General features: G+C 37.5%; 2 protein-coding genes across 4 annotated transcripts; one reads left to right on the forward strand and one right to left on the reverse strand.

The window, feature by feature from the left end:
• The first annotated feature begins 13,534 nt into the window (after window positions 1–13,534).
• On the forward strand, window positions 13,535–98,124 carry EXOC2 (exocyst complex component 2). 2 transcript variants are annotated; one of them, XM_026676617.2, is made up of 28 exons: window positions 13,535–13,621; window positions 14,837–14,998; window positions 17,942–18,118; window positions 18,806–18,932; window positions 31,596–31,709; window positions 32,907–33,031; window positions 35,914–35,994; window positions 39,970–40,115; window positions 40,202–40,283; window positions 40,917–41,019; window positions 48,979–49,097; window positions 64,438–64,563; window positions 65,183–65,307; window positions 67,299–67,367; window positions 68,433–68,590; window positions 69,608–69,729; window positions 71,000–71,061; window positions 71,807–71,887; window positions 73,874–73,933; window positions 74,740–74,801; window positions 75,428–75,494; window positions 77,445–77,561; window positions 79,973–80,114; window positions 89,404–89,459; window positions 90,101–90,223; window positions 92,880–92,941; window positions 95,370–95,429; window positions 97,755–98,124. In XM_026676617.2, the coding sequence occupies exons 2-28, from the start codon at window positions 14,881–14,883 to the stop codon at window positions 97,846–97,848; spliced, it is 2,778 nt and encodes a 925-aa protein (XP_026532402.1). In that variant the 5' UTR covers window positions 13,535–13,621; window positions 14,837–14,880; the 3' UTR covers window positions 97,849–98,124. The 2 variants fall into 2 exon arrangements, with proteins under 2 accessions (XP_026532402.1, XP_026532403.1); XM_026676618.2 differs by lacking the exon at window positions 13,535–13,621 and adding an exon at window positions 13,629–14,382.
• A 13,711-nt stretch (window positions 98,125–111,835) lies between these two features.
• On the reverse strand, window positions 111,836–138,587 carry IRF4 (interferon regulatory factor 4). Of its 2 annotated transcripts, none has more exons than XM_087961220.1 (9): window positions 138,430–138,587; window positions 130,590–130,878; window positions 127,694–127,880; window positions 125,745–125,833; window positions 124,279–124,420; window positions 121,839–121,946; window positions 119,348–119,698; window positions 116,484–116,596; window positions 111,836–114,434 (listed from the first exon to the last, which is right to left on the reverse strand). In XM_087961220.1, the coding sequence occupies exons 2-9, from the start codon at window positions 130,833–130,835 to the stop codon at window positions 114,291–114,293; spliced, it is 1,380 nt and encodes a 459-aa protein (XP_087817346.1). In that variant the 5' UTR covers window positions 130,836–130,878; window positions 138,430–138,587; the 3' UTR covers window positions 111,836–114,290. The 2 variants fall into 2 exon arrangements, with proteins under 2 accessions (XP_087817346.1, XP_087817345.1); XM_087961219.1 differs by having other exon boundaries at window positions 121,839–121,949.
• Window positions 138,588–144,179: the final 5,592 nt, after the last annotated feature.

Below are 144,179 nucleotides of genomic sequence, written 5' to 3' on the forward strand. Positions count from 1 at the left end.
GATGAACCTCAATGGGTTTCAGAGAACGTTGAGAACCATTCCTGCTGGTCGGCTGCACAGTTCGTCTGAAGGCTTGGTTGCCACTTGGTGGCTGAGGGGTTGGATCTGATCACGCCCTTGCAATCTCTCTCTTTTGTAGGATCCCATCACCCCCTGGTTCACGGAGGAGTTGAAGAAGATGAAAAGTGAAAAGAGAGCTCTAGGGTGTTGCTGGAATTCAACAAAGGACGAATGCATCCAAACATCTCATCTTCTGCAATAGTTTGAATTCAATTTACGGAATACAAATTAAAGAACCCTTTTCCAACAGTGACCACAACATGATTGACTTTTGTCTCAACATACGTCCACACAAAAATCATCACAATGACAAAATCCCCAATTATAACTTCAAAAAAGGCGACTATGATCTTATAATCAACTATATCTCTTCCCTTGATTGGCAATTTCTATTCACTGGATGCAATACTGTTGAAGACCATTACAACATATTCTTACTAGAAATCAAAAGAGCCATCAATCTATATGTACCAATAACAACTCCCAAAACCCGGAAAAACAGATTACAATAAGGAAGCTTCAATCCAAAAAGAAATCACTTTGGCAAAAAAACAAATCTGGTCACGTTGCCAAATTCAAAAGCTGATACAAAAATCTATGCCACCAGATAAAAACTGAACGCACTAATTATCACATTAAACAAGAGGAAAACCTTCTACGCACAAATTCCACCCGTGCTTTCTACAATTGTGTAAACAACAAACTAAAAGACTCACGGTCCATCCCACCCTGAAAGGACATAATGGCAAAGACTGCAACGACGACACCATCAAAGCCAACCTCTTTAACACATTCTCTGGCTCAGTATTTGTAAACAGCAATGGATTGAGCCCAGTACTTCCTAGTCGAACCACAGACAACTACAATGATCTAATACATATCGATTTTACAGAAGACAATGTTGAAAAAGCACTACACAATCTAAAACCATCTCTATCTATTGGACCGGACGGAATATGTGCCTACTTCTTAAAAAAGTTATCCACTGCCATAGCCGAACCTCTAAGCATAATCTTTGAAAAATCTTTCAGGACCAGCTCCTTGCCAAAACTATGGTCACAAGCCACGGTCATCCCCATCTTCAAAAAGGAGACCCCAGCCTAATTGAAAATTACAGACCAGTCTCCTTATGCTGCATCATCTGTAAAGTCATGGAATCAATTTTTAACCAATCCATTATCCTCCACTTAGAGACAAACAACCTACTCTCCAATAAACAATTTGGTTTCAGAAAAAAACTATCCTGTAATCTGCAACTCTTACACTGCAAAAACATATGGACTATATAACTCGATCAGGGCAAAGCAATAGACGCAAGCTACATAGACTTCTGTAAAGCCTTTGATTCAGTGGTACACGACAAACTACTACTAAAACTAAAATCTTATTGTATCTCTGGACACCTACATAACTGGATAGAAGCATTCCTGTCAAACAGACAACAAATGGTCAAAATTGGGAGCGTCCTATCAAATTCTGTACCTGTCAACAGTGGTGTCCCCCAAGGCAGTGTTTTAGGAGCAACTCTCTTCATACTCTACATAAATGACCTCTGTGATCATATTAAGAGCAACTACGTTCTCTTTGCTGATGATGTAAAGCTATTCAACACCACAGACAATAAATACTACTACCCTCCAAAAAGACCTTGACTATGTATCAGAATGGTCAATCAAATGGCAACTTCAAATCTCAACAAATAAATGCTCTGTCTTACATATTGGCAAAAAAAAATATCAGAAAATAAAATACAAGTTAAATAATCAAGACCTTGTTGAGGATCCAAACTTTGTCAAGGACCTTGGAGTACTCATCTCAAATAATCTGAGTGCTAGAGCCCACTGTAACTACATAGCCAAAAAGGCATTTAGAGTTGTTAACCTAATCCTACGTAGCTTCTTCTCTGGTAATATCACACTACTAACTAGAGCATACAAAACATTTGCTAGACCTGTACTTGAATACAGCTCATCAGTCTGGAACCCATATCATGTATCTGATATTAACACAACTGAAAAAGTCCAGAAATATTTCACAAGAAGAAATCTCCGCTCCTCTACTCATTGCAGAATACCTTATTCCACCAGACTTGAAACTCTAGACCTAGAAAACCTAGAACTATGCCCCCTCCGGTCCAATCTAAATATAGTATATAAAATCATACAATGCAATGTCCTACCTGCACATGAATACTTCAGCTTCAATCATAACAATACAAGAGCACACATACAAACTCAAGGTTAACCACACCAAACTTGACTGCAGAAAATACGACTTCAGCAACAGAAATGGTCAATGTTGGGAATACTCTACCTGACTGTGGTTTCTTCCCCTAAACCCAAAAACTTTAACCTTAGACTGTCTACTATTGACCTCACCCCCTTCCTAAGAGGCCTGTAGGGGGTGTGCATAAGCACACCAATCGTGCCTACCGTCCCTGTCCTATTGTTTCTTTTTATTTTTCTTGTACGTATCCATCTCATATATTCAAAACTATGTTTATTCTTATACCTGTATCTTATAAGCGATTGACAAATCAAATAAATACTAAAAAATACTAAATACATAGGTTAGAGTCACTATTAAGGTCTACTTTATTTCCCAGAAGACTGATAAAATTTTAAAATGGCTCCATTACTGTGATTAATATTCACTCTTGTGCTTTGTGGTTTTATATTTTAATGATGAACATTTTTTATTTTTCATAACAATAAAAATTATACAAACAATAACATTATAAATAATTATATTTTATATATTTATTGTTTTAATTGTCATATGCTGCCCAGTCACTTTATGTGAGATGGGTGGCCAATTGTACTGAACAAACAAACAAATAAATTAACTTTGTTTAGATGTATCACACAACCAAAGCTGAAATATTACATACAATCTTAGTCACTGCACTGTAAAACCAATACTGAATGACTAGAAAAAGGAAAAGGAAAGGGAAACATTATTAGGCAACTTAAGCAATTCCTATACTGAGATAATACTATGTTTTGGAAACAGTTACATATAAGGACAGGACTTCAACATGTGGCAGCATCTGGGTTGACCTTATCTGGACTAAGGAGGTTAGGACCATTTAGTACTCAGATGGGGGATTCTCAGGGAATACTAGGGCTAAAGACTAGAGGAAGAAGTAAAAGAAATCCACAAAGTGGTAATGGCAAATATTTTCCACATTGTTCGCATAAAAAACTTCAAGGATACTTCACTAGCAATTGAGCTTGATTTAAAGAAATCATTCCCTAAAAATAAAATAAAAAACTAATAGAATAAAACATCTCTTCAAAAGATTGCCATATCTGGAATTGGAGATGCTTTAGTATGAATTCTTATACAAATGGTTCCTCAAAAAACAAATCTTGAGAAAATAGTCCTGATTGGTTGCAAATCAATTATCATGCAAAAGTCATGATAATTTTCCAGGAAAAGAAAACAGAAGATGCTGCTAGAACCTTTTTGGCTGGAAAGATGAATTTCTGGATCATAACCATGTGTGGCAATGTGTTGAGGTAATTCCCCTTTAGGAGAATGAGCGCATACAGGGAGACGTATTTGAGAGGAGTGTTTGAATAATACACATACAGCACACAGATACACTGTACAGTAAATGTAGGTTTTTACTTCCAGAAACGTTAAGCAAAGTCCAAAATAGCCAGTCCAAAGTCATTCACAGGTAAAATCAGTCAGTTTTCATCCAGGGATAATCCAAATATCAAATTCCAGTGTCAAAAACAGTTCAGTATCAGACTTACATTAAATCCAGTAATATCAGTCAATTAGAAGAAATGGAGCAACGGCAATACTTTTCAACAGAAGGAAACAGAGATACACTCACACTCTCTTCTGAGACTCAGACTAAGACTAAAACAACTGAGGTTTCTGGCTCCATCTTATGGCCGTTTGAGTAACCACACCCAATTGCAGTTTTTAGCATGCTCTTAAAGAGACAGTATTAAAATGTCTACCCTGGTTTATATATTTCTAACCCAAATACCTGTTAGGTGACTTATATTCCTAACACAATGTAATAAAATAGACCGCCTATGATAGATCATTCCTTTCATCACAGCATAACCACAAATTGATCTACCCATCTGGATTTAAGCAGGAGGATGTAAAAAGTGTTCATTGGTTTTACTTCTCATTCTAGCTTAACTTTGTTTTAAAGTTTTTTGCATTTTGTACAGCATTTAAATCATTCACTGTTAGACATCTTTAGCATTCCCTTGAGTTGAAAGGCAGGATATAAATTAACTAAATAATAATAATAAACTTAATTTGTCTTTCTGGTTTCTGTCATGTTCCATTAATGAGAACAATGATACTGACATAGTTTTTAACAGAATTGGTTAGATAGCCATTGGAAATAAACAAGGTAAGTTTTAAAAAGCCCTTTGCGCTGAACAAATAATATTTTTGAGATCCTATTAACAAAACAATGATTTTGCTGTGACATCAGCAACTTAGTTTAATCTTTGAATGGATCTTGTGGGGGCTTCTAGAAAAATGTTGGAGATATCATATTTTTTTCATTCTTTACTAAAACACACCACCAAGATATTTTATTGTATGAAAGCCACCCATTAGACTTGGTATTTTTTTAACAACTCCCTGGATTTAATTATTTTCTGTTCTGATTAGTTTATTTTGCAGTACCCAATTCTAACCATCCTGATTTTTGCAGTTCTGTGAAAAATTATTTATATCTTCACCAAGACATATCCTTAATATTGTATGCAATATATTTCTCTTTATATGTAAGAGGATGACTTCCTTACCAAAAACTAATTAAAACTTATTTTAATCACAATAAAAATAACTGGGTTAAAATAGTTTAAAAATAAAATAAAATATTGTGACTAATTGTTTTATATAGCTTAAGGCTACTTTGCATTCATTTTTCTTTATCTTTTAATGAAAACATTCTAAGTAAACAAATACTGGCCTGTAATCAAAACTAGCCACATTATATTTATACATTATATTGAAATGTAATTTCTTGTTGTCCAATGCATATCTATAGGTATGTTCCATGGTATTTACTTCCACATACATGCAGAGAACCCAACTGCACAAATCATTTTATGAACCCAAGAACATCTATCAATTCAGTTAATTACTGCTTAAGTACCAATCAACACTGATGTAAAAAGTAGTAAGAATAAAAGGCTAGATAAAGTAAGAATTCTACATTTGCTATATCCACAACAAAGAGGATGTCTGCTAAGTGGAATAAATTTTACGTTTTAAAAATTCATTCATATATTATGGCAGAGACTTAGCAAGCTTTTTAATAACAACCACAGCTCCCCAAACAACTGGGAAGGGACTCAATTCTACACAAGCTACCCCATGGCTGAAGTACCACCTATGAATTTAATATGTGTAGGAAAGATCTTCATGGATATATGGATACAAGGATATGACTTGTTTGGAGGCTCTGTTTGTATGCGTAAATGAAGCACGAATAGTAGTTTTCACTCATGTAAAATACACAGACAATAGGACCAACACACATTGCTCTGGAGCCACCTCAGTATACAATGATTTTTGACTCAATACCTCTACAGCTAATCCTTGACTTACAACCATTTGTTTAGCAACTATATGAAGTTACAATAACACTGAAAAAAGTGACTGACAACCGATTGTCGCATCTACAACCGTTGCAGCGTTGATCAAAATTTGGGCTTGGCAACTGGCATGTATTTACAACGGTTGTAGTGCCTTGGGTTCATGCGACCACCATTGGTGATGTCCCCAGCCAGCTTCTGACAAGCAAAGTCAATGGGGGAAAATGGAATCACTTAACAACCTCAGGAGTCACACAACAACTGCAGTGAGCAAGGCAACCCTGACAAAGAAAGGTTGTAAAATCAAGTGTAATTCACTTAACAACTGCCTTACTTAGCAAAGAAATTCTACTCCCAAGTGTGATCATAAGTCAAGTACTACTTATACTGATGTGCTCCCACAAATCCGGACTCTGAATTTTTTTCCTTATTGTTAAATATACACGGGCACACACATATACTGCTTACATGGGATTTATTCCAACATGCATCATAGGGTCAGAAAAGGTTAACTTAGTTCTTCTTTCTGAATTTCACTGGCTATGAATCTCTATTCACTCCTTCTCTGTCATCACTCTGATCTTACCACCTCCATTTTTCACACCTCAATTCTCAGGAGCAGATTGAAGCAAGTTTCTGTTTGTCTTCACAACTCATGCCTTGAATCGCCAAGGAAATAATGAGCCAGCCAGTCCTCCGACTAATCTACATTTATTTATAGGTTCTGTACATTTCACTGATGATTTCCAAAACCTGAGCAGTTGCTATTGGGGCAGGTAGATGAATGCAAAGAGAGTAAGGCATGATTCCTCTGCTGCACTTTAAACTCCTATGCAATCTTGGTACAAGTACTCCCCGATTTACGACCGTAATTAAGTCCAAAATTTCTATAGTTAAGTGAACAATTTTTAAGTGAATTTTGCCCCCGTTTATGACCATCTTTGCTACAGTTGTTAAATGAATCGCTGAAGTTGTTTAGTTAGTAACACAGTTGTTAAGTGAATCTGGCTTCCCCGTTGACTTTGCTTGTCAGAAGGTCGCAAAAAGAGACCACATGACCTCGGGACACTGCAACTGCAATTGCTTATTGTACCCTATGACTATTCTTAAGTGTTGTACCTGATGATTCTTGACTCTTGACAAATGTATCTTTTCTTGTATGTATACTGAGAACATTTGCACCAAGACAAATTCCTTGTGTGTCCAATCACACTTGTCCAATAAAAGAATTCTAATTCTAATTTTAAACTGTCATAAATATGAACCATTTGCCAAGCGCTTGAATTTGGATTACGTGACCGTGTGGATGCTACCAAGTCATAAGTCACTTTTTTCAGTGCCGTTAATTTCGAACGGTCACTAAATGAACAGTTGTAAGTTGAGGATGACCTGTATCTTGGCAAGATACCACAATAGTTGAACCTCTGTAAGGGAATGAGTTTCAGCAAAGTGAAATTCTTCGGGTATGGTTTGAGATGCACCAGGCCTGAATTAAAATAAATGGACTCAGTTAAGAAAGAGAGACAACAACATGAGGTCAATATATGCAAGTTAAGTTTAGGAGCAGTAGAAAGCCCACACACGAGGCTGTAACCCAGTGACTGTGAGTTTTTTTTTTTAATGAATTGGCAAGTATTGTTTTAAAATGTTATGGATTGGGGGTTGGATGTTATTTTTTATTGTTTTCATGTTATGACTGTTGCTGTGAACCGTCCAGAGTTAAAGCACGTAACATGGGTAGCTATACACATCTCTTAAATAAATAAGCATAAATAAGGAGGTCTCTCTTTAAAGTATTTATTTCATAGTTAACACCAGCATAATTCTGGTTAGTACTCAAAGGATTTTGCCCAAACTAATCACTGTCCAGGGTGGGGTGGGAATGGGGGTTTACAGGTAATCCTGATCAACTTCTCCAGCGGCTTGTCTGTGGTCTCAGACAGGACCAGAGACCCCTCGTTTCTTCTGCAAGCCACACAGAACTCCAGCCAGCTGCAAAGATTGGAGGGGAAGGCGACAAGCAGCTTTCTTAAATACACACACACTTTCCCACCCCCCATCATCCCAATAACTCAGCTGAGTGACAGCAGCTCCATGTTGCGTGCGACTGAGTTCAGCTGGCGCTGTGTGGTCTGGGTGTGTGGTCTCCAGCTTGGCCGAGAGGCTGCTAACAGGGTGGATGAGAGAGAGCAACACTGTTTACTTTAATTTATTTCGGATGCCGGAACTGTGCCCAGGGTTTCTCCTGAGCTTGATTCCACAGTTAGTGGCAGCAATCCTTCACAGCTGCAGCACAGTCAAAAAATATGCCCTGAACTTCTTGATCAAGTGCTTTTATAGCATCTGCTTCAAGTCCAGACTGCTAATCCCCTGTGACTCAAAAATCTTAATGGCACTGCTGAGTGCTGTGATTATTTTGGTTTTCCTATGTCAAAATAGGCTCCCTCTATATCCTGGATGATGAACTTGGGGGCAGGGGATTATTTAAAGGGGAAATTAAGACATTCGCTTTATGGGAATTATACATATTTGTTACAGTGTTTAAGATTTTAAATATCTCCTTTGGAGCCAAAGACATTTCAATTTAGATGCTATCTCTTTTTGGATCACATAATGGAACAAGGGTTGTATTAGAGCACGATATTAAATTGGGTGACCTCAAATCCTTATTCTTTTTTTACCAATTTTTCCGTTTTTGTGGTCATGTATTCAACTTCCATAAATTGGTTCATGAGATCTTGATTGTTTCTTTGAACTCAAATGTTAGGAAAAAATTGTAGTAATATACAATTGTGTTATATTTTATAATATATTTGGGGAATCTATTATATTATTATTGATAATATTCTTGAGAACTGATTAGAAATTAGAAGGATTGCACTGTTAAAAAAGGTACTGAAATAAACACGTCAGTCATTTGCAGCTACTACCTTGACACAAATGTAGCTTATAAGAAGATAAATTAATTCCAATCATGTCTTTTCCTGTACTATAATTTACCTCGTACTTTATCTTTTCATTTCAAGTAGCTTAGGGCCATATAGAGGGTTTAAGTGAAATTTAAGATTCATCACCAATTCTTGTTCAAAATGACAACTTTCCTTATTTTTTAAACAAACATGCAACTTCATAAAATTATTTGGAAATCAATCATTGTTTAGCTTATTCATTCCAAGCTTCTGCTGGGCAACCTGTAGAAATAACTTTATTATGCAACAAGATTTATAATATTCATAACATCAGGGAAAGCTGTTATGAATCTGGCTCTACAATTCTTTAGAGGGATTAAAATTAGATTTTTCAGATAACTAGAATTGCAGACTACCTTAATTTACAACAATTGGTTTAATGGCCATTCAAAGTTACAACAGCACTGAAAAAAGTAACTTACAAGCAGTCCTTGGACTTATGACCATCATAGCATCCCCAGAGTCACATGATCAAATTTTGAATGCTTGGCATGTATTTATGATGGTTGCAGTGTCCTGGAATCATGTGACCGTCATTTTCAACCTTCCCAGCCAGGTACTGACAAAGTCAATGGGAGAGACTGGATTTGCTTAACAACCAAGGTTTCACTTAAACAACTGCAGGATTAGAATGTTTTCCCTTTTAGGGAATTTAATGCATGTAATTTTTAATTCATTTTCTTTGAAAATTCCAGAACATTATATGTTCTCTTCAGGTTTGCATCTGATTTTTGGTAGCATGATCTTGGAGGCCTGGGAAGTGTGCCCATACATAGACTTAGATTACTATGTCTTGTTTTTGTCTCCTAACAGAGGACTATTAATGCCTGGCCATTAATTATTAATTGGATGAGTTAAGGAAATTACCTAATTTTAATTTTAATTAATTAATTTCATACAAAAGCATCTTCTTTTACCCCATTTTCTTCATCTCTATAAAATACTTTTAATCTAGCTTTTTGGAATTCAATTACTAAGCAAACCTATGTAGGAAAGAAAGCTGCAACCTGGGTGGCATTGCTAGGAATTTCTGCTGGAAATATCCAAGTTCCTGTTACAAGTCTCTGCTTCCTGCACAGTTAAGGAAAGGGTACACTGATGATAGAAGCAGCAAAAAAGAAACTTTGTGATGCAGGGGAGAGGACAAGACAATCAAAATGAGCAGACATAATCAACGGGTATAAGAAATTCACTGCAGGCAAAAAGCTTGTGGCAGCTTTTGACACCACAAATAATTATAGGCGGGGGGGGGGAATCAAAATCTATATGAAGACTTTTGCAGACAAAGGTTGTCCAAGCTTTTCATGTTTATTTTTTAAAAATACCAATCCTGTTAGCTTATCTGTTTCAAACAGTGGTCAAACAAAAAACCTTAATGCTTTAAGTCTGCTTCATGCTCATCATTCCAGTGAGGATTTTTTCAAGTGTTCTGCAATAAGCATGAAAACAGTTAATTAGAGATAGACTTTGTGAAGCTCAACATTTTTATTACATGTATCCATATCATAATGGAAAGACATACAGTGTGCCAATTTTTAAAATCCTCTAAAGTGTACTGCTATTAGCTCTAATGTTATTATGTAGTTCCATCTTAATTCCACCGATTATCTGTCCTAAATACTTTGCCACCACAGAGCATGAAAAAAGAATGGAGTGAATAACACACACACACACATACATATGTTTTTTCTTCTTGTTATTTATTTTAACCCACCAGATTTGTAGTCTTATATTTGTTTTATGGTACTATAACTTCATTCCAAATGTTCGAATAATCTTCAGTTGGGCACCTGTTTTGATGTAATTAATGTCTACAGTGTATTGTATTGCTGTATTTTATTATTCTCAGTAACATTCCTTGCTTTATAGATATCAGAAATATATAGATGTTTTCTTGTAATATTGTTCCATTCTTTTCTTATACATAGGTCTTCTACTAATTTTAAACACAAATTTTGTTGAAGCATTTTTCAATCAGCACATGTCTGAAAAATGTATCACTTTCCTACCCAAACTATCAATTCAATGTCAAATATCTGAGTAATTTAACTTTAGTTGAATTCTATTTTACTGTGTAAAATCCTTTATTATTCTGTGCATCTATTTTCATAATGCCATTTTTAAAAAGAAGCATTAAGATATTTGCCAAGCAAATCAAATGGGGATGTCTTGCGTGAGATTTCTGAACTCTTCTTGAACTCTTCTTCTAATTCGGAAAAAGCAGCTGAGGGAATGAACAGCACTTCACCATCACCACCATTAATTAACAATCTAAAAGTTCATCTATTGCTAAATATTGTTTACAGGCCACTCTTCTGGTAATTCAGTACTAACTGCTCTCATCAGCATACAAAATGATGACTAATGAATTATCCTCCCAGAGATCCAAATTCCAATTTAAGATAAATTTATTGTCATTGTGCTCAGGAACCTGAGAACAACGAAATAAGGTGCTCTTTCGCAACATACAACTAAACAACACCAAAAGATGTATACAAATAACAATATAAAACAAATTAAAGCAAATAACAATTTAAAAACTGTACAACCAGGATATATGTGTTAAGACCACCAGATTCATAACTCTGCATTTAACCTGATCACAGCACTTGGATAAAAGCTATGTTGAAATCTACTTGTCTTGGCTTTCAGCACTCTATATCATCTTCCTGATGGTAGGATCTCAAACATCGGGTGGCCTGGATGCTGGACTCAATACACAGCCCTGAGGAGTGCCAGTATTGAGGATCTTCGCAGAAGAGATATGTCCATTCATCATAAACCTTTGTGAACGATGTGATAAAAAGTTTAGAATCCACCAACATATGGAGTCCGGTAGCTTCAGATCTTTAAGCTTAGACATCAGTCTGTGGGGTAATATTGTGTTGAAAGCAGAAGTAAAATCAACAAATAATATTCTGACATACGCCTTTTTTTCTCCAAGTGAGATAGAGCAGTATGAAGAACAATATTGACAGCATCCTCAGTAGATCTGTTTGTTCTATAGGCAAACTGATAATTGTCAAAGGTAACAGGAAGGCAAGAAATAATATATTTCCGAACTAACTGCTCGAAGCACTTCATTATCACAGAAGTCAATGCTACCGGCCTGAAGTCATTTAAAACATTTGCAGGTGACTTCTTAGGTACTGGAACAATAATAGAAGCCTTTAGACAAGTTGGAACAAGAGACTGTAGCAAAGAACGATTGAAAATCTCAGTCCACACCCCGCTAACTGATCTGCACATTCTTTACTACACAACCAGGAATGTTATCAGGTCCTGCAGCTTTTCTAGAGTTTACCGCTTTCATTATATACCTAACATCATGCTCCTTCACAACAAGAGGAGCACAATGCTCGGTCCACAATGGTAGTGGTGATGGTAACTCCACTTCCAGTTGGTTCATCTCAAACCGGGCATAAAAGGTGTTTAATTCCTCTACCAACTCATGTTCTCCACCCATACTAGCCTTTTGTGCTTTAAAATTAGTTAACTGCTGAATCCCCTGCCAAGCTTGTCTCAGGTTATTATTAGATAACCAGTCTTCTATCTTTCCCTGTATGCAGCCTTGGCTTGTTTAATACCATGCTTCAAATTTGCTCTAGCCACACTATACAGTGAGGCATCTCCAGACTTAAATGCCTTATTTCTCTTGTACAAAAGGGACCTAACAGTGCCAGTCATCCATGGTTTTTGGTTTGGGTAGGATCGAATACACTTGTTCGTCGTAACAGTATCAATGCAATGGGTCATATATCCCAAAACTGCAGCTTTATCCTAAATTATCCTAAATCATGGAACTTTGAGCAAGTCATCCTCTGTCATCCAAATGTATCTCATTGGATTGTGTTAGACATACAGCACAGCTACAAAGAGGAATATTACGTATGCAGCCTCAAGCACTTTGAACATAGGATGTAAGTTTAAGCGCTACATTTATAGTCCTTTAAAAAAAAAAACACCTGCCAAAATCAATGTGCACTTTTTCCACCTCATTTTTTCCAGTCTGTTTTTCGGAAGCATAGAGCAACATCATGTGTGATTTTTTTTTTTTTTTTTTAACTACATGGAAAATTTCTATGGAGATGCTCAGTCATCCAGATCATGGTTATCCTAAAGGTGCTTTTTCAAGGGGCAACTGGATTTTCTTGGTTTTTTTTGAAGACGTTTCACTTCTCATACAAGAAGGTTCTTCAACTCAGAGCTGAAGAAGCTTCTTGGATGAGAAGTGAAACGTCTTCAAAGGAAAACAAGAAAATCCAGTTGCCTGTTGAGACAACCATGACCTGAATGACTTGAGAATCTCCTTAGATCAGAGGTCTCCAAACTTTCAGCATAGCTGGCTGAGGAATTCTGGAAGTTGAAGTCCACAAGTTATAAGGTTGCCAAGTTTGGAGACCTCTCTGCCTTAGATCTTTGGCTGTACGGAATTGAAGAAGCTTCTTGGATGAAAAACAAAACAGCTTCAAAGAAAAACAAGAAAGTCCAGTTGCCTCTGAAAAAGCACCTTTGGCACATAGAAAATTCTTTTGTATTTTATGTTTTACTCTTTAAATGGTAATAAAGAAAAAAAAATAGCATCCATTTTGGTCCTCTGGATTATGATTAACGAACTGACAGCTTTCTGAAATAAAATACTACGATTCCACCCACCTCCCCTCACAAACAGCAACTCCCGCCTTTTCTTACCCCCCTCCCTCTCTTCCTTTCGCCCTCTCCGTCCCTAACTAGAGGAATAGGAACGTCCCCTCACTTTCCCGCCTCCTTCTGCCAGGCCACTGGCTGGAAGTCACCGAGTGACAGCTCGGCCTCAGCCAACCACAGCACTCCCCTTTGAGTCTCGTCACGTGCGCTCTCCTGGTTTACGCGCAGGCTTCGCCGTCTTTGGCTGTCACGTGCCTTTCCTGCGCCGCTCGGCGGATTGGGCCAATCGGAAGTCTCCGCCCCTTCCGAACGCTGGGGGCGGGCGGTGGGGGGGAGTCAGGCTGCCTCCTTCGCTAACCGGTAGGTCGGCTTAGGTGGGAATGCGGGGCGGGGGAGGCAGGGGAGGCGGGTGGCGTGAAGGGAGAGGCTGGGATTGTGTGGCGGTGTTGTGTGGCGTTGCCGTTGTCTTTTTTTTTTTTTTTTTAATGGTGAGCCTCTTGTCAGCGAAGCGAGAATGGGCGTCGACTGAGCCTTATTTTGCCTTAAACGACGCGGAGGGTGCCTTATTTTGCTTTTAAAAGGAGGCAAGGAACGCTTTTGCACCTACCGTAGTAAACGATGAGCAGGCTTGGCGCCTCCAAAGTCTATTGCCAGCTCCTGGGACTCAGAGTTATCTTAGATAGAAGCAGGAATCGTCTTCATAAATCCTGCTTTAAATCTCACGGAATCAAGTTAAACCTGTCAACAAGCACTCCACCCCTTGGTTTGGTGATCTTGAGAGGGTTTGACAGGAAGCAACTGAAGGGGCTTTACATATTATACCTGATCTCTGTCCATTTTTTTTTTTTATGGTGGCAGGCGGTTTTGCAGATAATCTTTATGGTTTAGGGTCAGAAGATTATTCGGTCCTAGTTTTATGTTTAAATGAAGCTACCAGCGATCTTAATAGTCTATATAGGAGCGCTGGAGAAGTTGTGACCTTTCAGATATTGTTTGGATTACAACTACAGTCATCTCCAAATAGTAATTTGGTCTCGTGGGAGTTGGAGGCCAACATTTCAAGGGTATTGTTCTGAAATTACAATATCTCCTGTTGGGAGTGAACAGACCATAGAATAAAGGTGTGTTTTTAAAATCTAAATACATATAATTATGGTGGGTAAAAAATGTCCCATTGATTTGTAGGAATCAGTGCATCTATATCAAGTTAACTTTCATGAAAAAAACAAACCCAATTCACAGAGAACTGGTACCATCTGTATCACCAAATATAATCTGGAATAAAAATCTTATGATTGGGCTTTTGTTAAAAATTGCATTTATTTATCGTTATAATATCAAAATTTTATTAATCTTATAATACCTATGGGTTTTCTGGTTTAGTGACTAAACTGTAATTTTACATGTACCATTGATATTTTAATTTTCTTTTATCGTCTGATCCATCAAGGGTTATCAGATTGCACCAAGGTAGAAATGCAACAAATAAATAATTGCAATTTAACAAGCTATAACAATTGAGTATTCTATGTTTATTATAAAGATGGTTTATAAATGTATGTTTTTGCTAATTAGTTTGTGGAACATTTGCATCTTTTGACCAAAGAAGAAAGGCAACTATGTCTCATACACGTAAGCCCCCTCTTGTGACGGGCATTTCTCCTAATGAAGGCATTGCATGGACTAAGGTCACAATTCGAGGAGAAAACCTAGGAACGGGACCAACAGATCTGATAGGTAAGTTTTTACTTTTGTGGAGATTCATTTTGTGTACCAGGAGGGCACAACTGCTCATCTTGTCTTTGGATTATCAGAGTATGCACATAGGGAGTTGGCTTTGAAGACCACTATGAAGTTATGACTGATCCAGAATACAATACTGTCAGTAGTTATGGGCATGTCCCAATAACACATATTACACTTTTTCGTCAAGTATTCCAGTGGGCTTCAAGGTGCAATACAAGATGCTGATAGTCATCTAAAAAGCTGTATATAACAACCATGGATGTAGGCCTTGGTATTTGCAGAACTAGCCTTCTCTGACTACTTCTGTCCATCCTTTAAGATTGGATATTTGTCAGTGTAATATGGATCCCATCAATAAAAAGATATTATACAATTATAATATAGAATAGAATAAAATAGAATAGAATAATATTATAGAATACAATTGTGTTCGTCTGTGAGTCAGGCTTTCACATCCGTTTCTCACAGAATCTGACACACACAATACAGAAGCCTGATGATGGCAGATGAGATTCTGCCGAAACGTCTCTACAACTTTAAAAGCACAACTATAACGATGTGGGAAAATACCTGAACAAAGCTGAATACCATACATATAGATACACACTTGTTAAATACTTAAGAATATATATATATATATATATATATATATATATATATATATATATATATATATATATATACACACACACACACACACACACACACACACACATACATACATATACATACATACATACATACATACATATATATACATATTGCTCAAAAAAATAAAGGGAACACTTAAACAACACAATGTAACTCCAAGTCAATCACACTTCTGTGAAATCAAACTGTCCACTTAGGTAGCAACACTGATAGACAATCAATTTCACATGCTGTTGTGCAAATGGAATAGGTGGAAAGCATAGGCAGTTAGCAAGACATCCCCAATAAAGAAGTGGTTCTGCAGGTGGTGACCACAGACCACTTCTCAGTTCCTATGCTTTCTGGCTGATGGTTTGGTAACTTTTGAATGCTGGCGGTGCTTTCACTCTAGTGGTAGCATGAGACGGAGTCTACAACCCACACAAGTGGCTCAGGTAGTGCAGCTCATCCAGGATGGCATATCAATGCGAGCTGTGGCAAGAAGGTTTGCTGTGTCTGTCAGCGTAGTGTCCAGAGCATGGAGGCGCTACCAGGAGACAGGCCAGTACATCAGGAGACGTGGAGGAGGCCGTAGGAGGGCAACAACCCAGCATCAGGACCACTACCTCCGCCTTTGTGCAAGGAGGGACAGGAGGAGCACTGCCAGAGCCCTGCAAAATGATCTCCAGAGGGCCACAAATGTGCATGTGGCTGCTCAAACAGTCAGAAACAGACGCCATGAGGGTGGTATGAGGGCCCGACGTCCACAGGTAGGGGTTGTGCTTACAGCCCAACACCGTGCAGGACGCTTGGCATTTGCAAGAGAACACCAAGATTGGCAAATTTGCCACTGGCGCCCTGTACTCCTCACAGATGAAAGCAGGTTCACACTGAGCACATGTGACAGACATGACAGGGTCTGGAGACGCCGTAGAGAACGTTCTGCTGCCTGTAACATCAATGCCTTCATCTTGCAGGAACTGCTGACACACTCCAGCCACATGAGGTCTAGCATTGTCTTGCATTAGGAGGAACCCAGGGCCAACCGCACCAGCATATGGTCTCACCAGGGGTCTGAGGATCTCATCTCGGTATCTAATGGCAGTCAGGCTACCTCTGGCGAGCACATGGAGGGCTATGCGGCCCCCTAAAGAAATGCCACCACACACCATTACTGACCAACTGCCAAACCGGTCATGCTGGAGGATGTTGCAGGCAACAGAACTTTCTCCACGGCATCAAACGGGGCAGCAGTTAAGCTTCCCTTTGCTGCCTGATTTGTTTCCAGAAACAGAATGGAGCCCAGCAGAGAAGCAAAGCAATGGATTCACTTTAAAAGTGTTGCCTATGAGCTGATTCTTCCTCTTCTTCCACTCACTGACATAATCTGTACTTTCAGATTTATTTACATGTTATAGATCCAACATCAGGGTGTTGTATATCCAATGACAGGATAGCATCCTGTCTTGGAATCTGTTAATCCCAAAACAAAATCTCTGAATTCTAATGATAGGGTTAAGAAGGCAGTTAACAGCATAAAAAAACCCAGCAGATATTATGGTATTAACTGTAGAACCATTTATATATAGGCAAGTTAGGGAGGGAAAGTTCTTGGGTGCTCTCTGTGAAGGGAGGGAATGGTTTTTAGGGTTTTTTTGTGTGTGTAAAAGGAGAAACAGTCTGATCTGTTGATTGTTTTGGAATTAGACTTTGCACAGATCAAACTACTTGCCGTTACAGGTAGTCATCTACTTACAACCATTAATTTAGTGACTGTTCAAAGTTACAATGATACTGGAAAAAAATGACTTATCATTTTTCTCAACCGTTACAGCAACCCAAAGGTCATGTGATCAAAATCCAGGTGCTTGGCAACTGGAATATAGCACATAGACCCTGTCCCAGGGTCATGTGATCATCATTTGTAACCTTCTCAGTTGGCTTCTGACAAGCAGAGTCAATGCAGGAAGCCAGGTTTGCTTAATAATTACATGATTCACTTAGCAATAGCAGTGATTCGCTTCACAATTATGGCAAAAAGACACTTTTGACTTTTAAGCGTTTATATTGTGTCTTTAACTTCATTTTCAGTAGTGGGTAAAGCTGAGCATATCTAGTTTTTATATGTAGAATATCCCTTAAGATTCATTTAAGCTGTATGTTAAAAGTGTATTTATAAACATAATTAATATGAGTAGCATTTGTAAATAAAAGCATTTCAAATATACTGGAGATAATGGCATTTTTAAAGTTCTCCTAAACAAATTTTGCTTTTCTGTTTTCTCTGAATCTTCATTAACCAAGGCTTGACAATCTGTGGACACAATTGCCTTCTCACTGCGGAATGGATGTCTGCCAGCAAAATTGTGTGTCGAGTAGGTCAAGCTAAGAATGACAAAGGGGACATTATCGTAACTACAAAGTCAGGAGGGAAAGGGACTTCTACTGTTTCTTTTAAACTTCTGAAGCCTGAAAAAATAGGTGTGTATATATCCATACGTGTATATAATTTTTCTAACACTTAATATGTTAAGCTTTTAAAAATTAACTATTGATGAGATCTGGATGTATGGTTAATTCAATAAATTCTGGGGATATAAACCTTTGCAGGTTTCTTGTTTGAAGTTCCCTGAATGAATATTTTGGAGTTAAACTCAAGATTATGTAAAGTACTGCTTTACCACATTGTTTGAAGTCTTCTCTGAGAAAAAGGTTTATGTTCAACATGAAGTTTTTCTTAGTTATCGATCATGATTTAATTAAGATCTTTTTGAGAGGCCAGGAGATTGCCTGCCTGTTCTCAGGCTAACATCATAATCCCCAGATTTACGAACAATCGATTTTGGTAAATTCAGATGAGAGTTCCAAATAATAGTGATATGATGACACAACTTAATTTTACCTTTGCTCCTGTATCCTATTTGTTATCCTATCTTGAATATTTGGTTCAATTTGTGATATTAAACAATAGAAACAGGAGAGAACATGCAAGTTTTTTTTACCAGTGAGTTAGCTTTTTTCCTTTTACATTTGTGTTATAGTGGCAAAAAAACAACCCCAAATTAAATATCTGTAGAGATTCTCAGTCATCCAGGTCATAGTGGTCCCAAAAGTGCTTGAGACTGGGCAGAGTTTATTGTTATAAGAATGTGTGCTTGTTTTATCTAGGTATCCTAGATCAGTCTGCTGTCTGGGTGGATGAAATCAACTATTATGACATGCGTACGGACAGAAACAAAGGGGTGCCCCCTTTGTCTTTACGGCCTGCTAATCCTCTTGGCATTGAGATAAACAAGTAAGTACTCAACACATGTATATTCCTAGCAATTTTTAGAATCTGGGATTTGAGGAAAGTAACATAGATAGGGAATTTGGTTTAATCATGAAAAACATTTCTTCAATTTCCTGTTTGGTAAAAGATGAAGATGGTAAATTGTTTGGAAATATATATTCAGGTAAATTTTTTTGACATCTAGTTGCAAGTCTAATTCAGTGGAGAATGAATGATCTTAGGCTGTAATTTATTATCAGCATGTCCCAGGCCATAATCAGATTTTGGTTTCGTATCCTGGTTTATAAAGTGTAGATTACTTTTTCAGGTTTTCCCAGTTTGGAGGTGATTAAAATATCTGATTTCAGACACCACGATACCAGCATTGATTCTGAGTATATTGAGTTAGAATTGAAGAAGGGCACTGCATTTTTAAAGGTTAATTTCAGGTCACTTTATTGGCCTTAAGATGATAACATTTGAATTAGGCTTCAGTATCAGATCTTGGTTTGTTTTGCATAATCTGCAGAATGGACCCAAAATAAGGCTAATAAAATATTAAAATACCATAAAAATTGGAATATGGGTACGAGTTTCGCCTTGGTATAACACCTCTGTAAGTGACAACCTTGCCTAACAGCCAATACTCCAATTTTTGCCTTGTATTTTTAATAGAATATATCGTATAGCAGAATATATTAGATAATTTATACTTTAGCTTTATATTTCAGTCAGTATGCATTTCTAGCAATGAAACATATTTCTAGCTATTATGTATTTTAGTTTCATTGAAATCTTAATGGTTTTCCTAACCATAAATACTGTAGTTCTTGGTAGTGGTCATGTTAAATTCCTACAAACATTACGACAAAGTTTCAGTAGTGACATTTTGATAAATTAATACTGATTTGTTCTTTTGTTAAGACCTGCTTTCATAGTATAGATAGCAACAGTAAACCACCGAAGGCTTGTGAGCTAGGTATAACAAGTCTTGTCATACATGCTGCAATTACAAAGTAACACTCAGAGAATACACGATTAAAATATTCTTAAAAGAGAACTAAATTATGATATAAATCCTGCATATTTTTGGTACTATTGTTCCTTATAAAATACAATAAAATCCTATCTCCAATAATCTTATTGACTTTGTAGTAGTTTTACTGCCTCTTGGAATAAGTGTTAAGCATATATGTAAATTCCAACTATAGCAACTTTCACTATTTCCAGTATGTAGCTCACCAGTGTTTTTATAAGTCCCTTCAATTATGATTGATGCTTTAGAATTGCATTTCCATTAAAAAAAATATTGTTAAACTTTTGATACTTTAACACTTTTCTACTAATCTCAGTGGATTATAGATTATTCAGGGTTCAACTAAAAAAAATCAGCATCTTTTGTTGCAAGGACTGTATAGCACTGCAACCCAAACATCCTTGGCTATTTTACAGTTTATTCTGGAAAATAATTTTATATCTAGCATAGATAAAAACATAATTAATTTTAAATGAAGACAGTATGTTTTCTTACTGTTGTATTTGTTAGCATAATAATGGGATTGTTGCCTTGTCTATGAGTTTATAATAGGAAGAAATGAAATGATCTGCATCCACAGTAAAAATTGGGTTTTTTTAATATAAAGTTAGAAGGTATAACCTCATTGGCTTTTTAATTTTTGTTCATATTCTGGAATATACAAACTTTTCTGTATTCTGAATGTTTTCCCCAAAGGATTATGATCCTCTCTTAAATTATTTTGGTGCGGGTGCTCTTCACTTTAGCCCTTCAGTAGCAAAAATTATTTTATGGCCTTAAGAAACAAAAATGTGATGCTCTTATTTTTATGAAGATATTTCATTCTTGATTGGTTTATGCAGCAAATATTTTTGAAACAAAAGCTTAACTATATTCATTATGGGCGATTTCTTCCTGGTTCCAAGTATTACAAAGTTCAATATTTTATAGCCGAAAATATATTCAGTGGTCATTTATTTGGTGGAAACCCTTTAATGTATGTGAGAGGGCAGACAAAATAAACAGTTGCTTTTGAATGGTCAGTTGCGATTTTTTTAAAAAAAATATTTAAAGTACTGAATGAGATCTGAATATATGGAATGGACTTTTACAGTCATTTGAATGTTGCTTTACAGGCTCTGTTGCTTGTCAGGAATTCTTACTGTGACCTACTGAAATAAAAAGATTGTGGATGTAGCTGAGATTTATAATCAGACCCAGGTGATATGTCTACTGCTCTGTATAGTTTCACATTGCAACTGGAGGATCAAATGCTTGGCCACTTACATAAACTTCTTTTCCTTATATTGCTACAGATACGTATAACCACATTCATTAATATTTTGGGAGGGAGGATTCTGATCTTTAGTTATTTCAATGTATTTATGAAAATTGGTGCATATTCTACAAAAATTCAGATTATATGAGTGTAATGTATCAATGAATGTTTTTGAAAGCTTAGCTCATTCAAAGGATATACATAAATATTTTTTTGCAAAAGCATATGAAAAAAATATACTGTATTAAAGGACAGAATGGAATATTTGAGATTGCCCGATAGAAAAAATGTCTGGGTAAAGAGAAAGTTTTGTTAGTAAAGATTTTAAAATACAAATACACATCTCACTTTCAAGAAATGTTTGATCACTTCCCTTAATTATTAATAATGCCAAGAAATCAAGCACTGTCGAATAACCAAAGCCCCGTGGTTTTGTAAATATGCATCTCATACACATAAGAGCAGGATATCAATTGCCTAATTTTGCCTGCCATTTTGACCTGTGGCACACAGCTCTTGTAGACACCCCCGGAATCAGTTCTAACCTGTCCTGTTTAATAAGCTAGGAAAGGCAAGCATTGAACAAGCTAGTCATCATGCATCCTGTTAAAAATCTCAACATCTAAAGGTGAGCAGTAGCCACATGACTCTTAACAAGCGATTGCTGAGGTCACCTAAGCTCTGGAACTCCAAAGAAAGCAAAACTGATCAAGGTTATCTGCAAAAAAAACCAATGAATGTTTCTCACATTGGACCAATTGTTCTGGCTCCCTTGCTGCAATTTATTAATGGAGATGACATACAGAATAAATAAGCATAATTGACGGGACTTATACAGATAGAATGGAGTAGCCTCTCCTTGCTGCACCATCCTAGAGAAGGATTTTGCATGAATCTGAAAGAGGATCTTATTCCATTGTGGACCTGGTTTGTCATGAAGGTTCCTCCATTTGTGCTCTAACCATCTTATCAAGCTGCTTTATTGGTCTCAGTTCCTTGGTAAACCCCAAGGAGCCAAGTGAGTTGTGCCAGAGGGAAGAGGTGCCTAGGAACGTGGCCTGTCTGCATTCCATGGGTCAGCCATGGGTTTCAATAGTTTCTTGACATATGAGGTGAGAAATTCCCCAAGTGCTTTCAGACATTCCATTAGTACCCTGATTTTAACTAGTCTTCAACTCCTGGAAATACCATACCAACTGCTAATGTAAAAATTACCAGGGACTGATTTGTTCATGACAACATGAGTTGAGAAAAACTTCAGGTCACCAGCATCTCAACAAAAAGTGAAGTCCAGCATTTGCCCTGCTGTTTGCATAGGGACACATACCAATTGGAACATGCCAGTAGCTATCATGGCAGCCTCAACCATAAATGTCTAACTGGGCAGCCTCAGCAGGAACACTGAACTCTCTAAAGATAAGACTCTTTCACTCAGAATTAAATTCTCAGTAAAATACATTTCTCTAGGAATGTGTTTAGTTTTAAAAAGCAGGAGCTTTAATTTGGAGGTTTCACCTTTGCAGTCTAAAAGAAAGGCTAGATACCAGCTCTTTTCTGTCACATTGAGATTGTATCTCCTCACTCTGTTTCCTCATGTCAGAGAGTACTGTAATGTTCATTTCAGGCCAAACATACACAGACACACTCTCTTCCTCTCCCCCCCATCTCACAAATAAGTCAAGGATATGAACATATCCAACACATTCTTCCTCCTATTTTCCTCACAGCAACAACCCTATGAGGTGAGTTGGGCTGAGACAGAGTGACTGGCCCAAAGTCACCTAGTTGGCTTTCATGCCTAAGATGGAATAAGAACTCATGGTCTCCCACTTTCTAGCCTGATATTTTAATCACTAAACCTAACTGGATCTCTCCCACAATTTTCCTAACACATTCCATAAAGCCAGCAATTAAAACACCACTGGGTTTTAATTCCTTAAAACCCAGGGGTAAGGAACAATCATAAATATGCTTCATCTGGCTAGAAATAGCTAATGAATTCTTTGGGATTATGTTACTTTCATAGCAATTAACTACGAGAGAAATGTAATTACAGTGGAAGTTTGTATTTTATAGCTAGCTTGGTTTCTTCAAGGCCTAAGTTACTGATCATGCACTGCCACCTAATGGAATAGTAGAATCCTTTTAGTAATGACATAAAAGTTGACTTTGGTAGAGATAGAACTTTTTTAAACTTTATTTTACTTACGCATGCATGCGCACATACACACGTCATTCTTGCAAGTTCAGCTAAGTTGGTGCAGTGTTCAGTTGATTGTTACAGTTTTAAAATCAAAGTATAGTCACAAGGGCATAATATTTGCTTACATAAGACCAAATATCATTATTGTTTAATAATATTGATTTCAATAGGAGAGGTTCCAATGAAATGAACAGCACAGAGATTTTCCCAGTTTATAAACAATGCCAATATTTATTAACTATTTAAGATACCAGTAACTTTTCTGTAATTTCCTCCTAACTGTAGTTTTTGGATGCGTTGAAGTGATGTTGTCATATCATATCAATGTTTTATTTAGGCTTGGTCCAGATTTGCTATTAGTTGCTCTTGTAGACTGTTTCCAGAAAACATCCTTGTCTTCTGTCCTAGCACTGGAGAAAGTCCCTTTTAACACCTATGGGTTTGTCCTGTTTAGTCTGCCCTAGCATCCTTTCTGTTGGTCTCCTGCATGCTTGACTAACAGAATACAGCTGGTACAACTTTTGCTCCATGGAGTCTGGCTGATACCAGACAGGGGGGAATGTGTATGGTAACTTGGTTTGTTTATGGTGGTTGCCATTCAGACTTTGTTTACTTAAAATGGCTCTTCTTGACCTATAAAATCCTCTAGAATCTAGTTCATGCTAGTTTTTGCTGACAGTATCCAGTAGAACTGCTTAGTTTTGAGTTTTAAATAGAGTTTACAGAATCATATACACAAAAATTAAGTGTTGTACCTTATGATTCTTGACTCTTGACGAATGTATCTTTTCTTTTATGTATACTGAGAGTATTTGCACAAAGACAAATTCCTTGTGTTTCCAACTATACTTGGCCAATAAAGAATTCTATTCTTCTATTCTAATTCTATTCTAAATCACTACCTACCTTTACTTGATTAATAATTACTTAAAAGCTATATTTATGAACTTTACATTTATATTTCATTTTAAATGAAAGCAAGTAAAGCTATAAAAAACTACCTTGTAAGTAATTTCCAAAAGAAGCTCATACCAGTATCCAGTATCTTTAAAAATGCTTGCTTATGTTGTTTATTTTCTTATAAAATGTCAAAGAATGTTAACATATTATTTGCACAGGATCTGGTTTAGGCTGCTTTGGCTGGTGTTGTAGATGGATGAACATTCTGGATCTGTTATGAAATTAGTTTATCTAGTGCTATCCAACACAGGCTCAACTTATGTCTGAACTTGCTCATTTTTAAAGGCACTGGGCTAGAAACTGAAACAACAGAGTTCATGTCCCACTTTAGGCACAAAATCAGCTGGGTGACTGGCCAGTCACCCTTTCTCAGCCCTAGAAAGCAGGTAATGGCAAATCACTCCAAAATCTTGCCAAGAAAACTCCAAGCACTTTTTCCAGATAGTGGCCAGGAATCAGTACTGAAAATTCACTGTGAAGAAAATGAAATAGAATGTACACATCTGGACTGAACCTTTAAAAATGAGGTTCTTGAGGTTTACAAGAATTGCATGATTTAACACTTTAAGAAGTAACAAGATCATTTAAATTAAATAGGAAGCAGATAGCCACTATCATTAATGAGTGAAACATTCTAACTCTCTAATTTCATGATTCTGATTTATATTTCATTTTTTCCCCAAAAATGTCCCTTTATTATAAATTAGACAACCTGTGGCCCATTGGGTCATTTCAGAAATATTTTTTCACTTAAGCAGAGAAACAGAATGATCGAAGTTAGGCCTCAAAACAAGCAATGGGAGCAGGAGAGACTTCTGACTTCCTGCTGATTTTCCCATGGCATTTCCTTGTGGGAATCTGGCAGGAAGCAGAAAACTTCCTTTTCCTTCTCACAGGTAAGTGGTTGCTGCTGGGTAGGAAGAGAGAGAGAGAGAGAGAGAGAGATGGCTGGGAAACTGTAATGGAATGTTGAAAATGAAGCAAAGCATCAATTCCCCAAATTTCGTTCTCTTGGGAATCATGGGTCACGAATTTTGAATGCATTCTGTAAATAAGCCCATTTGGGGTGGTAACTTGATTCAAAAATTGTCACCCTGTGATACACCATTTTACTCAGTTAAAGATCATGACAACAAGAGTTATGGTATGACTCAAGCTGTTCTTTTTTTCTTCAAGAAACAGGTTACAACATGTAACTTGCTAAAACTAGTAAACATAGTTGATACATGAATATACAGGGGAAATGAAGGGTCCAAGACTGGAGGATGTGGTGGCACAGTGGTTTAATGATGCTGGAACTGCTGACCAGAAATGGTGTATACTCTGGTGGTTTGATCCTGGCTTCACGACACAGAATGAGCTCCCGTTGCTCGTTCTCTGGCTCCTGCACACCCAGCATTTTGAAAGCATATTGCAAATAGATAAATAGGTACCATTCGATGAGAAAAAAACTAGGTGTGTTCGCGTATGCAAGAGAGTGGAAGGCAGCACTGGGCCTAGCCGGTGAAAGGCAACGTGACATAAGGTGAGGCGAGGCTGACCGAGGAGCCCAGAAGAGCGAGCAGCCCAAGTGCTACTAGTTAGCTGGTGTAAAGCTAGTTTTCCCCCCTTGATGCACCAAGGATAGGTGTGCAAGTGACAAACAGAATGAACTAGCAATCTATGCTGCCAGGACTGCATTGTGTCTAGCATTTGTAGATTTCCTTGAAATTGTATGCTGTATGCTAAATAAAAATAAGGATCTAAGACCATCCACAAACTTGACTCCTTCCAAGTAGACCTTATTCTAGCAAAATACACATCTGATTAATATCACCAATTATATAAGCCAATATTGAATTTGTTCCATTACTTGGATTACCTAGGCAATATGATTATGGAAGGTGTAGTCACGCATAAAAACTAAGCTAAGAATGTCATATATGGCATAATCCTTAATACAAATTGCTTATATATCCCAATGTCACGTGAAATATAATATTTTCATTTTTATTATATTTTAAAATGTTTTAAGTAGAGAACTTGTATAATGGTAGTTGTACGTTATATTTAGCTAGTTAATTTGTGAAAATTATTACTTGATGGCAACAAAACTCTCAGTAGATGTTTCTGTGGGATGAGCTATGAAAATGCAAAATTAAGTAGTGTCACAGATATAATTAATCCTGCTGCAGTGTTTTTTCATTGAAGGCAGTTCAGATAATCTGATATAAAATGTTGAGAAATCATGTGATGATAAATCTAGTGATTTGTATGAATATGTGAGCAAGCTCTACAAAATATTTTTTGGGGCAATTTACCAAAATTGTAAATATAACTTTGACTTTTCATATATTTTCAGTGGAGCCAGCAACACACACACACACACACACACACACACACACACACACACGCCCAAATTCACAAAATTTAGGATTACATTTTTCTTGCCATGACATTTTTATTTTGCTTTTGTGATAAATTGGACTCAGAATGGCATTTATCGACATAGTTCCTTTTGGTTACCACTTGATTCTTGTCACCCAGTATTTCATTTCTTACCACTGAAGTAAGATTACATGTTACTTACCCTAGCCTTGCTGTTCTCCTGATATACTGCTTGAGCCAGTAAGCAAGCATGTGGAAATTAATCTGGCAATGGATTTAATGAAAACATAAGACACTGCTGAGTATAGTTTATCTTCTCATATTGCCATCTGATCTATATGGAGGCTGAATTTTTTATCATCAAGCTAGTTACTAGATTGTACTTCTGGTTATACTATGGAACTTCTTTTTAGAGTTTTGATTCAAGATGATACTTTTTTGATCATTATTGATTTCCAAATGCACAGATGTGGTGTATTATGGCATAGAATTCAACATTTTTTTAAGACTCTGGGGTTTCATTTCTAAAAATGTATGTCATTGGAACAGTATACGAGTTCACAATACTGAGCTGAGTAATTTTCCTTACTTACACTTCCTTCCTTACATATAATCAAAGATATTTTAAAATATAATTTTAGAATACATCTTTCTTGTTATCCTGTGAAGCTAAATTTATTTCACATTCTATAGATCACACTGAAGATACAGTACCATTTGGCACAGATTCAATCTTTTCAGCAGTATAGTTTGCATATCTAAAAGGTTTATTTTTAATGCCTTTGAGAAGGATTTGATTTCATGGTTTGTATTTTATCCCAGTTTTAAAAAAACTTTTAAACCAAACATTATTGTTTTTAAAATATTTTTGAATAATTTTGTAATTGTTGGAGGCAGCATTAGATAGAATGCTTAGCATATATATCTTGTTTGTGAAAAATAAAATAACCTTTGCATATTTCATAAATAGTTATCTCACATGCATTATTCACTTCACTGTTCTATAATAATTCTATCAGTAATGTAATCTTCATTATTTGTGCTGAGTGAAATGGTGGAATAAAAATGAATATTATCCATCCTCATATTGCGGGTATGTTTCATACTTCTCTATCAACAGAAGCATTGATCTTGTTCCAATACCTAGAAAGATGTAAATATTATCTGTTACCTGAAGAACCACATGAGAGAGGTGCATCCTAAATATTAAGCAAAAGTGTAGAATTGTCACTTAATGGAGAAGGATTACCTTTTTTCTTATGTTATTCTATTTTGCATCTCTTCTTACTGGAAATTATGGGTTAAGGATTTCTTTGTGTTAGAAGGGCACTGTTGCATGAATAGATTGTTGCTGAATTTTCTAAATCTAGAGTTTAAAATAGATGTATAAGTAACTAGCTGTATATCCATGCTTCACTTCCAAACTACCGTGTTTCTCCAACAATACGGCCTCCACCAATAGGAAGGCCCAGCATGTTTTTTGGGCATAAAATCAAATTAAGCCCCTCCCCCCAAATTTAGGCCTATTTTAAAATATGCAAAATAAGGGGAAGGGCGGGAGACTTGCCATTAGGAGCGCCCGGCGGGCCGGAATTCCTCGCCACCAGCCGCTCCTAACGGGTGATCATGGCCAAGCATAGAGAGCTCCCTACTCCCACCTTTGCTGCAGACACCTTTGGCACCGCCGCTGTTGCTTTCCCTTCTGCCCATTCCGCCGCCACGTTTGGAGCTGCCGCTTCCGTGTTTGGAGTGCCGTCGCCATTTGGAGCTCCAAATGTGGAAGTGGCAGCTCCAAACATGACGGCGGGCGATCTTTTTATTTTGGTCCGCGCGAACTTCAGAGCGAGCAAGAGAGGGAGACTGCGATGCCTCCATCCGAGATGGCAACCTCACTAGTGGATCACAACGTGGCTGGAAGCCCGAATCGGCGGGATACGATGGCGATCTTTTTGGAGCGAGAGGAAAGGGAGAGAAGAGTTGCGAGGCGTAATTTGCAGGCGGAAGTGGGTGTACCCCACGGCAGGGAGCCCAAGGAAGAAGGGCTGGTAGGCAACGGAGAGCGTCCCGTAGCTCCGGAAGCAGCCTAGAGACACGCCCGGGAAGAGGCGCAGATGCTGCCTTGTAGTCCCCAAACCAACTGCGTGCGCCGCCTTTAGTTATGTGCGCTCCGCGCTTTGGGCATCTCCGTGTGATCGCGACCCTGTCCTTTCCACCTGGCGCCCTTGCTGCTTTCTGGCTCTAGCAACCGGCTTCGTGTTTGGAGCACTGCCGCTGTTTGGAGCTCCAAACGGCGGCGGAAGCTCCAAATGCGGAAGCTCCAAACATGACGGTGGGCGATCTTTTTATTTTGGTCGTGCGAAGTTCAGAGTGAGCATGAGAGGGAGACCGCGATGCCTTGCTAAAGAGCCAGAAAGCAGCAAGGGCGCCAGGTGGAAAGGACAGGGTCGCGATCACACGGAGATGCCCAAAGCGCGGAGCGCACATAACTAAAGGCGGCGCACGCAGTTGGCTTGGGGACTACAAGGCAGCATCTGAGCCTCTTCCCGGGCGCGTCTCTAGGCTGCTTCCGGAGCTACGGGACGCTCTCCGTTGCCTACCAGCCCTTCTTCCTTGGGCTCCCTGCCGTGGGGTACACCCACTTCCTCCTGCAAATTACGCCGCAACTCTTCTCTCCCTTTCCTCTCGCTCCAAAAAGATCGCCATCGTATCCCGCCGATTCGGGCTTCCAGCCACGTTGTGATCCACTAGTGAGGTTGCCATCTCGGATGGAGGCATCGCAGTCTCCCTCTCTTGCTCGGTCTGAACTTCGCGCGGACCAAAATAAAAAGATCGCCCACCGTCATGTTTGGAGCTGCCACTTCCGCGTTTGGAGCTCCAAATGGCGACGGCACTCCAAACATGGAAGCGGCAGCTCCAAACGTGGCGGCGGAATGGGCAGAAGGGAAAGCAACAGCGGCGGGTGCCAAAGGTGTCTGCAGCAAAGGTGGGAGTAGGGAGCTCTCTATGCTTGGCCATGATCGCCCGTTAGGAGCGGCTGCTGGCGAGGATGCAAGGGGGGGAATTAAGTCACCCCCCGAAAAGACGGCCTAGCCGTTTTTTCGGGGCTCAAAAAAAAATAAGGCCCGCCTTATTATGTGAGAAACACGGTATGTGATCATCTTAGTTTGGGGGGAGGAAAATGGGGGGGAGGAATTGTGCCTCTGCCTACCAGTATCCATCAATATTCCGGCTAGCGTTCTGTTAGTGTGTGAGAGAGTCGAGGGCTGTTTGGAAACTGAAACAGTATTTGCTGTGTGAGCAAGAAGGACACAGCAAGGAGCCTGGGCGTAGCTTAGCTCCTGTATGAAAGGTGGTTGCTGCTGCGAAATAAATAAATGAGAGAGAGAGAGAGAGAGAGAGAGAGGGAGAGGTGTAAAATATGAAATCTATATATATAAAAGCGAAATACCACTCATACATCGTCACAAAATCTCCAGAAACGTAAAGCCTACAAACTTAAAATTTGGCACGTATGGTCCTCTTGGCTTTTAGGTGCTTGCTAAGAAAGGATTTTTCTAAATCAGTGGTCACCAACCGGTGGGCAATGGCCCACTAGTGGTCTGCGAGAAAATTTTGGTGGTCCGCAGAGAAATGTCACCCCCAGAGCAACCCCCAAAGCAATTAATCCAGGCTGCGCAGGAACACAAGGCTGTGCCGCCCACATGGCCCACAGGAACCCTTGCCTCCCACTCACTCCTTACCTGGCAAACTTGCCTGCTAAATTGCTATTTTTCTTTTCTTTTTTTTCTCCGACCATCAGCTGTTCTGCTGTGTGGGAGATTTAGATTAGCTAGAAAGCAGGAAATCATTGGATTTCTTGCTTTCTAGCTAATCTTTAGATCTTCGGCTCCGCTTAAAAGCAGAGCCGAACCTTCCATAGGACTGAAGCTTCTATTTGTCAGTGCAAACTCAGGTAGCCAATAGCAGATAGATAGATCTCTGAGTGAATCTTTGATTCTGTGAGCAACTTAATCTGCCCTCCTGCTTTGCCTGATTTTGGGTAAAAGTTGCTCTTTTTTATATAAAAAAAATCAATATTTACATACATGGTGTGTTGTGAGATAATTTTGTGAATTTGCTTGCTAGCAAATGTTATGAGTTTGCTTGCAAGCAAATTTTATGTGACAGACTCAGGTAGTTGATGCCAGAAAGATAAATCTCTGAATGAATCTGTGATTCTATGAGCAACTCAATCTGCCTGCCTGCTTTGCCTGATTTTGGGTAAAAGTTGCAATTTTTTTTGTAAAAAATTCAATATTTACATAAATATTTATAATATTTACATACAAGCCATGTCCAGCCAGTCACATGACCACCAAGCCACACCCACAAATTAGGCCACAGCCACAGAACCGGTTAAGAAATTTGAATCCCACTCCTGCCTCTGTGTGTTTGTGTGTGTGTGAGAGAGAGAGAGAGGGAGAGGTTAGATCAGATCTCTCTCCCCCCTCTCTCTGTCCTCTCCCCTCCCTCCCTCCCTCCCTCTCTCTTTCCCCTCTCTCTCTCTCCCTCTCTCTCTCCCTTCTCTCTCCCTTCTCTCTCCCCTCTCCCCCCCTTCCTCTCCCTCTCTCTCCCCCCATCAGAGGTATAAACCATGCGTTATGCCCTTTTAATGCCCTTTAAAAATCCAGTTCCCCCCAAATCAGCTCTGTTATTCCAATCCTTATGTTAAGGTATTAGTGTATATTGAACTGTGTATGAGAATGCAGCCGTAATGTTTTGATATTTTAATCTTAAGGACAATATCTAGAGAATGCTTCTCCCTATGTAATGACTTACCTTCAGGCCCATCATTTAGTCTTTGTTTCCTATTGACTTATCTAGAGGAAAGATTCCACAGAAAGAGTTGGAGACACTGTTTCCTGGAAAGAGTGCTGATTTTACAAGTGAAAACTTTTCTGCTGCTTGGTATTTAATAGAGAACCATTCAACAGCCAGGTTAGTGTGAATTTTGTGTTAATATTTCTTTTTCATATTTAAGGAGTGTCAGCAATGCGTTTTGGCAAAGAATTGTGGGTGATGTAGCTGCAAGTCAGTCCCTCTGAAACGGATGAGACTTATGATCTGGATGAACTTGGTTGCATTACTTTAAGTGGAAACTACATTCTTCTCATTTAATCTGGGTTCATGTCTCTGCTCATAATTGTTTTTCAGTGTGGATTTATTATAAAACACAAAATAAAGAATGCAGGTTTTTAGAAATAGACATTTTTACAATAGGCAATGCCTTGATATTAGCACATTTTTAAATAGTCCTTCAATGTTTTATTGCTTTATTTAGGTGAAAATGTGTGTTTTCTATTTCACAATTCCATTGTAACATCCATTATTCTATAACTTCCCATATTTGAAACCAAAAGCTTTTTTTTCTCCTGGAATTCAGTCATCTAGACAGTAGCCATAATTCATAGTTGGAGTTCCTTGTATATATTTACTCATTTAAATTAAATATCCCTTCTCTTGGTATGTTTGCTGAACTAAATACATTTGTCATTGTGACAAGAATAAACAAAAGTACAAGGATAGAAAAGCGAAAAATTAAAAGGCAAAGATCCAATTATTGTTTTAAACCAGTAACAGCAACAAGGCAGTGAGAGATTTGTATGAATGACATTTCAGTCTGCTATATCATTCAGCTGTAGGCGATTTTGTTAATTTGTCTATTTGTCAACTTCCTATTTTAGGGTGAGGGATTCTCCATTTCTCTCTCTTTCTCTCTCACACACATACACAGTCTCACCCACTCTCTCAGGCAGAAACACATAGAGCAAAAAAGCATATTAGTGACCAATACAATAACTCTTGTTTCATGCTCATTTAGCAGATACTATACAAAGCTTTTGTTGGCATGGAGACCAACAATATTCTGCTTTTTCTACCTTTCCTGAATTATTTCCATGTATTCCTTATCTTCCTGAAGGTGGAGTTTTCATGAGTTACCAAACATTAAGATATTCTTTCTATTTGTATAAAAAGGACATACTGGAATTAACTTGCCTCCACTGGATTGGTGGATTACAGCAAGTCATCATATATTTTCTCTGTTGGGCTTGATATTTTATTAAGATAAATATGACCTGTCATTTCATCTTTATTGCCTGAATGCCATCTGTCTTTTTCTCTTTTTGGTTTTAGTTTTGATCAGCTTAAAATGGCAGTGATAAATCTGAGGAAACAAGCCAACAAGAAAAACGAGGGCAATCTACAGTATGTCAAAGGAGGTCTCAGCACTTTTTTTGAAGCACAGGATGCCTTGTCAGGTAAGTCTCAGGACTACAAAAGGAATCTACGAATTCTAACGGAGTGGAGGAATCTTAAGGGTTTAAGTGATATAAGCACAAACGGCAGTGAAAATGTCTGATAAGCTCAATTGACACATCAATTGAGAGGGGAAATTGGTGAGATATTTTATAAAGTACCTGCGATTTACCATTACTAAGGATATGGCTAATTATATTTCTGTACCTGTTTATTCTACTGTGGTGATTGAGTCTTCTGCAATATTGAAGTATGAATCAGATATGTATTTTCTGTGATTAAATACATAAGTAATCCCAAATATTTACAAAATTTTACTAGAGCTATATCAAATTTCCTAAGCAAAAGATCTATACAGTAATTTATCTTAGTATTCAATCTTAAAGGTCAAGAATAGCATAACATTTCCCTCTTCTACATCTGGCAGTGCGTAGAATTAGGAGGGCAGATGTAATAAAACAAGAAGTTTATTTTAAACTAATTTTAAAGTTATTTTAAAATAAGAAAATGAACCAATTCTTTCATTATGTTATATACTGAAATGTGAAAATGATTCTCACCCCTTATTAGGTGAGAACTACATTTCACAAAGGAAAGTATTTTTTCAACATTTCTTCTTTAGATGTAGTATTGTTTTATTAGATATCACTACTGTCAGTTATACATAATTTTGTCTTTCGCTTTTCATTACATTGCATTTCTTTGCTTGCCAAGGGTGCTCTGTAAGTCATGTGATCCATGCCTTTTTTCTAATATGTATTTGTCATTTCATAGGAATACATTTCTAGTTTTATCCAATGGGCAAATAATGAACAATTTAAACCATTGCAGCTAAAATACCTAAAATTGAAGAATCTTAGATTCAAAGATGGTGTTGTGGATGGATGAACATTCTCAAATGTTCAATTACATTGTGAAGTTGGCATCATCTAACAGCAACATTTTTAGAAAATGCATATCAAGTCTTGGATTGCTCTGTCATTAATGCAGCAATTTCTCAATTTGCAGAAGCTCATTTTCCATTTGAGATTTAAAACAGTATTTTTGAAGATATTTTACATTATAAATTGCTACAGTAGCTTTGAAATAGGAGATCAGATATGATATACAGAAAACATAGCTTTTTGGTTTATTTTTGTTTTATATAATAATTTTTATTCCCAATATTTTTTGGCAATCAGGTTCAAAGATGAGACCTGAAAAACAAAGCTCCCATTTTCCTGTAACAGAAATTAATGAAGACTTTAACCTGTCTTTGGTGGGAATGACTTCAATAAGTATTCTTACAGTGCATTGTAATTGAGTACAATAGTCCAGTGACTAAACCAGAAGTTAAGCAAGACTTCCATGGGTTAAACTAGACTGCTACAATGTTATTTCAGTATCCATCTCAAAGACACAACTACCTATGGAAATTCATGTACAGAATTCCATTCTTCATATTACTTAAAATATCCCTATCCACTCCTGCCCTTAAATTGTACTACAGAGTAGCCAAGGAAAATATATTTAGTAAGAACCTGAGGAGAAAGGAAGCAAATAATAAAAGTTGGAATTATTTTCATATGGAAGTTACAGCAAAAACTGTTCCTTCCAGATTTTTTGTTTGTTTGTTTGTACATGTACCCGGGTGAGATTCAAATTTTTTAACAACCGGTTCTGTGGGCGTGGCTTAGGTGATGGGCGTGGCTTGGTGGTCATGTGACTGGGTGGACATGGCTTGGTGGTCATGTTATTGGCTGGGCGTGGCCAACTCAATATCAGTCACATTGAGGCACGCTTCTCCTCGCCTGGCCTCTCATGACTGTGGCGATGCTGCAACAGTCATAAGTGTGAAAAATGGTCATAAGTCACTTTTTTCAGTGCCATTGTAACTTTGAATGGTGACTCCACACAAGCAAAGTACCAGCAAAGGAGGGGGGAAAACCTCTAGAGAAGTTCCAGAGACAGGAATTCTAGTCCTGCCAACAATGTAATAAGGGTTAATGGAGAGGCAGTTTCTGTAATGAACACCAGAATGTTTCCTTCCTGCCTTCCTTACAGGATTAGGCCAGTAATTTCTTCTAGCAACCGGTTCTCCGAACTGCTTAGCATGTTAACAACCAGTTCTAGTGAATAGGTGCGAACTGGTAGAATCCCACCCCTGCATGTACCTCGAGGTAATGTAGGAAGCCCATAGAGCATCCAAGCCTTCAAGATGACATGACACCTGAATGTTTCAAGCACTTCCAATAGTTCCTAATCCTCACCACCAGATGGGTAACAGGCCTTGGGACCTACCTTTGAAATTTTATTTAAATAAATCAAGCAAGCAAGCAAGCTAAGGAGTGGGAAATTGGTAGAGTTAAGGCAGTGTTCCCAACTACTGTTTGTGGAGACCAGTGGTTGAAAAAAGAATGGAAGGGGAAATTATACAATAGTGAAATAATAATTGTGTATGATTTGTCATATCCCAAAATGCCATGTTGGTATTTCTGACTTTCAAATTAGGCATATATGAACACGGCTTTACCTGCATAATGTAGCATAAAAGACATTTACTTCTTCAAAGTCAAGTAACCAACAAGAGTTTTTAGCCAATGTAAAACTAGAGCTACTTTAAGCTCCACACAAGAAAGTGAAATATATAGCAGAACTGTCATGGTAATTAGAAGACTAAATAAGAGAACATACTCATGCCCAGATGATTAACTTTACTGCCAAAAGCATAGCATAAGCTTAGCAGCATAGTGAAGTTTAGAAGTCTGGAGGATCTGGCTCTTATCATAATGCCTGTGTCACTAGATCACAAATTATCTTGTAACAAACATGTGCTGTTCAAATCTATGATATATCTCTTTCATCCATTAAAATAGTTGGAATTTAACAAGTTGTTTTATTTCAGCTATCCATCAAAAACTAGAAGCGGATGGAACAGAAAAAGTAGAAGGATCCATGACGCAAAAACTAGAGAACGTTCTCAACAGTAAGTTTTGTACAATGCTACTTCTTTTATTTTAAAAATAATAAAATGGATTTTTTTCCCAGCATTTGTTTCTGAATCTTAAAACTATATGAAACTTGATAATTTACTACTTGAATTCTGACGGTGTTGCAGAGACTGATGCTTGAAATAAAAAAAAAGGTTTAAAAAGTTCTGATGCCCTGTAGTATTCTGACAGCCTTTAATAACAAAGGGGTAATGTGGGTCTATTTGTTTAAACCCTATCATTTAAATTGAGGAAATGGATTTAAATAAATGGTGAGTTGAATCTATGTAACTGGTTTTTAAAGTAAAGTTTCCATAGAAAAAGGTTAAGTTTCAAGCAAGATATAATCAAATGCAAATTTAAAGTTTACTTTTAGGGAAAATGGGAGTGTAGAAGATGAATTCAAAGTCATCAGCCTTTTTATTTCTTTAGCCTCATCTATACTGAATTATAGGTTTCAGACTTTTTAATTTTTGCAGCTTCCTTTATAGCTTCAAGAAGTTTTACACCTGACTAGTTATTTAACACATTTAATCCAGTTATTCCTGTAGAACTGTTAAGATATAGTGTTTTTTTTAAAATAAGCAACTCTTCCATAAATGAAAATAAGAAAGTTATCTTTTTAGAATGGCATTTTGCAGATAGATATTTATGACAGATTTTAAAACATTTTTTTCAAATTAGTACTTTTTAAAATTTTTGATGGAGAGTTAATTAAACAACCTCAGAATGGCACATTTTAAAAATATAGGAAAATAGCAATGAAGTCTTAGATATAGCAGAAAATACATTTTCTCTAATTCACTGTTTTTCTTTGCATAGTTTTGAATATATTAGCTTTCTGTTCAGATTAAATAAAAGCAGCATGTCTGCTTTTTTCCCAGAAAGGGAAGTGGCTTGTTAATTTTCCCTATACCTTTAATAATTCCATATCGCCTCTAATACTGATCGTTTGGACCCCATTAATGAAGTGGCTGAATTCAGGGAAGAAAATGCATGAAAAATACTAGTGGACAAAAATACTCTTCATAATCACATATTGAGTTCCAGTCTAAAGAAATGCAGAAATTAGCAGAGTTGTGCTCATGTGGAAGGAAGTTGTTTTGGATCTAATCTTCATTCTTGTTCCTTTCCTTTGTATCCCTCGGTGTCATGAAACGCTGTGCAGAAGGACTAAAAGATCCCCTAAGGAACATGACAAGTCCTGAAGGGCTGCGGGGAGAATGAGTGAATTGGCACAAATCCCTGCCTGCCTTGTCCTTTCAGCAGAAGAGCATGCCTCGAATCACTTTTGGCTCTGTGACTAGCCATTAACTTTCAATTGACGCATTTTTTCCCAGTTTCTGGCAAGGAAGAAAATTTATCTGGAAAAGAACTTTATTTTCCATAGGGCTTGGACTGACTTGACCTTTCTTAGGAAATCAGATTAATGTTATAGAGAAGGTGTATATAATACATGGGTAATAGAGTCCATCTAAATTAAGTGATTGAATTATTTAAAGTAGCAGCTGTATATAATGTTGGATTTCACTTTGCCATTTTATTCAAGAGACATGAATGCATCTAAAAGAAACAGAATGTGACGGGGAACTGCACTTGTTTCCTTTCAAGAGCTCCACTCTCTCTCCCTCTCCCTCTTTCTCCCCCTCTCCATATACATACATAAGCACCCACTTTTTTTAGAGAAAGATATTTCAGTGCAAGAAAATGCACGTTGTGGGCATATCCAGATGATTTTGTTAACTTTTTTTCGGAGAGGAAATCCTAGAGAAGCTATTTTCCTTTATTCTGTTTGTATCCCGATCTGAGGATTCTTTGCCTTAAAGTGTAATTACCAATTTTAGAATATAAGCATAGCCTGTGAAAGAGAGAGGGGGGGGTGGAAATGTTTTTTCTTCTTCATCCTTTTTGTGACATTGTATATATTATTTGCAGCTTATAAATAGAATTACTTCATCTCGGCCATACAAAATATATGTGTTTTTGTATATCCCTAACTAATTTATCTCAATATTTAGGTGGTTGGGTGGGAAGGGAACATACAACAATAATATGCATATTATTAATTTTTATAGAAGAATAAAGGTAATAGTTCTGAGAATCCTATAAAAAGGAGGTGAAATTGCTAGTATAAAATTAACTGAACGGGTACCAGTACTTTTGAAAGAAAGAGTTTTTTTAAAAAAATACAAATAACTGTTAATAAAAATTAGAAGAAGCTTTATTTTATCTGAAAGCAACAATAATTTTTACCCAAAGCATTAAACTTTGGAAAAGAGACTTTAGTTAATTATACACTGGGATTGTGCATTAGGAAGGTGCATTAGGAAGGTGAATTTTTATTGACTAGTTTTCTTTGTGAACATCATTTTTATTTTCATAAATCTGATATAATATTTTTCCCCTAATTCCTGGTCTTTTTTACTGGAAGGGTACTTTATACTATTATTAGAAGGATTTTTGCAGATGTTCTTTTTAAAAGCAAGTTCTATGTAGCTTTTAACCTTTGAAACAGTTGGAAAAAAATTAAAAAAAACTTAATGCTCTTGAAGTTTCCCAAGTATGATTATTCATAGTTTAAAATTTTTAAAATTAAATAACCAAAATATATCAGATTTGAAACAATAGACAAATAATGCCATATTATTACTTTTTTTAATTAAATACCTTTTTAAAAGCATTTCTTGACCATTTTAATTATTTTACTATCTCCTAATTAGAGTGTTATTTTCCTTTCACTATTCATGTTTGCTAATCTTTTTCAATCATAAGATATTGAAAATAAAATTATAAGCAATTTGATGTTTGAATATCAGGTAACTTTGTCTCCCTCTCCCTACCAAATAAAATGTAGTAGGACCAATTCTCTTGACAAAACAGAGTTTCTTGCATTAGGGTCTTGAAACATCAACAGTGTTTAAACGCTATTTAGATATAACAATTATTTTACAAAGGCTACTTTTAACATGAGCAGGCCACCCACAGTGTGACGAGAGAAAATGGCATGCAAGCCACCCAGTGAGACTGATGTAATTTTTTCATCTTTGCTTAAATTATAGTCACTAGACCAGATAATGTAGAAAGTTTTACAGGCAGCCATCAAAAGGGATAGAAACATTCACTTTTTTCTGGTAAATTAAAGATAAGTCACAAGTTGGGGGAAAATTAACATATTTGACACATCTTTATTATGAGAAGGAAAGGAAAGGACTTTTTTTGGTGGGGTTTAACTCTGAAACATGCCCATCAAATTTTAAAGACTAAATGCTCTTAAATGTAACAAGTAAATGTTTGAATATTTTATTATTTGAATAGCTTAATGCAGAATTTCTCAGTCCTTAGAATCATTCTCACATTCCTGCTTGAAACCATACAGCTCTCCTCAAAATCATGGAATTTGATACAGAGAATAGGGTCAAAATTTGCGATGTGACTAATGGTTTAAATCATTATTTTAACGAAATGTCCTAATGGAGTTCTTCAGTGAAAAAGAATAAAAAGTCCCTTTCAGATATATGTGGCTCAAACGTCACAATATTGGTACTCTGTCTTCTGTATTCAGTGAATTTTAAGTTACTCTGTTCGTATCAGTAAAATTAAATTCATGCTTATTTCATTGTGTTCTGTTATGAAAGGAGAATATTAGTAATAATCAAATTTCCTACAAGACATAGTTGGAACCATATAATTCAGTTTTGTAGCCAAAGGAAACTCTAAAGTTATGCAATGAATTTCAAGCATTTGCTTCAGGAATGGAAGTTGTTTTAAATGCACTTTGGTTTCTGCCGCGCAAAAAATCTAAGCAACCAGTAGTAAATATTGATTCAGAACATTTATAAGCCAAAACATTTCTCATATAAACACCTACCGTTGTTGATGTATGTTTACTTGTATAAAAAGCTTGATAAATTTTTGATTAAATTTAGCAAGAGCTGCAGCTTATCTACTTCTTTGTCTCCTTTTCTTAAAAGGGGCAAGTAATACCGCAGATACATTGTTCCAAGAAGTTTTGGGCCGCAAAGACAAGGCTGATTCAACAAGAAATGCCTTAAATGTTTTACAGCGCTTCAAATTTCTTTTCAATCTTCCATTAAATATTGAAAGAAACATTCAAAAGGTACTAATATTACAAAATGCAAGTTAAAGTGTTTTGCCCCAAATTTCCGGTTCAAATTTCTTAAAACTTGTTTTTATGTTTTTAAGGGAGATTATGATGTAGTCATTAATGACTATGAAAAAGCAAAGTCATTATTTGGAAAGACTGAAGTTCAAGTCTTCAAAAAATGTGAGTTTGGCATTTTGTTAAATGTGATTTTAATTTTAGTAGGGAAGATTCATAATATGAGAGCAAACTCAATTCCTATCTGCTGAGTAGTTTTATCTTCTGCTTATATAGCATTGTAGTGTTTGAAATGCTTTCTTAAACTGTGTGTGGCAATGTTTCTGCCTCGGAAATATATATTATTTTGTACTGTACATAACAAGACTCGTAGCTGGTAATTTTCAGGTTATGTTTCATAAGATAGATTGACTTTGTGGATGTATTTTTTAATGAGTTCAAAAATTGCAGTTTGCAGTTTATAAAATAATTCAAGGCTTGGGATAAGGTTAAAACTGAAATTTCTTAGTTTCAAAACAGAAAAAGGGCTGTTGTTATTCTGAAAATATGCATTTCCAGATTGATCAATTAATAGTTACATGGACTTTGAAGTGAATTGAATTATAATATAAATTAAAATTTTCTGACTAAAAGATCAGAGATATTTAGGAAGACTTGAGAGCCAACAAGTTTGATACTGAAGTAATTTCTTATACTTTGTTCATTTGAATTATAAAGGTTATAAAAATAATTTTATACTTTAGTAATTAATGGCATTCATTCTAGGGTTAATTATGGTATTGTGTTTTGAAATTGTAGATTATGCTGAAGTTGAAACACGAGTTGAAGCATTAAGAAAACTTCTTCTGGATAAATTACTTGAGACACCATCAACATTACATGACCAAAAACGCTACATAAGGTTACCTTTTTTATTTTATTTTTAAAAATATGTTCTTTATATAGGCAGTAACATTTCCTTGTTATTATATGAGAAAACATCCTACTAAAGAACAATTAGATATACTGTATATTTTGTATCCAGAATACTTTTCTGCAAACCGAAAAATTCTTTTTATTAATATTGTAAAGAGAACCAAAAACAGCACAAGCTCTCCATTTCAAAGAAGCAGTTGAACTGGCAATTTTAGCTTTTCTTTCTATTCATTCTCAGACTATAGCACTACCTCATACATTGCTTTCAACATTATACGCAGTTTTTATTTTATTCCTTTTTAAAGATTTTGAGCAGTTTCTAGAGGCCGTACTACATTACATTATAGAATTTCATTTTCTGTGTATGTAAGACAGGGTTCACTGCTCCATTATATATAGAACAGAAATACTATTTTTATGTTTAATAGTTTAAAAGAATTTGGAGAAAATCATTTTTGAAAATGTGCTAAATTTTGAATGATTTGGGAACTTGTCTCACTGATATAATGCATTCCTTTACTACCATGTTTCTCCAACAATATGGCCTCCACCAATAGGAAGGCCCAGCATGATTTCTAGGCATGAGGTGAAATTAAGCCCCACCCCCCAAAATTAGGGCTATTTAATCCATGCATTTCCCCGCCATTTCTCACATTGTTCGTTAGAACTACACGAGGTGAAGAGAAATGGGGGGAAGGGCAGAGAGGGGTGGGGAGAAAACTTGCCTTTAGGAGTGCCCTGTAGGTAGCCTAGGCTAGAATACCCCGATCTACCGATAGAACATCAGCCGATAGAAGCTCCCCGAAGGCAGAATCCCCAGCCGCTTTGGGGCGAGGCTTGGCTGCCCGTGTCCCCTTGCCATTAGGCAGTGTCTTTCGGGCAATGGAAGTTCCCCAAGGGCAGTTACCAGCCACTTCATTCGGCTGGTAGAAGCGGCCTCGGGATGAGCACACACGCACACTCCCCTCGCCGCGAGGCCGCTTCTACCGGCCGATCGAAGTGGCTGGTGACTGCCCTTGGGGAGCTTCCATCGCCCGAAAGACACTGTCTAATGGTGAGGGGACACGGGCAGCCATGCCTCGCCCCGAAGCGGCTGGGGACTCTGCCTTCGGGGAGCTTTCGTGGGCCGATAGAAACAGCCTCGTGGAGAGGTACGTGCATATGGGCCGCTCTAGGCGGGGGAGGAAATTAAGTCACCCCCCAAAAGACGGCCTAGTCGTTTTTTCAGGAGTCAAAAAAAAAAAAAAAAGGCCCGGCCTTATTTTGTGAGAAACACGGTATGAGCCAGACTGGAGTCATTGTTCTATGAAAGTCTAGAGCATTTGAATGGTATTCTCTACTTCAGTCAGTTTTTCAGTGCATCTCCTGGTATGGGAAAAGAAAGGGACATTCTGGTCTTTACTATGTACTCTTCTGGTCTTTATCCTATTATTAAAAATAATAATGAAGTATGCATTACTGCATGAATAAATGTCTCATTGCCATACCTGTATACTTCTTCATGCTGGGCAATCCTAATTCAAAGAAAACATGTAAGAGCCAAAATAGGTTTGCCAGGAGATAATATTTAAAACCATTGCAGCAGAAGTGGGAATTTGTATGAGGTTTGAACTATAAGACCTTCTGAAGCACTTTTGAGTATACCTCATCCCATATATCGTAAAACCTCTTTATTTTTTATACAGTCGACAACTCAGAATATACACTTTCATGCTGTCCTTTTCAAATACATACCATAAGGAATATTGTAGAAGTCAGTGCTGATTTATTTAAAATTCATCCCCTACATACATTACAAAATCTACAGAACATCAGCTGACCATGTTTTACAGTCAGAATCTTCCCCTAAAGAAAATTCTTCACTTTTCAAAGCTATAAGGACTAATATTATAGAACGTCCAAATTGAGCATTGTTCTCTTTTTAAAATCTATATCACAAAAGTTTTGACTTAATTGTCTATTTATGGATCTTTCCTTCAGTTATGTACAGTACATGTAGGACAGATTCCCCATGCCTGACTTGATTTCAAAAAAGGGGAGCTTTGCTTAGTAGTATACAGGTAGTTCTTGACTTACAACCACAATTGAACCCAAAATTTCCATGGGTAAGCAAGGCAGTTGTTAAATAAGTTTTGCCCCATTTTATGACTTTTTTTGCCACAGTTATTAAGAAAATCATTGCAATTGTTAAGTGAATCATGTAGTCGTTAAGCAAATATGGCTTCCCCCATTGACTTTGCTTGTCCTAAGCCAGCTAGGAAGGTTACAAATGGTGATCACATGACTGCAGGACAATGCAACTGTCATAAATACGTGCTAGTTGCTAAGTGGCTGAGTTTTGATCACGTGATCATAGGGATGCTGCAAGAATCCCAAGTGTGAAAACTGCTCATAAATTGCAACTTCTGTTGTAACTTCTAGCGAATGGTTGTAAGCTGCGGGCTGCCTGTAGTTTTGAATCTCAGTTTCAGGCATCTGGAGTAGAGGAGTAAAAGAACTACTGCAGGCTAGAATAAATACTAAGTAGATGGTCAAAAAGTTTGATCTGGTATAAAGTATATGCTATTGTTGCTCTTTTAGATAAAGTATCTGAAGAATGAAATCAAATAAAAACAAGACTAAAAATAAACAAATGAGTAGATCCATGCAACATTTCCCTGAAAGTTCTTAAACTGGTCAAATTTAAATTTGATTTTTGAGTAAAACTTTGGTTCTAAGATATATTTTTTTCGTACTAGGACAGTGGAAAATAGACAATTAACATCTTTAGAAGGGGGGTAGAACATTCAGGAAATTGCAAACAATATTTAATTCTCGGACTCTTGAAAAAAAGGGCCTCACTTAGCTCAGTAATCATGAAATATTTGATTGACAACTGACTGAAGACAAGGAACAAAAAGTTTGAATAAAGTTCTTAGTTGAGTCAGATCAGACGTTTGGTTCCTTCCAAATGGGAACAAGTGCTTCCTTGACTTGTTTATAAGTTACTAGTTTCTGGAATTAGGATGAATTGTAGGTTTGCTCAAAGTGATGAAGTACAAAGCAGCTGCAAAAAAAGATATCATGAATGAATATACAACATTGTAGCAGATGAAGTTCAGTCAGAATTCCAAAGTAATCCTTACTGGCACAAATACAGTATTTTTATCTTCATATTAATTGATACATCTGGAGAAGGAAATTTGATAGTAAGTTAAATCAGTGAAAGCACTCGATATAGAGAAATCTCAAAGAGAAGAAAATAATAACTGTTTTTGTATACAGTTCTGTACAAATCAAAGGCAAAAACTGCCGACAATTGCAGTTACTGTAATTGAAAACTGTATTTGGAATTGTGAGGAGGCTGAAGCAGTTTGCTCCCCCAAAAAAAGAATAATATTTTTTTTCCATTGTAAAAATGGTAGCTCTGATAAATGCCAAGAGCTGACAAGCAAGACTAGCACATTCCAGAAATTGGTGTCATAGTGGACATGCCTAGTCATAAAATATGCCAGAAATCAAACAAGATTGTGGTTGCTTCTCTACAACCAATTTAATAGTGGGGGAATAACAGCTATTTCATTTATTTCCAGAAGTATTTCAGGTTACTTCTAAGCAGATGGTCACATTTCCAAGTTAAGGAAAGTTATGTAGCCCTCCACAATATTTCTTTTATAAGATTACCTTGGGGCCCCATTCATATGTGCCAACATGCAGCTTTATAAAATGTTGTAAATATTTTGTAGTCATCCTTGGGAATAATAATTGTGTGGGCATCTGAGTCTTTGCAGTGTTTCAGCTTTCCATTTATTTACTCGTTTTTAATTTTAAAAATCTAAAAAAATTATTATGAAACTGTTGGTTCCAAAATTATGATTATGTGTGTGAAGTTGAACGATGACGAAAAGTACAATGGAGGACATGGATTAACTTTTGGAATATTCTAGAAAGAGCTATGGGCTATTACTAAAGACTAGTCAAAATAGTAAGCATTTGCCTATGAAGCCAGTAGGCAATGGGACTGACTCAATGGTACCTAACTTAAGACATAGTGATAGAAAGAAATTTGCTTCCTTCTTTTTTTAAAAAAAACAACAACTTTGAACCAGAGAAAAGAATTGACAGAATTCATGCAACCAGTGAAACAGTTTGCATGTTTTATTTTTCCAACATCAGTCATGGTTATTAGTTTATATAATAGAAAAGGGGGAGGGAGTGGTTAGAGATGGCTTCATGACTTGTGGGTAATTTCCCAATAGCATCTGCTTAAAGTTTTTGTTTTTGTGTTCTAAATCTTGTTCAAAGAGCCTCATTTAGATGTTATGCATTGCTTAGAAAAATGCTACCTTATCAAGAATGCAAAATCAGCATCAGTCTAAACTGGCAATTTGCTTCCATAAGAGGTATGATTTAACATGGGCAGAGATTACTGTTCAATTAAATCAGGATTTGAAGGAACTATTGAGTAATGAATTATTTAATGAAAAGCAACTTTAAAAAGGTTAGGGGGTAATGGCATATTTATTGATAATACCAATCATGTGGAACTGCAAAAGCTTCTTTATTAAGGAACACAGGATCATTTGAAGATTCATATATTGGCCTCTCATTGTCTGTGGCTGTATATAATGCAGTGAGGATAAGGCAAACAGTGCCATCTCTTGTAATTCGTAACCATTTTAAGGAATTTACTTGCTTCAGACCCAGTAGTAATTGATGAGCAGCAACACTCATGAATTCTATCATCACATTTAGTGATCTAGTATATGACTATGTGCAAAACTGTCTGGACCCAACAGTTCTTGGTGAAAGATCACCTAACATTCAGATTTGGAAATGTATGCTTGTTTTTCCAATGAAGAATACAATTTGCTCAAGTAACCATCTGAATGGGGGTACTATGTGTAATTTTTTCTCCCATGTCATCTTTCAAAAATGGATAATGAATAATTGTTCTGTTGATAAACTGGAGCTGCTCCAAGAGCTTAAAAGTGGGTTGGGGCCTTCTCCATCTTTATAAAATATAGAAACGAAGCGGTGCTAAGGCAGAGCAGGCAATAGACTCAACTGCTATTCTGTGCCATGTAACGAATGGCATATGTTATAACTATGCCTCTATTTCTATCTTTAAAGGATTAAAGATCCTTTAAACAGTCAGTTTGTATTGACTTTTTAGCTTTCTATTGCAAAGACAAAATCTTGAATACGTGCCAATGTTGAATGAACATGGACTGACTTAACTATATTAAATAATGCCAAAGCTTTCAAACCACATAGAATGAGGTGACTTACTTAGGCTTAAATGATTAATATTGCCTTGATATGTTACCAGGATATATCACATAAGCCCCTCCTATGTTAAAACATTACTATGTACTGGTAATATGGGTTGTCATTAGTTTGGGTCCCACTAGCTGCTCTGATTAACAATCGTAAACACCGCATGCAATATTAAGAGCCCCATAATAAACACAGCAGGTCTGGGTCTGATTAGCGCCTGGGTGGAAGCATACGCCAGAGCTCCATCTGCATCAGCTTCCATTCCATGGAAGAAAGGCAGGATATAAATCTAATAAACAACTGCACTAGGATAAGGATGTGAAAACTACTTTACTCTTGGAAAACAGCAGACTGGTACCCTTGCCAATATAATTATGTTGAAACAGTTTCCATGTCACAAAGAAAAGATATATCTTATTTAACTTTAAAAAAAAAAAACACAAGTTCATGAAATGATGGGCTGTGTTTTCATAGCTATAAAAGGCGCTGCCTGCTTTTTGGGTGCTATTTTTTAAATGTGACCCTGACAAACACTGGGTAATGAAGGTCGCACAACTCACATTTCAATTATGTTTTCCTAAATATGTGCAGCTCTAAATGTGGAAACTTATTTCTGAATGCAATTAGATAAAATATTCAGACATTAAGAATTAATCACACTTTGTGAAGAAACAATTTCAGATTTTTGGCTGTCCTTCTAAAGGGGTATCAGAGGTGATGAAAGGAGGGAAAAAAATGAAGTTCCTAATAACTTAGGAGTAATCTCAGTAAAACCTAATCATAAGTCTTGTCCATTAAAAAAAAAACTGTTTCCTCTTTTTATCCATCCCTGCCCCGAATGTATGAAAATAATGAAATAGAAGCAGATTAAGTAGGCTTATGCATGCAAATTCATATTAAGAAGCCAGAGTTTAAAATAGTGCAGTTTAGCAAAATAAAGTAAATAAAGAGGGAAGCATATTTGTACTACATAAGAAAATTAAAATGTTTGAATGTTTAAATCCAGGTTATTTGGGTAGCAAATTATGAAAGCATCTGCCAAGTATTCTGATCAGTTCCAACTGCCTATATACAAGCAGTTCTTGACTTACAACCATTTGTTGAATGACTGTTCGAAGTTATAACAACATTTTAAAAAATGACTTATGACTGTTTTTCACACTTACAACTATTGTAGCATCGCCCTGATCATGTGATCAAAATTGGGACACTTGGTAACTGGCATGTATTTTTGATGATTATAGTGTCCTGGGATCATGTGATCTCTTTGTATGACCTACCTAGCAAAAGCCAATGGGGAAGTCACATTCACTCAACCACCATGTTATTAATTTCACAACTGCAATGATCCACTTAAAGTTGTGGGAAGAAAGGTCGCAAAATGGGGCAAAACCCATTTAACAACTGCCTTGCTTAGCAATGGAAATTTTGGGCTCAATTGTGATGATAACTTGAGGACTACTTGTACCTTATTTGTGATATAGAGGAGCTAAATAGAACAGTTTCCAAAATGACTCATGGACCCAAAATGGGGCCAAGCTTTGAATAAATATTCATAGATTTTTCACTGTTGTTATGTATCAGCTTATGTATAATTAGAAGATGACACCCCAGATAAAGTGCTGGAAGCATATTTAAATAAGTGCTCATATTAGTAATTTCCAAATAATAGTCACTTTTAATCTGTTGCAGCAAAAGCTGTAAAGGGCCTTGTAGTTGTTTAAAAGTCAGCAGATTTATTCAAGCTTAAGGTTTTTATGGGCTACAAACTCAGTTCATTAAAGGTTGACCTAAACTGATAGATTGCATGGTATTTTGCAATGTGAAGTTGAGGGCAATTCAGCACAGAAACTGCAAACAATGTTCACACAAAATAATCGTTTATGTTGCATAAACATTTTGGAATTCATAGCAATAAGTTTAAAATGACTAAATATCTCTGGTAGTTATCATAGTGAAAATTAACTTTTTCCTATCAAGCACTATTTTTTTAATGATTGCTATTAGTTATATAATTTTTATACTTTCTATTATTCACTTATCCTTGTTCCCAAGTGCTGTTGTCTCAGACCATATTTTTTACACACATAAATATCTCCTATGAATAAGATTTTGTGAATCTGCAATGGGACTCTGATTAAGAAACAATGTTCAGCTAGCAAATTTTATGGGAAAACAAACATGCTACCAGATTTATTTATTTATTTTTGGCTATAATAGACTAATACAATTCTCTTTCTACAATATAAGTTTAAGTATCCCTCAAACTAGTCTTGGATTCTGGTGACTTCATGGGAACATCCATGCAGTTTCATGCAGTGGTTTTCAATTATTCTTTTCAAGTCTTTTCTTTCAACTTCCTAGTCTAATCTACAACCTTGGAATTTCCTGGTGCTCTCCCAAGTACTGGAAAATTCTGCCCCTGAGAACCTTTTTTATCCCTGCTTATTTAGATTAACCAGAGGCTTCTATTTAATGGGGATTAACATAAAATAGTGTTAATAAATAATAAATGAAATCTTATCCCATACTTAATATTTAGAGTAGTGTTTCTAAAAACAATTTTATACTGATTTTCCGAGAAGTAAGCTCAATTGAATTTAGCGGGAGCAAGGAAACACATAGAGGAAAAGCCTGCCAAATGTTGCATTCCAAACCTTCTTTCTTCAAAATTACAATTTTATAGATACCTTTCGGACCTCCATGCAGAGGGAGACCCAGCTTGGCAATGCATTGGTGCACAACATAAATGGATTCTGCAGCTTATGCACAACTGTAAAGAGAGCTACATTAAAGAACAAAAAGGTAATTCTATTTCTGCGTAGGGAAGTCTCTTTTAACAGTGCAGCATTTCTCTTCATTCAGTGTAAATATTTTTTTTAACTGTAACATTTAAATCATGGTTTGCATTTGAACTGAACTTTACAATTTTTTATGTTTCCTTTCAAACCGGTACGTCTTGCAACCTTAATTATTTATAAAATTAAGATCATTCAAGTTAGGTTTACTACTAGAAGAAAGGAATTGGATCTCTCTCTATGAGAAGCAGGCTGAGACATTTTCCACAGCTGTTTCTCTTAACTTTCTCGTCCTTTTGCTGAAAAAGACGAGCAGTGGTAAAGAGATTGTGTGCATCACTTGCTTCTTTAGTGTTCATCCTCAGGCTTCAGTTCCTAAATACTGTTGGTAGAAAGTGAATTTGACTTATTGCAGGGTACGTGAAGTTTATCATCTTGATGATAGAGTTCTTTAATGAAAAATGTATCTTTATTGAAATAGGCTTTAACCTAAGTGTCTAAAATGAAACTGTAAACAATTGTGTATAATGAAAGCCGAATCTGTTTTTATTCCGTATCTTGATAAGTCAGCATGTTTTATTTGGGTCTTTCCCCACCCCCCCACCCCTGGTGTACAAGAAAGAGTGGGGGGGGGTTTCATTGTTTTCAAGCTAAGGAACACACTCCCCCTGCAGTTGTGTTTGAACCCCTGGTTTCAGTGTTCAGAAAATCTATCAAAATGCATTTCTTTTGCCAGATTTTTAATAGATTAAAAAAATATGGCTCAATTTATTGTTAGTTTTTATTAGATTGTTTTATTTATGATTATTATGTTTGTTTTTTGTTCTTTATTTTTTTAGCGGCCTTAAATATTTACCAGAAATGGAATAATGAGGTATTAAATAAGTTGACAAACTGCAGCTTTTTCAACCTACACCAGAACTCTAAAATACAAAGGGAGGGGAAAGAATTGAGTTCACAGGTACATGAGATTTTTTTGTGGGTGAAAACAACAAATGTGAAAACAACATATCAACAATTATATTAAAGAGGATGGCTTTACACTACATTAAGCCACAATGTGACTTGATTCTAGCATAAAGGGTTTATGAAACCATCCACTGGTGGTATACATAATTTCTTTCTTGGAATGAATTTACATACCAGTATTATGTTAAGTCTAAAACAAACTGAATTACAATAACCACAAGAGTGCTGTCAGTCAGAATTTTCCATGCTGATTAATGGGATAAAACTACTTCTTCCAGTTTGGGAAGAACTATAATATGACATGGCTTCTAGGTCTGTATTTTTTGTTGTTTTCATTTTTGTACTAGTAATAGAAAAAAGTCTTCAGGCTAGCTTCTCCTGATTTGTATATTATTATAAACATGTGGATAGAAGAGCTGTACAATTTAGATAAACAGTTGATGAGTTTATTTGTTAAGAAAATGTGAATTAATCCTATTATTAATTATGAAGGAAAATCATAATTCCTTTACAGTGTGTTGCATACTTTTTATTGCATACTTCTTCTTTAAAAGGAAGGCAGATTTTTCAGTTCTTCTAGTTTAAAAAAGCTTTATATTAAATTACTAACAGTTATACCTAAGGACAAAATAATCAGAATATAGTATGACTTTTTCTTGTCTTATGCAACATTTATATTCACCTTGCAATGTATGACATATTTTTATTTGATCAGGTAGACCAATATGGTCTGTGTCAAAAAAGCTTTTAAAATTTATTATCTTAGCAACTGGTTCTGTTGTTTTTGTATAGTGGGCATATGGAGGATGCACTTTTACAGCCGTGGGGTATTTTATGTTTAACCCCTATCTCCCATTCCTAAGAATAAGAATATAAGAATATTTTTGTAATACCTAATGATAAGCCTTGGCATGGTATCAAACAATACATTGTTAATTATTGAAATGATTGGCAAACCTAGTAAGTCTTCATCAATTTAGCATAATTCTAAAGATTCCTGAGATGATAATTTATTTCTTTTGATTTCATTTTTAAAACAATATGAACCTAGTCATGACTGCATTAGTATAAATCTGTGTAATATGGATGTTAAATGAATAATAAAGGGAAAGCTAGGGAAACTCCTATATATCTTAACTAAGAATTTTGTCAAGAAATCTGTGAAGAAATACATTCCTAAATCCTATTTAAATTAATCCAGTTCCAAATACTATGTAGATCATGCAAATATTCATGCAAGCATTCAGAAGGAGATGCTGTATATAACTTCACATGTTAAATGTGATAAATGGTTCCATTTCAAAACTGGTTAAGTTTGCTTATCCACTGGCATCAAACAAACCTGAAACCATACACTCACTACAACTTTCATAAATGCTCCTAGCAGTAATTGCAGTTGGATTCAGAATATTTTCTCATCTCTTGCAGATAGGAAACAGGAGCAGAAAATTAATGCACTGAGTAACTAGATATTATTGTCCTCCATTTCTCCCTCTTCCCTGAGTCTTCCGACTCCCAGGGAATGGCCAGGGCTCAGGACCCCAGAATGTGGCTCCGATTGGAACAAAGTTTAGGGACTACTGGCTTAATGTCAGGTTCCAAGTAATGCAACCATCATAAAACGAACTCCAAGGCATTTCAATTCCTCAAAGAACAAGTTTATTAAGATACACCATCCTGACACTAACTAGTGGAAAGCCAGTACTGAAGGCTTCCTGGCTTTCCACATCACTATAACTAAGATTTTCCAATTTTCCAAAACAATATGTCACATTGTCCAACCGGAATGTGAAACAATTGCCTGGCGACTTTGCTCCTCCTTCCTCTGGCCAGGCAGCCATTGGAACGTGGCTGACTTATTGTCCAGCTATGTTGTTTTGGCTGGAACTCCATCCACTTCAGCTCTCCTCCCTTTCAGCTCCCAAATGTGTCAAACTGAATTCATATGAATAACCCAGATATAAACCAATCCACTATCTAACCAAATTCAGGCTTGACACTTATTTTCTAATCCAGCTGTATTGTTTGGTCCCAACCCATTTGGAGGGGGCCAGGTTGGGGAAGAGTACTGTGTTTCCTATCCTCTCCACCATCTTTGAGAAGCAAAGCCAAAGAATTGGCTTCTTTCACCTCAGAACTGTCATTTTCCCAATTCAAAGACTCCCAATGAGATCTAAATAATAAATAGGAGGGTTTGTTTGCCACTATATTATTCACTTAAAGCATTAAGAGAAGCAATTGAGAAGCAACATAAATATTAAGAATAGGCTTTATTTCCTCTTTTCATGAAAATCTCATGGTTTGTTTTTTTAAAAAAACCTTTATTACTACAGATACTTTTAAGTCATTGGATTGATACAAATTTAGTTATAATTAACACAAAAATGGCTTAAATTAAGATTCATTTCATTCTTGTGTGGGAGTATTTTCAGTGATGTAACTTAATCTGAATCGATACAGTTTGTTCAGTATAAAAATGTAATTTGTATTTCAAATCAATCAATTTTTTTACAGTCCTAGACCAGAGACCAGAACAAATAACACTCTGTAAATATACAATTAAAAATTATAGAATAAAAAAAAACAGTTAAAATATATGATAAAATCGCTTCTTGGCCTCTTGGCTAAGATGTAATTTGTATTTTAAATATATGTTAAAAGTTTTTTTTTTAATAGAAATAATCCATAATAATAGCAGCAAACAGCATAATGAGACTAAGTAGCCTTTTTAGTGTGCATTTTTAATATCTATCATTGTTCTTTAGATTTTAATGATACAGGGTTATAAGGATATATTAAATGATATAAATAAATTTATATAGGGTACGGAATAAACCAGCATTTTAAAATGTATTATCGCTTCAGATTAATTTTAATGGAACCTCCTTAATTCTTGCTCCAGAAAATTGAAAGTCTTCCATTTGAAAGGAATCCTATCCTACTATTGTTGATGTAGACTTTAGACACTGCCTGTTTGGTCAACAAGCAACAATGGGTGGTCAGGCTGCAGCATGGGACAAGGGCCTGCTGTGCACAAGAAAAAAATGTTCAAAGGTGTTTAAAGGCAGTGAGGAAGTCTACCACCCTTTAGAGAATCCAGCAGCTACAGATCAGTTTTTTTTTCTTTGTGTTGTACCCTTTGTGAATGCTCAGGATATAGTGCACAAAGAGTAAATATTGTAATTTTTCCTATAATTTTAATAGATAATTTAATTTTATTAGAATGAAAATTTGTTCTCCATTTATAAATTTTCCATAAAAATTATAGAGCTCCATTACCTAATAATATGTTATCTAATATTGCAGTGGTATTTTCTTTTTATCTGATGGGATTTTCCTCATTTAAATGAAGATATTCAAACCAGACTATCGCATAATGGAAACAAAATGTAATAACTACTTTTAATGAATGGCGGATAGTATCTCTTAATATTAAACCTTATTCATTAGCTCTCTTCAACCACTTTCAACTATCTCATTTTAATACTTGATAAGACTGCTTAATTTTAAGGAAAAATAAATGCAAGCTAAAATGTTCTGGGGGGAAATGATTGTACAATCCTTTTAACACTAGAAGCACATGGTAAAACTATTTTTAATAAACATGTACATGGTCACATACTTAGTAAATACAGTCAAACTATTATTTTGGAGATAGTGGCAATGTTAATAGCAATTTTTTATTTGCACCTATTAAAATAAGAACCTATTGAATTCAGTCTGCATGTTACATTCAGAGATGTTATCATGTGTTTATTTTTCCAATGCAGCTATGACTTTGCATAACTAATACTGCTACATGGTTGAAAATTGCAATCTCAATAAATGTTCTTGTAAGTAATATATCAAAGTGTTAAAATAAATTATATCAAGGTTTTTATTCACATTTCTTAAAATCATCTTGATTAGTGCATTGTTTGTAGACATACATTCTTCTTAATTTTACATCTGTGCTCGATTACATTAAGGTATCATGAATACATTTTTATGTAAACATAGCAAGGTAGGAATATTCCACCCAGAGAGAATATCATACATTTTGCATATATTATAATTGCCAAGGTTTTCCTTTTGTTTACGTCTAGAACATCTTGTATGGTTCATCCCAATAATCTCTTACGAATTAGGGGAAAAAAACGCAAACATTCCATCTATATTCAGTGCTTTAAAAAATACTCCACTTTTACTTGTTTTGAGTAAGAGATGTTTTAGGACCAATTTGTGCAGCAACTCTTTCTTTTCCATATTTGCTTTAAATATATATAGTCCTGAAGCGCTATCTTCTGGACAGCTTGGATGGGGGGAATCAGCTTTGCTAATGTACTCCAGATGTTCATTAGTCCTGAGGGTATATGTGCTTGTTGTACTTCCTTGCTTCTGTGTTGTACTTTCTTGTAATGCTAGACAACCAATTAAGAAATTAGTTTCATGTTAAACTTTCTTTTCCTGATACCACTGCGAGCTGATGATGTGGTTTCTAGTTGAACAAGGGAGTATTCTTTGCCCTGTTTTCTGTTACTAATGAATAAACAAACCATTGGGGGGGGGGTGTTTTGTTTTTTACTGCCAGCATAGCCATTTACTGGATTCATAATCTTCTCCTGTTAGTATGGTATCAGACACATCATTTCAAATGATTCTGAAGAAACAGTCATGTTTTGAACTGGGTTTTTTCCCCCCTGAAATTATTACATCTCTGTATTAAACGTATTTATTTTTGAACTCTTAATCATAAAAAATAAACATAAGAAATAGGTTCATGTCATATACAAATAAAGTTTTTAGGAGGTACACTAAACAATGCATCCATTTTAAAATCAGAAGCATGCAATCTTGTTCTCTCATCTAAGCTACTATATTTCTCAGAAGCTTAATGAAAAGAACCCTTTTTGAAAACGTCTATTGCATTGGGTGTTTTATTTTTTAATGAGAATATGCAAAGGGCATATATGTGTAATTTTAATGTATGAAATAGTGCATTTCAATTGGAAAAACCCTTGCCAACTGAATAATTTTGTTTTGTCTTGTTAGCTTTTTTCAACAATTTCAGGAAATTTACAGATTGTTTGGCTAAGCTTTTGCATACTGAGCCAAACCATATATATATGTAAAGTGAGTGATTCAAAGCATTTAGAATTTCAGTGAGGTTTCTAGAATACCCATGTGAATTCTGGGTTGAAGGGAAAAACTATAATTAGTATGCTTTCCTTTTTTGTTTGTTTGAGTTGGTTTTCCTGTTTAAGAGAGGTTAGGTTAACACTAATTTAATTAGTTTAAAAATCATTCTGCAAATATTGGTTGGCTGGCCAAACTCTCAATAAATACATCTGCAGGAGTAGATGTACTTTCCAAATTATTTTCCAGATTATTCTCATTTTTTTCCTTTACATTATTGGGACTGTGTTTTCTCTTGATTTTCCTTTGTTCAGTGTTCTTATTAACCATATTATCTGGGGTGAACAATGTGTTTTTCTGAGGAGGAATTTGTTAGATTCATTGATTTAATTCTGTAAAACAAAAAAAATTCCAACTGTTCTAAAATCTGTATGTAGTATTAAATGCATATCAGTAATATTTGAATAAATTAAAGGGGCACTTTGGTTACATATTTATACTTTAAATATTATAAATTCACCCAGTAAACCCCAATGAAAAATAAATTTTTCTCCACTCAATGACTAGAGCATATTCAAAAATCTGTTAGTGTCTTAAAATTTCCCTCAAAGCTAAGGCTTCATATGCTTGATAGAGGGAGTCATAGAGTTTCTGTACAAGTTTACTTGTTGGCAGAAAATGTGCATCCAGCCAGGGAATTTTCTAGATTGATATGACATGCTACATATGTATTTCATTCATGTCTTTCTAAATATATAAAGCAAGGATGGGTTTGATTTTTTTACTTCATTAAATAGAGCATGAAGTCTTGAACCATCTTTTACTTTATCTTGCTACAAATACTAGTTTTCGAGGTTGGGCTGTGAAACCAAAGCAGGATTGGAAGAAAATTATATAAAGTGGTACAGAGTAGTATGAGTAGGTGAAGAAGAGTGGTATTTCACTCTGTTTAATACATACAAAAGATGAAAAGACAGTCGTAGACATATGAATACATGTTCATGCATTTCCATCACTTTCAGTTCCAGATGTTTCTGCATATACATGTATAATGTCTTGTTACAGAACAAAGGGACAGGAACATCTGTGTTGGGGTAAAAGTATTTTTTAATTATTTCTAATACGTTTCAAAATATACTGTCCTACAAATTATTAACAAAGGAAATGAAAATATAAATAATACCAACATTCTTCAGTATCAAGTGTACATGTGCACATGTGCAACTGCATGCCAATCTAAAGCAATTTAAAATATTTCAATAATCCAAAGAGCCCACATTGCTGATATTTAAGACTTTATGGAACTCAAATCGTTCATGTTCTCTTCAAACCAGACCTATCAAAACTTTAGAGATGGTTCTTGCAACATTTAGTTCTCTTTTGCCAAAACAAATTTACAAAGAAATTTGAAACACTTCATATTAAGGTCTTCAAATTTTCATTACTCAGCTTACCTTTTGATGGACAGGGGAAAATCCAACCTGTCAAAACAGTATTGTTTCAGTGTATTAAAGCAGGAACTGCTTTAATTTGATGAGATTGGTAAGTAGACTTTCAATTTCCAAATCTTGATTCTCACTTTCTTAGAAATATTAATCCCCATGGTACCATTGATACTTCTCTACTTATAACCAAAATTTACATATTCAACAAATACTTCTTTTGGTTCATAAAGAGCACTCCTAAATTACAAAGCTGTTCTTTCAAATTTATGGAGCTGTTCTTACACATTTATGGAGAGCTAGATCCTGAGATTTCATATTAGCCAACATGTTGAATTTCAGCTGCTTCTTTTTCATATCTTTATTGAATAAGAAGTGGCTTTGAATAACTATGCCCCTAGTTTTGGAAAACCTTTTTTTACAATCTGCACTTATCTTCATTTTTTGTTTTGTGCTCAATATAGCACAGGATCTTTAGTAAAGTAGGATTCTATTTTGAGTACCTAATCTTCCAGATATTATTCTAGGGAGTTCCCTCCCAGAGTTGGTGGGGCTATAATCGTTGAACACCTTTTGAGGGAATTGTGAATATAACAGACAAAAGCCTTAAGCTTTGCATAGACCTGATGTCAGACTGCATTCTGAGATGCACAGTACACATTGCCGTGAATGAAAAATGGTCTTTGGTCATGTCACAGAGACAGATTACCCTAGCCTCTCCTGTGCTAAAATTTGGGGGGGGGGGGAATGGTCTTGGTACAAAGGATAGAGCTCCACAGAAATAAAAGTGGGGACAGTTTGGGTAAAGAGCAGGATTTTCTGTCACCCCAAGAGTCTGCGATTAATATATTGAAATCTCCAAGAAACTGGAAAATGTAGGTAATTGAAGCAAAAGAGCATTGGCTTCAGGAAGCTTCTGTTTCTTTGAAAATAGATAAATACATATAATAGGAATTTGTTTAGTTTTTGATGTTACTTTGGTGTGTTGAGCTCAATCTAATGGCTTTTATTTCTCTGTACAAGTTGTGGGATTGGGTACTTAATGTCCATCCACAGTCAAATCTCAAGATTTATTTATGAGGGTAGAATTTTTATTTAGAAACTTCTTGTAATCTATAGTAATAATTTAATAATAATAACCTGCCAAGTATCCCTGTTCAGAGATTTGGCAGAGAATGCATCATTTGTAGCACATTGGTGCCACCTTGTGGATTTTTTTTACATTTTTCTTTTCTAACAAAATTTTTAGCTGGTGTTTTGACTACGGCCTAGGTCAGTGATGGCTAATCTTTTCAGCTTGGTGTGTCGAAAATCGGGAAAAAGTGTAGCCTTCCTCGGGTCGTGTGTCACTTCAAGAAATATCAATAATTTGGTTTATGACGGACTGGGCTGGGGTGATCACACAGGGCTGTGAAACTCGTCTCCCTGGTCTCAGGGCTGCAGGTGCAGGATGTGGGGATCGGAAGGCCACCTTACAGGGCTGTGAACCTCATGGATCTCCTTTCCTCCTGTAGCGTTCCTGAGGTAATGAAACTGACAAACCTCAGTTTATGGTGGTTAAAACTGGTTCTCTGCTGCAAAGATCTTGCGGCAGCGGTGACACCACGCCTTCACGCAACAAGCAGGGAGCAGGGATTGGAGCAGAGCACAGGCAGCCTCTAAATGTGCAGGTTTTCCCCACACCAACAGGCGTGTCAGTCAAAGTGCCTCGGCGTGTCACGAGTGACACGCGTGTCATAGGTTAGCCATCACTGGCCTAGGTAGATCTGTGTGGAGAACTAATGTTTTAACCTAGGCAATATCCTCCATGATTCATTGGGATATAAGAAGGAGAGGTAACATCCAGTAAGGCTTGAAAGAAACTACTCTTTTAGGTAGATCAGATCAGGAAAGACACTCCATGGGGAAAATAGATAGATAGATAGATAGATAGATAGATAGATAGATAGATAGATAGATAGATAGATAGATTTGAATTGAATTGAATTGAATTGAATTGAATTGTCAGCGACTCTTCTGAACATTATCTTGCTTCCCAGGACTTAAGAAACATTTCTGTTTTCTTTGCCTATATAACAACTTGCTTGTTTCCTTCAAGGCTGATTCTCCCTGATTCTCTACAATCTGCAATTCATCTTTTTCGCATTGGATGCGTTACATTTTGATATTTGCAGTTAGAAAATTACTTTCATATTTTCTTTCAATAAAGCTTGATTTCTGTTTTATCTTCCAAAGTGGTGGAAGTAAGCACTCCACATACAATGTTCTGGCACTGTTGAAATTAGTTTACTTTTTTTTTCAATTTGGTCTTCTAATTGTCAGAAGGGTTGCCCAGTTTGAAAACCTTCACTCTCATACACTTGAGAGTTAGAGTATAGATAGTAAGTAAGATGGTCCCTAGAAGACATTTGGTAGCAGCAGAAACTACCAAGCTGCTGCCTCAAAGTAGTAGGCAGAAGCACCAAACAGGCTTTGGGGAGAGAAGATTTGAGACTTCAGCCATCTACCATTTGGGCCTCAGCAATTTGTTATAGGTAGTCCTCGACTTGCGACCACAATTCAACCCAACATTTCTTTTGCTAAGTGAGACACTAGTTAAGTGAATTTTGCTCCTTTTTACAACCTTTCATGCCACAGTTAAGTGAATCATTGCAGGAATTAATAACCTGATTGTTAAGTGAATCTGGCTTCTCCATTAACTTTGCTTGTCAGAAGGTCACAAAAGGGGGATCACATGACCCCAGGTCATAAATATGAGTCAGTTGCCAAGCATCTTGAATTATGATCGCATGGCCATGGGGATGCTACAATGATCTGTAGTGTGAAAAATAGTCATAACTCACATTTTTCAATGCCGTCACTTTGTATAGTCACTAAAAATGAACTGTTGTAAGTTGAGGACTACCTGTGCAGCACTCTGTAAAAAAATCTAGCCCTCCAAAGTTGGGTTGATTTTTCTAGTTGGGAAAGGGGGTAATAAAAGATCAAACTAACCTCTATTTACATGCTCACAACATTCCCTCAAACTAAAAATATGATTTTTTTAAAAAATGGGGGGAGGGGTGACAAATTTGATTTGATCCTATCTTCCATAATGATGTCACATTAGTATTACCATGCTCTCTTGTGATTCTTGGAAAAGTCAAAAGCTCTTATTGTGGTCTCCAAACACACAAAAATGGCTCATTCAGTAACTTTCTTTAATCTTGCTTTAAGCTACATTGATTGATATTTCAAGGAATTCCTTGGTATCCATATCACCTGTTTACAATATGGGCCTTTTTTTTTTTTAAACAAATTTTATTAATTTTACAGACAAACAAAGCATCATTAAACATTAAAGACATTGAACCTCTTTCCATTATAAATTTTTACAAGGCAAATAAAACATTGTTTTATACAATACAATTCTAATATATCCCATTTCCACTTAAATATTTTTTAAGCAAATTTCTCATTATTTCTCTTTACTCTTGTTCAATTACATTTCTTCTATATTTATCCATTTTATATTCATCATATTCATATTTCCCTCTGCCTTGTTTACAAATATTCCTCTCGCTTTCTCCCAAGGTTTTATTAAATCTCAATCAGACATACACACACAAAACACAAAAACATAAAACTTCTTTTTAAAAAGTAGCTTGGCCCCGGATTACCTCTCTTTGTATGGACTTCAATTAAATTCATGTTCAGCTTATATGCCATTACCTATCTTATTACCCTTCTATATCTTTATTATAACTTCTCCCCGCTTTCCACTCTTCTTAATTCTATTTTATTTATTTCATCTTAATTTAAATCATTATATTTGTATCTTTTGTCTATTCTTTTCCAATTATCCATTTATCTCATTCATATTAGAAAAAAAAATATTTCTCCTGAAATCACTAATCGAAGTATGATGCCTTTCCATCACTCCCCTACATTAACATTTAAGGTAACACCTAATTCCCTATCTAATTCTGCTTAGTACATTCTACTTACTATAATAGTAAATCCATAAAGTAATTAAATATATAATTAAACATTAAATCTCATAGCATTCCAATTATCTATTTCAAAAACAAATACCATAATAATAAGTTCATACAAACATCCACACAATAGTCAGTTAAACTCTATACTTAAACTAAATATTTTAGACATTCCTTTTAATATTTTATTAAATCTTAAAATCTATCATTATTAAACCTTTAATATTTTAATCTTTACTTAAGCCTTATAAAATTCTGATTTTCTAATTCTCATACAAATACTACAATACTATCATGTACCTTGCAGAAACATTTTAAAACAAAGTTATGCATTACCCATTATCCATAAAAAAAGTTTTCTTTTCCACATCTTATTTCATACCTTTGTGGCTTTTCCCCCCCTTCTTCCTTCCTATCTTATCCCATCTGGTCTTTTTACCCCCCTTCGCCCCCCCCTCTGTTGCATTTCTCTTTTCTTTTGCTTTCTAACAGTATATTGATTTTGCATCTTATTTTTCTCTTTCTTGGATGTTTTTTTTAAGTCTTATGTCCTTTTTCCTTCCTTTCTTTTTCCCTCCTTTCTTGGTCAGCTTTGTAGACTCATTAAAGATGGCTTCTTCTTCTTCTTCTTCTTCTTCTTCTTCTTCTTCTTCTTCTTCTTCTTCTTCTTCTTCTTCTTCTTCTTCTTCTTCTTCTTCTTCTTCTTCTTCTTCTTCTTCTTCTTCTGTATCCTCCATTAATTGCTGTGTTTGTTGAAAAGTAGCAAGCGCCATTTCTAAAAAGCAAAAAATTTCTCTCACACCGTCTTTACCTTCTTTTTTTATTCTACCATAGTCCTCTCTCAGTTCATCAACAGATAAAGCCATTATAAACCTTTTCTTCTTCTTTTTTCTCTTCTTTTTAAAACAACCAAGATAATTCAAAGCTTAAAACAATTCCCCAAAATCCCAAAGTCATCAAACAATCCAAACAGAACACAAAGTTCTTCACACTTTTTCTTCCTGGGGTAATATCAGTTGGCAAGGGGAAAAAAAACCCAATCTGTATTTTAAAATCTTATTACAATTAACTTCCAGTCTCAAAATCTTCCAGGCATCTCCTCCAACAAAACCTTAATGAAAATTTTCTTTTTGTCCTCTCCCTTCCCACTTATAACAGAAAGCTTTAAATTTTTACCTTCTATTAAAATAGCAGGATTTTCAATATCCATTTGTTAAATCCATGTGGAAGGAGAGTAAACTTTCTTTTAAAACACTTTCACTCACCGCTTGTAAATCTCTTCTGGAAACAAAGTATCTTTCAAAAAATCCAAATTTTCAGGATATTACTTGTATTACTTGTATCTTATAATCCAGTTCAGCCAAGAAACTTTCGCTTCAGCACTTTCTCCTTCTTCCTCCAGCACGATCTTGTCCAGCTGTCAGCTTCTTTGTGGCGGCCATTACTGACCGCCGCTCCACCGCCCTGAGAAAAGAGGGTTAAGCCGGGTGGGGAAGGGGTCTGCGAAGACCCCAACCCCCTGTCCGGATCCCTCCTATCTTGGGCTGCCTCTTCATGGCAGCCCTAGCCTCCAGATCGATGGATCGGAGGCACCAAAGCAGCTAGCGCGGCAGGGATCGCGCAGGATCGCAAATCCCTGCCGCTCGCGAAGCCGACAAACCAGAAGTTCCAAAATGGGCCTTTTTAAAGCCTTTTATAGCACCAGGTGCAAGAACACATGTATTACATTGGATCACCTAATTCAACTTCCAGTTTCCATGAAATCAGGCAAATGCATATTAGAAATGGAAAAACAAGACTATGAAGGCAACTATTCTTCTCTAGTACTTGACCTTCTAACATAGAGAACAGAAAAGATTAAAGGGTTTAATATTTGTTTCATTTATTTTATATCATCATGTGAAATTAAATTATGGAACTTTTATGCACACCTATGCATGTTATATGGAAATATTATACACTGCTCAAAAAAATAAAGGGAACACTTAAACAACACAATGTAACTCCAAGTCAATCACACTTCTGTGAAATCAAACTGTCCACTTAGGTAACAACACTGATTGGCAATCAATTTCACATGCTGTTGTGCAAATGGAATAGACAACAGGTGGAAAGCATAGGCGGTTAGCAAGACATCTCCAATAAAGGAGTGGTTCTGCAAATGGTAACCACAGACCACTTCTCAGTTCCTATGCTTTCTGGCTGAAGGTTTGGTAACTTTTGAATGCTGGCGGTGTTTTAACTCCAGTGATAGCATGAAACGGAGTCTACAGCCCACATAAGTGGCTCAGGTAGTGCAGCTCATCCAGGATGGCACATTAATGTGAGCTGTGGCAAGAAGGTTTGCTGTGTCTGTCAGCGTAGTGTCCAGAGCATGGAGGCGCTACCAGGAGACAGGCCAGTACATCAGGAGACGTGGAGGAGGCCACAGGAGGGCAACAAACCAGCATCAGGACCGCTACCTCCGCCTTTGTGCAAGGAGGGACAGGAGGAGCACTGCCAGAGCCCTGCAAAATGACCTCCAGCAGGCCACATATGTGCATGGTGCTGCTCAAACAGTCAGAAACAGACTCCATGAGGGGGGTATGAGGGCCCGACGTCCACAGGTGGGGGTTGTGCTTACAGCCCAACACCGTGCAGGATGTTTGGCATTTGCCAGAGAACACCAAGATAGGCAAATTCACCATTGGCGCCCTGTGCTCTTCACAGATGAAAGCAGGTTCACACTGAGCACATGTGACAGACGTGACAGGGCCTGGAGACGCCGTGGAGAACATTCTGCTGCCTGCAACATCCTCCAGCATGACCGGTTTGGTGGTGGGTCAGTAATGGTGTGGGGTGGCATTTCTTTCGGGGGCCACACAGCCCTCCATGTGCTCGCCAGAGGTAGCCTGACTGCCATTAGGTACCGAGATGAGATCCTCAGACCCCTTGTGAGACCATATGCTGGTGCGTTTGGCCCTGGGTTCCTCCTAATGCTAGACCTCATGTGGCTGGAGTGTGTCAGCAGTTCCTGCAAGATGAAGGCATTGATGCTATGGATTGGCCCACCCGTTCCCCAGACCTGAATCCAATTGAGCACATCTGGGACATCATGTCTCACTCCATCCACCAACACCACATTGCACCACAGACTGTCCAGGAGTTGGGGGATGCTTTAGTCCAGGTGTGGGAGGAGATCCCTCAGGAGACCATCTGCCACCTCATCAGGAGCACGCCCAGGCGTTGTAGGGAGGTCATACAGGCACGTGGAGGCCACACACACTACTGAGCCTCATGGGTTACTGAATTTGATTTCCATTGATAATTTTTGTGTGATTTTGTTGTCAGCACATTCAACTGTGTAATGAACAAAGTATTTAATAAGAATATTTCATTCATTCAGATCTAGGATGTCTTTTTTGTGTTCCCTTTATTTTTTTGAGCAGTGTAGAATTATATCTTGTACATTTTAGTTATAATTTTCCCCCAATTGTTCCTGACTATAAGAAAAGAACTCAAATATCAGCATATTAGGATATATTGGAGTTCCTGGTTTGAGAAAAGTATATAGGAATACGTAAAATCAACTTTTTTCTTTATTTTCCTCAATTCTTGATGATTATAAGAAATGCAATCAAGTACCAACATATTAAGATACACTAGAGTTCCTGATTTGTGATATATTAGGCTATGTATGCATGTATGTATGTATGTATGATTAAACCAATCCTATTTGTTGCAATCAGCTGCAAGAATTATATACTTTGATCTGTGAGTTTTTTGTTTAATGGATAAGAGCAAATTATAAAGGTTAATACTGCATATTAACTAACACCAATAATTAATATACTCTCCCATTTAGTCAATCCATTGATACATAGTCCACTGCTTGATTTGGACAGTGAAGTTCGCCCATCTTCACTTGGCCATCTCAGTCGGAGTGCCTCATTGAAAAGAGGCAGTAGTACTCAGTCCAGTCGAGATGACAGTAAGTCCAGTTGTGATCATATTACAGTTTTGTGTGTTGGATTTCCTTTCCTTTCCATTCTGCAAATCATGGAAGAATAATTTGCCTTGCCTTGATAATTCATTTCATAACTTTGGTCGCAACCCAATTTGGTCGTGACCCAAACCTAATTTTGGAAATTTGGCGCTTACCCCCCAAAAATGGAATTTTTGGGTTGGAACCCAATTTGGTTGTGGTCAAAACTGTTCGGGACTTGAGGTTCTACTGTGTAATTCATTGGGTAAACTTTGAATTACTAAGTTGAATGTCTGTTCTCATTATCTCATTATGTAATCTTAATTTGGCTTAGGATAGATAGCTGTATTTAAGTATATTGACATCAGATTTTAAATGAGCAGCTAATTGGATTAATTTATTTTGAATCTCAAATGTCAGTCAATTAAACTCTTACTATGAGTGCTTCTGTGATGCTTACATTTGCTAAGTTAAGCAGTGTGGTGCCAAGTCTTATTCAACATTATTTAGCATATTTATTTCTTTAGTATTTATGAATTACCACTCTTGATGTCAATCACAAGTATAATTCCTCTTTAACAATTTTCCAGTAATGAATTTGTATCGTGTATTGTACCTTTTTCAGATTGGCGATTTAAAACTCCTCAGCAAGTAGCATTTGTCGAAAAGTTAACTAAACTTGTAGTAAGCCAGCTTCCCAACTTCTGGAAACTTTGGATTTCTTATGTGAATGGAAGCTTATTTAGTGAGGTATGAGTATTTACCATTGGGTACTTAGACAAAATGCAGTTTATGGGGAATATAAAATAGTGTTTAGGTTATTCAAACATTCTTTTGCTTAAATATCAAGTGTGATTTAATCTCTTAATCTCTCTAATGTCTTCATAAACGACCAACTGGCCAGGGGGGGGGGGGGAGATCATTCTTTGCCTTCTTGTGAACCTGTTTGTTGCAGTAGCTGAATTTAGAGTAAGAATGGGAGTGTTTCTCAGATTCAAACTTCTATAACATTCACTAGGTGCCTCATAATCTAATCAGCATCTCTTCACCTAACATTGAATTGGGAATTACAGGGAGATTGAGATATGAGAAGGAAAGTAGAATATAAATATATTATTGTTCCTTTACAGTGGGGGTCTTCAAACTTGACAGCTTTAAGACTTGTGGACTTCAACTCCCAGAATCCCTCTTCCAGTCATGTTAGCTCAGGAATTCTGGGAGTTGAAGTCCACAAGTCTTGGTAAATTTGAAGACTTTTGCTTTATAGATTGCTTCTGCTATTCCTTCTGCATTAAAAATTGTTCTGTTAAGCAGCTTCCAGGGTTCAACACTCTTAAGTTGTTAAGAGTTAGTACTAACTACTACTATTGCTCGCCTTCTCACCCTGTGTAATAGGACCCTCCCTTATTACTAATCTGCCAACATTTATACAATCACCTAAATAATGACCACTGCTCTTCCCAGCCATTTCTATCAAGTGTTGAGAGTTGAATGATAGTTGCACAGCAGCAAATACAAATTAACTGCTTTTTCTACTGTGCTTCTGTCTCATTGGTGGACACTTGGGGATATGGAAATTAGAAGATGACTGCTTTTTATCGCCAATTCTTTTATATCCAGGCTTAAGTTCAATATTCAAGCTTGGAAGTAGTGCAAACATATATAAATGCTGCATCCATTTTGGCCAGCTATTTCTCATGTTTGTGCTACTTTAAAAGTAAGAAGCCAGTTGAACACAGACATAATGGTTCTCATAAAAGTTATGTTCAAAACCCACATAGGATATAATTTAGTCATGAAAGTAATGAGCAATCATGGGGAAAAATAGTAATAAAGAAGCTGAATGACTTAGTCTCACTAGTTATAAAGATTACATGCATATTTTTTTAAAAATCAGTTAAGGATTGCCATAGTTTTGCTAGGTTTAGAAAGTTAGTAACTGAAGTGAAGAGACTTGTTTATATATGTGGTACATGTGCAAGATGTAACCGTTGGACTTACCTCACAAATTTCTACAGGAAGGGGTTAACATATTCAACAAAATTAAAGTGGGAAGTGGGGAAATATTTTGGTGAATATATTTATAGTTTTCATGGATTCTGTAGATCTAAAAGGAAATCGAGATCATCTAATCTACTCCCATATTTAAAAAAAACAAGAACTTCAATTAACCAGTCCCATTCTCCCTTGATTCCCTTAATTAATGACCCTGGGGTCTAGCTTTTGTAACACAATCAGGAATTCACCAAACTAGAGAATTTTTAGATATTCAAAATGTATAGACAGGGATTCCTTTGCTCAGCTAAACACTTCTAAATGGAAGAGGCTCTTCTTTGGTTCATTCTTAATAGGCAGACTTCATTTAGTTCTTTGGAAGGCTGAAATGATGGTTGTAGTGTATATTAAAACAATATTTTAATAAACTTTGAATTTATTGAGTGTACTTGAATATGGTATCGCAAGCTCATTTTTAGTAGTATATAGTAGGAAAACTGCTTTGGTACTAAAAAGGTTAAAATATCAGTTAAAATATTTTTATTTCTGCTAATGCTCTCTGTTAATTTATTAAAGCATGCTAGAACTTTAATTTAATCCAGTTTTAAAGATTCTTTTCCACTTGTTGCAATATCCTTACAGTAATTAGACTTTTCTGTATTTACTAAAATTGAATGCATAGAATAGGTCATGTGTTCCTGATAATACTAATGTAGTAAGATGGGCATCTCTTTTTCTTTTATAAGACTGCTGAAAAATCTGGCCAAATGGAAAGATCAAAGAAGAATGCCAGGCAGAAGCAAAATGATTTCAAGGTAAAGGAACAGGCACCCATTTATTAGATGGTTTTAGAAATCAGAAGTGATTTTAAATATTTTTAAACCAGGAGTGAGCCTTGTGCATTAACATTTTAACTGTATTTGAATACAATGGCCCTGTAGGGCTTAACCTCAAAGGATGTGGAAAAGCCTGGGGGGAATTGATGAAGCCAGGATCCAAGACCCAGCAGAACAAATGAAAAAAAAAAAAAACCTGTCCCTTGCTGTTTGGATACTTGCAATCCAGATTCCAATCAGGACTTCCCCAGACACCTTCTATATTCACTGAGTGATGACAGCTGGTAAAGATTTAGTAGTCTAAAAAGTGCAGAAACATTGAGAGTATAGAGCAGGGGTGTCAAACTCCTGGCTCACGGGTCGGATGTGTCACTTGCTGGCCACGCCCACACCCAGTTTAGTGAAGGGGGGGAAGTCCCGATATGTCACATGATGCCACCATGATGATGTGAGTTTGACATCCTTGGTATAGACTGAAGGCTGGTTGTAATGATAATCTATTTAGCAAACCCTGTTGTTCCCAGATACACAGGGAATCTGTATTGAGCTTTATAGCATAGGCTTGAAACCTGCAGTACCATTCTGGTTAATGGGACAAAACACAAAGATGGATGTGTCTTCATGTAATGTGCTCCTGTAGAGCCCTTCTCTTGTTCCCTACACCTAATTTGTACCTTGGCCTCATTGGTTCCTGGAACCCTATTATGTATGAGTATTTTTGGGTTAACTTTTGCTGATACAAATCCTATCTCTGTTTCACTTCCGGGCTGCTGATTAGAATGAAAACTTAGCAAGAATAATCTCCCAGCAAAAAACTCTTCTGTGGTAATAGGACATTTAATCAGATTGACTAATATTAGATTGGCTAATTAAAAAAAAAACTACCTTCCACACATTCAGTTATTCAAATTGCTACCTTCACCCAAGTCCTGATAGAACTTAATGAACTGTTTTATCAAAGAGAATGTTCCTTTGTTTTAATATACAATGGTTTATGTACAACTATCATTGGCTCAATATGATGTCTTTCTTTTTCTGTCTTAGATGATGATTCAGCAAGTGATGCAATCACAGGTCAAACTGATACGTGGTGCTCTGCTTCCATTCAGCCTTGAAGAAAATGAACTAAAAGAATATGGTGGCTGGGACATGAAACCTGAGCTTTCTAGTCAGTGGTTACCCCATGTCATTCAAACTGTTAGGTTAGTTTTATCTTAAATCAATTATCAGTTTTGGTTTCTTTCAGCAAGTCCCATCTATTCTGAACCAGTTTTGAATATTCTGTATGACCCAAATAATTTGGAGTGTATCTAACTATAGATCTAATTGAGACAAAGGACTCACAAATATATGATGATCACAGAATTGGAAAAAGACATTTAGGCAATTGTGTCCAATCTCCAGCTCAATGCTGGAATCAAAATTAAATCTTCTCACATACCTCCTCTTGAATAGATCCATTGAAGATTGACTACTGTCAACTTTAGATTCCCGTACAGTCAAGTATTCCGGAATTTCCTTCCAAAGTTCTCACTATTCTTTATGCTTGAGACAAGGAAGTCTCAAAAAAAAAAAACAGAGTTTAAAAATTGCAGACTGTCAACATCTATTCAAGACTAAATGGTAAAGGTGTCCAACCCAAAAATATGATAAAAATTATGAGAATTTGGGAACTACTTGAAAGTATGGTCCACCCTGCTCTCAGCAAAAGTTGGCTTTTAGTGCTGTAATGCACTTATGGCAGAAAGCAAAAGTTTGTGCACTCAAAACATTAGGGTTTTCACTGCTAAATTACCTGAAACTAAATTGTAATATGCACTCATAGGAGGAAAAGGTATGAATATTGAGAGTGAAACTACTGGCACCATTTTAGCCTGCTGACAAGATAATGATACTATACTGTTTATCTATACATGGGGAGAGCTGTGTCATAAAGAAAGTGGCCATTTTCAGGCCTAGATTTTACTTAACACTGCTGTTGTGCTTTTACTTGTATCCTATTTTTTTGAGTTACAATTGTATTAAATATCATTGGGACTTTTCCTAGGCATAATGGCATTGCTGAAAGAAAGGGCTCCACTGGAGAAAGTACTTAGATGGTTTTTTGTTTTCCTATTCACACACATATTACACATCCCATCTGAAGATACTTTGTGACATCTGAATCACATAATAAGTGGGACTCATTATAAATTACTTTCTTTTCTTTGGCTTTCCAGGCTTAGCTATGAATCACTTACTGCACTTGAAATACCAAACGATATGCTTCAAATCATCCAGGATCTCATTTTTGACCTGAGAGTCCGCTGTATAATGATTACATTGCAACATACAGCTGAAGGTTGTAATTGTTGTTTTGAAAATTTCTTATCAGTGATGATCTCTTACTGTTGTTTTTTTTAAATTATCATCTGTGATTTTATTTTCACATACAGATAGTCCTTGCTTACTGATCACATTTGGGACCATCATCTTCATCACTAAGTGTAATGTGGGTTGTAAAATGAAACGTATTTTGACTGTCCACCTTACAATGTCAGTCCCAGTTGCAGTTGTTAAGTGAATCACCATGGTTATTAAGTGCAGAGTCATGTGACTGCAGCCTGCCACTTCCTGCCAACTTGCCGGTTGACTTTGCTTGTTGGAAGCCAGCTGTGATAGTTGCAAAGGGTGATTCCCAAACGCTACGTCTCTTATAATTGCATACCAATTGCCAAGCACATGAATTGTGATCATATTACTGTGAGCAGACTGCAGCTGCTCCCAAGTTTCAGGATTGGTTTTAAATCTCATTTGGCACCATTGTAACTTTGAAAAGCCACTGAATTAGTAGTCAACAAGCAAGAGCTACCTTTACCTCTGAATTTATCTTACTGATAGTTCTGTTTTATAGTTTTTAATTAAAGAATATGTAGCATATGGAAATGGTTCATTTCAATAATTGTTTTGCCTCTTACAAACATTTCATTTGATGAAAAGAAGGACTGGGGGTGACATGATAGCAGTCTTCCAATATCTCAGGGGCTGCCACAAAGAAGAGGGAGTCAAACTATTTTCCAAAGTACCTGAGGGCAGGACAAGAAGCAATGAATGGAAACTAATCAAGGAGAAAAGCAACTTAGAACTAAGGTGAAATTTCCTGACAGTTAGAACAATTAATCAGTGGATCAACTTGGCTCCAGAAGTTATAAATACTCCAACACTGGAAGTTTTAAAAAGAGATTGGATAACCATTTGTCTGAAGTGGTGTAGGGTTTCCTGCCTAAGCAGGGGTTCGACTAGAAGACCTCCAAGGTCCCTTCCAACTCAGTTATTCTATTCTATTTTCAAGTACAATGAACAAAGTACATTATTATTATTTGATTTTTATTCTGCCTTTTTATATATAACTCAAAGTGATGAACATAACTAGGATATTATAACAATTAATGAATCTTTCCAATATAGATTGAGTTTTCTTGCTTTGCTTGCAGTAAGCTTAATGTATAAAAACTGTTGCCATTATTTTTTAATATAACATTGACAACATTCTTAAGTGACAAATCATTTCAGTTCATAGCGTAGGTTTGTGCTGTGCTGAAGATAACAGTTTTGACATTGCTTTTTTACAGATGTGAAAAAATTGGCTGAGAAGGAAGATTGGATTGTTGATAATGAAAGCTTGACCAGTTTGGTGGGTAAATTACCATTTTTTCCAAATATTGGTATTATATCGTATAATGTTAAATTTGAGTTAGCATGTCTGAAAATTGAATATGGAAAAAAAAATCAAGTGTCGTCCATTTAAAAAGACCAATCTAATGGCAGTACTAGAAGCTGTAGCCTCAGAGGAACCAGATCTGAAGGAACTGGAGGGCTTCACAGGAGTGAAGAGCTATACTGAGACTGAGAAAAGCTGGAGTCAAATCCCCATTCACCTTTACAGGCTATTTTTTTTTCCTCATGATTAACCATAATTTTTAACCTAAATCACAGAATTGTTAAAGGGAATAGAAAAGTGTGTATTCTCACTGAATTTGTAGAATATATTTTATAATAGGATTGCAATTAATGAGCACTTTCTATAAAAAAAATGATTTATGAACGTTGCCCTTAATGTAATCCCCTTTAAGTACATTGGTTCTGCTGGATGAAGAATTCTGAAAAATAAAGGGCACCAAATTGGAAAAAGTTTGTTAGATTATTTCAGGGACCTCAATGACGTTATATTATTAGATTTACGCAGTTTTAGATATACTATTGTGTACTTGAACACTCTAATAAGTAGTAGACAAACTTGAGTTCTTCATCCTTAAATGGACAAATACTTGAAAGTATAATTAATTTAAAATGATAAAGTGATTTTATAAGTCATTTAAAAAATTATAAGTGATAAGTAATTTTATAAGTAACCTACAGTTTCCTCTTTCTCCTTTTAGCCATCACAGTTTGAACAATGTGTTATACATTCCATCCAGTCACTTAAAGGAGTTTTGGACTGTAAACCTGGGGAGACTAGCGTAAGTAATTTAATACATCTCTTTTATTCCATTTAATAATATAATGGACATAGATATCATTTAAATTTCTTTGCCATTAAAATAATGAATTTATTTCCTACCAATTTCCAAATAAATGGAAATGAGCATCAATGCTATACAACCATTTCTTGTTTAGTGACTACCACAGTTAGCAATCATTCAAAAATACAATGATAAATGAACTCATTTATGACCCAATTTTGTGTACATGACAACAACACACACCTCAGTGAGAGTAATGCTGGCATAACTGTGAAAGTAAAATAAAGAGACAGCAACGAGTGATTTTCACAGTGTCTCTTGCTCTCAGTCACGTGTTCCCTTGGCAAGCATTTTGCTTAACAACCTGGTCATTGGAGTGGAACTTGGTTGCTAAATGAGAAGTGAGTGTCATTATTAGTGATATGAGAGTAGTAGCTCCAATATTAATTGCAATAAAAAGATTAGGTGTCTTGGGTATACTATATATCAAGATAGAATAATTCATAAAAATAATATCTGAATTTTTAATTTTAAAAAATTGATGATAAAATTCTTGCTTGAGTTCAGAATCAGAATGACTGATAATAGCCCTTTGATATAATAATGATTCACCTAAGTGCTGTGCTTAGAATTACTTGCTTTCTATTAAGAAAAAATGCACAAACTAGAAGTGATAGCATTTAGTGTTTAGCATCATCAGTTTGCTTTCTGATGAATAATTGTTTTATGACTGATAATACAACTTAGAGCAGCATTTTTGTACAAAAGTCCATAATACATTCTGCAAATTTCCAGCTGATTTTTACTTTATTATAAGATTCATTCCCATTTAAAAATATGAATGTTTATGCATTCTTTCAAGATTACATTAACCCTTCTGTATACTTAATTTGACCCCTCAGTTGTCAGTTGCACAGTTACTATAAGCAATAGAAATTCCTCTTCTTTCAGATATCGGTCTTCGTGCTTAAATCATTAATTTCATTAATAGCTAAATCATGTAAAGCGTGAGTTATTTTTAAAGAAAAAATAACCAAATACTAGGACAGCACTGCATTAGGCAAAACTCATAGATCACAAAAATATTCAAGCTTTCAGATATTCTCAGAAATGCAGTAGCGAACTAAAAGGATGTAGTTTATATGATTTATGCTACAAAAATAACTTGGTGTGTGCACAGTATGCATGTATATATTTATAGAGAAAGAGATACCAATCAACACTCAATCCGTGAAAATTGTCCGTGATTTAATCAGAATGTAAATAATTTCATAAAATCATGGAGTTATGTTCATTAAATTTGCTAGATCAGTATAACATAATCTCCATTGTTAGCCATTTCAAATGCAAAAAGCAGAATTTTAAGGTACATTTTGTAGGTGAAACTCTGCTCATATAATGTTAAATAATTAAACATTCAGTAAACATTTACCTTTTTTGCAAAGTAGAATTATTAAGATGATAATCCGTTCTTCAAAATTAGTATTTGATTCCAAAACTATTTCAAAATGAGAAATCACACTAAAATAAAATGAGCTAACTGTTGCAGAAAATAGATCAAGCCACAGTAGCAATTACAGTATACAATCAAAGCACTCAGATTCCTATATGTTGTCTTTTACTACATCTTGAAGAGAAAACTAGCTTTTGGCATCCTTAATTGATTTATTTTGGAAGAGAATTAACATACTGTACATACATATTTTCATTGATTATCTACACATCTATGTACTTGGCATCCAATAATCAATGCCTTGTAAAACATAAGATCAGACTCCTTCTGCATCTGTGTAGCAAAATATTTGAAAGATGTCATAAGAAATTAAATTAGCTTCTGGTAATTGCTACTTTGAGTCCCTATTTAGAGAGTGCATTGTGTAGCTGCAGATTGTTAGTTGAAAGCAAGACAAATGCACAGGAAATGCTTGGCTTTTTGATATGAAGCCATTTCACTCAGTTGTTCCAATAGTTGTTTTTCTTTAGATTTTTCAGCAGACAAAAATACAGGAAGATGTGTGCCATCTGAGCATTAATATCATGCAGGTAATGTATGACTCAAGGATCTAAATTAATGGGGTCTTCCATCCTTCCGAGGTTGATAAAATGAGGACCCAGATTGTTGTGGGCTGTAAAGCACTGTGAAGAGGTATATAAGTCTAAGTGCTATGACTATTGCTAATAGGTTTGTTCAGTTACATGTGCTTGAGAAGTTACTGTTTATAAATATCCATTTTTTTGGCGACTAGTGAAGTTAATACTGAACTTTAGTATTAACAAATTAGTACTGAACAGAATAACTCAGGAGTTAATTTGGGGTAACTCAAAATATCAACCCTCCTCTTTGGTTTAAAGAAGCTCCAAGTCAAATTTTTCCTCAGCTCTTTGTCAATATGCACTCTGCTGTTTCTGTACTTCTTCCGTGAATGAAACTTTTAACTGTAGATAACAATACAATTATCTAGAACTGTAGAAACAATACAGTTACCTAGAACCAACTACTGAAACGAGGAAAGTTAATTAGGAGCATTTAGATTTTTGATTTTTTTTAATACATGAAGTTGCCAAACAGCTGAGAACAGATCCAAGGTGATGATTTATTTTTTGTTCACTATGTAAATAGCATCTAGCTGATCTTGGCAGGCCTAGACAAAAGAAAACAATAGCAAAGTAATTCTGTTTTTTGCCAAATAGAGTACATGGATGAGTCAGCAAAAAAGAGCGGAGTGTGGTAGTACCTCTACTCCGTAGAGGTGAAAAAGTTGGCAAATACTACTTAAATTCCTTATCTTGGTTAGCAATACTTGTAATAAATGATGGTATCAGATATATTGGTTTTATTTTTTTTGCAGGTATTCATAGATTGCCTGGAGCAACTGAGTACAAAACCTGACAGTGATATAGATACTCCCCAGTAAGTGAAATAATTTGGTGATGAGTTTTTTTGACAGTAATTAATTTTACAATTTGGCAAACTTCCAGTTTTCAGTCATATTTCACCTTAAAATTATTATTGGGAACACTTTATTTAATTTTAGAGATTCTACAAACAATTTGTGTCATTTATTTCACATAGCTATAAACAATTTAACAACTTTCACATTGAATCAAACTGACCAAAACATGTTTAGTACATGATGCACACAATCTATCTTGTTACAGCTTGTGGTTCTTGTTTCCAAAAAGTTGGAAAATTAATTCTTTAAAGAAGGCTTGACAAATCATAAACCTTAATTTTCATTTTTATTATATAACTATGTATTTAAATTCTCTGCCCAACTCCAGTGAACTCATGTTCTTCAATAGGGGTTCTGTGCAAAAGAAAAATAACCCTACATTAACTTCAGGCGTCTTTTAAAAAAAAGTAAAAACTTTTTAGCATGGAAGATAAGAGCTTCAGTCTATATATTTAACTGTTGTCATTTTTTTTAATGAATCCATGTCAGTTAAACTCACTAGGGTTATTAAGAAACAAATATAAATTTATACGGCAGGTTTATCCTAATAACAAGATGGTTAATCACTGACTACTTCCCTTAGTCTTCCAGGTGACATCTCATCTTCAGATTTATTTGGAAGCATCCATGAAGAGTTAAGTTTATCTGTAGTAAGTATTATTGCTATTCATTAAACCAAAAATTAAGAAAAATTATCTAAGCAATATCTTGTAATTCATTTAGAAGTATGTTCTATTGTATATTGTACTAATTTTATTTCTTTACAATATGGAAATATTACTAGCAGAGCATGTTTTGCAAACTGTAATATAATAGAAATTCGTGGTTGGCTAGCCAATAATTTAGATATCTGCTTTATTTAAAAGCTTACACAAACACTTAAATTGGCTCATAACTCCACATCAGTTGATTAATTTGCATATACAATTGTACACAAAAGCTTAGGCATCTCTGGTTAAGTTGTCTAATAATACAGCTTTTTCATGGTAGAAAGTTAAATGACATCTTCCTGCACATTTGAATCCATATTGGCTATTTATATCCTATCATTTGTTGAATAGGAAAAAAATAAATATGGCAGATGCAGAAATTTGGTCCCATTTGCAGTTAATTAGTTCTGCTATTTTCAAAAGTGGAAGATAGTAAAAATAATTAAATCATTAAGATTAGCTAGCTAGATAAAAGATACTTTGCCAGGTGAACAAATACTGCTACCTTCTTTCCCTCTCCAATTGTGATTATCTTCTGTCTACTCTGCTTCTTCTAAGCAACATATTTGAAAATGAAAATAAACCACGCTTAAAAGTAGGAGAAAGCTGCAAAAAATCAAAATGCTTTCTACAATGGAAAATCTGGAAGACCAAGAAAAATCTCTGCTAAAACTGTCACACAACTAGTCAGATCTGTAAAACAGAAGGCATGAATCACTGGAAACAACCTGCTGAAAAGTTTAGCTGACACTGGAGTAATTATCTCTAGGTCCATAGTAAAGCATTACATATACAACCAAATCTAACCTTTTCTCTGAAATCATCACAAAATAAAATATCGAAACTATGGCTTCCCCCTCAGAAAAAAAACATTAAGCCTGAAACATTTGGGAAATATATTTCTTTGGACTAATGAAACAAAAATTGAACTGTTCAACCATGGCCACAGCCACACAAAAATTTGAGGGTGAGGAGGAATGTGAAGCATTTGAAGAAAAGACTTCAGTAGAATAGCACTAGAATAGTCCTGTCTTTTGGAGCTTTTCAATGTCCAGGAACACAAGAAAAATTTGTGAAACTGGAAAGAAGAATAGGTTGTAAACATCAACTTGTACATGATAGTATTCAGTATGCGATGAAGAAACCAAAGTTGAAAGGTTAGATATTTCAGTAAGACAATAGTCCAAAGCATGCATTAAAATTAATTATGAAGTACTTACAGGAAACAAAAATGATTGTTTTGAAATGGCTTTCAAATTCCCTATGTTTGAATATTGTTGAAAATCTATGGGAATTTATAAAGTATGCAGTGCATACAAAGAGTGCCAAGTATATTTCTGAGCTAGAACAGTTAAGCAAAAAAGTGGGGGGGTGGGGGTTGCAAAATAAATAAAATAAAAAAACAGCATCCAACTTTTAGTTGGAAACAGGAAACATTAGGAAGCTATCAGTTCTTTAAAAAGATGTTAAAAAGTACTGACTGAAAGATGTCCAGATTGCATTGCCATACTCACTGTTTTCTTTTGATTGGTAAGCAGGTGTGCATTCAAATTTGATGTTTCAAATTTCAAGACACATTTGATAAATGATTCCTGTTGTGTTCCTGTATACGAAGAATGATGCACCTTAAGTAACTGGTGTCTTTTGAATAGTTTTTTTACATCAATTCAGTGATGTTGCATACTCTTGTGAATATTTTACATGTCAAAGGTTCTGTTTTTTTCTGGACATATAATAAAATTAATAAAGATGTTAAATGTCCTATTTAAAAACTATTTCAACTTTTAACTGGTTAGCATTTGCCTTTTCTTGTACCATTAGGGCAAACTGCTTGGTATGTGCATTTTCTTCTTAAAGAACTCCCCTTCATTGGATCCTTTTTTGATTTAGGAACGAAGGCTTTTAATTGTCCTCAGTAATTGCTGCTATTTGGAACGTCACACATTCCTTAACCTAGCTGAACACTTTGAGAAGCATGGTTTCCAAGGAGTGGAAAAAATTATTCAAGTAAGTAGTTTCTGACTACAGGTGAGCAACATGGTGGCCTAGAGGTGAAGATGCTGACCTCCCACTCAGAAAGTTGAGAGTTCAATCCTAGGCAGTGGCAGGTGTTTCTCTTATCAGGGCGCAAAGAAAAAATATCTACTGTGAACTCCACACAGGCGTCAGAAAGGGCATCTGGCCAGTATATGCTCAGTTCAGCTCAGTCGCCCTGAAACAAAGGGATCAGAGGATCGTAAAAAAAAAAAAACCTGACTACAGACATTCCAATGAAGTAAATTAATACAATTAGAATAACTTACAAAAAATGAAGCCATTTTAGAACATTCTCATTTTTTAAATTGTCATATAGGTGGTCCTCAACTTATGACCAGAGTTGGGACCAAAATTTCTGTTGCTAAGCAAGGCAATTGTCATGCCTGATTTTACCATCTTTTTGTCATTGTTGTTAAGTGAATCACTGCAATTGTTAAGTGAATCGAACAGTTGTTAAGCAAATCTGACATCCTCCATTGATTTTGCTTATCAGAAGCCAGCTGGAAAGGTGCCAGATGCCATTCACATGACCCCCTAAGACACTGAAACCAGAGCCAATACATGCTGATTGCCAAGCAGACAAAATTTGAACATGTGACTATGGGGATGCCAGGACTAGTCATAAGTTGAGGACTACCTGTAATGACTTTGTTTACTTTAATTATATATTTGTGATTTATGTATTTTCATAGAAAAGCAGGATTTACAAATTGAAAAATGAATCAAGAAATAAATTGATCCCAACTGCTGAAACTTATCATCCACCTATTTTCAAAATACATTAGTTAAGAATGGAAAATCAAAAATTATGAAGTACAATATATTCACTGTCTGGTATCTTCCACACTAATCACATTTAAGTCTGAAGTTTAACCTAGCCTGGGTATATACAGTCTTCAATACAGGGAACCTCAAGCAAGACTATGTATTATGACATTTTTTTTCTTTGAATAGCAATAGCACTTAGACTTATATTACCGCTTCATAGTGCTTTACGGACCGCTTTAAGCGGTTTACAGAGTCAGCATATTGCCCCCACCTATCTGGGTCCTCATTTTACCGACTTCAGAAGGATGGAAAGCTGAGTCAAACCTTGACCCAGTGAGATTTGAACTGCTGGCAACCGGCGGTCAGCAGAAGTAGCTTGCAGTACGCCTTGCACACCCTATTGTCCACTGTATGTCAGTGTCAGAGGTATGAATACTGATATCCATCTCACTTCTGGAAGAAAAACGTACATGGCAGGGCTGTGAATGCTTCAAAAATGATTTGGAAAAAAGAACTTGAGCAAACGTAGCATTTATTCACTAGGCAGCCACATTTTTTTTTTCAAGCTTTCTCACAAGTTTACAGAGGTACCTTGATAGATTACTTCAAAATCCATCATTCTTGATGCATTTTGATATGAGGATGTTGTCTCAGTATTCAGTCTGTGTTTAGTATTCGATGTGCTGCTGTAGGAAGAACGGGACGGTTGCTGCAAAAGGGTGTGTGTATGGCCACGGAGGGTGAACAGGAAGTCATGTGTGCTGGGAAAGTCACTGAAATGGGAACAGGGACAGGCAAAAAGGTCTTCCCAGCCAAAACAAAGGATTTGTTTGGGACTCATCTTTTCTAATGCCTATTACAATTCCCAGAACGCCAAGTACCAAGGTATCACGGTACTTTCAGAGTTGAATTAATGCTGCTGCTGCTTTAATTTTTTGATTCATTGAGAAAAGCTAGATCATTTTACTTAAGAATATATCAGTTCGCGAACATTTCCCTTTATTGGATGCCTCTGTCTGTCAACCTGGAATTTAATATTTCCCATTGTGAAGGAATGTGAACCTGACTTTGCCAGTGAGGAAGGAATGAGTGAACTGTTAAGGGAGTGACTTATTTAAAATGCTTTACGTCACTTTAGTCAATCAAATTTAAGCAGTGTAAGGCTATGACAATTGCTGTAACAATTGCTACACGATGCACCTTGCTTTCTGCTCTGCTGGGTATTCTTACATTGGAAAACATAGTCTCTTCCCTATTGAAAGTTTAAAAAACAGTTTTTCTTGGGTATCATTTTTGTAGAAGGGAATTACAGGCCCAAAACCACAGTAACAATAAAGAAACGGATAAAAACCTTTGCCGTGTTACTTGCTTTTCCTGTATACTAATATAATTAGATGCCTTTTTTTCATTGAACCAGATGGAATTTGTGGGGAATTTGTCCAATATTCTGTTCTTGTAACAAGTAACTTTGGTTTATATACAGCCAATATGTTTTATATTGATTGACAAAAAAATGCAATTAACCTAACTAGTACACTTGCAATATTAAAGGATGTGACATGTAAATTCTTTCTATTAATATTATTAATGTCATGGTTATGTCTCTATTTTAGGTTAGTATGGATTCATTAAAAGAATTAGATCAGCGGCTATTTGAAATATACATTGAGCTAAAGGCTGATCCCATAGTAGGTTCATTGGAACCTGGAATTTATGCTGGTTACTTTGATTGGAAAGATTGTCTTCCTCCAACAGGTAAGTCTTAGTAGAATTTTTGGAATGAATAATATGGGTAAGTATGTTTTAACAGTTTCAAATATTCCACATCCCTGAAATCTGTATGGCATTCTTGTTACAGTACTCATTACTTGAGACCTCATAGTTCAGTGTCTGGACTGACTCATAAGAATCCTGTGCTGATTCATTTTTACATATAAGGATTCACAATACTGCTGTTGGCTGAGTGAACTAGACCTGCAACTGTTTCTTCACACATAAACCGCTTCAGTCAGTTCTGCAACTTTAGGAATAGAAAGTTATTTAAGATAGGGGGAGGCAGAAATGAGCTAAGGAACCTGAGATCAGTAGATTTCCTGATGATTTAAAGTAAATTAGCAAGAATCTCCCAACTTCCAGTTGTTTAAAAACAGCAAAATTAGATGGTATCTCATGTAGATGCTCAACTTCTCCAGGCTATGATAAAAACGATGGGCCAGTCGGCTAATTGAGTGACATTTCTGTTTTGAGTGGTACTTCGGAGGGACATTTACAGACTTAATCTGGATATGAGTAGAGGCCTTGCATGATCAGGAATTCTAATAATTGGTAGTCATTGACTTGTGATTATAATAGAGCTGACCCATTGCAATCATAACTTGTGATGGTTATAAAGCAAGTCATCATGTAACCCACCTTTTTTGTAGTAATCATTAAGCAAATCACCATGGTCTTAAGCAAATGCTGCCGTTGTTCAATGAACCCTTTTTCGCTATGGTACATTTTTACCGAAAACCAAAAGTAAATGCCACTATTCAACAAAAACAACATAAATCACAGTCACGTGCATGGGACTCTGCAAATGGCCGTAAATGCAGATCACTTGCCAAACACCCAAAATGTAGTCACATGACCACAGAGAATGTGGGGAGGGGCCACCATTGGAACTTTGGAACTAGGTTGTAAGTATCTTTTGTGGGGTCATTGTAACTTCAAACAATCAATCAGCCGTAAGTAGAGGACTCTGTGAAGCTAGGCTTGTATGTTGCTGTTGTGGTTTGCCAGCAGCAGATGCGGACGGCTGAGGTCTCGGAGAGCGAGGACTCAGGTGAGGGGCCTGCGTGTGATGCAAGGATGTGGCCAGGACTATCAGAAAGTGGAATGCTGCCTTCGGAGTTTGTGGAGACTGGCAACAGTGATGCAGAGGACCCTGAAGAGCCTGTGCCCAGTGCATGTGTGTGCAGGGCTGCTCAAAGGAAAGAGTAGCTACAGCAGCATGGGTGACTCAGGAGTAAGGCTGCAAGGTAATGGCCCCTCCCCCAAGAGATAAAAGCCAGCCTGAGAGACCAGGATTCTTTGCAGGAAGCAAATAAGTTCTTGCCCTTCAAGCCTTGTGGACGTTCGGACTATCCTGGTTTGTGTTTAGAGAATTTTTGTTTTGAATATTTCTTGGCAATTTAATCTAGGGTTCTTGGCAGCCTTGCACAACCTTGCTCATTCTTATCAGAGACAATTAGTTTTAATAGCCTTTTAACTGTGAATGAACGCAATTCTCAGAACAGCATTAAAAGGGTTTGCTTTTACCTCTGTTTGGTGTTTGTTTCCTTGGAACAAGGTTTGGGTCAGAACAGTTGCATAGTATTTTTTATTAATTTTTAAATAAACATGATTTTAAACCTTCCTTCATACCCCAGCTTCCAACCATGGTTTTGATACCTACCCTGTACTCTTCCCAAATTTCAGGATTTTTATTTTCACAGTGAATATTTTGATATGTCTTGTTAGAATTTCTAGGCTGTGGTTGCTCACATTGGAGGTTTGAATTTGTATACACAAGCTGGCTCAATATATGGATAATGGAATTCAGGAAGTAATTAGTTTTGTCACATAAGGTATCCCCATATTATATCTATTTTCACTTTATGGATCTTTAGTTTTTAAAAAGTAGAATACTTTCTTTTAGAAGGCAAACCAGAACTCTGCTTTCCCACGTTACACCTAAAAATAAGATTATTAGCTATGTTAGAATGAGGCAAAGCAGGTTGTGTACGGGTCAGGTATGCAATGGTTGATTCCGAAGCAAAGCACAACAGGATGATTTAGCTGTATGTACAGTATTACATTATATTCCTAATGTAAAGATTATGGCAAGAAGTACTTCAAAATGTTATAACATTTGGCTGAGATTAGAACTTTTCAGTGATGAAACTCTTCATAATGTTCAAATCACTAACTGTTAACAGGTTAAAAAATATTGTTTTCCAGTTCTCTACTTCATTTATAAGCTTATTAGATAAGTCTGATAATTTTTAGCTATATTTAGCTCATGCCAGAAAAAAAAATACAGCAAATGTTTTATGTTGCTTTTTCAATATTCAAGCTGATGAGTTCATTTGGGTGATAGTTCTTTGATAGGAATGGAGGAATTTATGAATGACCAGGAACATTCATAATAATGTCTAAGAGACAACACGAGTAAATTATCTTGTGTTTACAACAGTAAGATAAAGTTAAAAACTCCTTCAGGATGGCCTCAGCTACATTGACATCTCCATGTTGTTTTTCCTGCAACAATATGGAAATGATTTGCCAATATCTTTTTCTGGGTGTTTTTAACTTCCCAGTCTAGCCTTCGTTTCTGGGATTTCCTGATGATCTTTCCAGCCAAAATCTGATCCTACTTTTTTTCAAGATTGGTTAATATCAGCTAAAAATTGCCTCTGAATTCAGATACAAATTTATCCATTGTTCCTGGCATTTCACTGATTGTTTATTTCTCTTGGACTTGCTGCAGATGTTCTCATCTAAACTAAAAGCTTTTCTTCCCCCCAAAATATAATTTTTGACCACCATTCTTGAATAAGTTTAAATTGACCTCCACAGAAGTATGCACATTTTCCTGCATTTTATATAATCTAGAAAATAGATAGGAGATATTATTGCTACTTGATTGCAAACAGTAAATTATTTCACAATTAAACTAAAGCCGCAGATTCTCACATTTATTACTTTGACCCTCATTTAGCAACTACCTAAGTACCCATTCACAAACATGACACAAAATGGTAATAAAAAACATTTTCTGACCAATGATCTCATATTGCTTATGATAATAAAAGCCTTTGATGTGAAACTGATTAAGTCTGGTCAGTTTCAGGCAGCTGGAAAGGGCCAGAATTCTAATCAACTAATTGAATTCACACAGCTGGATTTTTTAAGAAAGTGTGTCACTGCTGAAAAAAAACAGTTCAGGAAGCAATTGATTACACTGGTCTATAAGGAGAAAGCCTTGGAAATGAAAGTAGCTTAATTTTACCAGGTTTGGGTCACTAATAAAGGAAAATTAAGTCCTGAGAATTAATTGGCTCCAGTTTCCAAGATACAGTTTGCACCGAAATAATTCAAAATTACGAGGGGGTTGTGCGATTATGCTCCATCATTTTTCTGCAAAATGTGATATAGCAATGAGAATGGTGCCATACCAATTGTTATAAATATATCTGTTTATTGATATAGATAGCATCTTTCTGTTCATTTCTTGGTTTTCCTGTAACATTTTCATTCTTTTTGCACGAAAAACTGACAGGCTCTGACATAAGATTAAGTGACAAGTTTCCATCTTTATTCGGTATCTAAAATGCGCTTTTTTGGCTTTTCTCTTGTGAAACTGCAGTAGGATCATCCCTGGGAAGTTTCCAGCAGTAATCGGCAAGCATGGACAGACTCCATTTCCCTTGGCATTTTTTTCTCCATGCCTGCGATATCCTGGTGGAATCTCTCCCCAGACTCATCACTCACTGCCCCACAGTTCAAAAGGGAATAGTCTGAATGTGAGTGTAAAGAAGTGAATTTTCAGTGACATGTTTGCACCAAGTGCTTTATAAGATCTAAGCAAATTTTCACATGTTTTTTCATAGTCATCTGCCTTGCTATTCTAAAAGTGAAGATAAATTGATACACTTCCATGTGCTACCATTTTCATTGTTCTACCATGCTTTGTCGAGAAGTTATGAGGCATTATGATCATTAGACACCTCCCTCTCTTGTAGGCAAATATACTCGCCTGTGTATACATATTTATTGTGAAATATCTTGAAAACCTTAGCCAAAGGTTTCACCTGTTTTCCAATTCATCTGATCAAAATATGTAAAATTAACACATTTTATCTCGGAGGTTGATAATTTCCCAAAATTTGTAGACCAGTGTTGTCCAAGCAACTTTCTGCCCTATAAGTGGGCATAAAGGGGGAGAAAATGAGTTAGGCACACAGATACAGCAGAACCTTATCTGATGAGATGACATGTTCACTTAGTGCCCATTTTGCTTAACAGCTGAGTTGTTGTAAACCAATTGCAGTCACTTAACGAGGACCACCTGTATGGTCCAGTGCTTAAAAAGCCTCTTTGTCATCTAATTTGATTAAGTATTTTTTAAAATCCCATGATTACAAACGGAAACACTGACCCACTCCAATCAAGTGGTTCGATTATTTTCCCCATTGTTTTGGGGTTTATTACATGTAAACTACTACGTTGCTCTGTAGAGAAAGATGAAAGCACAGAATGGCCTGATTGGCTCTCTGACTCGTAATTATTTATGGGGAGGAGGTATATATTTGGTCTTAGTTTTCATGATTTTGTCCATTAAATGAAGACGAGCAGTCCTTTAACTGTTACTTAATAAGCACACAGTCGTCTGACTATCTTGTTTTATGATTAGTTTGAAGGAAAAGCAAATAATATGCAGAGAGAGAAGATTAGTTAGCAAATGATCCAGGTATTTATGGCTAGGTTATACAGTGTGCTGTCTATATCTTTGTCAAACAATTTGTCATTTTATGGGAAAATTAGAATATATTTTTAAGACAATTGGGCTTCTATTATCTCTATGGCATGCCAGATATTTTTGTCAATGTAAACCTTTCTCAAATCAGCAGATTCCCTTTTACATTTTCCTTAAAAGCTCCAGGGTAATATTCATAAAGTTTGAGTGACAAACAAAATAAATTCATAAACCCTACATATCTTCAAGTCCATTTTTCATGTCAAAATAGCTGTCATTTCATCTCACAAAGATGACGACAGGCCATTATTAGGGCAACCACAGGTTTATGGACACATATCATATTTAAACTGTTTATTGAAGAAATTGGTATAATAATAATAATAATAATAATAATAATAATAATAATAATAATAATAATAATAAATCACATTGATGCAAAGCAAAAGTATAAATTAAAATTGCTCAGACTTTTTCTTAGAAGTCTGGGATAACGGAGGAACTGCCTCCAATCTGTATTGAGATTGAGGTCAACCAACAAGTACAGTTTAGTCATCTGATGAAAGCTTGGTCACTTCTTCTTTATAGCCATTACTGGTCCCTCAGTGGACTTTAATTGAGAAAATTGGTCTCATTGTTAGCATAACATTTTTTTCAAGCAAAAATTAATATTTGAATTCATTTTCATTTTATATTTTATTTGTAAACTACACCTGATATTCCAGTAGTCAGCGCTCTACATATGTAATTATATAGAAAAATAGTATTTCTTTCTAACCATTTTATTTTTAACATATAAAGGGGGGAAAACCCTGAGATATAAATAACCTGCTTTCTGAAATTTATTTTTGTCAGGCAGGTAGAGCGCGTGCAAAATTTAGGGGTTAAAAACAGGAAATGTTATTATAGGTGGGTTGTCCTTATGAAGACTTTCCAGAACTTGCCTACACAGTTCACGTTTTCTTCTGACAACAATATCGAAGCAAAATTGAACTATCACTTCTTCAGATCCTTCTATGATTAGTTGGTGGAAGGTTTCCAATAAAAGCAGGAAATTACTCACACTGAAGAAAAAGAAATGAGCTTCTTACATTCAGATGATCATCACTTCCAGCAATTGTTTTTTTCTCTGCTTTAAGTAAGCCGTATTTTCTTCATACAAACTAACGCATGTTTGAAGTTTTCAATTTTAAATTGTAATACAAGATTTCCTATACAATTAACTTTGGATTGTGCAGGCTAATAAAATTTTGTCTCTTTGACAGTATTCTTTAAAGAATAAAATCACTATCTTAAGGAGTGGCTTCTTATATTGTAATCAAGGACTTTAAGCATAAATGTACCAAGCACTCTATAAATTAATCTGCTTGCTAACTGATAAATGCCAGTTATTACAAATAACTGCTGTATTTTTTTAAAATTCCTTTGGAGTTTTTCATGATAAAAAAACTTTGAAGAAGATGTTGAACAGGGCAATGTAAATGAGATCTGTGCTGCCTTAGATTTGATAAAGGGCTTCCTCTTTCACTTCCCATCGAAACAGCATCCAATTGTAGGGCATTTCACAGAGTTAAATGTGATTTCATTGGAAATAAATGTGGCTTTAATTTCTGTTCCCTCTGACACATGCACTCCACATATTAGCTGCTCAGGTTCTTATAAGCCCCAAAAGTCCCTTCAGTCTTTCAGTATGGTTCGGGAGGTGCATATTTACTAATACTGGTTTGCAGATTCCTAATTCCGCAGATTTAACAAGTTTTGGCTACATCTTCAGGTTCATGAGGGAGTTCAGCACAGTATAAGGCATTTTATGCCAGTAGACAGCTTGTACAGTTTTCAGTTGTTAATTTTACACTCTTTTTTTTTTTTTTTTTTGCAATTGCTTAGAAAGGGTTTTTTTGTTCCCAACTAGACAAGACTTGAAGAGATTGCAAGACTTGAAGAGATTACTTTTAAATTATATTTTTGAAGACATGAATGCATCCTGATTTTACCATCCAAATGTGATTTGAGGGGAGGAAAAGGGCTTAATAAAGAGCACAGTGGAATGTTTTAGAAGAGGGGTCTCTAACCTTGGCAACTAAGACTTGTGGACTAAGTTAAAGTTGCCAAGGTTGGAGACCCCTGTTAGAACATTGTAGATTGACTCTTCCCAGTTCTTCTACTGGCAGCATGGAAAAAACTGCCCAGGTGGAAAGATTAGTATTATTATTTTTAGAACTATTTCTGTTTCATGTACACTTATATCTAAATGCAGGACTCTGCTTTTTATTTCATTTGTTTTTCTGTTTTCAGCACAAATAGATTTATGCTTAAACCACATTATTTGAAACAGACATTTTTCTAGGCAGATACCGACCAGTCACCATTTTCATGTGTTCCTGCGTTTCAAATGCTCAAGACCAACATTGGCTGTCTTGTTCCTCTCCATCCATTCAGCAACCTGCCAGGGCATAAACACTAATACCGTTCCTGTAAAGTAGCCTGCAGGGCCGTGCATATCTTTGAAGTAGCCTTTTTAGCAACCGTGGTTTGACACCAGTACTTTCATTGTGCCATCCCTTTTCTACTGCATTAACTTTGCTGTACTAAACAAAAATGGCCTCTTGGCACAAGTGTTGCAGAAAACACTTCCCATCAAAATGAAGCAGCTTCATCTACTCTGCTTCAGTGCTTGTGTGAGATTAAACGCTCTTGTCTCCAAGAGGCATTTTGTCTTGTTAAGATGGAGCAGCGCTTCAAGGGAGATTAAATCCTAGATGACCAAGTAGCCACTTTATCTCTCCTTAAAAGGATCTGGTCAAAGGGAACATTTGGTTCTGTGATTTCACTTTCTAGAAATTATTTCAGGGTGGCCCCTTCTCCAAATCCCCAATCGACTGGAGTGATTTGACTTTCCTTTTCTCTAGTCACAGTTCTCAATGGCCTCACATAAATACAACTGAGGATGGACACTTTGGTAGCATATATTTTTAAAAACAAGACCATTGGTATTTTTTCTCATGAGCAGATATTTTTCTCATGCTGTTATGATTTCATGAATGCATTTATTGTGACCAGTAAATTTGTCCCCTTGGCTTTCCAAGGATATCAAGATGGCTACTGTTTAGAAAAAGAAGTGGGGGGTGCGGGAGTGGTTCTTCATCTCCCTCAGCAAAGCAATTGCTATATCCTACTAGTCTTCATAATTCGTTCCTTTTATCCAGTTGCTCAGTGAGGTGGTAATGTCTGCTTAATGCCAGACAGCATATTCTGCGCGTCCCTGGGGAATTTCCAAGATAAAGTTCTGCCTTTTTTACCAAGTGAGTCAGGAGGTATGTGGGTGGGGACAGTTCTCTTGAATGCCATGACATCATATGGTGCCTATGACTGTCTTAGAGGTTTATGGTTTTTATAAACCATCACTGACCTGTAGAATAGTGGCAGAAATAATGAATAAGTAGAATCCATAGAAGCATGCATTCAGGTATAATGAGAATATTTCTGTTTGTCACTGGCCTTAAACTGGAAGTTTGCACTCCTGTTTAAAATGCACAGGTGTAACTCTATATCTGTATAGCTCTGTGTATCTTTTTTGAAGGGGCACAGATGTCTGCAAATGAATGTGATGATTTTATTTTTCTTGAACTAGACACTGTTTTTGCTGGTCTTTCCTAACAGCAACTCGGTCCCATTTCTCATACCTATCCAATATGATAGAGCTTCACTAATAAATACCAGTAGTCAAATGAAAATTGTCATGTACAGTTTGCAATAATTTGCTTTGGACAGACGTTTACACATAATATATTCCTCAGTGTAACTTAGTGTAGCAGATTATCTTCAGAATTCAAGGCTTCATTTAGTTAAATGTTCTTCGCTGTAGTAGGTTGATCATGCAGGACCTAATCACTGATTTAGAGGAATTGTTTTACATGCTTGTTTTCTTAAAAGCTGAGTTATATTAGAGGTAACAGCATTTGGGGTCTTTTCAGTGGCTCTCATGTTTTTGTTTTTATAAAACGGAGGAATTGTCTCAAATAGAATATTTGGAGAGTTCTTTGAATGTAGTCCAAAATTAACTGTTTCCATTCATTCTCAGTATAGATATTTTAATTGCACAAACTATTTAAATACTACCAAGAGCGCCATCCTATTGAAATCTGTGTCTCTTTTATTGGCAGAAATTCATCTCATAAAATAAAGTCACAACCGGTTGTAGCTGCCTTTTGGTTGTGTACTCCATAATTGTGACAATGAAGTCATCAGAATCAAATCTCCCTATTATTGAATATTTATACCCATAGACATACACAAAGTGCTTTAAAGAAGGAAGGGAAAATAATGCCAGACAAGACTAGGAAGCTATGGCTAGTAATGTTTGCAATAAGGAAATGTGTCTTTCCCCGTTTTGTTTTCAAAAAGGAAATAAATGTGGTGGTGTGGTTGGAAGAAGCTTTCGCTTTCTGTATGCTGTCATTTTGCATTTTTAATCAAAGAAGCCAGCAGGGTACAAATACATTGAACAACTTTTTTATGTATGTCTATGTCCTTTTTTATTTACAGGTGTCAGAAATTATTTAAAGGAAGCTTTAGTACACATAATTGCTGTACATGCTGAGGTGAGACTTATGCAACTTATCCACAGTGAGTGCCAAAAAAGTATAAATGACCTTTGTTTTCCAGTGCCAAAAATATATTTAAAAATGTTACACAAAAGGTAATTGGTCTTCAGTTGGTAGTTATGACCCCTTGTTTCATCTTCACCAATACTACAGCTATCTTTTAGAACATTTTTTCTCAACCTCAGCAAACTTAAGAATGTGGACTTCAACTCCCAGCATTTCCCAGCCAATGGGAATTCCGAGAGTTAAATCCACACATCTTAAAGCTGCTAGTTTAGAAAACCTATTTTAGAATATAGTAGAGAAAAATGAGGGACAAATCTTTTTTGTTGCACATTTCTGCATATTTAATTGATTTTTTTCCTTTTAAAGATTAAGTACGAGAGAAAATAATGGTGTCTGATTTCGTCCATGGGAAACCAATTTTAAAATCCACAGCAGAATAGTGCCTTTAGAAAAACCAATTGAAGGCATTTAAGTATGTGCAAGCTTTAGATTTCTCCAGAACTTTGTTAGGAAAGGGTTTTAAATCATAAGTCTATCTTTTAAAGTTGCTGTCCTGATAGCAACTGTAGGAAAATACACAGAGAGAAAAATAAATGCAGAATTTTACATTGTGTTTCTTTTGAAATCTGCAGGTATTCACTATCTCAAAGGAGCTTGTACCCAGAGTTCTGTCAAGAATTGTTGAAGCAGTTGCCGAAGAACTCAGCAGACTAATGCAGTGTGTTTCATCTTTCAGCAGGAATGGTGCTCTACAGGTAGTCAAGTTACGGGATATAATTGTTAACCAATACGTATTTCTGCTATAAACGTTGGGCGATTCCAGACAGACTATTCTTTTTGATGCAGTGTTCCTAAAATTGCATGGCTGTAACTGGTTGAATTCACAGTAAGTGTGAGAAAGAATATCTTTCAGTTAACCCCAAAGGTGCTTTTTCAAGAGGCAACTGGACTTTCTGGTTTTTCTTGGAAGACATTTCGCTTCTCGTCCAAGAAGTTTCTTCAGCTCTGACTGGATGGTGGGCAATGGAAGGATATATATACTCCTTGCAGACAGCTGGTCATTTGCGTTCTTTTAGCCAGTCGTTGAGGTCACCTGGGATTTTATCTGTGTCATCAGGGTCACCTGAGTAGTGCAAATGGGTGTGGAGCCTTCTTGGAACTGTTGAAAGGACTGTGGTAGATTGGAGATGGATGATATCATATCCCTCTCCCTCTGTTGAGAGAGGACTTTTCAATTTTGACATAGATGGCCTTTTTGACCCCTCTTTCAAACCAGCGGTCTTCTCTGTCCAAAACGTGGACTTTACTGTCTTCACCCATGGCCTGGATGACTGAGAATCTCCATAGACATCTTTGAGTTAAGATCTGTATCAGATAGCTAAAAGAAGCAAGTAGGCTAATTGTGCAGGAACAAATTCTTTTAGTTCCACATTGTTCTATAAACATTAATATGACAGCAGTCGAATGCAATCAAAGAATAACTCACCTTAGCACTTTTAAGACTATATGAATTTTCTGAAGCTGTTCCATAAATATATAAATATTGATACCATATGTTTGGTCGTAAGTCTTCCTTTGAAATCTATTAACAGGGATCTGTAATAATAGAGAGAGAAAAAAAACCCAGACTCTCCTTAATCTAAGGAACAACTCTTTTTTTTATATATATATAACAAGTTTTATTGGTTTTAAAGACAAACAAAACATAAGACATCAAAGTATAAAACCTCCTTTCTCAAAAATTACTTATAAGTTTTAGCAAGGCAAATAAAGCATTATTTTTTAAGGCATAGTTCCACATTATCACATTTCCATTTAAACACGTATATATCTTTTCCAAATTTCTCATTGTTTCTCCCTTCATTTTTATTCAATTATATTTCTTTCTATCAAGGTTTTGTTAATTCTCAATCAAGCATAAACACACAAAATACAAAACATAAAACAAGACATAAAAAGATAAAACCTCCTTAATTATCATTTATACATGTCTTTTCCAAATTTCCCTCCCTTTAGTTTTATTCTTCCAAGGTTTTATTAATTCACAATCAAAACATAGTTAACCAAAACATAAAACATAAAACTTCTTTTGAAAAGTGGCTTAGCCCCGGGTTACATCTTTTTTTACAGACCTAAATCAAGTTCATGCTCACCTTATATACCATTCATATCTTATTAACCATTCTATATTTTCTATATAACTTCTCCCTTCTTTTCACTCTCTTAATTATATTTTATTTATTTCATCTTATTTCAAAATCATTATGTTTGTATCTTTTGTCCGTTCTTTTCCAATCATCTATTTATCTCTTCTCTTTAGCAAAGAATTTCCCCTGTAATCACTTTTAAGATGTGACGCCTTTCCTTAAAGTAACACTTAAAATAATACATAATTTCTATCCTGATTCTGCTTAGTACATTCTACATATTGCATTTTGAAAAAAAAGAATAATAAACTTATAATATAGTTAAGTATATAATTTCCATTCTAATTCTAATTAATAGTATAACTAAGCATTAATCATTTTACACATTCTCTTTGATATTTTATTAAATATTGAAATCTATCATTATAAAACATTTTAATATTTTAATATTTTGTTAAATCTTATAATATTCTTAGGTTTTTGACTTGTGGGTGGAATAAACTACCAACTAAGGAATAACTCTTATGGTAGTTTATTCCACCCACAAGTCAAAAACCTAAGACAGCTTTTTTCCAAAGAGCACATCCTTTAAGATGGAATGGTTAAAATTTTTGGATTTGAACTTCTTTTCAAAACCCATTATATCAAAGTAAGATGAAATGGGCAATCTATATAGATGCACCTTAAAATCACTCACCTGAAAAGTGAGAAATGATAGTTTTTCCCCACTGCCATTTTCCCTGGCCTAATTAATAGCCTCTGAGCATTTTAGTCTCAACATAAGGCTAGGGAAAGCTACTATAATGGAGGGGTGGGCGTGGGGAAGAGAAAGAAATCTTCCTGCTTCTCTTTAGGCTTCATTCATGCATAATCATATACAAACACGGTTCCCCTCCCTCCCCACAAAAACAAAATGCAGGTTTTACTCTCTTGAACTTCCTTCCTCTTTGGCAAATGATATATTAAGAACCCATGTCATTTCTGGGTAAAAAAAAAAAAAATTAAGTACAGACATACGAAACTTTATATAATATTCAGATTGACTTTAATTGATATCTGAACGTCCAAATCTATAATTGTCCTTAAATTTGTTAAATGAGATAAGAATATAGCAGCAAAAAGCTTTTTTTTTTTTTTTTAGAAATTAAGGCCTCTGATTTGTGTTTGCTGCTACAAAACTATGCCTAAGGATTTATTTAGCAGATCCTAAATATTGTAAAATCAGGTGCTGAAGATGTAACACTGTAATATTTTTGTCCTTCAGGCTCGACTTGAAATTTGTGCCTTGAGACACTCCGTGTCTGTATTCCTCACCTCTGAAAGCAAGTAAGTAAGGGGGGGGGGGGAGTGACACCATCAATTAACACTTGTTTTTTTATAAAACTCATAAAATATGCCCCAAATGAAAAAGCCCTTCATAAAATGCCTTAATGTAAACATGGTTTAATTGAGATTCCCAATACCATGTTTGTGACCCCTGGAACTTCTAATCAGATACAAAAAATTAGTAGAGGCTTCCTGTTAATTTTGAGGAGGAAAACACAGAGAGAGTATATGTAAGCCTTTATGGAGCCTTACTATAATCGATTAAAAAAAAGTTTAAAAACTTGGACAACACCCCCCCTCAAAATGGAAGAAAAAAATAAATAAAATCTTGATTTTTACTTATTTAGCTTCTGTACCCTGATCCATTACATTCATGGTCACCACTAAACTTTAAGTTGAGCCCTTGTAATCAAAATGAATGTATTTTATGTGTTTCCATTTCAGCTTAAAATCGCATATGACTCTGTAATCTTCTTGCTATTTATTTGATAGTTTTATTTATTTGAGTTTGGTATGGAGTAGATTACATCCCTTCCCTAAGATGTCAGTGGGTGTTCTATAGTTTGCAATTATTTAATTTCCACTCCTAAAATCAGTCTTCCAAGCCTGTTGGATATTGGAAGTGAAGTGCCTATATATACAATAATTTCCCCACAAAAAAGTCCAATAGCTTCTCATTATTAGCTTTTCATACAAGAATCTCTTCTCCCCCACCCCCATGCACACATACAGGTTCGTCAGGTTTCTCCTAGCACAAGGTAGATTTTCCTAGGCAAATTCAAGCAACTCTCTATCTCACAGCACATTTTTTTTCAATACAAGATGGCTTGGATTTATTTTTTTTTGGCCTGGAAATAACCCAAGTCCAACACTAATAATAATCTATTTAATTCAAGGTAGTGAACAACCTAATGCACCTGCCTTCTATTTCCCCTGCAACAACAATCCCGCGAGGTGGGTTGGATGTCAGCCTCGGAAGCCATTTTTTACTTGGAAGCTTCGAGGCTGCCACATTCAGTGCCTGGGAATTTGGGAGCGGGGAGTTCATAGTGGGATAGAAGACCAGATACAACAACATTCTTTCTCAGAGAGTCAAGGACACGTTGCCCTGCACCTGGAGGGGAGTGACTGGGGGGGGGGGTGTCTCCAGTTGGGACAAAGATTCGGTTGTGGCCATGTGAATGGACTGATCAGGAGATGGACCTTTGATTTTTCTTTTGGGAAGGGAAAACCTGGAACTCTCAGATTCAGGTTTTCCCAGATGTGCCAATAGGACAATTCTAATACAATGGAACTTTGGGGAATTATTTGTCTCGGAGTTTATTGGTTTGGAGTTGGTTAGTTGGAACGCTGACATTGGACTGAAGAGAGAGTCACTGGCCAAAAGCCAGCTTTCATGCTGAAGCAAGGCCCAAAGTTCACAGTCTCCAAGTTTCTAGACCAGCACCTTCCCCACTACATCAAACTGGCTTTCATGAATGGTTTCATGACCACTCAGTAACAACATACAGTTCGTTTTCTATCTGTCCTCAGGAATGTGTTTTCCTGACTATTATAAAGTCTTATGGTACATGGAAAATCAGTTGAGCAAAATTTCATGTCTACCTATTACTAGTGGGGTGGTGGTGGTGGTGGAATAGTGTTTGTTATAAATGGATATTCCCTAAGAATGAAAGTGCATTAGTGTCACAGAAAAAATACTTGAGCGGGGTCATAGCCACCATTTAGACAGTTACGGATCTTCCTGAGTAAATGGCATTCCCAAATATATATTCTCCCTATTCTAACCAATTGCTATTATACTGGAGTAGTCCTTAAAATATTGGCTAAGGTTATAGTTTCATCAGTGTGCATAGAAGCTTCCTAGATGAGTTTGAAAGCCTATCACAGATGTTTAGCACAGATTGAACAATGTTCAATAGAAGCAATCCATTTGTTTTCTGTCACCAACAGTGAGGAGAGACCAGTAAGTCACATAAAAGCAACACCTCTCTAACATAACATCCATTTTCATATTAAAAAGATTGTCTTTTTATTAAAGGAGAAGGTTTAGAAATATCCACATAAGGAAGATAGTTTTAGAAGGCAAGACAAGATTGCAAAGTCAAAATGAAACTGAAAACAGAATGATAAAATATTTAAATTCTATGGAATAAAATGAAGACATTGCATGTACATACGTGCAGATATGTCTGTGTGTCTGTGTGTATTTATGCACACGAACTCTGAATGCTATCCAAAAATCATTCCTGTAAGTGGCTCTTAATTTGTGTTAATTGTAATGGTAAATATTTTGTAGGAATTTGCAGGTTGCATGTCAAGATTCAAATGCAAACACATATAAGGCACACACTTAAATAACATAGAGAGGCTGGAAATTAATAATTTTGGTCAACTTGTGTAAGGGAAATATCTGTTTAATTTACAGCTCAAGCTTTAAGCAGGCTCTGGAAGCCTTGCCTCAGCTGTCAAGCGGTGCAGATAAAAAGTAAGTTGGTATCTTTTATCATTTAGAAGGTGCATCTCGCAAATATTACAGCGGTTGAAGCATTCATTCATTGAGGATAAACCTATTTTTGACCCAAGGCATAGCAAATACATTGATAGTGATGGTGTTTCCATTACACCATTTTCCATGCACATAGTACATCATACGGACTTTCATGTGATTTATCATTATAACAATTCTGCAAAGGTTACAGATGACTTTTTGAAACAGCAAGACACTGGAGAGGAAGAAGAAATTTGTTTTTGGATTATCAATGTCCAAATAGAACTCCTTATTTAATTCATTACAGTGACCCTGAAATATTCCCTTATTTGTTCATTCCCCCTAAACAGAACAAAACAGAAAATTTTCATGTAAGTATTAGAAGAAGCTGGAATCTGAATTGCTTCGAACGCCTTCAATAGTGAGCTTCAAAGAGTTATTGATACATTAAATAATAGATTCCCCCCAGAATGCAATTTATCTACTAAAACACACATATGTTCTTGTTGCTTCTGAAAGATCAATTCTGATTACATAGTAGCATTTCTAATAATGAATTCAAAGGATTTAGACCTGTTGCTAGTAATAAAATAGGCTTAAGACTGACTTATGAAATACTGACTATATGTAGATGCTGTATTTGTACTCATTCCTGCAGGGTGGGGTTGAGCAAGTAGAAGCTCACATGCTTGTATCCTTGAGTCACTGGATCTAGCATAGATTATATATATGTGGTGAAATTTACTGCAGCTGTTAAATACTGTTCTTTTATTTTTTTTCAAAAAGTAAATCAATGATGGCCTAATATATAATTTAACATTTTAATATAATATTAAATTGCCTTCCTTTTTTTAGTTCTTGTATTTTTGTCAGGGGCACTAAAAATTTTGACCATGATTTATGATTTATCAAATATTTTCTGAATGCTGGATTTAACCAGTGAAGTAAACAATAAAAGGAAAACAAGACAGTAAACCAAAGGGCAGACAAAACAGTTCAATTTTGATTGTGGCACACAGTTTCTATATAAAGCAACATTAACTAAGACCCTGAATTTAGGTCACATGACCTATCGGACCATTCTTATATTATTTCTGCTCTTTAAACAATATGAACCTCTAAGCTTGCAGCCTCATATATTATGGGTGTCAAACTCGCAGTGTCATATTGCTGTGACATTTTGTGCCATTTTTCTCCTTTGTGAAGCTGGGATGGGGGTGGCCTGGGCATGATGGATCCGGCCTGCAGCCCAGGCTACCAGTTTGACACCCCTGTCATATATACTTAATGTGGATAAATTCTGCAGCATTCAATGTGACTCATTTCTTAGGAAACATTAGGAGTTCCACTTAAAAGTGAAGAGGAGAGCAATTATCTCCCCATATATCAATCTACATGAAATTGTTCTTAAGAATGTATCTTTGATTATTAGGAAAAAGCTAAGAATATTTGAATACAAAGATTATGTTTTGTATTTGCAATTTATTTTGAGCACATGAAAGGCTGTTGAAGTTGTTTGTGAATCTTATTCCATCAGGACTAATCTGTGTAAATGCATGTATATTCCTCAGGAAACAAAATAAGAAAGCATAAGGTTACACACCTATAACTAATGCATCTGCCTATATGTAGTCTTATTGATAATAATTTCTCACATCTTGGAAAGACAAGCTAAATATTTTAGCAGAAGTGTTTGTAGATTACTCTGGGTTACTGAGATTGCAAGATAGAGAACAGGTTTGTTAGAAAACAGGTTGCATGAAAACCAAAATTAAAAAAATAGAGACCATGCAGGGATATTATTAACAGTAACACAGATCCGTTTTACAAATAGTATAAACTCAGCATATCATTTCATGTATCTGATAAAATGCTCTGTAGTTCTCAGGAAGCATGGCTGTAGTAAATTTGCATACTCTTTATGATGCATTGGCTTTGTTATAGATGAACTCAACGACATCTTTGAAAAGTTGTTAGTGCAAGACGGATCTATTTCCCCTCCTGCCACCCCCATTCCTGCCTCCACCTTGTGTGGTAGAATTAGTGGCTGACAGGAAGGAAGCCCGATAGGGGAAGTTAAAAGATATTCCAGCGTGGACTCTATAGGTGGGAGGAAGCATATGACATCAAACAGGTCTATATCAGGCTTTCCCAGGAAAAGCAGGCAGTCTGGTGAGATTGTTGTGAACTGGATTGTTGTGAACCACAAGGAAGCCTCTAAGAGTAGTTCTGGTTGCTTGTGCCTGGCAAATTGGCTCCTCGTTGTTCTTGGGATGCACCTAAACTCTTCAAGTCAGTCATTATCTTAATTTTTTTTTACAGATTGCTGGAAGAACTACTGAACATATTCAAGAGCAGCATGCAGTTTCAGCTCACCTGCTTTCAAGCTTCTTCTTCCTCAATGGTGAAGACCTAATTCTGAAACTGAAATCTTTTCATGAAAAGGGAACCATAAATGCCATCAGTGTGGTTCTCAAGTAACTGTGCTGTTCTTTTCTGGGACCTCATTTTCTTAAATCCAAATTCAGAGTAAAATTATTAATAGATCTATTGCTTCTAGAAATAGCAAACAATCCCATTTTGTTTGGATGAGAATTTATTCTGAAACATTTTAAACAGCAGTATATCACCGTATGCTTAAAAGCTTGGCAAGCTGGTTGTATTTATGATCCTAATAAATGCTGACAAGTGATGTCACCTGATTCCTTAAATTTTTTAGCATATTTACCAAAATGTTCTAAAATTCTCCATATCAGTAGATATGTTTGGTTCATTAAATGATGGCATGTGTACTTGTATCATCATCTATCATCACACATGGACCTGAAGGCCCATGGTTTGCCTGCTGGCCTCCATGGAATGAATTCTGTATATAATGGTATGTGGGAAAGATCTTGGGAGAGTAGTCCAAGAGACACTGCCGAGGGAATGAACAGATAAGAGACAGCATGGCCCACAACTAGATAGCAGGCAGGGCAAGAAACTCAGAAGAGACCCTCCCTATCTTCTCAAGCTGTAAAGGAGATTGGGGAGAGGGGGAGGGTTAAACTTTGAAGCTTGCCAGATTCTGTTAATGCAGTTTTACAATAAAGTAGAATTAGCTCATCTATTTGTGATTTGTATCAAATTTACCCCACAAGGCCAACAACATGTTGCATTGCAGTGGAACTCTTATTGATGAATTGATTATGTGATATCAAGTCACTATTGACTCTTAGCAACCATATAAATAGCTCTCTGGGTTGATCCAATTGTGCATTGTGAAATTGAGTGTAATTGAGTCCATCCGCTTTTCTGTTGGTCATCCTCTTCTCTTTCCTTCCACCTTTCCCAGCACTTGCAGACTTTTTCAGATCACTGAGTTTTCACACAGTGTGTCCAAAATATCTTAATTTTAGCCTTGAGTGAGAAATCTGGATTGATTTGTTCTATAATTCATTTATTTGTTTTCTTGGCTGTCCTTAATATTGTCAGAGTTTGTCTCCAGCACCAGCATTAAAAGGTGTCAATCCTCTTTATATCCCGACTAAACAATTCATCAGTAAATTACCATTGAGATGGTGCACAAATTGCTTCTGTATATATCCTGAAATATTTCATGCCAGAATATTTTTTGATGTACACTTGCTATTTCAGTCTGGAAGACAGAGTATATATAATATATAAAGAAGCTGTCTCTGTGTGAGACTTTGTGAAGCTGATACATGGTTAAAATATCAGTTGAAAACATGCATGACATTTGGGAAAGCTAACCCAAGCAAACTAAATACATAATTGTCTTTCTACATTCACATAACTGTACTTATATGCAGGTTTACAACTATTAAAACCTCTTTTAGAAGAAAATATTATAAGATTTGTAGATAAACACACAATGGTGTATTCTAAAGAACCTGAAAAAGTAAAAAGGATTCCATTTTTACTCAGCTTTCCAAATGTTATGAATCACAGTACTAAGGAGGGAAAATCCAGTCATCAAGGCCATTTTTACCTTTCAAATGGATTAATGTGCATGAAAAACTTATTTCAAGCCAGGCTGCTTATTATTACCTTTACAAAGTAGTAATTCAGGTTTTGAAGTTGCTGTCTCAAAATTGGACTTGAAAGCTCCAACTGTGTATTCATAAATATCTGCTTCAGTATTTGCTTTACAATTATGTTGTGGTCTTAACAAAGTGAAGTCGGTTATCTTGATAACAACATTGAAAGAAATACAGGTATTTTCATTTGTGAACCAAGTTCAGATTTTGAAACCATGTTTATTTCTCATCACGCTTTCCTTTTTCTCTCATTCCCCAAGTGAAGCTATTCATTATACAGTAATTTCTGAACAAGGATGATTCAGTTATTGTTATTACATATGCCATGTTTTGGCACCTTTTATCAATCCCTGTCATCATCTCCTCATACAAACTGCTGAACTCAAATTTTGTGTCCCTGGACAGTGTACAAAAAGACAAAAAATAACCATTGCTAATACAAACTAAGTTAGCTCATTAAAACATACAATAAAATGACAAACAGAACTGAAATCTTCCGCAAACCCACATTGGAGATCCAGCTTAACCTGACCCTAAAACCAGGAGAGGAGTCAGGTCTCCACCACCTTCCTGGAGGCTTGTAGAGTTGTGACTAACTGTTTATATGTAGGGGAGGAAAAAGATTGTCACAGAGAAGACAGGCGTCCTGGGTCCCATAAGATACTGTTTTAATGACGGGATCCAGAGTGTTTACTCTCATTGGAAAGTGTGGGACAGTGTTGTGGCCCGCCAGCAGCCAGCGAGGAGGTTGGGGAGGAACATGGGCCAGTCCTGGAATCTGGGTAAGGCTTTGATGACTGCTCTGCATCGGCGGAAGAAATGGGGCCAGAGCTGTCTGACAGTTATTAGCTGCCTTCGCAGGTAGAGATCAGTGGGGCAGAAGAACAGCTGGAGCCTGTTCCCAGTATGCACATGCACAGAGCTGCCAGGGGAAGGGAATAGCTAAGGAACAAGGGTCAACTCAGGAGTAAAGCCACAGATGAACAGTGAATGGGAAATAAAGAGAAGCGAAAGGGGAGTGGTGTTTGCAGAATACAATTAGTTCAATTTATTAGGTTGAAGATCTGTTCCCGACTTCTTGCCAAGTATTGTCTGCTATAGAGTGGCGTTTGGAAGATATCAGCCTGGCAGCTCTCCAAGCCTGATAAAGGTCTGTAGTTGTGAAATCTCTTGAAGGACTGTTGGCCAGGACTTTGCTGGAGAGGAATTCACTTTAACCTAAATAAAAGGGGTTTTTAATCGGGATGAGGAGTCAGCTTCGTGGTTTGGGAAGCCTAGGTCAGAACAGACAGCCCTATACCCTTACGAGTGAACAATCCTCTAAAAAAACCTGATCCTATGTTATGTAAGGCTTTTGATGGTGAAATGCCAACTAATTTCTTCAATCCAACAGGGATGGTCTACATAACGCTCTGGAAAAACTATAATAATAACGATGGCATTCTTTGAACAGAATAATACATGTAAACATCTCAGTTTGCTGCACTTATTGTCTGACCTGAATTTCCTTTTCTTCCTTATAATCTTCAATGACCACAATTAGGATGGCATCACTAAATGCCATGGTGTTAAACAAGGTCTCACATGACAGCAATATTACACATGACAGCAATGGCTTTTCCATTGACTATGTTTCCTGCGGAAGCCAGTTATGAAATGCACAAATGTCAATCCTAGAACTCTAGGATGCTCCAACAGTTGAAAATGCCCATTGGTTGAAAAGTGCTTGACTCTTGGTCACAGCACCATGGGGACTAATCAGAAAGTTCCATTTTTAGTGCTGTCTTAATTTTGAATGGTCGCTAAACAGGGCAAAGATTACTTGACTACATAGACCTAAAAGGAAAAGAAAGCAAACCAAGATCTGTCATCTCCACTTCCTGCGACTGTGGCTAAATACAATCAGATTAATAATTGACGTCCACTCTGATGGACAGGTGGCAAAGCAAAGAAATATTGGAGTAGGATTCACATCTTAAGACGGAAGATTCTCAAAGTGAATATAAAGATAAAACCAGAAACTTTTCTTTTGGGTTTAATGGAAAAAGACTTGGGGAAAAAAACATGTTTAAATGTGGACGGCAACAAGATTATTTTATGCACAAAAATGGAAGTATATTTTGATTCCCACAATGAATGGGAATGGCTGCAGCAGTTGATGGAGTTAGCAGAGATGGTTAAACTGACTGCTTTTATTAAAGACACAAACACAACTACTTTCATTTCTACTTGGAAGCCGCTACGGGACTTGAGGTGAGAAAAAATGAATCTTTCATTTTGGGTTTTACCAAATTACCAGTTTGTTGTTATAGAAATGGCTAGTTTATACTATTATGTAAAAGTAAAAAACAGAGGTTTGATATTATTATTCTATTGCACCAAAGGGAGCCAGAAGTCAATGCCTTTTCTTTCTTTTCCCCCTTTTTCCTACACTTTTCCCTTCTCTTTTCCCTCTCCTGTCTTTCCTACTGTCTTCTTTTGTATTTTTGACTCTTATTAATACATAAATAACCTATTAAAACATTAAAATAAATAATTAACATCCATTGTTTGCGCGCCTATGTATTTCTGCCTGCCTGCAAGCATGTACATACATACAGTCACACTATGCATTCACGGCACGTTTCTTTTTCACTGTATTTCTCCTTCAGCAAATCCTAGAAAACATAATTGCCTGATCTGTTTCTTCACCAAGGTTGCAACAATTGAGTTAGCATTTGTTTCTAGATAATATCTTAGTTAAAAGGTTAAGAAAATCACTTGGCATTTACCTGACCTTCAAAAGTAAACGACAGTTTTTGAAGGGGGGGTTTCATGCATTTCTTAGAAGAAAAGCTAGTTGGTTGCAGCCCTTAATGATGAGAGAAAAAAACCTGAGGGAAGCTGAATAGGAGGCTGGAGATCTGAGCATTAGATTTGTAGGCTATCTTTTTAATCAAAGTCTTTCTCTTCAATACTGTTTTTACCATACTGTTAAAGAAAACCACAGGGGACTACTTAAAGGGCAAACCATGAACTGAGTACCTGAGTATCAAGTGTGTGTATATAGTAAGAAATTCAGGAGGGAATGTACCAAGCCTAATTGGAGTAGTATGTGTGGCCAATTGTAATTGGGTGGCCACTTGACCTGGTTCACAGATAACAGCTCTGCCTTTACAAATGTTTCAGCTGAACATAGCACCAACCTTACTATTATTTGAGATGTAGAGAGTGATAAGAAAAAACTAGAGGGTGCCATTAGGATGCTGATAGAACAGCTATGGTGAAATAAGATTCAATTCCAAATCTAGTAAACTTCTGAACCATATTATCACACCATTTTGCATAAGCAGTTGGCCATGAGCTACTGTCTCTTGCCTGAAGACCTGGGCAGTTTGTGTTTGATTTAAAAATTAGGAGCTTGTTGTATATGAAATGGAACAGAGATTTCTGGAAGATTCCATTAGCTCTTTCTATGACTTTGATTCAGTTGTTTTGACACTGGCCTGATATTTTTTCTAGAAGTTACTCCTCAACTGTAAATTAAATGCAATCACCCATATACAGGATTCTGGACAAAATGGAAGCAGACCACATCCAGAGGAAGGAAGGAAGGAAGGAAGGAAGGAAGGAAGGAAGGAAGGAAGGAAGGAAGGAAGGATCCTGCCATGAGAATGACCATCTTTAGCCTCCAAGCAGAAATTCAGAAATTGGGATAGGAGGAGTGTTAAAATGGTTGGAATTAGGTATTTCTAGTCTAATGAAAAGACTAACGGTGACATGATAGCAATCTTCCAACATTTGAGAGGTTAGCACTGTGCTGTCCAGCCAGTGTATGGGAATTGGATAGTTAGTTAGCAATTGTGAGCTGTCCCCTTAAGGGAATGCATCATGGTAAATGTAGTTAAGGTATCCTGGGAAATGTAGCCGATGTCACCTGACCACATCTGTAATCCTGATTGGTCACTAAATTGACCCTCGATGGGTTGGGGAAGGTTTCTTCACTCTTGGCTGAACTCACGGACTCGTGGTAACTGTTCTACTTCTACCGCTACGAGATGGGAGAAAAGGGATAGGAGATAACCATCTTTTTACCTACAAGACAGATATGCAAAGGATTGGTCATTAAAGAAGAACTTTGTCACAAATGTGAGTTGATTATCTTACTTTATAGTTAATTTCTTTTCTTTTTTCTTCTTTTAATAGTGGAATTTACAATTCCAGTTGGGGAGTGTGCTGTCCAGCCCGTGTATGGGAATTGGATAGTTAGTTAGCAATTGTGAGTTATGAGGATACCTGATGATATACCAGCAGTGGATAAAAAATAAAGTGTCTGTGTGTGCATACACAAATACATGCACACTTACATGGGAAAGTCACTTTTACTAGATTAACTAGTACGTCAGAAATCATTCTTCACAGTGCTACCACCCTTTCATCACAATCGCACAGTATCCCATGACTTTTATAGATATGGCTGATCTTTCAATAGGAAAGATACGAAGTCTGAACTTCTGCTAATGATAGAGAATAGCTTTAAGCATAAGGTACAGGTAGTCCTCAACTTACGGCCACAATTGAGCCTCAAATTTCTGTTGTTAAGTGAGGCATTTGTTAAGTGAACTTTGCCCCATTTAATGACATTTCTTGCCACCAATGTTCAGTAAATCACTGTAGTTGATAAGTTAGTAACCTGATTGTTAAGTAAATCTGGCCTCCCCATTGATTTTGCTTGTCAAAAGGTTGCAAACAGTAAGGAAATGACCCTGGGAGGCTGCCATGGTCATAAGTATGAACCAGTTGCCAAGCATCTGAATTTTGATCACATGAGCATGGGGATGCTGCAAAGGTCATAACTGTGAAAAATGGCCATACGTCACTTTTTTGAAGTGCCATTGCGACTTTGAACGATCATGAAATAAACTGTTGTAAGTCAAGGACTACCTGTATTATTTTATAAGGCAGCCCCAAACAATCTTGCATCCAACTAGATTCAAAGCCCTTCTTGAAAAGCAGAATAAATGGATTCAAGTTTCTATCTCCTGCGACAATTTACTGCCCTGCTGACTGCTGAAACATTGCCTCAGAGTTCCCAGGATAGAATAAGGAAGATCTGAGTTTTAAAATTGCTCATCAGTGGTTTCGTGTCTTCTCATTCCCGCTCAAAAGCATAAGCTTAGCCTTTCAAAGTGTGTGTCCTCTTAATTCTTTGAAGCTGGAAAAATTCCCTTGTCTCTTAAGATCTGAAATGAGAGCCAATATACCGCAACATTAACACTGCAACATCAACCTTACCAGAGTGAAAAGGGTTTCTGCACTTTTTGTAGAATTCTTCAGGGAAACGATGAAGATTCAGTCCTTCTGAATAGCAACTGGAAGCTGCTGCTAAAATCTTGACAATTTTGGACATTTATTCATATGACTGTGAACAGCGTTAGGAGTAACTGAACTCGGGGCTAAGGGGGAAAAAAAACCCCTTTTTGTCTTCCATGGTTTTAAAAAAAAACCTGTCAGAGTCAAATGAAAACCACAAAATTCAAATGAACTAGTCTAATCGTTCAAAAGAAATGATGTAATGCAACCCATCAATTGCACCAGCCTTATTGGTCATTGATTTGTGGGCTACCGAGTGATGTTTCAGTTCCATTATCTTAACACTCTGGCACCAGGATACTCTATGTTGTTTTTGTTGTTTTATTGGAGATTCTGGGTTTACTTCTCTTTGAGGGTTAGCCTGAACTAGAAGCTGAGAACATTTATTTAATTTTGAAGAAAAATCCTCACCACCCCCAAGACTCTAAGAAGACAGTTATCTTCCAACTTTTGTTTAAACGACGCAGTGATCTTACGTAGATTACCTTCACCTCAGTGAAAACATCACAGTTGAAATGTCACACCTTTCTCTGTTTTGCTGCATCCTGATCAAAGCAAGAGTTGAAAAGACCCTGCAGTACTTGCTCAACTTCAGCAAAAGGCCAGAATTAATCACAAGAAACTGCAGCTTGAAAAGAAGCTAAGTCTTTCAAGTACAGCAAATGCCAGTCAAGAGATCAAGTTCAAAGGAAATAACTGAAGCCAAAGAGTTGGTCTGCAGAAAGAAGGCAGAGCTTGTCTCTTGACACAAGGATACTCTTCTTCAAAAATGCCTTCTGCAGGCTGATTTCCCGAAAGCCCCAGGCTGTAAGAGGTGATGGAATAGCCATTAATATCAAACAACCATTAACTATCTTTTATTTTGTTTACCTGTCAACTCCCATGCAGTAATGCTTTAAGGCGGTGTTTTTTGAAACTTGGCAACTCTGAAGCAACATGAAGCATGCTAAGCTGTGGAATTCTGGGAGTTGAAGTCCATCCATCTTAAGGTTGCCAAGTTTGAAAAACACTGCTCTAAGGTCTCCACTAATCTTTCACTCTTTTGATTATTCACCAGTAATCTAAAGACAGCTTGCAAAAAATAATAATAATAATCAGCTGCATTCTAAACCTTCACCAACCAGGCAGAACCAGGAGATGACAAGACTTCCTTCCTCAGGTTGAACCTGAGGTCCTGCAGCTGAGGTGAACTACAGTCTGAATCTTCACTAACCTTTGGGCAGTCTGCTTGGGTTGATAGAAGGCAGCTCAGATTATAAAAGAGAAGGGAATGCAGTGGCTCAGTGGCTAAGACGCTGAGTTTGTCATCAGAAGGGTCAGCAGTTCGGTGGTTCGAATCCCTAGCACCGCATAAAGGCGTGAGCTTCCGTTACTTGTCCCAGCTTCTGCTAACCTAGCAGTTCGAAAGCATGTAAAAATGCAAGTCGAAAATTAGGGCCCACTTTGGTGGGAAGGTAACAGCATTTTGTGCGTCTTTGGCGTTTAATCATACCGGCCATATGACCATGGGAGACGTCTTTAGACAGTTCTGGCTCTTCGGCTTTGTAAACAGAGATGAGCACTACCTCCTAGAGCTGGAAAAAAAAACTAGCACATATGTGCAAGGGGAAGCTTTCCCTTTAATAAAAGAGATGGAAACCGGGCCTACAAGATCCATAGAAAAAAATCTCCAAATCTCAAGACTGTTAAGAAAGGACAGATTTCTTGAAGGCCCCCAAGATGGTGAAAGTCATCTGATTTTGAAGGCCCCCAAGATGGTGAAAGGCAGTGCTGATTTTACAATTTAAGGTCCAGCACAGAAAATGATCCTGTGGAGGTTACAAAAGGCAAAGGTCTCAGGAATAGGCAGATTTATCAGAAGACTACACAGGGGGGGAAAAATAGTGTGTATGAATTCATCTCCTGAAGGACATGCTCAAATGGGAGTATTTCTCCTTTTTACTGCTTTTTCCATGGTGCAAATTTGTCCGGAATCAAGCTAGAACCTATGTCCAGTCCTGGCATTGCTGCCTCTGAAATTATCACAGTTTTCAGTCACTTCCCTAATGAATATGCAAGTTTCTTTTCTTGTTTAACACAACCAGCCTGTAACTGCCTCATTGGTGATGCCTAGATGAGGTGAGCAGCTTGTAATATAAACCCAGGAAATAAGAAAGAAAGAACACACCTGTGTAATAGGGGGAAAAAACCCTAAACACCCAAAGGAAAAACAGCCCAATCTAGCACTCTGATTCAACCTTTCCCAGTCTGGAAGCAACAGCAGCTGTTGAAATGCAATGCACAAGTGCACAAAGCCATCTTAAAGTTGTACAGGTCGTTTAAAAGAAAGGAGGCACTGAGTTTAAACATTCTCACACCCAAATGGATGAGTGTCATCTATGCAGCAGCAAGTACAGTAATTGTTAGTACATAACAGGGAGATGTGACAGGAACATGGCATGGGTTGCCCTATTTTATAAATAACCTTATTTTATAAATATTCAACTATTGAATATGGCAGAATGAGGCAAAAAGGACATGTGCATGCTGCTATCGTGATGCATGACATCTGATGCGAGCCTGTGTGACACACTATTTGCGTGATGATCTTTCACCATTTGCCTCTTGTAGACATACATGGATATCAGAAATAGGAACCTGGTCCTCTGTGAGCAATTGATGCTTCAAATTGGGATACATTTTGACAAAGGAAGTTCTTGTTATGAGATATGGTAGCATTTAATAGAGGCTTGCTTGCCATAAACTCCATTCCAATTATTCTTCAATCAGCTCAAGCCCACAGTATGCTTCAGAGACAAGTTTGCTTCAATTACATTTTATTGCCAGGATTTTGTCATCACTCACATGGTTTGTTTGCTTTTATTTCTTGAGTAGCCATGAAAATTTGCTTGAGGGGGTGAAACTCTTGGTTTTAAAAGAAACTATTTGAGAATGAGAAAAACATTTTTAGTGAAAACCCTACTTTGCATTTAATAGTGGATTGCTGATGGTTTTAAATGTTCTCCCCAGTCTTCTCTTGCAAGTTGTTTTAAATAACAAGATTTTTTTTTGAGAATTTCCTATGAAAAGAAAAAGAAAGCCACTGCAAATGTATCTAATTCCAAATAAGTTAAATGGGGTTTCCTTTTCTCACCTAGGACTATTTTCAAAATTCCCAAATCATTTCAACTAGTACATGTCAAATTAAGCAAATATAAATCATAGAGCATAAAGGATTATCATACTGAACTGAAACATCATTTGCCTGGATTTAGCAATGTAACCTAACTCTGGGTGTACTAAACATAATATCTCAAACATCTATACAGTACTATTCCTTTAAATTATACCCAGGTATGTGAATACAAGACTATGTCATCAGCATGACTGCAGCACAATCACGTATGTTTTTATTTATTTATTACATTTATATGGCTGTCCATCTCACACTTCTGATGCTGAATGGCACACGCAGTGAGAATAACAACAACAAACTCTTACAATGCAACAATTAAAATAAAAAAAGACAGTTAAGAGCTGCCATAAGAAAAATGTAGGATAGTATACGAAAATCTCACTGAAGTTAATGTGTCTGGTGTCTTTGAAGTTTTGTGTAATGCTGCAATGCATGAATTATACCAGATACATATAGTCATAGAAGTTAGGGATTTTCCAATCCCATTGGTCTAGGTAGATGAGTTTAAACTCATGTACAGTCTCCAGTGGAACTTATTTATTCAAAGTATGTCCCACACATCTTAAGTGGTTAAAGCATTCTGCACTTCAGATAAGATATTTTAATAACCAGGAAGAAACACCTTTATTGAGTGACAAAAGCTGTCTGTCAGAGAAATCAGATTAGAAAGGAAAAGAAGGAAGCCACGTTGGATATGGCCCTGCTCTTGGCATTTTCTGGAAGAAACATCATAAGAAGGCAGACCACTGTATTGCATATGAAAGTGGTTGGTTCAGTTTTTTGCACTATTAAAAGAATCGCCAAATAACAACTGATGGAAAAAAAATTTGCCTAAAGACTGACATTTTAGAAGGTCCAATGAGCCAATAGAAACTTGTTCCAGTTAATTCGGTGTATATTATTGTTTTTATTTGCTCTTATTTGTGAGTGATTCACTCACTTGATATTGGACAGATCAAAATAGGATAAATAGATGATGACAGATAGATGATAGCAGGGGTGGGATTCTACCGGTTCAGACCAGTTTGGGCGAACCGGATGTTAAAGTTACACCTGGTTCGCTGAACTGGTATTTCAACCGACTACCTGGCCCCTCCCACACTGCCCCTCCCCTCCCAGGAGTCTCCACGTGATGCAGGTAAGTGCAGGGTCTGCGTGGAGGTTCCGGGAGGGGCAAAACTGGGCCTTCTGGAAGTCCAAAAATAGGCCTGTTTCCAGCTTCCAGAGGGCCTCCAGAGCCCGAGGAGGCCCGGACTCTTGGGAGGGTGAAAAATGGCCTCCCCTGGGCTCTGGAGGTCCACCAGAAGCCAGAAACAGGTAGTTCTGGTAGGCGATGCCCACCCAGCAACTGGGCAGCGAACTGGTTGCTGGGATTTTTGAATCCCACACCTGGGTGATAGATAGAAAGATAAATAGATGAGAGAGAGAGAGAGGATGGAGATAGATAGATAGATAGATAGATAGATAGATAGATAGATAGATAGATAGATAGATAGATAGACAGACAGACAGATAGATAGATTGGGGAGAGATATGATGGATGGGTGGATGGATGGACAGATAACTAGATGATGGATGATGGATGGATAGATGATAGATAGATAGATAGATAGATAGATAGATAGATAGATAGATAGATAGATAGACAGACAGACAGATAGGACAGAGGGAGGAGGAGTGCCAGATATGGTAAGAAATGAGCTTTATTTCTCAGGTGGTTCCAGCTACCTTCTGTTGAACTTCCTTACACTATTTTTAAAACTCTTTGTTTGGTCCAGCTGGAACTCAGGAGGCAGAAAATAGATGGGATCAGGGCCAGTCAGAGGCAGTATTTGCTGGTTCTCCAAACTACTCAAAATTTCAGCTACTGATTCTCTAGAACTGGTCAGAATCTGCTAAATACCACCTCTGTATACATAGCATTCTCCTGTTTTTTTCTTGCAACAACAACCGCATGAGGTAGATTGGGCTGAGAGTGACTAACCGAAAGTCAACCAGTGAGCTTCTGTGGCTAAAACTGAACTTTTGAACCTGGGTTTCATTACTCCAGAGTTGAATTTTTCTATCCATTAGATAGAAGTTTGCACTTTATTCAAAATGCAGCATGAAAAAAATGGTGGATTGCTGCTTAAAAACAAAATAAGGGACATATCTGAAGCACACGCAATGGTCAATCTGCATTTTGAAGCTGCACTTCAAAGATTATGATCTGTGAACAAAATGGGATTTATTCCTAAAGAAAGAGCCTTGTGTGATGACTCGCAGCGTGACACAAAAATAACAAAGTCACAAATATAGAAAAATTCCCTTTAATGGCTCCAACTTGACCCCAATGTCCAATTATCCTTGGCTGGATAACAAACTCTTCAAAAAGACAGTCTACAAAGGGCAGAAATGCAGTCCGAACCCAAAGTAAAGATAATTAGAATTTTTTAAAAAACCAACACAAACCATGCAGAAATAATTAACACGGCAGGCCAGGATGATAAATTGCAGACTTTCAAAGGATAATGCAGCACCCACAGTTGGGAGGAACCCAAAACCCAGATAAGGCTGACCAAGATAATACACGCTTTGCTTCCCGCAAGGAGCTGTGTGCAAACGCCCCACTTATATCCCGTTCTCCCAGCTGCAACCAATGAAAGGGATCAGGGCCGTCTTCTTTCTCGCAAGCCACGTTCCTCCCTTCTCCGTTCCTCCCTGTGTGCCCTAGGATGAAGAGGGGATGGGGTCTTCCTGGGCCGGACTGTGCCCTTCCCCTGTTTCCTCCACAGCCACCAGAACCACACTCCCACTCCCTGTCAGCTGCTCAATCTCCCCCTCAGTATCAGACTCCAACAAGGGCATGACAACTTTGCTCTTCGCGAATATTGAGAAAAAAAATAATATTCGAAAAAGAGGAAGTGGTTTTTCCTGTGAAAAAGAAGCAAGGATAATATGATGAACAGTCAATGCAAACATTTCTTCTAGCAGGACTGTAAAGTGATTTAACTTTCATTTAAAGGAATTCACATTTACAATGTCATTCTAACTTTATACTCTGTAGGCAGTGGTCTTCTTCTTCTTCTTCTTCTTCTTCTTCTTCTTCTTCTTCTTCTTCTTCTTCTTCTTCTTCTTCTTCTTCTTCTTCTTCTTCTTCTTCTTCTTCTTCTTCTTCTTCTTCTTCTTCTTCTTCTTCTTCTTCTTCTTCTTCTTCTTCTTCTTTCTTCTTCTTCTTCTTCTTCTTCTTCTTCTTCTTCTTCTTCTTCTTCTTCTTCTTCTTCTTCTTCTTCTTCTTCTTCTTCTTCTTCTTCTTCTTCTTCTTCCCTGAAAACTTTCTGAAGAGCCCTGATGGTGTTTCCCCCACCTCCGAGGCGGTGACAACTGCTGATGTAAATAGCATGCCCATTTGAAAGATCAAAGAAAACCTATACTCTTGCTACAATTATCTTATTTGAGGTTAATACTCAGGAAATCTATTGCTCATAAAGAGCATACACAGCCACATTAACACCATATCTGCCTTATTACATATTTAATTGCATACATACGCACTTAATTTTCACTGAAAGAATAGTAAGCTTGTCTGGATACCAGCCATGATTTTCAGCAATAGGTTTGTCATACAACCACATATATTTATAAAACTTACAGCATTGGTGTCTTCTGAGAAACTGTTCGATCTGGGCAAGGTTGTTGACTTCAACCAGATAATGTGTACAAAAAAAATATCTGCTTAATTTTCATTACATAAATGCAATAATACTATGCAGATGCAGGAAGAAAGTGAACCTCAGAAGTCATATCAAAATTTAAAATGGAAGGGAAAGTTATGTATGAGTTATTTGAAAATAAGATTGTAAAAACTGGAACATTTTATTTATCAAACATAAATCTAAATCTTAAAAGTATGTACAGCATAATTATATTGCTTATACTCGATAAACATTTCTACCTTTATTTTATTCTGCATTTTCATAGTCTACCAAAAGAGAAATGAAAGCAGGAAGGTAAGATACCTTTTTTCTCACAGCTGAGGTTCCTATTTGATCATTTTCCACATATTTTTCTATTGACTTTTGCTCAACTTTTACAATCAAAATAAAAAGTATTCCTATTACTTGGTGTACTCAGTGCTATACAAACTAAGTTTTATCATTGCAGTTGTAGGAATGTTTAATGTATTGTGAATTTTCCAAAGACTAAGATACAACACAATTAATCCTCTACACGACCATTCATTTAGCAACTGTTTGAAGTTATAAAAGTGAGTTATGACTGGTCCTCACACTTATAACCATCACAGCATCCCCATCGTCACGCAATCAAAATCTGGACGCTTGGCAACTGGCCTGTGTTTATAACGGTTGAAGCCTCTCTGGGATTATGTGATCAAGATTTGGGCTCTTCGTGACTGGCTTGTATGGTTCAGCATCTTGGGCTCATGTGGTTCTCATTTATCATTTTCCCAAAGAGATTCTAGTTGGAATCTTGACTTACTTATAAAGTAATAAAGGCAGGCTAAAAATTCAAAGTCAAGGTCAATGGAGGCTATTACTTAACAACCATGATTCACTTAATGACCATGATGATTTAACAGAACAGAATTAACAGAGTTGAAAAGGACCTTGGAGGTCTTCTAATCCAACCTCCTGCTCAGGCAGGAAACCCCACACCATTTCAGACAAATGGTTGTCCAATCTCTTCTTAAAAACTTCCAGTGTTGGAGAATTCACAACTTCTGGAGGCAAGTTGTTCCACTGGTTAATTGTTCTAACCGTCAGGAAATCTCTTTTTATTTCTAGGTTGCTTCTCTCCTTGATTAGTTTCCACCCATTGCTTCTTGTCCTGCCCTCAGGTGCTTTGGAGAATAGCTTGACTCCCTCTTCTTTGGGGCAGCCCCTGAGATAATGGAACAGTGCTATCATATCACCACAGTCCTTCTTTACACTAGACTAGACATACCCAATTCCAGCAACCAAGTTTTTAAGAAGAGATTGGACCACCATTTGTCTGAAATGATGCAGGGTTTCCTGCTTGAGCAGTGAGTTGGACTAGATCAGGGGTCTCCAACCTTGGCAACTTTAAGACTTCTGGACTTCAACTCCCAGAATTCCTCAGCCAGCAAAGCTGATGATCTCCAAGCTCCCTTCCAATTCTGATATTTGCTTAACAACTGGGGCAAGGAAGGTCATGAAATCAGGCGCAACTCACTTTAACAACCACATCACTTAGTGATGGAACTTCAGATCCCAATGTGGTCATCAGTCAAGGACCACCTGCATTTAATAAAAAAAAAGGTATGAACCAACTTCTCCGAGTCTAGATCAGGGGTGACAAACTCACATCATCTCAGCAGTGTCATGTGACATATTGGGACTTTTTCCCCCTTTGCTAAACTGGGCATGGGTGTGGCCAGAGCGTGACGCATCCAGCCCGCAGGCTGCAAGTTTGACAGCCCTGATCTAGATGGGTATTTGGTGAACTCCCAGGTTTCATTTCAACTCGTCTTGCCCATTTCAATAACACCTATGTCACAGAATCACCCACAAGTCATGATTAAAATGTTTTTACATTCCTTCCAACTTTCTGGTTAGAACGGGGTGGGGTGGGGTGAGGAACGACGTACACGTTTAATTTTTCAACTTCACTTTTCTAGACTTAAACCACTAAGAATGAAAAGCGCTCTTAACCATTTCTCATCCAATTAATTCAGCAATACAGTTGAGATGTATAATGCAGATTAGCCTTGTACAACTTGTCAGACAAAGCAAGCCATATTCAGCGTGTTAATCAAATGGCATTGCTAACAGGAACTCACTCATTACAGTTAGACTTTCTCAAAGATTGGGAATGAGGCTGTAGGACTGAAGTTGAGAAGAACCAGTGAGCCTGAGTTTCCTCCTATACAGTGCATAAATGACTGCATTGTCCCTAGTATACTAACACAGCATTGCTTATCTTCCTGAGAACTGTCCCAAAGGTGCTTTTTCAAGAGGCAACTGGACTTCCTGGTTTTTCCATGAAGACGTTTTGCTTTTCATCCAAGAAACTTCTTCAGCTCTGGAGTAATAAGCATATTACTGTATGCATAGAGAGAAAGCCATGATCACATGGCTAAAGTCATGTGTATTCTCACAGATCACTCAGGGTTCTAGATTCTTACATTGACGGTATCCCTTCCATGTACATTTCCAGTTGGTGATGATTTCTCAGGAAAATTCAAAGCACTGGTGCACATCCTTTAGCTGTGATCCAAAGTACTTTGCCTTCCGTTTACCTCCCAAAATGTAGACTTCAGTGTTCCTGTGTTTATTCCTGAACAGAGGAATGGTGGATGGATCTATGATAATCTTCTGAAGTGGTTATCTGTTCTGATATATCGTAGCCTCTCAGGAAAGGTCCGGTGTTTTGCTGTGCAAAGTAGTACAGCTGCCTAGCAAACACTGGTTCAACCTTAACAAATCAGAAAATGAATGAGTTGAAATGGTGATTACTGGAATAATAATGTTCTGAAATTTTATTTTATCAATTTTGGAGCTAACAGCAATTCATAAAAATCTCACCCTACGTATGCAAACAAATAGCTTGCCAAAACAAAGAGAATGTATCTGCTATCATGATAACAAGTAGATACACAATAGTTCTGGCAAATTTCAATATAAAATATATAGGGTTAAGAAAGCAATGTGGTATATTTTTTCTATTTTATATTTCTAATCTAATATCAATGAATGAAAACAATAGCAAATGATTATTTGATTTAAATGCTCTGCATTAGCTTATAATTAGATTGTATTTGTTTTTCAAGGATATGACCCAAGGAGGAAGAGAATCGGCAATGCAGAGCCATTACCATCCTCTGAATTGGGTGGGGGACAAATGGTGAACCATAGCTTGTGATATCTTGAGAAAAAAAAAAAAACACCCTGTGATTTATCTACTTGCAACTGACATTAGTGTGCAAGCACAGGCTGGAATTTGCAGATACATTTTAGCATTATTTCCTCATTGTACTTTGTTCTGGGTATCTATGACCAAACTCTTCCACAACTATGTATCTGCTGTTCCAGTTCGTTTTTCTTCCCAGTGTTCTGGGGAGTAGTTTAATGTCCATAGTGACATTTCTGGAATGAAGGATTAGCCTCCTTGCAGTCACACGCATGTATGTGGTGGTTCCAGTTCAAGTAGACTGACTTCAAACCTTTGTGGTGGTGGGGATTTGATTTTGCCATTTTGTTTTTAATGGAAGTGCTTAAACAGTATTGACCAAAGAGGATGAAAACAGCTCAACTAGGACTGTCATTAATCTACTGTGTCAGGGGTTCATTTGCTGAATGACAGCATTAGCAGTGACTATTGTCAACACATGCTCAGTTTGCTACACAAACATAAGCATGCACCCTTAACATATTGTTTGGACTCACAAATTGTAAAATAGAATGTATGTCTGACACGAATGCAGTTAAAATAAATTAAATAAATAGAGAATTCACTTTTTGATGGCTCGTCGCACAGTCAGCCAGATGTTCATACTGGATTTGGCATTTTTATCCACCTATCAAGTCCTTCCAAAGGACTCGGGAGAGGCAAATGTTGATGTTTTATGATGTTAGTAGTATCATTGCAGGATGCAAGCTGTTCCAAGTAAAGCTGCCTTTTGCAATTGACTGATGGTGAATTTGTCAAGGCCAATGGATGTTCAGCTGATACTTCAATTGCTTGGGGATTGCATCAAAGGCACTGTTTTATTATTTTTATTATTAATATAAATTTAGGGGACATACCTAAGCTATCATCTGGATTATAGTGAAATTGTTTAACCTGTTTGCAAATTGCAAATTCTCTCACACACACACACACACACACACACACACACACACACCCCAAAGGTCAAGTGATTCTAAAAGGATTGGCTTGTTATTCTAACCTTATATATTCTTTATTAAGCTATTCATTATTAATTTATTAACCTATTCAAAATTCTTTTTATGGAAAATGTTAACAATAAAGCAATCTAAATTTGGTGATTTCCAAAAGTGCAGTTTGGATTTGTAAGTAAATTAGCTGCAAGCTCAAACAGAGCATGGGATATATGATAAGTTCCATGTAAGGAGATTGGATGTTTGCTGCTGATTTATTAACTGAAATATGTTTCTAAACATATGTTTAGCATTCACTAAAAGTGAAGATACAATTGTCAATTATATAGGAATTAATATTGTAGATTGTGTAGCAGTATAATCAGAGAAATTGTGATTATATTGTCAAGCAATCTTAGTTATTTAAACCTGTAGCTTTGGCTTGAGGTTGACCTGATGGTTTAAGAAGAGCTGAACATTTCTGAAACTGAAAATTATTTGTATTCTACATATCGATTGATCAAGCATTTCAATATCGTAAAACAATTTCATAAAGCACTTAGTCTCAGTCCCCTACTTTCTTATTAGCCATGCCTTTAGCATTTATATATTGTATTACATAAATCATTTAGCATATACTTACATGGGCTGTAATTTGTTTTCTCTGTCTTTGTGGATCAGGAAACTCTTCTCCAAAACATAATACAATCTGGAATCTAGGTAATGGACGCCCATGGTGGGCAAATATTTGTAGTTCTAGAAAACAAACAGAAATATTATACTTTGGAGGCTAAATTTAGGACAGTGGTGCAATAATGCATGAAAAATCATCCTACATAGATTCATCAAAGTTTTTTTTAAAGAACCCTATTATCTACCTGTGTTTGAAACAAATAGATAATCCAGTTTCAGTTTGTTTTTCCTTCTATCTTTAAAAAAACATTACAGTTTGCTTCATCTAATATGATTTCAAGACAATACACAATAATATAAAGTATCAATTTTGTTTTATACTGCACTTCCTCCCTAAAAAAAGCTGAATAGCTTATAAAAAGAATAAAATATCCTATAGTGCTTACAGATAGGTAAAATAAGCTTAATAAAATCCTTAGAGAATGCCACAATTAAAACAATTTCATTCTTTAAATTCACGTTCTTCAAAATCGCTATTGTAGCCAGTTAATGCATAAAGTTCTAGGCTAAAGGCAAGATAGAATCAATAACACTATTTAAAAGATTACATAACATCCAACAATCACACTAATGTCCTTTTTTAATAAGGCAGTTTGGGCAATTATATATGTAAGAACAGAGCTTAAAGTAGGTTATGAAGTGGGTACAGTACCAGGCATATATTTTCAGCAAGGTATCCCAATTCTTTGTGACTCTGATAACAAAGACACCAAGAATTCAGTAATTTTAATAATATGCTTTATACAGGAAGAAAGAACCTTGTAGATATATACAATTTTAAGAGAATGAGATCCTTGAATTTAGTCAAGAATTAATAGGTAATCCTGGGTAATTGGTTTAGAATTATGTACTGTAGTTACATTTTTGGCTGCCAAATTGTGCACTTAGGTGAAGTTTATGAAAAATGTTCACAGGCACAAACACATTGCAATAAATTTCAAATTAACAGATCACGAATAATCAAGACAAGATTTTAATTCTAAAGACAGCAGTAGCTAGCAATCCATTATTGAATTTAACTGGTCTTCTAGTGGCAAAATTAGATCTAGGAACATACCTAAAATAAGAATTCCTAACTATATCTTAAAACAGTGGAACTCAGCTGCTACAGATTGAAGAACTATCTGTTTGAAGTTATATTCTCATCAGCATTCAGCTCAGAGGCATCCACAGGTGATGGAGGACAAATGGAGTGAATGACCAAATTATTAACACATTATTATGACCAAAATATTGCCCCTTTATTTCATATGTTCTGATGTCACATATATGTATGAAAGGGAAAGAGCTTGTATCCTGATGGCATCATGCTGCTGTTGTAATTTTGACTGAAGCTTTCAACACTGTTGACTCTTTAATTTAGCTGTATTATTTTGAACTGTTGGCAGTCATCTGGTTCAGTACTCAATGTAGGCACTAGTCCTCCTTCTCTTTCCTTTTTAATAAATTTTATATCAAAGAGTTCCAAAAGATAGGCCACAGCAGAAAATCAATTTCAAAAAAGACTAAGACTACGTTTATTGAGATTGGTTATAACAGAATCTTGAAAGTCAGATTGTGCTATATCTCCTTCTTAAAATTCAGAGAATTATAGAGATGTCTGCCTGAGAAACATCCATATATTATCTCATAGATCTGGGCTTAAAAATGGTTCAGACACTTCTGCCTAGATAAATAACAGTTTTTGTTCATCTCCATTAAGGTCATCCTCCTTGCTCTCTATGTTTATGCATTAATCTTGGCAAAAAATAGCCAATAAAGTGAATCATAGTGAGAAAATGCAGACTACTATAGCAGAAGCAAGAGATCGGCTGTATTAAACTTCACAGAAAAGGGAGAAAATGAGGCCCACCACAATTATTTTTCTGTGGTAGCTATGTGTTCATTTAATAAAGTTTTAACTAAATCAAAAAAACTATGCTCAAAGAACATGTCTAATATAATATTTATCCAATTTTAAAAAATGAAAGTAACAACATACTTGTGTATAATAATATATATTGGGAAAAGGATTACATTCTGTTAATGCTAGAATCATCTATTTCTGGGGCATAATAAATCTTAATCAGGATAAGAAGTTTGCCATATCCCCAACAGAGCTGGGTTTTCAAAACAAAGCTCCAAATTCTAACTGTATTTTACAGTGGTGAGATTCAAAAAAACTTACTAATGGTTCTGTGGGCGTGGCTTGGTGAGCATGGTGTGGCTTGGTGGGCATGACTTGGTGGGCATGGCAGGGGAAGGATACTGTAAAATCTCCATTCCCTCCCCATTCCTGGGGGAAGATTACTGCAAAATCCCATTCCCTCCCTACCCCACTAACCTGATTTCCTGTTCAGTTCTCCTATACAGGGCAACAAAAGAAGCCCCAGCCAATCAGCTGGGACTTGGGAGGAAGAGAATAGATGGAGGCGGGGCCAGTCAGAGGTGTATTTGCCAGTTCTCTGAACTACTCAAAATTTCCACTACCGGTTCTCTAGAACTGGTCAGAACCTGCTGAATACCACCTCTGGGATTGTACATCTAAATGAAAATCAATAAATATTTAAAACCCTGATGCCTTTTGAATGTATGTATGCAAATGAGTTTCTCTACTACCAAAGCAGAGAAGCTGGGGAAAGGGTAAACAGAGGCTGGATTTCAGATACTGTGGAAGCACAAAGGCTGGAGTTCAAAATTGAGAGGATGGAGCAGCTGCAAATTCTATGTGTGGTTATAGGAAGCCAATATTTGAAACAGCAAAAGAACCGATTTTAAAGTCAAAGTCTTAATTGCAAACACAAATGGTAAAATTTTTATATTTTAAAAAATTACCTGATAAAAATTTCTGAGTATCAAAAAGCTTGCACGTCTGCTCTCTTTCCAGCTTGTTAGGCCGGTCACTGCAGAATGCCAGAGGCCCATCCCAATATATCCTGCTTTGACAAAGTCTCTTAGCATAGAGGCCATCGTGGGTCATCCAGAGTATTACTCCTCTTTCCAGAGAAAGCAATTTTTCAGTTGTTTTCCTCTGGTTATGATCTTCTGGATAAGGGAACATAACTTGGTCCATGCCGGTGACTTCGTAGCTATGACCATGAGATATCCTACAGCCCTCAGGACTTGAAGTTGTGACTTCTTTTACAAGAGTTTCATGATAATACAAACAGATGTGCAATCGATAATCTGAAAACATATTTATGCAAAATTATTTTTAACATTTGGTATTGGACAGCTGCATTTCCTATAGTTTAGGACTAGAGAGACAAGTTTTCATCCATTCCTGATTTATTGAACAAACATTATAGCAAAACCTATCAGAAACAGGTTCCATTCTGTTCAATTAAACTCTGAGGGGGCGGGGGGAGGCATAAGGCCATTTTCTCAGGTTAACATTTACTGTGGAAATTATAATTATTTCTCCTTCAAAGATGCTATGATAGAGATTATAGCGAATAATTGCAGTATATTATTATAAAGAATAATTGCAGTAAGTAACATTTGGTTTTGGCATAATGAATTGTGTGAACTCAAAATACTGTGGCTTACTCAACAAATAGTTGTTAAGCATATATTGCATATTTAAGCATGAATCTAATGAATATTTGTGTGTGTAAATAACTACATGTTAAAAACTATTCTATAGAATATTTAATAAAGCTAACCACTGCTAAATACAGTAATGCCAATAGGCCGTATTGTGTGATATTGGAGTATAATTTCTTGGTTTAATAAGAACCAAGCTATGGGCTCATTTATAGCACAGATGAAAAACTTAGCACTATCATGGCTTAAAGAAATATAGCCAAATAAAATATGTGTAGTGTGAGAATAATCATAGCTTTTAAATACTGCTACAAAGTAAAAGTCCTAAAATCCCTGAAAAATGATTTCCTGATCATTCACCAACTGACCTCTTCAATAAATATCATTTTTCCCTGTTAAGCAGTAGTGTAAACAGCTATGAACTATATTCTGGGGAATAAGAAAAGATCTGTTTGTAAATTAAATTACTAAATTGCCAAGCAAAAGGAGATTATATTAGCTGGATTGCTTCAAAAACGATGGTAATCTAAAGAGTTCTGGACAAAATTGCATACCTAAGTAGGATCTTCACTTTCTGGTAGACTACAGAACAGAATTTGTATTTAATGAGATAATCAAAACATTATTTCTAGAATTATACACTTTAATATGCATCCTGTATAAATCATATTTATTTATATATTTTTTATATTTTATAATCCACTTGCTCCTACTAAAATCAGCTTGTAGAAGTTAATAGTATAAGACTAATAAATTACAAAATAATAATTACATCCATAAAATGCAACATAAAATGCACCAATAATACCAAATAATAGAATATCTTTTTTTAAAAATTACAAGCACAATCCAACCACCATCCATAGCACCATTTTCCCTAAAAGGGGGAAATGGAGGTATACAATAGATTTTTAGCTTCTTCCTGAAGGGAACTAGTACATATAGTATGATCAATACTACAAGGGGAAGGGAATTCCATAAAGCAGGTGTCACTACGAAAAAGGCCCTTGGCCCTGTATATTCCAACTAAGTATTATTTCTGGCCATCAACCACAATAAGTCTTTTGAAGATTCCTGGTACTTCTAATCTGTAGTAGAACATAGTGTAATAAAATTCTCAAACAACTTAATCTATAATTAAAATTTTCACTCCCCTGCCCCACATTTATTTACTTCTATCCTACCTTTATTATTTTTACAAATAATTCAAGGCAACGAACATATCCAGCACCCCCTTCCTTATTTTCTCCATAACAACAGCCCTGTGAGGTAGATTGGGATGAGAGAATGACTGGCCCAGCTGGCTTTCATGGCTAAGGCAGGATTTGAACTCCCAGTCTCCTGCTTTCTAACCTGGTGCTTTAACCACCAGACCACATTTACTATGCATTCCTATCTAAATTCTATCTGACATGCAGAGTGACTGTAAGACAGTTTTGATGCCTGACAATTTTAGAGTCTATTTTTGACTCTGACTGGCCCCTGCAGTTTTCTTGGCAAGATTTTGAAAACTGTTTGCTATACCTAGCTTCTTAGGGATGAGAAAGTATGACTGGCCAAAGTTCATTTAGCAGACCTCCTGCCTAAGGTGAGACTAGAACTCATGCTAGAACCTATTGGCTCTCTTTCAAATAAATATGCATGTATTTATATACAGAAGAACAAATGCAGATGAATATTCACTATTTTCTTCTTCTAGGCTCATAGGGAAATATTTATGAGCATTTTTTTAAATCAGAAGTTCACTGTGATTTATTAGATTGTGATGGTGTATACATACCTGACAAGGGAAGAGCTTCAGTAGATCTGATGCTTCCCTCTATTGGGATGCCAGAAGTCTGCGTCTCAGGTGGTGCACAAGCATAAAAAGTCCCAGTTACTTGACAACCTACTTTCATACCAAAAAAAAAAAAAAATGATTTTCAAAAAGCAAAATGAACACGACCGAACAGCCAATAACATTCAAAACTTTCATCTGCTAGATGGAAACAATTATCAACATGTAATACTCTCACTCCTTTAAATATTTTTGATTGTTCATTCTTAAGTTTGATACATTTTCCTTATTAAATCTTCTTCTTTGGTGAATCATCTGAAAAAGTTCCCACTAACTGACTGTGTATAACCTCTATAAATCATAATGCTTTTATCCCATTGCACAATACTATGAAAACAGGAACTGAAGGGTTAGGTGATGGGAAGAGTGAAAAAATAGGGGTGCTTTATCCAGTTTAACTCATATTAGTATTACATTCATAATAAGATTGGATGAATCTTCTCATTCTCTACTTTATCACAAATAATGGTTTTTGGACTGGCTTAGAGCTGCTTCAAAGATAATGATTTGCTTTATGAAAATTCTTTTAAGTTCAGGGGCTTCTGTCTTAGTATTTCAATCTAAATGAAATCAACTTGCATTAGTTTATTAGAATGCCTTAAGAGCGTACACCAAAATTTGCTACCACACATTGAAGGCCAATGAATAGAATAGAATTCTTCATTGGCCAAGTGTGATTAGACACACAAGGAATTTGTTTCCGGTGCATAAGCTCTCAATGTACATGCAACAATATAGAACATTAACATTGTAAAATACATTCTTCATAAAACATTAGATACAATACTTAGTGATAGTCATGGATACTGAATAAGCAATCAATTTAAATCATACTAAGATGCTAAGTAAACAATACAAATCGTAAGATATAAATCATAATATAGGGTTTTTATAGAATTATATTCTGTCCATTCTGTATTTTTGCTGCAAACAAGTAGCTGGCCAAATTTAAAGTAAAGATATCCTGCCTCAGTTTATACGGTACATTCTTGTCATGGTTTTAGAGTTTAGCATATTGTATGAAGTCAACACTTTTTTTATCTAGCGTTGGCTGAGCACCAGGATGTTCACCTTAAATTATCATTTGTACTTTTCAAGTATTAAAGTGAAATTCCGAGAAAGCCTTGATTTTAATTACAGATAGATTGTAAATGCAAGGATTGGTGGCAAAATTTCTTTTCATCACCATCATAAGTGTCAATGGCTGCTAAACAAGGCAATTGCTAAATGAGAATTACCTGTACTTGATGGATAATATGCAACCACTTTTCTATTTGCAATTCTTTCTTCTAATGAAAGGAATCTCCATATTTGGGAAGTCAGAGTGATATTAATAGGTGTTCTGATAATGACAGATTTGTCTTATTCAAAAAAATTATGCTTTGATGCTCTGAGTGATAAATTCAGACTGCAAGTGTCCATTTTCTCCCACAGTAAAAGCAGATATCATAGCATCATTTTTTTCCAGAACCCAGGAAATCTGTACCTTACCCAATCCCCCATCAATCCCTTATCACAAAATTTGCAAAGGTAGACTGCAACCATGGAGAATTTAAAGTGCATAAGTATACACCATTCAAAAAGAATTATAACATTTCATTAATATCAGTCAAAAAAATTGACAAGCAATTTATCAGTCACTGAAATCTATGCAGTTCAGAATTGCTTCATTTTTGTTGCACTCTGCCTAATGTTAGTTTATTTGTACTGCATTAAAATTGATCGGATTTGCTCATAAATAAGCATATAGAGATCAGACAAAGAAAGAAACAAAGCAGTATCTTTTGTCTATTTAGTTTTGTGCAACTTTTTCAGTTTATGAAAGTAAAGAATAGAGTATTCTCAAGGTAACTAAAAACCTTGCTTACATTTGTAATTGGAAGTTGGCTGTTCTTCCTTATCTGCTTTGTTTTCTCTTTTATTTTCAATTTGCCTAGTAAAGCACTCCAATCTTCACTGAGAATATAAAATTTGTTTTATGCATTTAGTTATCTGCATAATACAAACCACACTTAACTGTTTTTAATAGATTTCAGGAATGCTCAAGTGATTTTACTTTCTCTGCAATTTAATATAAAAACACTTTCTTTAGGCTGTATCATAATATTCTTCTTTATACCGTGCCAATTTCTTGCAAATATAGGAACTGTGAGACACATAGAAAGTTCTGCCTTTACCAGAATTAGCTCCCTCATTTTAGTGGAGATGAAAACTTCACGCAAACCAAAGTATGCATGGAGTTCTACCTTCTGCTGAAGTAAACAAATCCAGTTTCTTAACGTTTTTCTTTTCTTGGCTTGGATGCAGATGGAACCCTAAATCAGGAGCCGCTATTTATTTCGTAACTTAAATAAAAATGCCCTGTAGCACGAGAATTTCTTACCATTCTGACATGACGGGCCTTGCCAGTGATGATTACGAGGTGGAAAAGAGACACTTGTACACTGGTACGAAAGATCAGGATGGGACTGCTCTGGTACGTATTCCCTCCAGTTACGGTCATGAGGTACCATGTAGTTTGGAACCTGTGTATTTTATTAAAATAGCACATGTCTTATTTTCAGCCATTTACTAAATTAATCAGTCATTTTCAGCTTTCTAATTAAATATTCTCTTCAGTATATCTGTAAAATGAAAACTCAAACACAGTATTGAGCTTGTTTATATGTAATAAAGAGTTTCCGGAGAGACACAGTTATTGACATACAAGCTTATGGGTGTCTTTTCAAAAGTAAATCCGACTGAATTCAGGCACCTCTCTTCCTGGTAAATAAAATAGGATTAGAACTCTATTATTATCCTTTTACTTCCATCAGGCTTAAACATGCACACACACACACACACCACTGAAACTGAATCCAGTTAATATCTCATATATCCAATGCAGTGAAGACTCAATGATTCCTGAAATTCATTATATGACTGGAGAGAATAAACCTGTGTTTTCCAGATGACAATGTTTCATGTCCTTCTCAAATGGTTGCTCTTTCTGTGAAGGACAAGTTTACTGTAGATGTATTTGTAATGTACTAGTAGTCCTTGACTTGCGACCACAATGGTGCCCAAAATTGCTAAGTGAGACATTTGTTAAGTGAATTTTGCCCCGTTTCATGACCTTTCTTGCCACATTTGTTAAGTGAATCATGGCAGTTGTTAAGTCAGGAGCATGATTGTTAATCTGGCTTCCTCATTGACTTTGCTTGTCAGAAGGTTGCAAAAGATTCATACTGCAAACGTCATAAATATGAACCAATTGCCAAGCCTCTGAATTTTGATCACGTGACTGTGGGGATGCTGCAATGATCTCAAGTATGCAAAACGGTCACAAGTCACTTTTTTCAGTGCTGCTGCAACTTTGAACAGTCACTAAACAAACTGTTATAAGTTGAGGACTACCTTTATGTGCATTGTTTCACATAAATATAAATTTCAGAAAAAATACAAATTTCAGTGGAAATACAAGGGACTCAGAGGGGACTTTACACTTACAATGTATTGAAAGTGAAAGCTGCTGACAATGAAGAATGCATTGATGCAGTTGAACTATTTATGCCATGAATACAACTGCACAAATTCAGTGCTGTTATTGAAAAGCAAAAATAAAATACTTCAGTTATATTTCTCTAGCAGAAGAAATGAAATGAAATGAAACATGCTAAGAGTTCTAATACTAATCAAAATCTATCACAAGAACACCTATAAAGTCGTTTGAAAATATTAGGTTATATTGGATATTTTTAGCCATTTGTTTTCATTCTTAACCTCATGGTACAAGGAAAGAAAGAAACACGCCATCTCTACCTTTTCATTCTCCAATATACAAAATTAAAATAAATGCAAGGGTCATACCTGAGGCGGTAGTGAAGAATATGCTGAATTCAGAGCGAAAGCATTGTTCATAATCATCTGTGGATCTTCTATGCTAAGTTGTTTTGATCCTGTAAATTATTTGTAGACAGAAACAGAGTGATTTATAGAACTTTATAAAAAAGTAGCATCTTGGGAGTATTTAAAAATGAAACCCCTATTGTTAATTTCTAGCAGAAATTATAGTTCAGGCCTCTTTATAGATACAAAGTTCATTTGTATTGTTAGAAAAAAAGACAGAAATCTGAAAGCGTGCAAAGAGAAAACCTATATACATACATACACACAGACATACATAGACATATATAACTACCCTCATCACATTTGACCAAAAAAAATCCGGTTGAGTATTCTTAGGTTTTGAATCCCGAATTTATTAAAACTCTGTTCACTCTTTCTTTTCCTTATATCTCTTTTCACATGCAAGGAACTAGTAGAGTCATGTATGTCCCCATAATGTCTTAGGGCTTCCAATCATCTTGGAAAGCTAAGTTAATTAACTAGCAGAGTTAATTGGCTGACCTCCTGTTCCACTGCAATATTTTACAGTGCTTTCTGTGATCTATGAATTGGGTGACTTTCTTCTCTTGGCAAATCCTGCTTCCCAAATTCTTTCTCCCCTCCCTCTTCCAGAAGCTGGAGGTTCTCCCCACTGTCCCTGATCCAAAAAAACTAAACAAGTTGAGATGAAAAGCAAGGATGAGGGTAGTGTGTTGGCTGACTTTTGTTTTTTGGGGGACCATTGGATATCTAGCTGGCCCAAAGAGATGAAAGGCATGGGTGGGGAGAACAGTGGCAGAACAATGTATAGTGGCACAGAAATTATTATCATGGGGAGAGAGAGGTAAAGCTGGTGCCCATATGGAAGAGAAATAAGACTCCAAGTTTGAAAGGGGGAAAGCAGGTATTAACAGTAACAGTATAACAGAGCTGGAAGGGGTTTTGGAGGTCTTCTTGTCGAAATCCCCTCCTTCCACTCCAGCAGGAGACCCTGTACCATTCCAGACAAATGATTATCCAATCTCTTCTTAAAAATCTCCAGTGTTGGAGCACCACTGATTAATTGTTCCCATCAGGAAATTTCTCCTTGGTTCTAATCTGGATCTCTAGTTAATAAATTTCTATATCTTACTTCTTGTCCTGCCCTCAGGGGATGGAGAATAGGAAGGGGTGGGATTCAATTTTTTTAACAACTGGTTCTGTGGGCGTGGCTAAATTGGAGTGGCTTGGTGGTCATGTGACTGGGTGGGTGTGGCCAACTCAATATCACTCACATCGAGGCACGCATCTCCTCGCCTGGCCTCTCATGACTGTGGGGATGCTGCAACAGTCGTAAGTGTGAAAAATGGTCATGTCACTTTTTTCAGTGCCATTGTAACTTTGAATGGTCACTCCACCCAAGCAAAGTACTAGCAAAGGAGGGGGGGGAAACTCCAGAGAAGTCTAGTTCTTCCAAGAACATAATAAGGGTTAATGGAGAGGCAGATTCTGTAAGCAACACCAGAATGTTTCCTTCCTGCCTTCCTTACAGGATTAGGCCAGTAATTTCTTCTAACAACCGGTTCTCCGAACTGCTTAGAATGTTAACAACCGGTTCTAGCGAATAGGTGCGAACTAGTGGAATCCCACCCCTGAGAATAGGTCAACCCCTTCTCCTCTGACAGCCCCTCAAATATTGGAAGATTGCTATCAAGTTACCCACAGCCCTTCTCTTCTTTAAACTATAGTTCCTGCAACCCTTCATTGTATGTTTTACCCACCAATCCCCTAATCATCTTTGTTGCTCTTCTCTATGCGCTTTCTAGATTATCAACAGCTTTTCTGTAGCTCTAGGCTATCAACTAGTGAGGAGTATCATATTCAAATCCACAATGAAGGATAAGCAGTGGCTGCCAGATGCTTTTTAAGCTTAGTTTAAGGTGCTGTCCTACCTTTTTTTGCTCCTTCTGGCACTATTCTATATACTTTATATGGATCCGATATGTCCAGTTGGCTTCTTTCAACCAGTTCTTCAAAATCATTGCTCTTGTTCAAAGCACAACGCAGCCTTGTCTTCCAAGTGGGAGGATCTGGTTTATCAATGCCTTCTCTGAACTTCCCTTTAAACAGAGCCCAGGCCTGAAAATATTTGCAGAAATTGATCAAAAAAAAAAACAGAATCCTCCAGGACAGTCTGTAGCATTAACAACAATAAGATAAATATCACAATAATAAATATATTCCAAATAAAAAAATTCCTAGAATTATCATGGGGCAAGCTATGCGATTTATATTTTCCTTCTGGTAGTTCTGTTTAGAATCTAATTGTTAGTGAAGGTGTAAGACAAGCCTGGAGCAAATTTAGCAGTAATGAGACACAGGTTCAAGATTCATTATATCTATGTCACTTCTATAAGAACTAGGTGGTGTGACAACTGAATATTTGTGATACATCCTTCACCACTTCACTTCAAGTTTTCCTTGTGGGGATATGGCAACTAAAGCAGGCACAGAAACCTTACAGTGTCTTCTATACGTTGTGTAACATCTAAACCAACCTTGAACCCAGATGGCAGAAAGTAAAAACTATAATAGAGAGAAAACAATGTGTACTCAATAAACAAGTGTACTAATGTTAAATGTGATGGTTGAATAACTAAGGAGAAAGATTGTGCCATATGAATTCTACCAGTAGGGTATAGAGTCGCTTTAAAAAAAATACTTACTATTAAAAGTAATTAGCTAAACTCATTTTAGCAGAAATTTAACAGCATTGCTTCAGGTAATACTCCTCAATAACAATATAAACAAGGGAGTTTTAGAAATAAATTCTTACTAAACAGTTATGGTGCTTGCTGAAGTTAATGAAAAAGTCTGCAATCCTATTCAAAATTATACACAAGTCCAATTGATATCTATGGGATTAAAGTATATGCAACTGTGATGAGGCTTGCAGACCTAATGAATTAAGCCTTGGGGCAATTAATCAAATGAGAAAAAAAGAAATTATACAGCATGGTAGGAATCTGCCAAGTGTGACAGAAAAGCATTTTAGTTCAGCAACATCTAGGATGTAAGTTGAAGGAAGAAAATAGGATAGTATTGTCAGTAATTTAAGTTAAGGGTGAGATCTCCCAACTGGAACTATATGCAAAATAGCAACTCAGAAATAAGGGTGGATGCCCAGAGAGGATTAAGGAGCAAGGCAGTTTTAAGTGCATTGCAATCGAGGAATTTATTTTTAGCAGCAAAACTGAGCTCATGCCACATTCATACAAAACTCATATCTAGTCCTCTTCCCTCAAGCTTTATTCATTAAAACACCCTGATGTTGAAAGTGATGGAAGTACTATAAAGCCACCTGAAACTCAAAAAGGCCCTTTTGATCTACTGCAAACCTCTATCTTTTTCTTGTGATTTCCATGACTTTTAGCTTATAAGAATTGCCCTAAAAAAATTCGTTTAAGTTGCTCAATTTAGTATTTGGTGAGATATTTTTTTTCTTGTTTTAGTGTATACTCTTGAACAGGTTGTAAATACAATTTGTGACAATTCCCATTTTAAGCCTACAGCTTTGGAGAAGGTTTTGTTATATTGGGAAATTAATCTCACGAGTTTAGTGGATGGCATCTGGACTTAGACTTGAGAAACCTGGATTCAAATCCCAGATAAGTCATTTAATTTATTGAGTATCCTTTGTTAGCATGCCTCTCAGGTCTTCTATCTTGTTGTGGAAACAAAAACTGGATTCATTCTTTGGACACACTGAATTCACAACCATGCATGTCCATTGTTAGAGATGTGATTTCTCTTCACTGGAAAATGTGGTGTTTTATTATAGTACCTATGTGAGGAACATGTAGGTTGAAATGAATCCTAGGTTTCAAGAATTAACTCTGATGATCTCACCATTATTACCAAGCTCCATCTTACCACCACTGTCAAGTAGATAAAAGCTGCAAGTCCCATAATCTCATAAGTGTTTCTCTCAGATAGAGTTAATAAGGAAAGCAATCATAAAACTGACTGGTATTGTCGACTCCAACCAATATCAGAATACCTCGCCTTTCTCTACAACATTCATTTTTGGGTGCAGGATGCACAAGATCCAGTTTGGGAGGGTAAAATACAGTATTTTATTATCCAGATTAAGTCTATTAAACAAAGACTATTCACCTACACAAGATTAAGTCTATTGAACAAAGACTATTCCCAACCAGCCTTCCCAAACAGACACCACCTTCTTAACGCTTTGAACTATAACTCCCATTTCCCCCTAATCAGAACAAAGTTGAGGCTACTACAGTGAGTTAGTAGTACTCACTACTACTTCTTGGGGGGGGGGGGGCAAGTGGGAAGGTAAAACCTGCGGAAAAGGGAGAAATCTGAAGCAGGTTCACCAAGACAAGAAAAAGAAAGGACAATTAGAAAGAATGGGAAAAAAATCAAGAACAAAACCCAGAGCCTAAATAAATTAATTTAATTTCAAGGGTAGGTTTCTGGGATTTTTTTTTTTTTTTAAACCCTGTGCTTTGTAATAAAGAGCATAAGGTCACTGTAAAGGTAGCGGCAAGAACCAGCTTAGAGAAGAAAGCTGGGACCATTAGAGAGAGAGAGAGAGAGAGAGAGAGAGAGAGAGAGAGAGAGAGAGAGAGAGAGAGAGAGAGAGAGAGAGAGAGAGGCAGAGAGAGATATCTCTGAGGGACGTTGCCTCCAACTCCTACAAACAGGTGCCACCCGGCTCCTTCAACCAGCTTCCCTCAGTCCTACGAACTCAGATGGGTGCCCCATGGCGAGCGATTGATGGAGCGCCCCCTTCCCACCCGCCCTCCTCTCTTCAAGGTGTACCTTGAAGAGAGCGGCGTCTTCGTCGCGGTTGTAGTCCTGCTTGCCCGCGTGCTTCCAGGGGATGCGAAAGATGCTCTTCTCCTCGTTCTCCCATACCAAGCCCGGGTACTTAGTGCTGTCAATCTGCTCGATCAGCCACTGCCGGAGTTTCCCGTTGCCGGAGCTCACCGAGCTCATGCCGCCGCCTTCGATGCTGCTGCTGGTGCTGCTGCTGGTGGTGGTGGTGCCGCTGCCTTCTAAGTTCATACCAGGCGCCCCGCCAGATTCGGCTCCTCCTGCTCCTCCTCCCCTGACGAAGGAAGGAATGGGGGGGGGGGAGGAGAGTGTGAGCGGCCCCGCTCGGTCACGTGCGCCCGGGCGCGCACGTCAGTTCCAGACAAAAAAAGTCCGCTGCGCTTTCCCGCTCGCCGAGCCGCCGCGCTTTTCTCCACGCGGAGGAGGCGCGCGCGAGGCAAAACCCCGGCGTCTCCGATTTACCGTTTCCAGGAAAAGCTCTCCCCGTTTCTGCCCTTCCCCTTGTTCTTTGCTCTGGGCCGCCTCTTTCTCGGCGAGCGCGGCTTCAGTAAAAAACAAAACAAAACCTCGCCACAACCAAAAACCTCGCCCGCTTTCTGAGAGCACTGAGGCTGAGAGGTTGTTGTGTGTGTCTGCGTGGGTTTGAACTTTGGAGTTCGAGCCCAACAGGCTTCCTTTACCTCAGAGGTCTCCAAACATGGCAACTTTAAGACTTGAGGACTTTAACGTTGAAGTCCAACAAGTCTTAAAGTTGCCAAGTTTGGGGACTTCTGCTTACCTACAACAGCCTTTGAGCCTTTCGGGTTGGTGTTTACAGAACAAGCAGTTGGAGACGCCTGTCAGAATCCGTGCGCCTTAACGGTTCACCGAGCGCGGCTTTTTCGGGGCTTGCAAACCAGTCTGGTGGAGCTGTTTAAGCACCAGGCTACCTAGAAACTCGGGAGGCCGCGAGTTCTAGTCCCGCCTTAAGCACCAAGCCAACTGGGTGCCAAAACTTGGGCCAGACCCCCCCCCTATCTCTCTCAGCATTAGGAAAAAGGCAACAGCGGCAAACCACTTCGGAAAATCTTGCCAAGGAAAACTGGAGGGACGAGTCCAGGGATAAATAAATACATTTAAAAAAGAAACAACACCCTGATTTAGGTACCTCCTCTCCCCAAAAAAGCCAATCTGGAGAAGACCAACCCTTGAATCTTCTTACGCTTCTCGCTAAATCAGGCTCGCCTGATTCTCTAGATCGCCTGCTATAATACAACCCGGTGTAATGAGACGCGCCTGCACGCACAAACACCCAACAGACGTCTTCAGATGAGTTGGTGGTTGGTGTGTTCCCCCACCCCCACCCGCTATCCCTCTACATCAGAGGTCTCCAACCATGGCAACTTTAAGACTTGTGGACTTCAACTCCCAGAATTCTCCAGCCAGCTCTGCTGGCTGGAGAATTCTGGGAGTTGAAGTCCACAAGTCTTAAAGTTGCCATGGTTGGAGACCTCTGCTCTACACTACAGCATAACCTCCTCCCCCAACCAATCAATCAATGGTTCCATCGGCATCAACCGTCCTCCTCAGGTTAAGTTTCAACGTCTAGACCCACAGCTGTTGGTCTCCTCCAGGGTCCCTTCTTCCAGAAGGCTGCAGGGTTGACGGCCTTCCTTCAACCACCGGTTCCATCCCTACCTTCTCTCGCTCTCTATAGGACTAACTTGCCGTTTTCCCGAACGTCACTTTCTTCTCCGCATTTGCTTTCCCTTCCCTTCCCTTCCCTCCTCTCTTTCTCTTTCTCTTCCAGTACGAGTACCTAACCCCGCCAAAAAAGCAAGCTCTGCCTTTCCGGTCATTTTCTGCTTGAAATCCAGACTTTTTGCCCGCAAACCTGCCTCGACGAGGCTTCGACGTACTCCTCGTCTATTAGTATCCCCCCCCCGCCATAGTCCGAAGCACTGAGCACACCGTTCCCTCCTCTCCTGACACATACATACAACTTCCTCTTGACAGACCTTGTTTGGCGCTAATTCTATCCAGAGACCTGTTGGTTGTTCCTTTTTACCCCCGGGAGCAAAACACCGCCTCTCTCTTTCTAACCCACCCACCTCGCCGCGTGACAGTTTCTTGCCTCCCACTCTTCGCCATTCCTCAGACGGAGCCCACTTTCTCTCTCTCTCTTTTCCCCCTCCCTCCTTCTCCCCTCCCCCTCTTTTTCTCTCTCCCTCTTATCTCTCTTTCTCTCCCTCCCTCGCTCCTTCTCCTCTCCCCCTCTCCCTCTCATTCTCTCTCTTCCTCTCTCTCCCTCTTTCTCTTCCTCCCATTCTCTCTCTCACACTTTCGTTCTCTCTCCCCTTCCCTCCCTTTTTCTCCCTTTCCCTCTATCTCCCTTTCTCTCCCTCCCTCCCTCTCTCCTTCTCCCCTCCCCTCTGCCTCTCTTTCTCTCTCTCCTTCTCTCCTTCCCTCTCTCCTCGCTCCTTCTCCTCTCCCCCTCTCCCCTCATTCTCTCTCTTCCCCTCTCTCCCTCTTTCTCTTCCTCTCATTCTCTCTCTCACACTCTCGTTCTCTCTCCCCCTTCCCCCTTTTTCTCCCTTTTCCCCCTATCTCTCTTTCGCTCTCCCTTCCTAGATTTGCAGGTCGCCCTTCTCTCTTTTTCACCCACCAGCCCCAGCCGCCGAGTCTCGGTACCTCTCTCTTCCCACGTACTCGCGCCCTGGCCTCTCTGCGGGGAAACTCCTCACATTTACCCGCCACAACGCCGGCCGTCAATGCCTGCCCCCACTCGTGTGGTTAGGAAAGAGGGAAGGCGGCGGCGCTTCTGCCCCCCCCCCCCACTTTTTTTTTTACATCGCGCACCTCCCGAAAGCGCCTCCGCGAGTCTCTTCCCCCTTCAGGACCCGTTTCCTCGCAAAGAGCCCGAGACTTTGGGGGGGGATTCTCCGCTGCGGCTTTAGCGCCTCTGCCCACAGCAAGCTTCCCTTGGGGGGCATTTCGGGCCGAATTCGGCTGAATTCGGCCGGATGAGTGTCAGGGCTCGCTCCGCTGCAGGAAAAAAGTGATCAGGCACGCACCATCCGGAGCGCATCTTTAGTGAGGCTGTGTCGACGAGGCAATCCAGAAAGCCCCTCAGCCCGCCCTTCCCATCCGTAGACTCCAAGCACGAGTTTAGAGCGCGCCAGCCTTCCCCATCCCGCTCCTTGTCAAACAGGGTCCAAATCTCGGCGGGACGGCTGAAAGAGAAGAGACGTTGCTGTCTCTTCGAGGGATTTATATAAGCCCGCGTGGCTACGGCTGCCGTATATAAAGCAACAAAACCCGGAAAGGGGGTGGGATTTCAAAGCAAAGCCTGTTTCAATGGACAGCTAGATACTTCGAAAACCTCGCTCTCCCCGTCTCTCCCCCCCATCCCACGCCCGAGTCCTTGGGTGGCTATTCAAAGGAAATGTCTATCCGTGAACGTAGGAGGTTGCTCCGATCAAAGCCATAAGACTTTGGCCGTCTGAGCCGCCGGTGGTGCTTTGATAGAGCCGCCTAACTTTGCGCCATCAGGAAACGAAGGGGGCGGGCTTTATAGGGGGCGGCGGGCTCAACTTTACAGCGAAGGTATTAGACAGTATTAAGGGAAGCCATCCTGGGAGTGGGGATCAACAGATAAGAAGAGGCTGCCATCCTGTATATATATTTTTTGACCCTAACTCTGTGGGCAAAATCGGGAGGGTGGGTGGGTGGGTGGGACAGCAGAAAGGAAAGTATGGATCCAGTTTTTTACACGGAGCTGGCAAAGACATCCCTAACGTTTGGGGGTATTTCAATCCCCAGGCTCTTAGTTTTGGCCTCGGGCTCACCACCTTCCCCACCCTGGGTGCTGCAGGTGCTGGATTTCACCTTCAGTAATCCCAGGCCTGACCGCTGGTGAATTGGGGGCCGGTTAATTCATTCGTCGGGAAGGAATTCAAATGGTCGTGAATTCCACGTAGGATCCTGGTCTCTGAGGCGCTTTGCTGTGGATCTGGTTCCAAACCCCTTCAACCCAGAGATCTCCTTCTTTCCCTTCTAAAAGTTTTAAGTTCGCCCTGTTCCATACGGAGAAGGGAGAAAAGTTTCCAACAGAGCTCTTTGAGATTAGAATCAAAGCTCATCCGGCCCAACTTCGAGTCCAGTTTACTTCAGAGGTTCTGTTTCATCCAGCTAAAAAAAAAACATCCATAGCACCTTACCTTCTAAACTAACTTCCTCGTCCCAGCATCTCCATAACTCCCATATGGACAGCGCTGGCTTGGGGAACATAGTTCCAGCGCATTTTTGGAAGACTCGGAGATAGAGGCACAGCTCTGTGTACCTGTGGATTTTCTTCCAGTTCAAAACCTTTCTCCAAAAGAGCTCATATCGGGCTTACAAGAACCTCTCATTTTATGCTTGGGTGAACAAGAGTGACTCCCCAACGTTATCCAGTGGACTCTATGGTCAAGTAGGAATTTGAACCTGACTACTCTGGACCCCAGTGGCACCGAAGCAAGGAAGTAGCATGGATGTGTTCCGGTTCTCTATCAGACTTCCTACATCTAGTATCTCTCTTTCTGCCAGGCGTTATCAGACCATCCCAAGTGTTTTTTAGAAACCTATAAGCAGGGTTGGAAACCAGTTGTTCTCTCCCAGCGTTTCAAGTAACCAATGAAGCCCCAAAGTGGACAAAATTAGGCATATATTCCACTAATTTATAGAACTCCGTTACAAAGCCAGTGCTAGCCCTTGATCAGACTGATGCAATAGTGGCTACTGACAGAAACTGCCTCAAAAAACTGCCCAGACCTCACTTCCTGGGGGTGAGAGAACCATCTGTTTATTGATATTTCTGCTGCAAATAACTATCTCGACTAGGACCGATGCCTTTAAAAAGCAACTGGATTGTTGGAGAGACTATGCTGTTTCATCACCTTCACCGGGCTTAATTATTCAGGGAGCGTTTCTATTTATTTTCAGAAAAAGGTTGGGAGATTCGAACTCTCTCGTCAATATTCCTGAGTGTTTGTCTCCTGCCTCTTTCCCGGGGGGAGGGGGAGGTAAAGTGGTAGCTCCTCTCTGGCTTCTTCAATGAAGAGTGGCTAGCCCCTGGCTTTGCAACGGAGTTGTGTAAATTCATGGAATATATGCCTGACTAAATAGACCATACATTCCAACTTCGAAACAATTGATTTCCAACCCTACTTATAGAAAACTTCTGGGTTTAATGGATGGCTGTCTGGCAGGAAAAAAAATACTATGGTAGATGTAGGAAGTCTCGTAGAGAAGTACAAATCCATACTATTTTCCTTGCGTCAGTAGACGAAACCAAGCGAGATGCAAAAAGTGACACAAGATAATTCCAGATTGGGATTCACCCTTTCCGCCAATAAACCTTAGGGGCATACCCGGGGAGGCGGGGACCGAAAGAGAAGTAGAGAAGGGTGGAAAGCGCAGAAGCGATTAACAGAGGCTTTTCCTTCAATGAAATTTAGTCCTCTGCAGCGACTCGGTTATCAATAGGACGAACCTATTAAGTGAGGCTATTTAAATACTGCTTATTAAGTTTTAAATTACTGTCGATAGGACACACACACACACCTTCTTCGCTGTGCAGATACATCAGCGAAAGCTGATGACTCAGAATTAGTAAAACCCTTGAAGATCCAGTTTACCGGAAAGCGAGGACGGGGTGAATTACAAGGCAAAACTGCATCCCTCTTTGGGCCAGTCGGGCTAAATTTTAGCCTAACGCAAAAAAAATTGGAGCGCCTCTTTCAACGGGCAGGAGGGCCTTTTGCGTAGCAGAATATGCAGGGAACTGTTCGAACCTGTTCTTTTCGCGGGATTCTGCAGTGGCTCAGAAAGTCAGTTCGCCAACAGAGGAGATTTAAACCAGTTGTATAGATTGGGCCATAAATGAACGTGTGTGCGGCGGGTGTGTAGTCTCCTCTCATGCTCCCCTCAACTAAACACGGGGGGGGGGGCTTAGTCTACACACAATACCATATACACGGTGCCATGCCGACATAGATTAGTGAAGGGTTAATATTTCCCCCCACAGCCTCTCTACAAACTAGCAGGTTCCGGAAGAACCTAGAATAAAAATGTAGCCCAAATTCCATCTTTTTTCAAGGAATTTTAGAATCACCCTGCTTGCGTTTGAAAGAAGAAATAAGCAAATCTTGCCCTGATTAAAATTCCAGCCCTCAACCGTTATACATGTAAAGAAATACGTCCCATTATTTTATGGGACTAAGTTTATGGGCTCACTCGACTGAAATAGGCGTGCGGACTTGAGAGGATATCGTGCAGGCACATTGCTGCAACTTTCCAGATTCTGCTCGGTTTCAGGTGTAACGTGCAATTTCCTAACCAGCAAAGTTGTTTTAGAAACTACGAGGTCCGAACTCCAAAATAACCGGAGGTGGCCAAATTAGGAAAATTATCTTAAAAGAAGAGGGGGGGGGAACCAGACCATCACCACCACCATGAACAAGGTTCCCTTCGGCGAGTTGAAAATTAGATTTAAAACTGAGCAGAAATCCACCTCCAGGGGCTCAGATTTATCCCCACATGGACCAAGGCGGGCTTCATTTCGCTCCCAGGCTCTTCCCGCCGGCGCCCCTTCCCCTCTTTTTAATAGCTCCCACCACCAAGTTCGACAGTCTTGGGGTCACTAACGCCAGCAAGCTGGAGCGCCGTCCCTCCAGGCGACGTGGACTCCTCAGAGTAGTATCTACTCGGTTTCATTCATAAAACGCGACGCTGCAGACCAAGGGTGGGGAAGGGAGCGAAGCACGAAAGAAAGGTGTTGAAACAACTCGAAGGAAGCCGACGCTAGATTAGATTAGAACTTGGGATCTAGAGCCAAAGGGGGGGGGGGGGAGAGAATAATTTCACACACACCCCCGTACGAAATGAAACGACTGGTTTTTGGATGGACCACACAGCAGGTCTATAGTATGAATCTCTCTACAGCGCCGAGCAATGCTCTGTTTTTGGACCAAAGAAATGGGCGGCCATTCAAACTGAACAAATTGAATGAAATGTCCCTTCTACACACCAACTTCTCTCTGTCTCATTTTTAGTGCTTCTACGTTTTTTTTTTCCCCACCGCCTCTAGGGAAAAGAACGGAGAACCTCAACTATCGGAGTTGCAAACTATTTTGGAAATCTTCGGCTGGCCCCACCAGTATGGATTTTAAATCAGGGCAAACTTTCTTTCTTTCTTGAAGAGTAAGGGGAATTATGAGTAAAATGCCTTTGGACGAAGAAATGAAGCAGGACCTTCCTTCTTCCCTTTTACGACCATTACCTGAAGTTAGGAAATTACTATGAACAGGAATTCCCACCGTCCCTGAGAGCACTTTCCTAATTCAAGACGGAAAAGTTTAACTTCACCAGTTGGTTTTTTTTTTTTTTTTTTTTTGCCTAATAACAGGTGAAGCCGCTAGTCCAATTCTGGGAAGAAGGGGTGGAAGAGATCCAGCAAAGAGATTGACAGTTAAAATATATTCTTTCTGGATCTGATAGACCTTCCTGGAAGGGAACATTGGCTCACCATTGGATTTTCTCTCTTCAGTCACCGGCCCGTCCATTTTTTGCACGTTTTCCCAGTGCGGGGATACAAGTCGCTCCTGAGAAAAGGCACCGAGGTATTCCTGCTTTTCCCCGACGCTCCTTAGCATCTCACCAGGAATAACTCTTCGCGCCGTCCTCCTCCCCTGCCCCAACAGTCCTCATTTTGGCCGCCCCATCTCCGGCTCTTCTCAAGAGACGATTTTTCCCCGGTCCCCACTCTCCCGATCCTAAATAGTGACAGAAAGTGAAGTCCCCTTACCTCCGTCTCTTTCGTTCTCCCTCTCTCTCTCTCTCTCTTTCTCACTTCCTTTCCAAATTCCGGGAACTCCGCTTTCTTAAAACGATTGAAGAATGGGGGGCAGAGAGGATGATGGGATCAGGTTTCAAATGAGAAAAAAAACAAAATGAGTTAACGGAGCCCAAGAGGATCTTTAAAGTCTGAAGCGAAAACGTAGAGAGGAGGGACTTGGACGGGGGTGGGGAGAGGGGGGGGCTGGAGGAGGCGGGGCTTTGCACCCGCCTTCGGCCCTGCGGGGCTAAGAAGCGCCGGAAGGGTGAGGCGGTCGGTTGGTCAGTCTTCTGATGGATGGACTTGAGGTGGGACGCGCGCTCTCCAGATCCTAAAGGATGGGCAAGAAGAGCTTGGCTTCCAGAGGAAAGGAAACCGCCACGCTTTCGGGCGAGCGCTCTGAAACGGAACCACGCGCCTACCTACACAAGCTCTTCCTTCACGCGATTGTCCATCTTTCCCGCACCCTCCAAATAAACCAGATTTTAAGAATAATGGCAACAGGGTAGAACGCACGTTAGAGGGCGTAGCAACATCGTCGGATGCCCAGGAAGGCAAGAAACTCGTCCGATCCCGGTCAAAATGCCAGAGATTGTGAATGTTTCTGTCTCCTTTCGGGAAGATATCTCATTTCACACACACGCGCACACACGTACGCACACCAAATAGGTGGCTTCCCATGTGCATACTAGTATCTTGATGATAGTACTATATTTAGTGTTTTGAGACGATCAACTGCTCTGGAGCATCTCAGGGGATTTTTTTTTTTAAACTTCGGACAACAGGATTGACAGCGGAATTTAGTTCCCACTTTCAGTCGACTGAGTAGAGCCAAAAAAAATAAAAAATAAAAAATCTAGCGCGATCCCCGGAGATGTGAATCGGCTCCGAATTAACATGAAAACTTTCGAGGGGAGGGGGAAATCTCAACTGTCTTTTAGAGCCCGATCGTGTGGCTCGTAAAATTTTTTTAAGGGTTTAAATTGGTCACATTTATTCTGAAGAAGGGAGAAAAAAAAATCCTCACAGCACCTGAACTGGAACGGCCGCCTTGCAGAGAAAACCCCTCTCATCCTCTGTATTTAAGTCAGGTGGAAAATTGAGGGCGATGGAGGGTTTTTTTAAAAAAAATCATCATCATCATCATCATACACATCTTCTACATTGTGCACTAACGAGCTCAGTTCTGCACAATTTCTCTAGCTTCCCCAGAAAGGAAGCAAGGAATATTCAAGTTATAATGTAGAATCTGTCTTCGAGAAACGTTCTGGGAAGCTATCAAATTCTGGTTCCAATTTGTCCATCTGAATCTATCAGCCAAGGACATTTCTTTGGATCTTGACCTGCCTCTTCCACATAAGGTTTCTCGGTCCAACTCATGTCATTCCTAGCCAAGATTGCCCTGCTGAAGTTGAAGTCTGGAATATTACAGGGGCACAGAATTGGACGGGGAAGGGCTACATTGGATGGATTTTGATGCCATGCAAGGGAGAAGCTAAAAATGCTACAGCTACAGAGATGGGGAGGAAACTTTTGGCATTTCATATGAGCAAGAGCCCCGTTCTTAGTTAAAAAGGGAACTGGAATCGAATCAAATGCCTCTGTGGAGATAATAGAGAGTGTCTATTGACTCTGAAATGTAAAATAGACTCAACTGTGCAGATCTTGAATCAATTAGTTTGACCCTTTAAATTAAACTGGTTTTATTCTCTTAATCTTTCCTCCATGTATTTATTCACTACAAGTGATTTCATAGTCCCATGATCTGCCTAGCATGGTGTTACCTATTCATCTACATATATGCAAACTGAGCCGTTCAGCTGACCTTGGCTGCTTCCCAAACTAGCCAAATCGGCTTTTCCAAGCCATGGGGGGGAGGGATATGCAAAGAGAGAAGGTGAAGGTCATGAAGGGTTACAAGATAGTTTCCTCCTTAACCACCTCTGACTGGAGATTTTACAGTCTCCTTCTCCTCTGCCACGCCCACCAAGCCACGCCCACAGAACCGGTAGTAAAAGAAATTGAATCCCACCACTGGATCTCGCACACATTTGTGTTCAGAATCAGAATGGCTTGAGAGTGGACTGAGGAGCTGCAGAATAAACCTCATGCAATGGCAACACACCCCAGTGTTACCCAGCTTAACTTCAGATGGGTTTGTGCTTTTAACACCAATCATTGGGAGTCCAAGCACATCTAGGGGGCACCATGCTGGGGAAGACTGGTCTAGCCTCATCAAAGAGGAGCGCATGTTTCGAAAGCAGAGGCCATTCCTATGTGTCTGGAGTTGTCACTTCCGGCAAATGTCCTGACCTCAGTGTTGAGTTGCTGGAATCAATGATGGACTCAAGAAGTAGATTCGGAGAAATAAAACCATGTATCTTCCACCCAAACCATGTGTTTAACTGATCACCACCTGGAATCTACTAGATTCGGCATGAGCATCTGAGCCTACTGTACGTCTATGTCTCTCTCTATATATATATTTATATCCATCTTGAAGGTGGCTTACATGTGGATCTCCCACTGTTTTGGCTACCCTGTTCTATGGCCCAGTTTGGACACAAAGATGAGTCTCCGGAGTTGTCGTTTCCCTATTTTTATCTCAATACCAAACTGGCTTTCTTAAGCCCTCCCATCTTTTATCAGTTCCCCAATTCCATGAGTCTGAATGTGGGTCCTTGGAAAGGCTCCACCTGTCCCTTTTTTTTGCTGGCCCAACAGTTTAGAATTATTTCATTGCCTTAAAAATCACAGAGGCAACTGCCTTGCACTGAACCCAGTTATCCTTCCATTTAGCCTATGGGTGACAACCCTGGCAACCGATCCCCAGGCAAGGAATCTTCCATTTCTATCTAGAGAGGCAAGGAGTTGATCTTAGGCCTTTCTTCATGGAAAGCATGTGCCTACCTTTGAAGACTGCTGTACTCAGAAGCTACAGCATGATCATAATGCAGCAAGCAAAAAGAATGATGGGTGTATTTTAGTCCACCCAGGTAATTCTTCTGGTATATATAGTCTGCACTAGTTCCCATTGGGTTTCTGGGCACAATTCAATGCACTGTTCATTATCTAAAACCCTTTGTGGAATAGGATATTTGCAGGACCACCATTCTCCAATTGTCTCTGCCTGCCACATAAGATTAGACAGAGTTGGCAGCCATCTATCCATTTCATCTTATGGGACTCAGGAAATGTGTCTCCTCTGTTGCTCTGCTTGGCTGATGATGAGTAGTTCTTAATGGACTCCTCCATTAAGTTTACATGGAAGGAAGTAAGCAGTGGGGTGCCACAAGGTTCTGTCTTAGTCCCAGTACTCTTCAATATCTTCATTAACGACTTAGATGAGGGAATAGAAGGGGAACTTACCAAATTTGCAGATGATACTAAACTGGCAGGAATAGCCAACACCCTAGAAGATAGGCTCAAGATCCAGATGGATCTTGACAGACTAGAACACTGGACCGTCTCTAACAAAATGAAATTCAATGTAGAGAAAAGTAAAGTCCTACACTTAGGCAAGAAAAACCAAAAGTGCACATATAGATTGGGTGAAACCAGGCTCAATAGCAGTAACTGTGAGAGGGATCTTGGAATCTTAGTGGACAACCAGCTAAATATGAGCCACCAGAGTGTAGCCGCCGCCAAAAAAGCTAATGCAATCCTAAGTTGCATTAACAGGGATACAATTGAGATCAAGTGAGGTACTAATAGCACTCTATAAAGCCTTAGTAAGACCACACCTAGAATACTGCATCCAGTTTTGGTCACCACATTGTAAAAAAGATGTCGAGACTCTAGAAAAAGTACAGAGAAGAGCAACCAGGATGATTAGGGGACTGGAGACTAAAACATATGAAGAACGGTTACAGGAACTGGGCATGGCTAGTCTAGTAAAGAGAAGGACCAGGGGAGACATGATAGCAGTCTTCCAATATTTGAGGGGTTGCCACAGAGAGGAAGGGGTCAAACTATTTTCTAAAGCACCTGAAGGCCAGCCAAGGAATAATGGATGGAAACTGAACAAGGAGAGATTTAACCTGGAAATAAGGAGAAACTTTCTGACAGTGAGAACAATCAACCAATGGAACAGCTTACCCTCGGAAGTTGTGGGAACATCATCACTTGAGACTTGGTGTAGGGTCTCCAGCTTGGGCAGGGGGTTGGGCTAGATGACCTACAAGGTCCCTTCCAATTCTGATTATCTGTTATCTGATGCAGCATTTTCCAACATTTCTGTGTGACCCCCCAAATCTATGTCTTCAGAAAAGCCTTGACTCTTCTCACAGGCACATGGCGAGAGGACATCGTGTGAGCCCACCACTGAAATTCTTTTGTCTGTTGAATGTTTTTGTGAGGGTTTCTCCCCCTCCTCCAGCAAGGTCATTTTTATTACTGTTTTTTTAACTGAGCATATTGGTGGCTTTAAATCTCCTAACACATGTGACAAGTCCTATACATTTGAGTGGTTGTCAAAGTTAATTTAGTATCTAAATATTCTGGATTAAGTGCATCATGGAATCATGCTTGCAGGTGTCACATTGTTTTCTGCGAAATGGCAATATCTAACCTCTTTGACAGAGGTAAGCAGCGTTGGACTTGGGAGATCACCAGAAGAAAAGTGGAGAAAACATCCTGGGGAAAAAGCAATAACAAACAATTCCCAGCTGCTTTCAAGTGTTGGAAGTTAAAACCCACCCCTCTCCTAGGAAAATGAAATATTTTAGGATATACTAAAAAGGCAGAATATTTCCCCTAAAAAGAGAAGTAGAAACTCAGAAGCAGAAGCTCACTCCCACCTTTGTTAATGGGCGGGCCATTAAGGCCTGGGCCAGAGTATTCTACATAACAAAGCCCTCTACCCATCTCACCACATGGCCTGGGAAGATTGCATCAGCCATCACTCAGGTGAAGCCATGTGGTCCAGACGAAGCCTACGAAGTTAGCTAAGACCCCCGCCCCAGGAGTCTGACAGCCAATGGGATACCTTTCTTACACAGGAACAGGAAACACTAAGGTGGGACCCAACAGAGGGTATAAAACTAAGGGTGTCTCAACATCTTGCCCTTTCTTTTCCTTCACCCAACATCTTGAAACATGCGATCATCCTTTTCACTTTGGAGCTCCAAGCCATGTGGTCCTGTCCACCATTAAACCTTCTTTCCAAGCAGTCACCCTGTTTCCAGTGTCTCTCTTCCCCACTTAGAACTGAACCCAGAAGGATAATTCTTCCAACACAAGAAAAGTACATAAACCTGTTGTTGTAGTCACCAACAGTTAAGCTTGCTCAAATGATGCTTTTTATCTTTAGCACTTGCCTCTTCTAATAAAAAAAAAATACTAGACTTTCCAACCAAAGAGGATTGGTCATACCTTTGGAGGAAAACAACTACCAGTTAAAAAGTCAAGGGAAGTGGGATCAAGCAGAGAGAGACACACACACAGAGAGACACACAGACACACACACACACACAGAGACCCTCCATTTTTTGTGATTCTCTTAAGGTACCGAATTTGGGTGACATTTCCAACTGAATCTCTTTGGTCTCTTTGCATTGAGCCCATTCTTCGTTTCTTAGGTTTGGAATATTAGAAACATTTAAATATGTTGTTATATAAGTGATCTCCCTGCTGCCTCCAGGACTCTAGTTTTGATTGTACTAAATATATAATTTTAATCATTACCATTTCCAGGAATTGGTTGCAGAGTTTTCTTTTAG

This window comes from Notechis scutatus, chromosome 3 (genome assembly GCF_049901735.1).
Source record: "Notechis scutatus isolate UNSWTSFEM ecotype Mainland chromosome 3, rNotScu1.2, whole genome shotgun sequence".
In the NCBI taxonomy this organism is placed as follows: Eukaryota; Metazoa; Chordata; class Lepidosauria; order Squamata; family Elapidae; genus Notechis; species Notechis scutatus.

Coding starts and splice junctions, on each gene's coding strand:
- IRF4 (XM_087961219.1), bottom strand. CDS start 130,835: ATGAACTTAGAAGGCAGCGGCACCACCACCACCAGCAGCAGCACCAGC. Junction 125,834..127,693: donor GCCAGAAGGAGCAAAAAAAG/GTAGGACAGCAC, acceptor AATAATTTACAG/GATCAAAACAACTTAGCATA. Junction 114,435..116,483: donor GAAAACAAATTACAGCCCAT/GTAAGTATATGC, acceptor TGATTTGTTAAG/GTTGAACCAGTGTTTGCTAG.
- EXOC2 (XM_026676617.2), top strand. CDS start 14,881: ATGTCTCATACACGTAAGCCCCCTCTTGTGACGGGCATTTCTCCTAAT. Junction 92,942..95,369: donor TTCCTCACCTCTGAAAGCAA/GTAAGTAAGGGG, acceptor TTTAATTTACAG/CTCAAGCTTTAAGCAGGCTC. Junction 95,430..97,754: donor TCAAGCGGTGCAGATAAAAA/GTAAGTTGGTAT, acceptor TTTTTTTTACAG/ATTGCTGGAAGAACTACTGA.